Here is a 144,179-nt window from a genome sequence, read left to right as displayed (position 1 = left end):
CAGTTTGTTCACGCTAGTGGAGAAATGTTTTCTTGGTGCGGTTAAAATAAGTTTACATGGGCGGTTTGAAAAGCGATACAATACCAGCAACGATCGTAAAGATAGAGCTCTATAGCGTCGGGCATTTAACCTTCTCCGGAATAAGCGCGTGTTTAGTTCCCACCCCAAATTCCTAAAAAGTGCTACAGTAGCCATCACATCGAATCTTGCGATACATGCATAGAGCATTAAATATAGACGGAAAAAAAAACTAATTGCACAGTTTGGTTGGAAATTGCGAGACGAACGTTTTGAGCCTAATTAGTCCATAATTGAACACTATTTACCAAATAAAAACGAAAGTGCTACAGTAGCCAAATTTTCAACTTTCATCCAACTAAACAAGCGCTAATACTCCCTCCGTTGTCCTAAATTATACTTTCGTAAAGGGTCAAAGCATTTCAACTTTGACCAAATTTATATAATAAAATAAAATGACAACATTTATGATATAAAATATGTATCATTAGATTATTCAATAATTAGATTTTCATAGTAATACATATTTAATGTCATAATTTTTTATAATTTTGATTAAATTTAAGATACTTTGACTATTTAAGAAAGTTAAAATAACTTATAATTCGGAATGAAGTTAGCATACGAGAAGGCTCGCAGCAAAAACAACAGCAACTGCTGCTTTCTACTTTCTTCATCTCAAACTATAAGCGTTTTGTTGTTTTAAGATACATTACTTTTGCTATGTATTTAGATGCACACTAAATAAATCAACATGTTATGATTTAGGATAGAGGGAACGAACGGGCTCATAGGACGTAGTCACGAAAAGAAAAACGACTACTACGGTTCAAAGGTGTGTCGTTGTGACGAGCTGCTGGTGCATGCATGCTTAGCTTCCCATACTGATGGTAGGAAAACAATTTGAAGGGACGAGAGAGATAAAAGAATACTACTACCAAGAGCACGTAGCTGAATAATAATAACGTTTTTTTTCAGACAAGGGATAAGAGAATGACGTTTGTTTGTCGATCGGAAAAAAAGGGTGGCCAGTGGTTGGGATCACTACAGGAGGCGGCTTCTTTGTCGAGTGCCTGAGACACTCGACAAAAACCGATATATATTCGGCAAAACCTTTGCCGAGTGTTAGGGCGCTCGATAAACAGTTTATCGGCAAAGACCTCTTTGTGGAGTGCACTTTATCGGGCCAATCCGACACTCGGCAAAAAAAAGTGGCCATAACGGCGAGTGCCACCATGACGACGGCTTTGCCGAGTGTCAAGGTCAAACACTCGGCAAAGGTGCCCGCTTTGCCAAGCGCCGTTGACTTTAGAGACTCGGCAAAGGTGACCACTTTGCCGAGTGTCGTCGACAAGACACTCAGCAAAGTGGCGACCTTTGCCGAGTGCCTGGCCCGTGGCACTCGGCAAAGCATATTCTCAGATAGTTCCCAGATGGTCACTTTGCCGAGTGTCATGGCCATTGCACTCGGCAAAGTGACTGAAAATAGCCTTTTTTATTTGTTTTTTACATCTCATCCAAACAAACAGAAGATATACATAACAAACATCACCAACATCACATATATATCATCAACATCACATATATATCACCAACACCACATATATATCACAAACGTCACATATATATTACAAACGTCACATGTCTCACAATATATCACAAATAAGTTCACAAGCGATCCAAGTGCTCCATCATCGTCAACCACAATTGCAAATAGAAGTATCATTAACAACCACAAGTATCATCACTGATTTGGTGAAGGATTAGCTGAAGCATGAGGATCGTTCGATGCCGCCGATTGATTCTACACAAAGGAGAAGAGATTGCATGTGTGAGACAAGATAAATATATACCATACATAAATAAAACTTTCATACTCCACTAGGTTTGACCGTAAGCATGAACATACAAACTAAAACATTTATACTCACTGGAGTAGAATAGTGAAGAGGTGGAGGTGGAGCGAATAGCGAAGGTGGCGGAGCTACACCCGTAGCGGTGCCAAGACTTTGCATGTACTGAAGAATCTCCGCCATCCTCCGCTGCTCGGCCTCCACCCTCTCCATCTTCGCCTGCATCTGCTCTCGTATCCTTCTCTCTTGTTCCAGCTGGGCCTACAATATATTCACTCCAATATTACAATAATGCAAAGGAAAGGTATGAAAAAACCAATGAACGACGAATAAACCAGGAATAACATTGAGTGCCTCCACCCGGTGGTGTGAAGTGTCTTGCCGAGGTCATATGGCCGGGCTCCTGCTCGTGCTGCTTGCTCAAATCTGGGAGAGACTAGGAGTAGCGGCCGAGTCAATTGCGCCGTCGCCAATCCAGTACCGCCCATGCTTCTTGCCTCCTTCCACCCTCATGACGACTTCTCCATCAAGGTCCTCGGTGCTCGGATCGTACTCTGACCCATGGACCACCCTTGTCATCGATGTGTACTCACTGAGGCGGTTGTGGATGGTCGCATTGTTGTACGCCTCGGGCCCATCCTCTGGGTTGTAGTCGATGTCGGACGTCGCCTTGCCCTTTGGGCCATAGCAAATGCCTTGAAGATGGAGCAAGGCTGGCCACCATGTGACGCCGACTGCGAGAAAAAATGCAAAATAATTAGAAATCATGCAGAATTGAACGTTAGAATAAATAAATGAATTTGCGTACCCATGTTTCTGCGTATTCGCTAAGGCTACAGCTGCCTTGATGGTGTGCTACACCTGGCATCATCAAACGCCGCTTCCGGCATAAGTTGTGCGTCTCCTCCCACTCGCGTGAGCACCACCTGTCCACCATCTGTTCCCAGCACTAGGGATGCGCAGCGCACCAATAAGGAATCATCTACAGGCCATCAAGTACATGACATATCAGAAGATGAACTTAAGCCTACTTAATCTCAAAAGGAATTAGTGTTAATGTTCTGTATTTACCTGTAGGTACTGGTCCCGGGTCAGCGTCATGGATCTTGCATCCCTTTTGGTGACCTTCATTCCAAGGACGGTCCCGTGGTAAGTTACGACGGCCTAGATACGCGCCTCGTAATGCATGTCCACGACGAGTTTTTTTGCAGCATTTGGTAGCCACCGCATCCGCCCTGACCTCATGTCCATCCTATCATCTAAAGAAATCCTGCATACAAACACAATGTATCCATTCATTATTTCAAGATTGTATTGAGCAATGTAGTGCAAGGAAGACTTACCCACAGCTCTTGCTTCACCCGCTCTGCCTTGTTGTTGAATACCCTGTGGGCCCGATCTACAGCATCAGGGGCGGCGGCATAGTGGTCAAACGAGTAGGCCGGCCCTGTCACTCCGGTGTACTCAACCTCTTTACCGAGTGTCTGATAAAAAACATTCGGCAAAGTCTGGGACACTCAGCAAAGAAGCCATCTCTGGTAGTGGATATTCCTTGTCTGGTCCAATGTTTCCCCCTGTACATTCTAATAGGTACATGGCTAACGGCTATTTATGTTGCCTGCAGAAAGTATGTTTGATGATCTCACGTCGTCGTTTAATTTAGGTTGTTGCAACACTAGAAGGGATTTTTGCTTCTATACTACTACTCCCTAGACCTAAAAATGGATTAACATCCTCATCCAATTAATCCAGAAGGGAAGGGAGTCCAACTAAAATCAGGCAGGTATCCAATCCATCATATGCGAAATATCCAATCCAGTCTAGCCCACTACTGCGTCAATCCAATCTAGTCCAACTATCCAAATACTCAGCGTCGACCGATGGGAGGGCATCCTCAACGCCTACGTCGATGGTCAGAAGCTGCTCTTCTAGGCCACAACCCATCCATCCTCGGTGGCGCCATCATCGAGCTCCTCCCTACGCTGCCTGTAGGAAGTTATTGGCGCCATGTGGTGGCAACGCCTAGGGCCATGCACGGAGCTGTAGGGACACCACCGAAGTTGCCCCCCCCACCAACCTCCATTGGAACAACATGGCTAGTGTGGCGAACTATTGCGCTAACAACTATATCATGCTACCGTTGTGCTGCCCCCGTCTAAAAGGTCCTAGTATGGCTAGAGGGGGGTGAATAGCCTATTTAAAAATCTACAAATCAACTAGAGCAATTTGATTAGTATGAAAAATAGCGTAATGCAAACTTGCTCTAGCTCTACAAGGGTTGCAAGCCACCTATCCAATAATTCTAGTTGCAATGATTACTTAGGCACACAAACTTGCTACTCTAAAGATCTCAACTAGATGAATATAAACAATAAAGCAAGCTCTCAATTCTAATTACTCTAAAGAGCTTGTATCAACTAGTTTGCCAGAATGTAATCAAGTAAGTACGGTGATTATACCGCCATGTAGGAGATGAACCAATCACAAGATGAAGATCAAGCCAATCATCGGGAGAATGCAAATGACAAGAGACAATCGAATTTCTCCCGAGGTTCACGTGCTTGCCAACACGCTACGTCCCCGTTGTATCGACCAACACTTGGTGGTTCGGCGGCTAAGAGGTGTTTCACAAACCTCGTCCATATGATAGGACACCACAAGAACCGACCCACAAGTGAGGTAACTCAATGACATGAGCAATTTACTAGAGTTACCTTTCGGCACTCTACCGGGGAAGGTACAACTCCCCTCACAATCACCGAAGGCAGCCATGAACAATCACCAACTCCTGTCGATCCTCCACCGCTGCTCCAACCGTCTAGGTGGTGGCAACCACCAAGAGTAACAAGCGAAATCCGCAGCGCAACACGAATACCAAGTACCACTAGATGCAATCACTCAAGCAATGCACTTGGATTCTCTCCCAATCTCACAATGATGATGGATCAATGATGGAGATAAGTGGAAGGGCTTTGGCTAAGCTCACAAGGTTGCTATGTCAATGAAAATGTGCAAGAGTTATCCCTTGAGTCGGCCATGGGGCTATAAATAGAGCCCCCATCAAATAGAGCCGTTATACCCCTTCACTAGGCAAATCGCGGGCCGACCGGACGCTGCAGTCCAACTGATCGGACGTAGCACCGGACGCTTCGGTCGTGAATACCGGACGCGTTCGGCCAGCATACCGGACATGTCCAGTAGCCCCAGATTGCCACGTGTCCGGTTCAAATCATCATAGCCATTGCCACGCATACTGCTGATGACCGGACGCTCACACCGGACGTAGACACTCAATTGACCGGACGCTCCACCATCGAGTCTGGTCAAGTCCAGTAAGCTACCAGGGCCGACTGGACGCGTCAGGTAGAGACTGACCGGACGCTGACCCTCAGCGTCCGGTCGAGTACAGTAAGCACCCATGGACGACCGGACGCTGCCAGCGTCCGATTGACTTCACTACGGAACACTGTTTTTCTGAGTCATACCAGACACGTCCGGTCGCTGAGTCTACCGCCGAATACCGAATGTGTCCGGTCATCATACCGGACACGTCCGGTCACTCTGTAACCAGCGCGACTATCTCCTCTTCACTCTATCTTCTTCACCCTTGCTCAAATGTGCCAACCACCAAGTGTATCACCATGTGCACATGTGTTAGCATATTTTCACAAACATTTTCAAGGGTGTTAGCACTCCACTAGATCCTAAATGCATATGCAATGAATTAGAGCCTCTAGTGGCACTTTGATAACCGCATTTCGATACGAGTTTCACTCCTCTTAATAGTACGGCTATCTATCCTAAATGTGATCACACTCACTAAGTGTCTTGATCACTAAAATAAAATGGCTCCTACTTTTTATACCTTTGCCTTGAGCCTTTTGTTTTTCTCTTTCTTCTTTTCCAAGTTTAAGCATTTGACCATCACCATTGTCATGATCTTCACCATTGTTTCATCACTTGGAGTAGTGCTACCTATCTCATAATCATCTTGATAAACTAGGTTAGCACTTAGGGTTTCATCAATTAACCAAAACCAAACTAGAGCTTTCAATCTCCCCCTTTTTGGTAATTGATGACAACCCTTATACAAAGATATGAATAAAAGTTCATTTGAATCCATGTTGCTTGCCCAAGCATATTTACCATGTGTAAAGAATATGAACAAGTTTCATGAACTCCAAATGGTAGCAATTGCTCCCCCTACATATGTGCTAAGAGTTTGGATTGTAGCTTTGCACATATGATTAGATAGGAAATATAGGAGTCAATTTCTACCAAATGATGCTAAGGTATAAGAGATGGACCTTTGAAGCGTGATACCAATCGGAGTGCACCAATATACCATCCTTAGCACCATTAGTAACTAGACATATACAAAAACTAGAATACCTCGTGAGATCAACATTACATGCAAGGGTCTAGTTTCTATAGAAAGAACATAAGTCTAGTTACTTAGTCTATGCATGCTAGTTTTTCATTTCAACATTCAAACTTACAACTAGCATACACCACACAAGCATGGATATTTGAAATTAAAACTTATGCCATGCAAGCAAACATATGTAATGCTCATTCAAATGCACCATACAAGTGTATGAGCTTGCTCCCCCTACTTGTGTGCTCAAAATTTTAATTGATCCCTTTCCTTTAGCATATCTCTCCCCTAATGTCCAATTTCCTTTAGCATATCTCTCCCCTAATGTCCAATACTCCCCTATCACTCATATCTTTGTTTCTCTCCCCCTTTGTCAACAATTAGCATAAAAGGTGAGCTCAAATTATGGATATGTTGGGGTGAAACCATGTGAAATGAGGATCATTTTCCCAATTTTGTTCAATCTAGATTACTTGCACAAGATATGTAACTCGGTTTGATCCAAGGACAAGCTTCTTCACACCTTCAAATAAGGGTTATCTTGTACCATGTTGAGTTAAACACTTATAGCTCATTTTCTAAATCAAACACTTAGGTTTACAAGCCCACAAACATGTCATATGCTACCACTAGATCATTTCAAACATACAAGCAATAGTGGTACCATACAAGCATCAAATTCATTTGATTTTCATGAATGAGCCTAGGACATGATGAGAATGACTAGATGCACTAAACATGTCCTTAGTAATGAATGGATGACATGTCAATCAACTTTACCTTGCTTTGCTCGAAGGAGAGGACATGTCATATAGTGGGGGTGCATCAACTCATATTGGAGAAGTCAAGTATGTTCAATTCATTCCTTAGCTTGCAAAACCTCTTCTCATCAAGTGGCTTGGTGAATATGTCGGCAAGTTGATCTTCGGTGCCCACACTCTCTATGCAAATGTCTCCCTTTTTGTTGGTGATCTCTTATGAAGTGATGATGGACATCTATATGCTTTGTTCTTGAGTGTTGAACCGGGTTGTTGGTGAGCTTTACTGGCACTTTCATTGTCACATAGCAATGGCACTTGCTTGAACTTGATTCCAAAGTCACTCAAGGTAGCCTTCATCTAAAGTAATTGAGCACAACAACTACCGGCCGAAATGTACTCCGCTTCGGCGGTTGAAAGTGCTACACTATTTTGCTTCTTTGATGACCAAGACACAAGTGATCTTCCCAATAGTTGACATGTGTGCCCGATGTACTCTTTCTCTCAACTTTGCATCCCGCATAATCGAAGTCCGAATATCCAATCAACTCAAATCTTGCTCCTTTAGGATACCATAATCCAACATGTTTTGTATGCTTCAAGTACCTCAATATTCTCTTAGTTGCCTTCAAATGACTTTCTCTTGGTGAGGCTTGAAATCTAGCACACATGCATACACTAAACATCACATCTGGCCTTGATGCGGTCACATAGAGTAGACTTCCAATCATGGACTGATACATCTTTTGATCCACCATGTTGCCACTTGCATCACTATCCAAGCTTCCACTTGTCCCCATTGGTGTACTAATAGATTTACACTCATCCATTTCAAACTTCTTGAGCATGTCCTTGATATACTTGCCTTGACTCTAAATGTGTCATTCTTCATTTGCTTGATTTGAAGACCAAGGAAGTAACTAAGTTCTTCAATCATAGACATCTCAAACTCACTTGCCATCATCTTGCCAAACTCCTCACAAAATTCTTGATTTGTTGATCCAAAGATAATATCATCAACATAGATTTACATTACAAACAAGTCATTTCCAAACTTCTTGGTGAAGAGAGTGGTGTCAAGCCTTTCCCATCTTGAATCCCTTAGAGAGTAGGAAATCTCTCAATCTCTATACCATGCTCTAGGTGCTTGTTTCAATCCATACAAAGCCTTTCTCAACTTGTAGACATGGTTTGGTTTCTTCTCATCTTCAAAACTGAGAGGTTGCTCAACATACACAAGCTCATTGATGTACCCATTTAGAAATGCACTTTTCACATCCATTTGGTACAACTTGATGTTGTGGGCACAAGCATAAGCTAGCAAGATCCTAATTGCTTCCAATCTTACAACCGGGGAATATGTTTCTCCAAAGTCAAGGCCTTCAACTTGAGTGTAACCTTGAGCCACTAATCTTGCTTTATTCCTTATTACTATCCCATCTTGATCTTGCTTGTTCCAAAAGACCCACTTAGTTCCAATCACATTATGATCCTTAGGCCTCTCAACTAAATCCCATACATGATTTCTTGTGAAGTTGTTTAGCTCTTCATGCATAGCTATTGATCCAATCAACATCCCTCAAGGCTTCATCTATCTTCTTAGGTTCAATGGATGACACAAATGAGAAATGCTCACAAAATGAAGCCAATCTTGATCTTGTTTGCACACCTCTTAAATATCACCAATGATAGTGTCCAATGGATGATCTCTTGCAACATTGTTTGGTTGAAGCACTTGCATTTGATTGCTAGCATTTGATTGATCATTTGGTTGAGATGATGAACTAGCCATTTGTTGATCTTGCATATTGCTATCACTAGTGCTTGCTTGAATTTGATCATGAGAACCATTAGCTTGCATATTTGAGTTAGAGAGCACTTGATTCTTGTCATCTTCAACATCAATCACCTCTCTAGGCCTTAACTCACCAATGTCCATGTTCTTCATTGCATTGACCAATTGAGTGCCTCTTACATCATCTATATTCTCATCTTCCTCTTGGGAACCATTTGTTTCATCAAACTCCACATCATGAACCTCCTCAAGAGTGCCACTAGCCAAATTCCAAACTCTATAAGCCTTGCTAGTAGTGGAGTAACCAAGCAAGAACCTTCATCATATTTCTTTTCAAACTTGCTCAATCTAGTGCCTTTCTTCAATATATAGCATTTACAACCAAAAACCCAAAAGTATACTATGTTGGGCTTTCTTCATTCAATAGCTCATAAGGTGTCTTCTCCATCATGGGGTGACAATAGAGTCGGTTGCTATAGTAGCAAGCCATGTTGATTGCTTTGGCCCAAAATGAATGACTCACATTGTACTCACTCAACATTGATCTTGCCATATCAATCAAGGTTCTATTCTTTCTTTCAACTAGCCCATTTGATTGAGGAGTATACTTGGCCGAGAATTGATGTCTAACTCTAAATTCATCACATAACTCATCAACTCTAGTATTCTTGAATTCACTACCATTGTCACTTCTAACTTTCTTGATTGTTGTTTCAAACTCATTGTGAATGCCTTTGACAAATGATTTGAATGTAGCAAACACATCACTTTTATCAACAAGAAAGAACACCTATGTGTATCTAGTGAGATCATCCACAATCATAAATCCATATTTGTTTCCACTAATGCTAGTGTATGTGGTTGGTCCAAACAAGTCCATGTGCATCAACTCAAATGGGCAAATGCCTTAGATGTGCTCATCATGCTCTTTTTAGGATGTGTATTACCAACTTGTTTTCTGGCTTGACATGCACTACATAACTTATCCTTCTCAAATGTGACATCTTTCAAGCCTCTAACTAAGTCATGCTTAATCAATTTGTTCAATTGTTTCATTCCAACATGACCAAGCCTTCTATGCCATAACCAACCCATGCTAGACTTAGTGATCAAACATGTTGACAATTGAGCTTCTCTAGCATTGAAATCAACAAAGTATAGATTCCCATATCGAAATCCTTTAATATCAAGTTAGAGCCATCTACACTTATAATCTCTACATCATCCACACCAAATATGCACTTGAAACCAAGATCACACAATTGGGCTACCGATAATAGATTGAAGTTCAAGCTCTCTACTAGTAGCACATTGAAAATGCTCAAATCATTGGACATTGCAATCTTACCAAGCCCTTTGACCTTGCCTTTGCCATTGTCACCAAAAGTGATACTATCAATCCCATTGCTCTTGCTTTCATTGATTGAGTTGAACATTCTTAGATCACCGGTCATGTGTTGTGTGCACCCACTATCAAGCACCCAATGCCTTTCTCTGGCTTTATAATTTACCTACAAAAGAAGATCAAATCTGTTTAGGTACCCAAACTTGCTTGGGTCCTTGTAGGTTAGTCACCAAGGTCTTTGGTACCCAAATGGCCTTCTTCTTTGGGCTCATAAGTGGTGTACCAATGAATTTAGCCTTCACACCATTGGCACCCTTATAAAGCATGAAACAAGAATCAAATTTGATTGAGGATACATTAGGTAGCTTGTTCTTGTTAGTCTTATAATTTTGCTCTATATACCCAACTTGCTTGCATCTATTGCAAAACCGACCATTACCCTTCACAAAGCTAGCTTTGGGAGTGACAAAGGCCGCCTTGCCTTTCTTGGGGGTATAGCCTAATCCCTCTTTGTTGAGAGAAAATCTTTGGCTACCCAAGCACTTTAGCAAGTGGGCTTCTCCACCATAGGCATTGCCTAGGGCACGAGTGAGCTTATTTACCTCCTTCTTGAGGTTCTCATTTTCCACCATTAGTGATGTATCATTCATAGGTGGAGTAGAGGTGGTAGTGCTACAAGAAGTGTTAGTAGGAGCAATAAAAATAGATTCATTAATAAGATCACATGTTAGTCCCACATCACATGTTATGATCATTTGCTCCTTCTTGGCTTCCTCCACTTTGACTTGCTCAATGAGAGAGGAGTGAGCCTTTTCAAGCTTAGAGTGAGCTTTGCCAAGCTTCTCATGGGCTTCCATTAGCCTCTCATGAGTGGCATTGAGCTCATCAAAGGATTGCTCAAGAAATTTTACTTTCTTGCACAATTCTTTGCACTCCTTTCTCTTCATCTCATTATAAGCATGCACTTGCTCACACATGTCCAAGAGCTCCTCCTTGGAGTACTCCTCATCATCATCATCACTCCTACAAGCATCACTTTCGCATTCATCATCATCACTCACATCATATTTTACCTTGGTAGGTTTTGCCATGAGGCACGTCGATGGAGTGTCAAAGATGGAGGGTTTGTTGTTGATGGCGATGCTTGCTAGTGCTCTCTTGATAGATTTCTTGTCATCATCACTAGAGCTATCACTATCCGAAGAGCCATCACTATCCCATGTGACTACATAGCCTCCACCCTTCTTCTTCTTTTGGAAGGTCATTCTCTTTTCCTTCTTCTCCTTCTTTTCTTTCTTATCCTCCTTGTGCTTCTTCTTCTCATCCTCATCATTGTCACTATTGTATGGACAATTTGCTACTACATGATTGGGGCTCTTGCAATTGTAGCATCTTCTCATATACTCTTTCTTCTTGGTGTGATCTCTTCTCTTTCTTGCACCATAGCCCTTCTTCTTCATGAACTTGCCCATCTTGCGCACAAAGAGAGCCATAGCCTCATCATCAATATCACTTGGATCTTCATCATCACTTGATTCTTTCTTGGACTTGCCCTTGTTTTTGTATGATGATGAACTAGCCTTGAATGCTATGCTTTTGTTCTTCTTCTTATCCTCTTCTTCCTTCTTGTCCTCCTTGTCATCCCCCTCCCTTTCCACACGGTATGTCTCTTGTGTCATGACATCATCTAGTACTTGGTTGGGGGTAATATCCTTCAATCCTCCTCTTATGATAAGCAATCTTAACATCTCAAATCTTGGAGGTAAGCACATCAAGAATCGATGGGAGACATCATCATCCTTGATCTTCTCTCCCAATACCTTCAAGTCATTGACAATGACTTGCAATTGATGGAACATCTCTGGAATGCTCTCATCTTCCTTCATCTTGAAGCTTGTCAATTTATCCTTGAAGATATACAACTTGGCACTCTTTACCACCAGTGTGCCCTCATATGTTTCCTCCAATCTCTTCCACACCTCATTAGCTCTATCACAATCCTTGATTTGCTCAAACACCTTGGAATCAATGGCATTATATATGGTGTTGAGAGCCATTGTATTGCATTGCTTGTTGATCTTATCTTGATTGGTTGGATCATCGGGATCAATGATAGCATAGTCATTCTCGGTCACTTCCCATACTTGATCATTGATTGAACCAAGATACATTCTCATCTTTCTCTTCCAATAACCATAGCATGTGCCATCAAAGAACGGTGGTTTGCCCCCCACATGGTTGAACACAACTTGAGCCATAATTTGACATCGAGGTTGTTAAGCCTTCAATCAAACGGTGACCACGGCTCTGATACCACTTGAAAGGTCCTAGTATGGCTAGAGGGGGGGTGAATAGCCTATTTAAAAATCTACAAATCAACTAGAGCAATTTGATTAGTATGAAAATAGTGTAATGCAAACTTGCTCTAGCTCTACAAGGGTTGCAAGCCACCTATCCAACAATTCTAGTTGCAATGATTACTTAGGCACACAAACTTGCTACTCTAAAGATCTCAACTAGATGAATATAAACAATAAAGCAAGCTCTCAATTCTAATTACTCTAAAGAGCTTGTATCAACTAGTTTGCAAGAATGTAATCAAGTAAGTAGGGTGATTATACCACCGTGTAGGGGATAAACCAATCACAAGATGAAGATCAAGCCAATCACCGGGAGAATGCAAATGACAAGAGACAATCGATTTTCTCTCGAGGTTCATGTGCTTGCCAACACGCTATGTCCCTGTTGTGTCGACCAACACTTGGTGGTTCGGCGGCTAAGAGGTGTTTCACAAACCTCGTCCACACGATAGGACACCGCAAGAACCGACCCACAAGTGAGTTAACTCAATGACACGAGCAATTTACTAGAGTTACCTTTCGGCACTCCGCCGGGGAAGGTACAACTCTCCTCACAATCACCGAAGGCGGCCACGAACAATCACCAACTCGTGCTGATCCTCCACCGCTGCTCCAACCGTCTAGGTGGTGGCAACCACTAAGAGTAACAAGCGAAATCCGCAGCACAACACGAATACCAAGTGCCACTAGATGCAATCACTCAAGCAATGCACTTGGATTCTCTCTCAATCTCACAATGATGATGGATCAATGATGGAGATGAGTGGGAGGGCTTTGGCTAAGCTCACAAGGTTGCTATGTCAATGAAAATGTGCAAGAGTTATCCCTTGAGCCGGCCATGGGGATATAAATAGAGCCCCCATCAAATAGAGCCATTATACCCCTTCACTAGGCAAATCGTGGGCCAACCGGACATTGCAGTCCAACTGACCGAACGCAGCACCGGACGCTTTGATCGTGAATACCGGACGCATCCGGTCGGCATACCGGACGTGTCCGGTAGCCCCAGACTACCACGTGTCCGGTTCAAATCATCATAGCCATTGTCGCGCATACTGCCGATGACCGGACGCAGACACTCAATTGACCGGACACTCCACTGTCGAGTCCGGTCGAGTCCAGTAAGCCACCACGGCCGACCGAACGCGTCTGGTAGAGACTGACTGGACGCTGACCCTCAATGTCCGGTCGAGTACAGTAAGCACCCATGGACGACCGGACACGTCCGGTCACACCGGACTGGACGCTGCCAGTGTCCGATCGACTTCACTACAGAACACTATTTTTCTAAGTCATACCGGACGCGTCCGGTCGCTGAGTCTACCGCCGAATACCGGACGTGTCCGGTCATCATACCGGACGCGTCCGGTCACTCTGTAACCAGCACGACTACCTCCTCTTCGACTCTATCTTCTTCACCCTTGCTCAAATATGCCAACCACCAAGTGTATCACCATGTGCACATATGTTAGCATATTTTCACAAACATTTTCAAGGGTGTTAGCACTCCACTAGATCCTAAATGCATATGCAATAAATTAGAGCCTCTAGTGGCACTTTGATAACCACATTTCAATACAAGTTTCACTCCTCTTAATAGTACAGCTATCTATCCTAAATGTGATCACACTCACTAAGTGTCTTGATCACTAAAACAAAATGGCTCCTACTTTTTATACCTTTGCCTTGAGCCTTTTGTTTTTCTCTTTCTTCTTTTCCAAGTTTAAGCATTTGACCATCACCATGCCATCACCATTGTCATGATCTTCACCATTGCTTCATCACTTGGAGTAGGGCTACCTATCTCATAATCATCTAGATAAACTAGGTTAGCACTTAGGGTTTCATCAATTAACCAAAACCAAACTAGAGCTTTCACCGTCGCCATTCCAGCTCTGCACTCCACCAGTGGTGGTGATGGTGCCTCAACGTAGCTGTCATGGCCATCGCGTGTATAGCTGTAGAAGCACGACACCGAGTACCGCTAGGAAGAGGAATGGGAAGGGGCGAGAGATCCAACGATTATTAGATATCCATGTTTTTGTATCCAATCCATTACCATATGTTTGGATCATGTGTCAATGGATATCCACATCCAAACAACATCCATCCAACTAAATCCACAATGGGTTAAACCCATTTGGATTTTGGATGATCCAAATCCACTTCTAGGTCTACTCTCCTCCGTTCCAAATTATAAGACTTTTTGGTTTTTTACTCCATCCTGAAGTGTAAGGAATTGAGAGTTTCAAATTTGTACTAGAATATAAGGTATTCTAGGTGAACAAACACTAAAAAGACAATATTCACTTGCATACCTACCATTAATATCTATCACAAACTGAAACATAGTAAGTAGAGAAGGTTATAGGCATCATTTGTCTTACTACATAATATGTCCTAAAATTACTTAGATACTTAATATTTCAGGATAGAGGGAGTAGATATATTGTTTTGCCATGTATCTAGATAATGTATATCTAAGTCCTTAGCAATGAACTATTATCTTTTGTTATTAGTTAGTAGTTGTGCTTGTGCATGGCTAAGGGCAGTCCCAATAGGATGTTTGAGACAGTTTTTATGGCATTAACTATGATGCCAACTAAACAAAATGGTGACATGGTATCAAAACTAAAGGAGAGAAGGAATATGTCGGTGCAGAAAGTGACCAACATGTAAATATACTGGTCCAGGCAACGTGCCCTACGTCCAGTTTGAGTCGGTCGATGACTTTATTCCTGATCCCAGGTGCTCGAAGTTTGCAGTGGGGTTACAAACGAGAATGAGAAAGATGGGGGGTACAAGTGGTCCGGTCAGACTCCGGTCGGAAGGGCCGAGAGTGATGGGAGCCCTGCTATGTGCTAAGTGTTCAAGCGTGTACTCGTGGTTTGAACCTGGTGGTTCTACTATTGTGTACTAGTGAACTTGATCGATCTAAATCAACCTATCTATTGGGAGAGAGTGCATCCCCTTTTATAGATGAAGAGGATGGCCTTATAAGTGAGAGGAAGAGAGTACATATGCTACTAAGCCTTGTTGCCCATGCCGGCGAATATAGGATGATGGTAGGCGCCCACAATACTGTTGTATGTCAGATGCACGTGGGAGGTCATGTTGTCTTCTTTGAGTATGGCAGACGTTGGTGCCTGCCACACTGTTGATACCCGAAGGCATGTAAGGGGTTTCACCATGTTTGCCTAGTACGGTAAATGCCGGCGCCCACAACACTGTTAATGCCCAAAGGCATGTGGGGGGGCTTTACCGTATGGGAGTTAATGGCGCCTATAATACTGTAGGGGAAAATGTTGGCGCCTACAACACTACTTGGGTTCTGTCGTGCCAGGGAGGTCATAGAGTACTATTTCTACAGGTGTACAGGGTATGGTCCCTGGTATTGCGGTTTGACTTATGCGCCCTACCTTACTTTCTCTGTCTGTTTCCTAATCCTTACCGAGCGAACGTCCCCAGTCGGTTGGTTCTAGTCAGCTCTGATCACGCTAGTCAGAGAAGAGTAGTGAGCAGGGGTTTGGTGCATCCCCGGTCGGAGACACGGGTTGGAGTCAAAAGCGATGCTTGGCTAGGCCTTCCAGTCGAAGAGGCCGTCCGGAGGTGGGCTAGAGACCAAAGCGAGCGCTATGGTCAGAGAGGCGGGCCAGAGTTGGAAGTGGGTGCCATTCCTCCTTGGCCAGGCCTTTCGGTCGGAGATTGGATTGCCCATCTGGCCTGCTGTTTAGGTACTTGGGCTGGCCCATGAGTTGCGTATTGTCTGCTTGGCCCAAGCCTTTGATGAGAAGCCAGTCCGTGAGGGACCTCGGGTTTATGAACCCAACAGGAGCCCCTAAGCCCCTGGGCGATTCGAGTAGAATCGTCTGGGGGATTTTTGTCCTGACGGCGGGTGTAGCCCCTGAGCCCCCGGGTGATTCAGGCAAAATTGTCTAGGGGGTTTTCATGTTGTCAGTAGGTGCGCGCGAGTGCACCCGCAGGTGTAGCCCCCTAGCGCCCGAGCGATTTGGGCAGAATCGTCTGAGGGGTTTTGTTAGCGGGCATATGTGCATGTATTTTAGTTGAGTTAGTTACTTTTAGGGATCGGGCGAGATGGAGCTCTGGATCTTGGTGTCGGTGCATGCCGTGGGATCGAGCGAGTTGGAGTCGTGGATCCTGGCATCGGTGCGCGCCGTGGGATCGAGCAAGTCAGAGTCATGGATCTTGGCGTTGGTGCGGGTCGTGGGATCGGGCGAGTCAGAGTCTTGGATCCTAGAGTTGGTGCACGCCGTGGGATTGGGTGAGTCAGAGTCATGGATCCTGGCATCGGTGCGGCCATGGGATCGAGGTAGTTAGTTTAGGGGTCAGGCGAGACGGAGCTCACGGATCCTAATGGGGCGGGTTTAGGGTTGCAGACCTAGGCATTTTGGTGTGCAGTCGAAGCGTCGCCGAGGGATGTGATGAGTTTGGGGTCGTAGACCTAGGCATTTGGTGTGCGGTCGAAGCGTAGCTAAGGGATGGGGCAAGTTCGGGGTCGCAGACCCAGGCGTTTGGTGTCTTGAGCCACTGAGTCCTGTTGGGCTTTGGTAGGGGTTGGTTTGAGTTGTGTGCGTTACCCCATCCTCGGTTTCTCACAACTAGAGGGGTTGAGCTTTGTCGCTTGCCTTGATTGCTCAAGCTCGAGTGACGTGCTCGGTGAGCTCGCTAACGGGTATGATCAAGTGGAATCTGGGTCCATCGTTCATGATGGGTTTGGCACAGCCCTCTTGTGACATTCCACTGCTCCTTTACCTGCAACCTGGCAGATGCCTAGGTCATTCTGGAGACTGACTGGCCTCCCCTCGATAGAGATTTTGTGGGCTTGGCGAGAGGTTTAGGATCGAATGAGAAGGTTGAGAAGACCCTCTCTGCTTTGGGGCAGACTGGGCGAGGGTCGCACGGGGCTCATTCGCATTTTCTCCCTTGGCTCTGTTTGACATGGGGCGGCCTTGAGCCCTTCATGGGCTAGCCTTCGAACCTCGGTCGGTCATTGCTCATGTTAAATGAGGCAACTGCCGCTTCATGATGCAACACGGAGCGTTGTGATGCATTTTGCCGCATGTGTGATGCCTTAGTTCCCGAGCCACCGGGCGATTCAGGGCCCAAATTGTCCGGGGGGCACGGGCGTATGGAATGAATGCATGTATGAATGTATGAATGATTATATAAAGAAATAGCGGGGGTTGGTAGTGTTACCTTGATGACTCAAATGACGGGGTTTGAAGAGCTCCAATCGGAAATGTCCGACCAGGACCCGCGCTCGTCGTTTGTGATGGAGTCGGTATGGCCTACATGGGGCGTCCCTTTGCTCCTTACCTATCTCTTGGTGTTTTCTTGAGATGTTCGATCGACTTAGGAAGCCCGATGGTCTCTCCTGGCGAAGATCCTATTGTTTGGGTTTTTCCAAGTCCCGCCTAGGGAGGCAGAGAGCTACCTGCATGTGGTGACGCTTCGGTTTTTGCACCGAGCGTGTGGTAATGGTGGGCCATACCCAAGCCACATCCTATCTGACTAGGTGCCATTTCGTTGGGCGGGGCGTGTCTCATCGGTCAGGTGTCCTATCGTATCGTATCTGCATTAAATGGGGAAGGAAGAGGGTTTTTCGCTCGTCGTTTCGCTTTTCCTAGATCGGCACGCCTTCCCCAAACATTGCACCCTTTTCCTTAAGTAGGAGAAGGGAGAAGGATTTTCACCCCGTTCCTTTGCCTATTCCTCATATGCCGCCTCTTCTCATCTTCCTTCTTGCCGAGAGCGTTTGAGTGTCGCGACGGTTCCTAGGAGAGAAAAGAAAAAGGGGAGAGCGAGGGAGAGGAGAGAACTCACAAATCCATCCATGAACCTAGAGCGAAATGTTAGGCTAGAGGTCATCCACTATGAGGGAGTCGGTGCTGGAGGCCTTTGCCATGAAGGGGTTTCTGCCGCTGAAGGTGGTGGCGCACTAGAGGGCTCCCGGGAGGAAGGAGTTCCCGCAACCTCGGTCCGGCGAGGTGGTTTCCTTTCTCGCCTTCCTTGAGTGTGGGTTAGGATACCCCATGCACTGGTTCCTATGCGGGCTCCTCAATGAGTGGGGTCTAGAGCTGCAGCACCTCAATCCGATGGGGGTGCTGCATATCGCTGGCTTCGTCACCGTCTATGAGGCCATCCTCAGGATGAAGCCACATGCGGACTTCTTTCGGTGGCTATTCTTTGGGCGATCTTTGCTAGTGGGGAATCCGTCCAAGACCGCGTCGGTGGGGGGCTTCGTCCTGTAGAGAAAACCGAGTGCGGGGGGCTCATATCCCGCGTACATCCCCTACGACTCCAACCGGGGGTTGCATAGGGAGTAGTTTTATATCAGGAACCCGGTGGAGGCATTGTTCCCAGCATTCATTGGTGGGAGGCCAGAGAGGTAGGATAGTTGGTTGTGGGGCCCTTCCCGTCAGGACAAGAAGGTGGAGATCATCGAGTAGGAGCTCTAGAAGCTCGTGCGGCGTGGCCTTGACGGGGGTGCGGGTGTTCCACACCCTCTACCACCGTCGGGTTGCTCCGTTGGTGGAGTGGGCGTGGTTGATGTGGAGGTACAGCAGCTCATCGGACCCTGATTGTGCGTCGTTGGAGGAGCTACCGAATGACGAGGTCTGGAGTCGCCTCGCCTGGGTGCTGCAGCTGAAGCCCAAAGAGAAGGTCAATAGAAAGCCCAGACCTCTCAACACCTCAGTGGTGTCCAAACTGGTATGCTCCCCTCCCTTTACTCTGTGTTCTTTTTCCCTTTGCTTTCCTGCTTTTTTATTTTGAGTCACCTGTTCTGTAGGGACTTGATGCTTACAAGTCCCGGCCGCACCTTCTAAAGGGGCCGGAGGGCACGGCTCGGTAGGGCGCTCAGAAGGAGGCGGCGGATGCCAAGAAGAAGAAGAAAGCCAAGGTGGCTCGGCAGAAGTATGAGAAGGAGAAGGAGATCGCCTGGCGTGTGAAGGTCGGGGAAAATAAGAGTGATGTCGAGTCAGAGCTCAAGTCAAAGGATCCCACAAAGGTGGATGACATGATTTTCTCTAAGGAGGAGGAAAGCTGGGAGGTCGTCGTGACCTCGACGGAGCGTCGTGGCCCTGTAGCGATGTCTGCTGGAAATGAGCTAGAGGCGGAGAGGCGCGCCATGGTTCCTATGCCGAGGAAGCATGCAACGAGTGCGGATGCCGTCGGCAAATGGGAGGCGAAGCGGATGTGGTCACTGTGCCCCTCGGTGGCATCGTTGGTCTCGTCCCCGCTTGCTGCGGGCACGGCTGAGCAAGCCAGGCGGTCTGAGGAGCAGGCTTGCACCCATGCGTCACCAGGACTAGTGCCAACGCGTGACTCATAGCGGGAGGAGGCCCCGCCTGCTGCTCCGATTGTCTTGTCTTGAGCCAAAGGTCATGGTGACCCACAGGCCGAGTAGGAGCCGGTTGGGATGACTTTGCCCCTGGCTAAAGTGAGGGGGCGTGGGTCGTAGCTCAGGAGCGTTCCTCGCCCTGCGGGCCCATTGACGTCGGGTCTTGGCTTTAGAGTCGTACCGCTCACATCCCAGTACATCTTTTTTTGTTTCTTTTCGATCTTGCTGTTGAATATTTTTTGGAGTATGACTGACATGTGCTTTTTGAAAGTGGCCGGATGCTAACGGGGTTGAGCATCGCCCCAACTCCCATGCAGGAGGTTTGGAGGCCCACCTTGCAGCACGCCATGGCAAGCGACAGGGAGAGTAGGGTGTTGGTTGTGAGTCCTTCCCTTCTAGGGGTGGTGCTCCCTGGGTCGGTTGCTACCACGGCGGCAGTGGTGGTGACGGTGTTGGCGGTGATCCCGGCGGTGATGGCGGAGGCTACGTCGGAGGTGCCCCTCGTGGCCCCTCCTCCACCAGCTATGGTGGAAGAGGAGAGGGAGACTGGGCTTCCTGCCTCGCCAGGCGGAGGGCTGCATGGCTCACCATCCCGGTCAGCATCGACGGTGCCGGGAGATGCGACCGGGTCAAAACCAAAACATCTACCGGTGGCCCATGAAGATGAGGTGGTGGAGATCCCCTCTGACAATGAGACGAATGATGTGGTGGAGATGCCAGCACCATCGTAGGAGCTGGCGTTGGTCCGGTTGGAGGCTGGACCCTCTAGTGGGCCAGAGGAGACTGACCTGGTGTGGCCCTGCCCTAAGGATCCAAGCAAGGTTCAGTTCATCCTTTGGGATTCGTAGGAGTGTTAGCTCTGGGACATCCTTTGGGGGAGAGAACTCACCATGGAGTCTAATCTCGCCAAGCTATCGATGAAGCCTGAGGATGCCCAGGAGTGGGTTAAGTCTGTCCAGCAGTTCATCAAGGTTGACCTACAGCTCACTGTGGAGGTGAGTTTCCCATGCTCGTCCTTGACCCCTTGGTCTCTCGTTGGTTGCCTCAGCATGTTTGCTTCTTGTTTTTGTAGGGTCTGCAGGAGATGTCATCCCGCAAGTCCCGTTTCCTCCGGATGGAGCATGCTCAGATGGCCAAGCTTGAGCATCAGCTAGAGTCTGCCCACCGTGAGTCCCAGGACCAGGCGACGGAGGTGAACAAGGCGTGGACTGCGAAGCAGCTCACGACAGAGCGGGCGACCATCGTCGAGTGGGGGCTTGAGGCGGCGAAGGCCTGCTAGGTGGAGACCAAAGCGGAGCTACGGAAATTTCTAGTGGACACTGAGGCGGCGCTCCAAAAATCCCTAGAGACCCTTAAGTCAGAGCAGTACGCCCTGGAGTCAGCACAGAAGGCCCTAGAGTCAGAGCGAAAGGCCCGGTCGGAGGTAGACCAGGAAGAGATTGCGCTTTGGGGCCGGGTGATGGGGACGGAGGAGGCGAATGCCCGGCTACGTGAGCAGGTGGCCCGACAGGCAGAGGGACTCTCCGCCCTCGAGAACTTCCACCTCGGTATGTACCTTTTCTATTTTTTGTCATGTTGGTTTCTTCCTTTAGCTTGTTTCTAAGCTTATCGCCCTTCTTCCAGAGCTAGATGGAAAGGTGGAGTCATTGGAGTGGGACCTGGAGAGGGCTAAGGCAACGTTTGGCCAGAATGCGGAGGCGCTGGCCAAGCCCCTTGAGGAGCGACGTGCTCTCGAGGGGGATCTTGACCAGATCCGCAATGTTGCCCAGCTCGTCGTCTCAGAGGTCTTCGGGTCGGCGCCAAGTACTAGCACGCCCGCCATCCAACTAGCGGTGAGATCCGGGCCCTCATCACACATGGGTTGTTCTACGGAGCATCGGAGGTGTTGACTTCTATGGCGATGTACCACTCGAACCTAGACTTTGCCACTATCTGCAGCGGGTATGTCGATGGCTTGAGCACGGAGGACATCCAATCACTTAGGAAGAGCTTGCTACCGCACGCAAGGTTGGTGTCAGAGCAAGTCTCTACGTAGTGGGTGATGAATGCCCACCGTGAGGACATGGCCAGAAGCATGCATCAGTGGGACATTGTCCAGCCTGCGGATGGTGCGAAGCCTAGGTCAGAAGTGGACATCACCCTGCCTTCAACTGAGTTGAATGTCATCCAGCTAGGGAGTGAGCAGCCCATGCCTTCACCGGTCGCACCGACATCAGATGCTACCGGGGAGCCCCAATAGCTTGTAAAGTATAATTAGTCTAGCAGATGTAAAAAGTTAAGTTCGTGGGGGAGCCCCCATGTAAACGTTCTTGTGTACTCAATGACTACAATTGGTTTTATTTTTTGTGATGGAGTCACTCCGTTCGGGGAAGCTTGTCCCTTTCGTTCCTTAGTTTTACCTTAGCATAATTTTGTTTTTTATTCTTTCTTTTTTGTGCTTGCCCATTCGTCCTGTAGGCTGCAACCATTGGAGCCTAGGTGTGGCCTGCGAGGCTCAGCTGCTCGTAACCGTAGGTAGAGGCGGGGTGCGATTGGTCGGAATATTTTAAAGCAAAACTACATAAGGTAATTTAAAGGAACAAACTACCCTTTTGTTCGGGTAGGAAGGAGTTCTACCATATGACAGTAAACAAAAAGAGAGGTAGTAGTGCACCCTCGTGGGGCCCTCGAGCGACCCAACCTGAAAGTGTTCGGGTCGGGGCGCTTTTATAGGAGCAAACGTTAAGTAAACAATGGTAAGACTGAATTTTAGGGGAAGAAACGACATAGCTGTTCCAAGCGCTGGTGAGAACATTGTCGTTGTCGTCCCTCAGTCGGTAGGCGTCTGGTTGAATCCACGAATCCCTGCCCACTATGCCCCTTTTCTTGGCTGCTGCTTCTTTGCCTTTTTCTTCCTTTGGTCCACCAGCCTGTCATAGAAGGCGCTTGAGGAGCTCATAGTCCTTATAGAGGTGTTTGACAGGGTAAGCGTGGTTGGTGCATGGGCTCTCCATGAGCTCGTTGAAGTGGCCAGGAAGGTCCTGTTGGGGCTGCTTGCTCATGTGATCAGCCGTGGCAACCAACATGGAGTTGGCCGGTCGGTGGTGATCTTTTCTATTCTTTTTCCCCTTCTATGTGGAGGGGCCCTCGTCTTGGTCCCGACACTTGGCCTTGCCTTTGCCTCGACCTCCGTTGAAGCGCAGCAGGAGCGGCGCTCTCTAGATGCGTCGGACAAAGGCCCGTGGTCCTAGGCCATCTGGGCTGGGACTCTAGTTGCTGATGACGCTGTGAGCATCTTGGTTTAGCCCAAGCCGCTCATGTGTAGGCAGTCGGTGCGAAGCGGTCGCCAAGTCAAGACGAGGCATAGATACGGCCTCCTGTGCTGCGCTCGGTGGCTATAGCGGTGAGCGGGTGGAGCAATTCGTCTAGTGTGTCTCAACTCCCCTAGTTGGGAGAGAGTCCACGAGTCGATGTCACGATGCGGAGCTCTCCGCTTGTTGAATAGCGATAGTCTCCACCAGTGCCCAGAGGTTCCAATGGATCGCCTGTTCCTAGGGGTCGTTCGACTCGGGAAGGCAGCGCAGAAACATTGCCGCAACGGCGATGTTTTGATTAGTTCGAGCAAACTATAGGGGGTCATTCCCCCATCTATGGTGTTGCGCTGGACCTGATGGGCATGACCCCGGGTGTTGCTCACCGGTTTATGCGCGCGGGGCGCAGTGCGGTGCGCCGAGCGCGCTGGCGCGGTCGGCGGTGCGCTCGGCGGCTAGTTCAGTCGCTGTTGTTGTAGCTCCTCATTGTGCTCCTGTGTGAGCGCGAGGGGCCTCCACGTGAGGGTCCAGAGGGGTATGAGTCTACAAGGACTCTGTTACCACCGGTGACTGTCCCGGAGCGTCCGCTATAGCGTACTCCCAGGACGGACGGTGGCTAGGCGCCACGTCGCCGATGCTGGAGCCATCACTCTCAACATCATCATCCATGAGGTTGAGGAAACAGGTGGGAGCATCGCTTGCCATCACCACAAATTCAGACGTGAGAGGGGGCGGCGCCAACATCCTTCAGAGCCCCCATGCGTACACATCCATGGGGACGTGAGGACGTAGGGGAACCGGTCGAATGGCGGTCGTGGTGGGGACAACAGGGTCCCTCTAGATAATCGGCGGAAGATAGAGAATAGCAAGTAAATGACAGCATGTATATTACTTACAGCAGGGTTTGAGCAGAGAGTTTGCTTGAAATGAAGCACAGATGCCTCATCATTGAAGTCGTTGTGCATCCCGGAGCCGATGGAGGGCGCCCCTTCGACGGGCGCCAGAACAGGTGTCTCCTCGCAGAGGTGTAGTACGCTGAGCCGGTCGGCGACGAAGTTCAGGCTTCCAAAGAGGAAGGCCTAGGACGGCTCAAAGGTAGGTGGAACCCACATCCCAACAGGTCGGAGTGCGGAAAACTCCAGTGAGCCAAAGCGAGTCGTATCACTTGAGCCCGCCATGGCGGAGATGGCAGAAAAGTGGGCCCTCCGATGACCAAAAAGTGTTGAACGTACAACGTCTTCCCCACGGACAGCGCCAACTGTCGGTGCAGAAAGTGACCAACATGTAAATATTCATAGTTTTATTGTACGTTGTGATCGGAGGTGGCCTAGCACTCAATGACATAGGGTTTATACTGGTTCAGGCAACGTGTCCTACATCCAGTTTGAGTCGGTTGGTGACTTTATTCCTGAGCCCAGGTGCTCGAAGTTTGCAGTGGGGTTACAAACGAGAAGGAGAAAGATGGGAGGTACAAGTGGTTTAGTCGGACTCCGGTCGAAAGGGCCAAGAGTGACAGGAGCCCCGCTATGTGCTAAGTGTTCAAGCGTGTGCTCATGGTTTGAACCTAGTGGTTCTACTGTTGTGTATTAGTGAACTTGATCGATTTGAATCAACCTATCTGTTGGGAGAGAGCGCATCCCCTTTTATAGATGAAGGGAATGGCCTTACAAGTGAGAGGGAGAGAGTACGTATGCTACTAAGCCTTGTTGCCCACACCGGCGGGTACAGGATGATGGTAGGCGCCCACAATACTGTTGTATGTCAGATGCACGTAGAAGATCGTGTTGTCTTCTTCGGGTATGGTAGACGTCGGCGCTTGCCACACTGTTGATACCTAGAGGCGTGTAAGGGGTTTCACCATGTTTGTCTGGTATGGTAAATGTCGGCGCCCACAACACTATTGATGCCTAGAGGCATGTGGGGGGAGCCTTACCGTATTGGAGTTAATGGCGCCTACAATACTGTAGGGGAAAATGTCGGCGCCTACAACACTTCTTGGGTTCTGTCATGCTAGGGAGGTCGCAGAGTACTGTTTCTGTAGGTGTATAGGGTATGGTCCCCGGTATTGTGGTTTGACTTGTGCGTCCTGCCTTACTTTCTCCGTTAGTTTCCTAGTCCTTACCGAGCGGGCGTCCCCGGTCGGTTGGTTCCAGTCGGCTCTGATCGCGCCAGTCGGAGAAGAGTAGTGAGCAGGGGTTTGGCGCATCCTCGGTCGGAGACGCGGGTCGGAGTCGGAAGCGGTGCTTGGCTAGGCCTTCCGGTCAGAGAGGTCGTTCCGGAGGCGGGCTGGAGATCGAAGCGAACGCTCCGGTCAGAGAGGCGGGCCAGAGTCAGAAACGGGTGCCATTCCTCCTCGGCCAGGCCTTTCGGTCGGAGATTGGATTGCCCATCTGGCCTGTTGTTTAGGTACTTGGGCCGGCCCAAGAGTTACGTGTTGTCTGTTTAGGCAGAGCCTTTGTTGAGAAGCCGGTCCGCGAGGGACCTCGGGTTTATGAACCTGACTGAATATACAATAAAATATCTCTATATTGGAAACAAAATATGAAGATAATAGATAGATGACAAAGAAACAAGACAAAAGATTAGCTAAAAATATATTTTGAAGGAACCATCCATTGGTATGTGTAGTTTCTACATGTCATAATATAAATATAGAAACTATCTCAAAGTTTTCTTGGTTGAAGTAACAAGTATAGAAACTATCCTATAGTTTTCTTGGTTGAAGTTGCCCTAATTAACTAAACTGAGAGTATAGATTTTATGTGTAGTTTCTACATGTCACAACAAGTATAGAAAATATCCCATAGTTTTCTTGGTTGATGCTGCCCTAATAAGCTAACAACTCACCAGAGGTTTTGCTTATGTTTTAGATCACTTACTTATTTTATCTTCTAATAATTAGAAGTTGTCCCAAAAAATACAATCCTAGGTGCATTCTTTGTTAAAATATCTAAAGTTTGACCAAATATATAGATTAAAGATTAACATTTGTGACACTAAACAAGTACAATATAAAAATGCATCATAATAAATCATATAATATTTATTTAATATTATAAGTATATTGTTTTTATATACTCCCTTTGTCCCTAAATAACTATCGCCTTTGGTTTTCGTACCATAAGTTTGTCTAGATTTGTAGAAAATACGTGTAATATTTGTATCTCCAAATAAATTTATTATGAAAATAGATTCAACAATCTATCTAATGACATTAATTTTGTACCATAAATATTAATATTTTTACATACATATTTAGTCAAAGTTGTTTCTCGAGAAACGAAAACAACAGTTATTTAGGGACAAATGGAGTATATAGTTAGCCAAACTTAAGATACTTTGACTCAGTAGTACTTTTCTGGACATGAGTATCAAGCATGACCTTATATATAGCGAATACTCCATCCATCCACAAAAGAATACAATTCTCGCAACGTGAACTTTGACTAAATTTATATAAAAAAAGTACAAAATATTTATGATACAAAATAAGTACCGTTAGATTAGTTATATAATATATTTTTATAGTAAATTTATTTGAAGACATAAATGCTAATAGTATTTACTATAAATTTGTGCTAGATTGATAGACGTTGATACTGTAGTTGTATTCTTTTATGTACCGAGGGAGTACTCCCTCTGTCCTAGAATACAAGTCGTAATGGGATGCGTGTAGATCAAATTTTCTTAAATTTGACTAGATTTGTAAAAAAATACGTGCAACATTTATATCTCCAAATAAATTTATTATGAAAGTATATTCAACGATCTATCTAATGATACTAATTATGTATTATGAATATTAATTTCAACAATCTATCTAATTATACTAATTGTGTATTATGAATATTAATATTCTTTCGTATATAATTAGTTAGAGTTAAAAAAATTGACTTGTCGGAAAACGAGAACAACTTCTGTTTTGGGATGGAGGAGGAATTAACAAACAGCTAGCTGGCTCGATGCCCTACCAAATTAGGAGTATATAGACAAAACGTACGACTTGGGATATCCGACGACTGCCCAATCAATCACAGTTACTGTCCACTGACCAAGTTGTTGGCCGAAGGGAACCATGACGGCACATTTGGAATGTTGTGTTAGCTTGAGAAGCCCACACAGCGGTAGGTGCCTCCAGTTATGTTCTCCAGTTCTCCACGAAAGCCAAAAAAAAATGTAGCCCAAAGCGACCAAGATGAAAAGCAAGACCACCAAAGAGATCTAGAATCACAATCATATCAGGCAGCGCATGCCATGAACTCCCCTTCACCTTTTCGCATGTAGAACAAAGCCTTCCTCAAAGAAACCAAACAGGCTCGTACGCAAAGAGAGACGCAGCACATATATACATTGCAAGATGAAGAAACTGACAGCAAGTAAAAACGGGCAAAAGAGTAGCCTGTGTTATGTTTACCCCGTGAGAGAGATGGCGACGCCGAGACTTTTACTGTGCTGGATCTCCGAGCAGGGCTGTGTCTGTTCACCATGATTCCTTGAACAGCTGGGGAAGGAGGGTAGGGAATCAAATGCGAGCAAGCAGAGTATTTCCATAAGAGGCCAATCCACGGGTACCTTGTAGGTCCTTGCTCCTCCTTTTCTTGCTTCTCGTTCGCTCGCTCACTGTACTAGTAAATAGTGCACTCCCTCTCTCTCCTCTATCTGTCTGCTCTTGAGGCTACTGTCAGTGTGTCGCTGCAGCCCGTATTTACTGCTCATCAATCACGCCCCCTTTCTTGTTTCAGAGCATGATGAAACAGTCACTTCAATCCCCTCTTAGTTCTGTTCCCCCACCTTTGGCCCCGTTTGCTAAAAAAAAAGTCGAAACACTGTTCCGACAGATTTGTTATGAGAGAAAAACACTGTTCGGACTGAAAAAACAAGCTGAAAAAAAAACGGATTATAAGAGAAGCGAACAGGGCCTTTACTGGCTCGCCTGCAACTTACAACTACCAGTTTAGCAATACTCCTAATTTGTTAATCCCATACATAAAACAAAAAAGAGAAATTGATTCCTAATTAAGTGTATCGTAGTTCACTGTAAAAAAACAATTTTAGGAGACACTGGATTTTATTTTTCAAAGACATTCCAAACCTTCTCTGAAAATCGCTTAGGTCTCTATGGGTCTCTGAAAATACGCTTTGTATCCGTTTTGCGTTTAAATAGTGGTAACCTTTGATGGCTTGCATCCTCTTCACTTGCCTATTCATTTGGGCAGGGGCTGTGATTGGAACATTGTGTGTCGCAGTTACATTGATGAATCATGAATGACAGGAAGCCGATGGTACTTTAGAGTGTGAGCATGACAAGTAATTTGAAAAAAAAAAGAGAATAAAATAAATCCTATAGAACAACAAGTACTGTGAACAAAACAGAGGGGTACTACCGTACTGGTATCCCGGCAGAAAATAACGGTCAAAATCATTCTCAGAAGAACGATACGCTGAGGACCTTTCCATTTCGAAACAATGTTTTCCCAAGTAAACTCACAACATATCTGAATAAGTGTATGTCAGGTTTTCATCAGGACGAAAATTTGTTAACTTGATTCGTTCTGCCAAGACTAGGGGCGCGTTTGGACAGTGTCCAGAAACTGCCGCACCGAACGTTTGGCCGTGCCGCAACTGCGGCGCTGAAATCGGCCGCCCGAACTGCGGCGTGTGTTGGCATCCCAAATGAACTAGAGAGCGCCTAGGCAGTTGCGGCGTGCCGCAAGTTCGGCGCAGGTTCGGCATGAACCAAACACGAGCGGAAGTCAAGCGTGGCGAGTTGTGGCAAGGTGACGGCATGAACCAAACGCGCCCTAGGTACCCTATATCATGTACTAGTATGGAAGGATTTAGGCTCGTTCAGTTAGCCCAAAATGAGCCTAGAAATCATTTCGGATGATGTGACGCCATACAAATTAGCCAATCATTCCTGCTCCGTCTCCCCCAGATATTCCACGCCAATCAGCCCTGTTTAGTTCCTAAAAATTTTCACCCCAAAGTGTCACATTGAATCTTACGGCACATGCATAGAGTATTAAATATAGACGAAAAAAAATTAATTGCACAGTTTGGTTGGAAATCGCGAGACGAATGTTTTAAGCCTAATTAGACCATGATTAGCCATAAGTGCTACAGTAACCAACATGCGCTAATGATTGATTAATTAGGCTTAATAAATTCGTCTCGCGGTTTCCAGACGAGCTATGTAATTAGTTTTTTTATTAGTATCCAAAAAACCCTTCCAACATCCCAAAACATCTAATGTGACATCAAAAATTTTCATTTCTTAAACTAAACGCACCCTCAGAGTTCAGAACCAGAACGTGGAGGACCAGCGGAGGCAACAGTTTGCCAGGCACTTATTATACCGGAGAGCAGCGCGCCTTTAAAAGCACCGCTGCCCGCGAGAGGCGGGAATCAAATGCTGCGAAGGGAGGAGCTCCACGGAAGTAGCCAACGCAACAGTACGAAGCCCTCTCCCTTTATACTTGCCCACCAAACCCAGTGTACCACATCCACATGTGTGCGTATGGGGCAAAGTTAAATTCAGGACTATGCTTGGTAACTGGTTCAGCAGATGCAAAGGTTTGATCCAACATTGTCGACAGCACTTGCCAACCTTGAACAGAGGAAATATGCAGGCCTGAAATGACGTTAAGCATTTGATTCAGCTTCAAGTAGATAGCGATCAAGTATTAAACTTATACTGTTAGTTTAAATTAGCTGAATTATAGTTAACATTTTCTTTGGACACTGGACAGATCATTAGATCAACATGAGTTACAAAGCCAAAATGAAAAACAAGCTGAGTCATGGCAATTTTTTTTTATTACGACACACAAAAATAAACTGAAATGAGTTACAAGCCAAAAGGAAAGCTGAATAAAGGAGAGAAAATTACACCAAGGTTTCTAGCTAAGTACTAGCTATTGTTCAGAGGGAAAGTTTTTTCTTTCTTTGCTCTATGGATAACCAAAGCAAAAGTTTTTTGTTGAAGAAACGCTTGCAGCTCAACATGGGTTCTTTCAGGAACTGATAAATAAAGGTGACAAACAAAGCACATGCGTCATAATATGCTAAGCAAATGAACTGTCAAAAAACTCTAATACAGATACCATTTCGAGGAGTTACAACTGCACACAAGGGAAATGATGGTTGAGATATTTTGATACTCGGAGTCACAAATACCTCAGCGTCAGCAAACAATGGAACTGAAGACGTTCCCGTCGAAAGCACCAAAATACCGTGTGACTGGCCAGCATTGTTGTCCCCTGTAATGGAGTTGACACCAAACGATAGATTCAGCAACCAAACCATCAGATTCAGAAAATGACACGCCATGACAGTTGCTACTCTACCCTTAGATGTATCCTTTTTTATGAAAGGAGACATATAGGTGACCCATTGCCATTTTTCTTTCAGACTGTGCTGGATCTTGGAACCAGCATTTCCCGCTTTCCAGGGCAGAACTCATTGGAGTTCTCACGTGGTGTGTTGGACCAACATCTTTCAGCAAAATAGTTTGAGGCCTGACGAGCATTTGCAACCACCAGCATGAGCACTATGTTTTGCACAAAAGAGAAACAAATTTGTCACAGAAAACAAAGGAACACCTTAAATGCTTTTGACAACTCCTATTCAAACGAGAAGGTTTGACTGGCCTGCAGTTACTCACCTATCTCTTTTTGTTTGATTTCTCCACCAGTTCACAACTGTGTCACTCTGCAAAACTAAGGCTGTGTTTAGTTCGTAAATTTTGGGAATTTGGTTACTGTTCGTTTTTATTTGGCAATTAGTGTTTAATCATAGACTAATTAGGTTTAAAACGTTCGTCTCGTAATTTCCAACCAAACTGTGCAATTAGTTTTTTTTCCGTCTACATTTAATGCTCCATGCACGTATCGCAAGATTCGATATAATGGCTACTGTAACACTTTTTGAGAAACTTTTTGGAACTAAACAAGCACTAACTGAATGAGATTTTAGTTACCCCGTCAGTTGTATACTGACATGCTATCAAGCACGAATTAGACACATTAATGAAGATGATGCACGTATCAATCAATCAATCAATGTGTCTTGTGGAAAGTACCAAATTACACTGGAGCAGCACTATGCCCCTTGAACCAGTTACAGAGTACAATAAACATGCCAAATAGAAACATGTTTTTCAACTTTTCAGGTCCTCTCATGTCGTGGAACCTCAACATCCTACAGGGCATCAATAGAGGGCAGCAGCCAGGGAAGAAGTGACAAAGAGCACAATGAACAACAGTCAGGGAGAACCAAAAAGTACATAGGAATATGTTCCTATTTTTCTTTTTTGGATTGAATGAACGGAGATAAGGCTATCCGCACTCGTCCACCTCTATTTGCATCTCTAAAAAGGAATATTCTATCCTAGTCATCGAGATTCTCTACTCTATATCAATTTCTCCCACACTCATATTATCTCTATCCCATACTCTATACACACTATTCCATATTTTATTCCTCTTCCTCCCCCTTTTCTCTCTCCCCAACTCTCTGTCTCTCTTCCGCTACAGTATTGGCGTGCGTGCACAGTGCACCTCTGGGTATAGCGCGCGTACCGGCCGGCCGCTACGCGCCCGTGCGCGATACAGGCGCGCGGTGCCGGCGCGCGCACGCTACGCCTGGCGTAGCGGCCGGTTTGCAGGTCCGCAGTGCGGACAGCCTAAGTTTCTCATGTCCATGAATGACTGACAGAAACACAGAAGTGAAAACATCACATACCCTTTTATCAGGAATAAACTCTCAGATTCTGAAAGATGAATGCATCAACAATCAGATTGGGGTATCTTACGCTTGGTGATTGTTATGTTTAAGGACAGTAGGGCACGAGCCAAGGCCAAAGGAGACTAGAAAATCCAACTCAGAAGTAGTAACTGCTAAGCACAAATAAAACAATCACAGAACTAGCAACATTGCATTTCCCTAGATACTAAAGCACATACAAACTATCTCAAATAAACTTTAATCTGGATTTTCTCAAGGAACGAAGAGCACACATTTACTCAAGGACTACAAATTTCAGAGCCTAAATTTGAACTACGTACCATTACAGAGGAAGTCATCTCAAAGGCTCAAATCACCACCGCTTCGAAGCGAGTACGCAAACCACTGACTGTCTGACTGAAGGATCAGATCATCCCGTATTCCTGTGGAAACCCTAACGAAATCAATAGCACAGATGATTTAGCGTAAGCTTGAACCTAATTCAATCCAGAACGATATTTCGTCGAATAGTTCGCGCACAAATGCGGGACGACGGATGATCAAGCGACGGAAGAGGTGGCCCACCTGCGCCGGAAGAAGCCGACTCGAGCTCCATCCACGCGATCAAGAGACTCCGCCGCCCGTACTTGGTCGAGGCACCTAGAACTGAGTATCGGCTATCGCCGGAGTATCGCCGCGGCCGTAGTGGCGGAATCGCAGAATCGCTGTGAGTTCACTTTCACATGAGGAAAGAAAAGAGAATAAAATAAAATGCTGCTGGATAACACAAACCCAGCACAGAAAGGGAAAGCCCACAATTGGGCCCATGAAGAAACCTGGCCCATAGTTGTATGGCCCAGCCAGACGGAAGAACAGCTCAACACCCATACGTTTATACACATACCAACAAGGCCACCAAGCGGCCAAGCCAGAATTCAGTGAGTGCGCCGTCGTTGTGGTCTTCTTCAACCTCGCGCTGGTAGGACTCTAGGGCTTAAGGCAGGACCGTGAAACTGGGGTTAGGAGGGGTTCCGCCCTGAGGGGCACGCCCTATAGGTCGGTCCGCCTATGTGTGTTAGCATGTCACGTCGATATGACCAGCCAAAACGAATCAGAAAAGGAATCAGCGCAACAACACCGTAATCATAGACGGATACGACATGACATGACATGCCCAAGCGATCAATATATACGGTGGAAAGGCGCTGATGTCCGCGCCACACGCCTGCTTCACGTGAGGTCCCATGTCAGTCCGTGTCCCATGTTCGCTCCGTGTCCCGCGCAACTTTGTGTTCCACGCCCGCTCCGTCTCAATCTGCGTCAGCACGGTTTTCCACGCCTACCGGTCACACCCCCTCCATACCCACGCGTAGACAGGCTCAGTAGCTGCAGCAAGTGCAACATCATATCTACTTTTGCAACGTCTAGAGAAAACATTTGCAATGTATATCTAAAACAGTTGAAGCACTTGCAACTTACGTCTAAAACATGAGAGAAACACGTGTTGAAAATATATGCAACATCCGGATAAAACACTTGCAACATAAGTGTGAAACATATGCAACACCTAGATAAAACACTTGCAACATAAGTGTGAAACATACGCAACACCCATATAAACATCGCAACATCCATCTGAAATAGCTAAAACATTTAGAACAGACACTTGCAACATACGTATATACCATTGCAACATATACAACATACCGATCTACTTTTGCAACATGCATATGAAACACTTACAACATGCATATGAAACACCTAAAACACTTGAAACATGCGGTTACAACACGCGCTTGTAAACATCCAAGGAAGGGAGCGCCAGGCCTAGCCACTCCGGATCTCGTGATGTCATGAGCTGAGGTCGAGCGTCGCGGCAGCGCTGGCATTGACAGCAACCACAACCTTCTAGTGGGGAACGGCGGTGTCGGCAACACCTCGACGCAGCAAGGGACGGGGCACGACATGTTAGGGGCGTGGACCGGGCACGGCATGACGAGGCGGAGTGGGCGCGGCAGGGATGGAGCATGGTGCAGCGGCAGACATGGTGCGACTCAATGCGAGATGGGGTGCCACAGTCTTCCCGCTCCCATAAGCAAGCATTTGCTCAGGATAATAAGTCTATGACCTAACTACCATCTACAGCAACAGACGGTCCTTAATCAACATGAACAGGAAAAATAGTGTAACCAAGCTAAGCCCCGTTGGCCGCGGGACACAACCTATTACACCCACCAATACACATACCATATCCCTGCTCTGTCTCTATTTTTCCTTTCATCATTTATTATGAGAGTAATAATAATCCCCTATTGTGAGCAACGACAGGTTACTCACGCTACCGATGACCTAAGCATAGCATCTACTCGAATCTACACTAGTAAGACTCTTAGGACAGATATATCTATGCATGTAGTTTCCATAAAATTTCTGTAACATAAATGCACAACACATATATATATGGTGAATTATAAAATAGAGGTTATGCACCGGGGCTTGCCTTGGACAGGTGCGGTGTCAGCTGAGTCAGTCAGTGGCGGCTCTAGGACCTCCTCCAGCACGAGAATCTCCTCATCGTACTCCTCGAACTCATGATCGCTGGTGATCACGATCTCTGCCAACTTATTCTCTACAGGCATGCGATGATGATGCAACACTTAGTATTTAGGCAACAGTAACTCTTAAAATAAGAATACGCATACTAAGTTACTAAGATAGCTCTAATAACTAAGATACTAAGCTAACTATCATTTTCATCAAGGAAAGTGTTGGGTTCAACTAACAAACCCTTAGCTTGGCAATTTAAGGATATATCTTTATTTCTACTAATAATTTAATGTATATTAAAACAAAGAGCATTTAACTACCCTAATGCTTAGTCTATTTTAAAGCTACAAAAATTATAGTGAGCACATAATAATACAATGATGCTACTATAAAATTTTTAGGACTAAAGTTATAACCAATTTACCATAAAAATTTCTATAATAATTAACTTAATATTATTAAGCATTCTCAAATAATTTAATATCTCCTAATGTCAACACATATAAATATGAACTAAATATACCAATAGATAGAGCATAATTTTAGGAACCTAACAAAATTTGTTTCATAATTTTTGGACACCTACATAATTTTATATTAATTAACAAACATCAGCTCAGAAATTAAAACAGAAAACTATTTTTAATTCCTTATGAAAACGAAAAGTGAATCTCCCACGCGGCCCACACGAGGCCGCCCCACTCGCGAGGTGGCCCGTGGTAGGGGAGTCCCACGCGCGTTGGCACTTTTTGCAAAAGAGGCCTTACACTTCTTCCAAATCACAACTAAGTGCTAACACTATTTCTCCCTCTCTTTGACCTTCACACATAACCCCCCGTCCTTTCCCTAATTCACTCATGCGCACCCCCGATGACTCAGTGCATGGCAGCGCGGTGGACGACGACATAGCATGACCGCGCCGCCCACCAGAGGCTCATGCTGGCTCGTCGGTCGGGCCGACCTTCAACTATGGTCCAACCGCCTACACCAAGTAGCAATGCGAGGCGACGGCACAAGCTGGAGCAAGCTGCAGTGACGTGCGGCTGTCCACGACGGTGGCGCGGATGCCTCGGTGAACCAGAGCACATAAGAACCTAACTGGCTAGCGAGGGAGCATCAATAGATTACCGTGGACCTAGCCAAGGTGACGGTTGGGGGGAGGATGGCGGAGGAGGTGTGGCCACGTGCGGCCGAGCCGTGCGATGGTATACCGCGGTGGCATGGTCACGTCAACGGCGATGGGGAGGCGGTAGCGGTTCCACTGGTGTGCGCAAGGTGGAGAGGGAGGCAAGGCGAAGCTCGTGGTGTAGGTGAATTGGCTCGAGAGGGATGGTAGGAGGGCTGCCCTCGTCCACGGTCGGACGTGACCTTATCGGCACGGCAGCGAGAAAAGCATCAAATTGGAGCTTGGCAGTGCCTTCTTCATGGCTGGGTGGGGTCGGGCAGTGAGAGAACTTGATGGTGAAGCCACAGACGTGTTGAATTAAATGGAAGTGATCACTCGGTGGCCAATTGGATGGCGCGGCTCGACGATGGCAACAGAGGGAGAGAGAGACATGAGGCGGCAAGTGGGCTCATCTCGGTCTCACCTTGGTGGGACATGGCCGGTGTGATCTAGGTGCGACGCGCATGCAGACGCAATGGACAAGCATGTGCGTCCACGATTGGCATGGCCTGCGCAATCGCAGTGCCATAAATGATAAGGCGACGACGAGCTCAACCACGTGCGTGCGGTAGTGGCGGCATCGAACTGGGCTGACAGCGGCGTAGTGGTACTGAGGGAGGTGCGGACATGACGGCGAGGCGACAGCACTAGCAGCAGTTGCGTCGTAGCACGGGCGAATCTACGAGGCGGCAGTGCGACGAGGTAGGCTACAGCGTCGCCCGACCGTGCGAGCAGCAGTAGCGGCTCCACACGGTAGAGCCAGTGGTGGCCAGGCCAGGGTAGTAGCAGCCGGTCACGCATGGCAGCGCGCGTGCGCACGTAGAGCGAGCAGGCGTGGCGACGTTGCGCCCCCGAGATGTGGTGACCGTGCTCATCCGGTGAACTAGTCCAAAATCACGTTTTGCACAAATTTTAAAGCGCCTATAAAAACTAAACAGTTGCTCTAGAACCTAAACCATATTTACCATGCTTCAGAGGGGATATGAGGCTACCAACCTGAGCTAAAACACGACACCACCTCCTAACTCGATTTTACAAAATAAATCACCAAACATTGCATTGTCTAGCTATCAACAAACTTGAAAATATTCCAAAATTTTGAGCTGAACTTGATTCCAAATTACATTTCTAGGCTATTAAAAATATTGGCTAGCACTGTTATTTTTCCACGGCAAGTATTTCATTGTCATATACAAAGTTCATATTCCAAACTTTATTTAGCGCCATATATATGTTCTATAGTATTTTTGTTCAATAAAAATTAGTTTTAAACCCTAATTGATACATATGAATTATGGAATAGCTTATCATTTAATATTTTTATTGATCATCTAAAGTTACAAAAATGTTATCTATACATTCCATCACATATATTATTACATAAACATGATGCTCATGATATGATTTAGTAGTTTGTTTAGGACGTAACACCGAGGGTGTTACAGTAGCCGCCAGAAACGAAGGAGGGTGGGGCGAGAGAGCTGAGTCGAAGAAGGGCAGTAGGGTCGCGAGCGGTGACACCGGAGTCGAGAGAGACAGAGGTAGCAGGAGGACTGCTAGAGCGAGGCGATTCTGCTCGGTCAATCTCTGTATAGGGGGCTCCCACTTGTTCAACCTTCATCCGAAAACACTGCTGGATTCCTATACATCGTTGTAGAGTGGACGATTTCAACAAGATTCGTGCGCACATCCTCATCCAACAACCTGAGTTTTATCTTCCTCCTTGTCAATCCTAGGCACCGCCACTGCCTCCTCCCTACTGGCCTCCCGCTGCTGACTCCACCTCCAGCCTCACGTCGCCTTGCTTCCCTTTTTCTTTTTTCTTTTTATTTTTTACTTTTCATAGAATATTGAATTTTAGATGTTTTTATATGTATAATTTTTGGAATAAAATAAATATTTGGAACATTTGATTTTTGTTCTAGAACATTGTTCCTGAACATTATCCTAGAACATTCAATTTTATTCTAAATTAATATTTTTGTTATATGTGCTTACTTGAATTGACTTAATGGGTCTTATTAAGCTGACCTACTCGAAGAGTAGGAGGCCTTCAAACATTGCGCATCGGAGGTGCGGTTTTCACGATTTTAACATGAAAAAAGTCCACATTACCTCTCTTAACTTTTGTAAAAGTCTGTTTTTCCTCCCTGAACTCTAAAACCGAGTAAAACACTTCCTTGAACTTTTAAAACTATTCGTTTTACCTCTGTGACCAATTATAAACGGTTTTCAATGGCGGTTTTGTCTTTTTTATTTATTTTGGCTAAATCTTTGAAAAACTATAGTAAATCACATAAAAATCATAAAATGGAAACTCTATTTTTGTTGGATTCCACATAAGTAGATCTACACAGTGAACATATAATATGGTATGCTTTAGTATAACTTTTGTTGTTGTGGTATTAGATCTATGCTTTTCTGTAATTAATTCATAGATGCAGTTTCTATGGCTCAATTATGGTGAAATTTTTATGGTGTACTAATTATTGCATGCTTGAACTACATTAAAAATTTCATACTCATTAGATCATGTATAACTTATTTATTGATTTTTTAGGTGTCTGTTTGTTAAATAAATTTATAACTAAGTTATACATGATCCAATGAATATGAATTTTTTACTACAGTTCAAGTATACAATAGTAGGCCACCATAAACATTTCACCATAATTGGACCATAAAAACTGTAGCTATGAATTAATTACAGAAAATCATAGATCTAAAGCTACAACAAAAATATATACTAAAGCATACCATATTATATGTTCACTCTGTAGATCTACTCATGTGGAGTCCAACAAAATTGAATTTTCTATTTTATAAATTTTCTGTGATTTACTATTGTTTTTAAAAGATTTAACCAAAATAAATAAAAAATAAAAAAACAAAACCGGCTTTGAAAACCATTTATGAATGGTTTTAAAAGTTTAGGGAGGTGGTTTACCTGGTTTTAAAGTTCAAAGAGGAAAAACTGACTTTGTCCAGAGTTAAGAGAGGTAACGTGGACTTTTTCTTTTTTAACGTCGAATGCTTTTGGATTTGCGCCATTTGGGAAATGAGAGATGGATTTCTTCCTCCGCTCTTTCGGTTTGCTACACGCATCAGTTGCTCAAAGACTGTCTGACTCAAGGAGTCAAGGACCAGATCATCCCGTATTTCCATGGAAACCGTAACGAAACCAAGAGCACGGATGATGTAGCGTCTGCTTGAACCATTCAATCCAGAACGATATTTCGTCGAATAGTTCGCGCACAAATGCGACGGTGGACGATCAAGCGATGGATGACCAGCCCACCTAACACAAACCAGCGCAGAGAGGGAAAGCCCACAGCTGGGCCCATGAAGAAACATGGCCCGTACTTGTATGGCCCAACTTTTGAGGCCGCCTGCATCACTCCTCGGCTTCTCTCTAACGGAGGGCCGACCGCCGACCACGATGGAAGCCGGAGGCGGCGGAGCCGAGGAGGAGCAGGTGATGAGCGAGGTGCACCTGGGCTACTCGCCGCACTTCTCCGGCCTCCACATCTCCCGCTTCAGCTTCTCCTCACGGCCAATAGGTACCAGCAGGTCACGCCACGAGCTCTTTTGCGCGCTTTTCGTCATACACCTTCCTTGCACTGCCTCTTAGTGCTAACGGAGGAGACATTGTCGGGACACGGCATGATTTGTACTCTCCTGAACTTTGATTCAGTGTTTTCAGGGCCATCTGGGGACAACCATGGTGTTGGTGGCGGTGGGAGCGAGTTAGCCGCAGCAACGAGCGGTTCTTGTAAATGTTAGAATGATCTCAATCCCGAGTTGGGCCCAACGGCCCAACTCGGGCCCCTTGACCCACGCGCCCTGATCGGGGGCGCCCAGCCCACTATGGCTGGAGGGCCCCTGTCACCCTGTGCTATAAAAAGAAGGTGGGGGCCGGCGGCTCAAGGCACGAGGTTCACCGTGAGCCGCCACACCCACCTACAAACCCTAACCCGATCCTAGGGGCGCAGCCAGTGACGGGAAGCACCTCCGCCCGCCGCCACTGCACTGCACCATCGTCTACTACTTCACCGACCGACGCACCTCCCCTCTGCCCCGACGCGATGGCCGAGGGCAGCTCCTCCGCCGCCGGATCCTCTTCCTCCGCCCCTGTCAAACCCTCTGGTAAACTCCTCCCACTCTTCCTCTACTTCTCTCTGTCACTGTCTACCGATCCCAAAGTTGTACCCGCTAGATCACTGCTAGACGATCCTAAAGTTATAACAATGGTATCAGTGGCCTACCTAGTCAGTGGATCTCGAGTTTGGGTATACAAGAATCAAATCAAAGTTGTTGACCCGATTTCAATCGGATCAAGAAAGTTGAACCCTAACCCTAACGGATCTGGGAATGGGAAAGGAAAAGAAAGGAGACGGGAGGTCCTACCTGGGCCTACCTGTGCTCACCGCCACCGGCACCACTCCCTTGGTCCGGTGGCTGACCGCCGCCGTTCGCCGGCGCGCGGGTCAAAGGGCAGCGCCACCGCCTGTGTGCGGTGTGCGCATGCGCCTGCTACTGGGCACTGTCGCGAGGCGGATCGACGGCGGCGCGCTCCGCCTAGGGCGAACGCGCGCGCCGGCGATGAGCCACGCGGTGGCGCCGGTCTTCATCTCTCGGGCCGCCATGGTCGGCTGCTGCTGCTGCTCCGCGCAGAGAGAGAAGAAGAGAGAGCGCGCGGTGCTTGAGAAAGAAGGAAGGAGAGCACAGGGAGCCGCCGGCACCTGCTCCGGCCGGGCCGCCGGTGAGCCGGCGGCGGCGACCCGCAGGCGGCTGCCATGGGTGCTCGCCTCGCTCTGCTGCTCGGCGGCTGCGGCTGAGAAAGAAGGGAGAGGATGGAAATGAGGAGTTAGGTTTCCGGGGCGCCGGCTCGCTGGTTTTGATCCGGCCGAAATCGGCGCTCGTCTGTCGGATGAGTTTTGGGCGGCCGAGAACGCTCGGGCCAACTTTTGGCCCAGGCGGGCAGAGGCGGTAGGCCGATTAGCCGGCCCAGGCCCACGTTAGGGCCTGGGACCGGATTGGCATGTGGCGCTGGCGGGAAAGGCCGGCTGGGCCGGGCCGAATTCGGTGTCTTGGGCCGCAAACAACGAACAAAAAAAAGCGGGGCCGCTGCGCTGGCCGGGCCGCCGAGCTGGGCTGGGCCGCCAGCAGGCAGCAGCGCGCGCGCGCGTGCGGGAGGCCGTGGGCCGAGGCTCCGCGTTGTGGGCCGAAATGGTTTTTTGCCTTTTGGAAATTACAGTTATGATTTTTCTATTTTCCAGAATCATTTTGATGCATATTTGAATGCATTTTGAATTGAAAGATGATACTTTTTCTGCACAAATTTGTCCAACGATAATTTGTTCAGACAACAGTAAAGTTATTTCTCAAATGTTTCTGGAAAATTGATTATACAAAAGTTAAAGTTTCCGCTGCGTATTTAAATTGTTATCGTTTTCATTATTAAATTCGAACCAACGGGAGAGTTTAATATTTGAAAATGGATAATTTTACTGTGATTATAATGTTGTTATTATTCTGACCAACGTTGATTAATAGCAATATTATGATGTGGATTAATAGTTGTTGTCTACATTAATTCTATTTCTGCCCAACGGTGATTTAGAATTATTGCAAAGTAAATTTTATATTATGTTCTCACCTCATATGAATTGTAATTTCAGGTAGTTCCTCCCTGATGTCTGCCCTGAGAGAGATTCCACCACTGAGGGGAGACAACTACCTTGAGTGGAAGAGGAAGATTGACTTCACTTTCACTATAGCTGAGGTTGACTGGGTGCTCACTGAACCGTGTCCCACAGTGCCTGTGGAACCGGTGCGGGAGGCCAGTGAAAGTGATGAAGCATGGGACAAAAGGGTGAAAGATTTTGGACCCATAAAGATGGCTTATGACATAAAGCATACTCGATGGGTCAGTGACAACAAGAAATGTTGTGCTGTCATTGAGAATACAATTGACCCAGCTCTTACAGGGTCAATTGAAAAGTGTGACACTGCTGTTGCTTACTTTGAGAGGATCAAGAACCAGTTCACTGGTTCCTCCAAAGTGTATGCTACCCATTTGTTCAGGCAATTGACAAATGAAAAGTTCAAAGGAGGTAGCATACGTGACCATATCCTGAAAATGAGTCACTTGGCAAATAAGCTGAAAGGAATGGAACTGGAGATACAACCACAGCTCCTTATCCATTTTGTTTTAGCTTCCTTGCCTAGAGAGTATGAGAATTTTGTCATAAGCTACAACATGCAGCCTGAGAAATGGGACTTAGACAAGCTCATTGCTCAGTGTGTTGATGAGGAGCTCAGGATCAATGGCCAACCTGGTGGCCAAGCAAACCTGGTCAAAGGGAAGGGCAAAAGGCCCTTCAATCCTGGCTCCCCAGCAAAGAAAGGTCCTATGCAACAGAAACCACACTTTCAGCAATAGGGCAAGCCATAGGCAGGTGAAAACTTGTGCTGGCACTGTGGAAAGGAGGGACACAAGAAGACTGACTGCCCTGATTGGTTAAGAGAGCTCATGAAGAAAAAGGGTGAGAATATTATTTCATTTGTAAATGAATCTCTGTATGCAAAGTTTTCAAAGTCAACATGGTTTATTGACTCTGGTGCAACTATTCATGTTGCAAACTCTTTACAGGGATTCATTTCGACGAGAACTACGCTAAAAAGAGAAGAGGCCATTAGCGTTGCGAATGGCGTACAAGCTGCAGTAGAGGCAATTGGAGATGTAGCATTAGATTTACCTAATGGCTATAGTCTTACTTTGAGAGATGTTTTTTATGTTCCTACACTGCAGCGCAATTTGATAAGTGTAATAAAGTTGGATGATTCAGGTTTTACCTGTAATTTTGGACATGGCAAATGTGTCATTTGGTTTAATGATATTTGTGTTGGCCTTGCCTTCCAACAAGACGAATTATATATGTTATCGCTATGTGAAAGTGTGAATTCCATATGTAATGTGAATGATAGCGTTTCCTCGTCTACAAATGAGAAAAGGAAAAGAAAGCGAACTACAAACGCAACGGCGAAATTATGGCACTGTCGTTTAGGCCATATTTCGAGGGGGAGAATAGAAAGACTAGTAAAGAATGAAATTCTTCCTCCTTTGGAATTCGCTGAATTAGAGCAATGCATCGATTGCATAAAAGGAAAATATGTAAAGCAAATTAAAAAGAATGCCAAACGAAGCACAGGAATATTAGAGATCATTCACACTGACATTTGTGGTCCCTTTCCTGTAAAGAGTGTGGATGGCTATGACTCGTTCATTACATTCACAGATGACTACTCCCGGTTTGGCTATATTTATCCAATTAAAGGAAGAGATGAAGCATTGGATAAGTTTAAAATATTTAAGGCTGAAGTGGAAAATCAGCATAGTTTAAAGATTAAGCTAGTCCGGTCCGACCGTGGGGGGGAGTACTATGGTCGGCATACCCCATATGGTCAAGTTCCTGGACCTTTCGCAAGGTTCTTACAGGAAAATGGTATAGTTGCCCAGTATTCCATGCCGGGTGAACCTCAGCAAAATGGAGTAGCTGAAAGGCGTAACCGTACCCTGATGGATATGGTGCGCAGTATGATGAGTTACTCTGATTTACCATTGAGTTTATGGATAGAGGCATTAAAAACCTCCATTCATATTCTCAATAGAGTGCCAAGTAAATCGGTGCCCAAAACACCGTATGAATTATGGACAGGAAGGGTACCTTCACTAGATCACTTGCGTGTGTGGGGGTGTCCTGCTGAGGCTAAAGTGTTTAACCCAAATATTGGGAAACTTGATCCCAAAACAGTGAGTTGCTATTTTATTGGCTATCCTGAAAGGTCAAAAGGTTATCGTTTCTACTGTCCCGATAGACTCACAAAGTTTGTGGAAACGAGACACGCTATATTTTTAGAGGATGAAATGATGAGGGGGAGTATGGCTGCTCGGAAAATTGATCTTGAAGAGAAGCGGGTGTGTGCACCCAATCCTGTGATTCAGGAGCCATTTTTCGAGCTACCTATTGTTCCTGCACCAATAGTGCAAGACACTGTGGAGCAAGAACCTGTTGTTGTTCCTCCTGTGGTAACAACAGAGGAAAATGAGGAACCTGTTCAGCAGGAACCCATTGAAAATGTTGCCACAAATGAGGGGGAGCAATCTCAGCCTCCAATAGTAGATGTGCCAAATGTAGAGGCCCCTAGAAGGTCTCAAAGAGAAAGAAGGCCAGCTATCTCCAGTGATATATATGAGTTAAATAATATCACTGAAGAGTATCAAATGGAGGGTGATCCCACCTCATTTGAACAAGCCATGAGAAGCGATCATTCATCCAAGTGGTTTGAAGCCATGGAAGATGAAATGAGATCGATGAGTGCCAACGATGTTTGGGACTTGGAAGAAATTCCCAAAGGAGCCAAAACAGTAGGCTGTAAATGGGTCTATAAAATAAAATATGACTCCCAAGGGAAGATAGAGAGATTTAAAGCGCGACTTGTGGCTAAAGGTTTCACACAAAGGGAGGGAATTGATTACACTGAGACTTTTTCTCTAGTCTCATGTAAAGATTCTCTCAGAATAATAATGGCATTGGTGGCACACTATGATTTAGAGTTGTATCAGATGGATGTGAAGACGGCATTCCTAAATGGGGATTTGGAGGAAAATGTATACATGGCACAATCGAAAGGTTTTGTCGTGGAAGGCAAAGAAAAGATGGGATGTCGCCTAAAGAAATCGATTTATGGGTTAAAGCAAGCTTCAAGGCAGTGGAACTTGAAGTTTGATAAAACTGTAAAGAATTTTGGGTTTAAAGCAAATGTCGAGGACAATTGTGTTTATACAAAGTTTAAGAATGGGAAATACATTTTCCTAGTCCTGTACGTAGACGATATTTTACTTGCAAGTAATGATATGAGTCTACTACAGGAGACAAAAAGATTTTTGTCCTCAAAGTTTGAGATGAAAGATCTTGGTGAAGCTTCCTATGTTTTGGGCATAGAAATTCACCGAGATAGAAGAAAGGGGGTATTAGGACTGTCTCAAAAGGCATACATTGAAAAGGTCTTGGAGAAATTCCAGATGCATAAATGTAGTCCTTCACCTGCACCTATAGTCAAGGACGATAAGTATGGGGATTTTCAGTGTCCCAAGAATGAGTATGAGCTCAACCAAATGAAAAGTGTTCCATATGCTTCAGCTGTTGGACATTTACAGTATGCTCAAGTATGCACACGCCCTGACTTGGCTTATGTAACTGGGTTGCTTGGCAGATTCCAAAGTAATCCAGGTGTTGAACACTGGAAATTGGTAAAGAAAGTTTTGCGATATTTACAAGGTACAAAAGACCTGATGCTAACATACAGAAGATCTGAATCCCTAAAGATCTTGGGATACTCAGATTCTGATTATGCGGGAGATGACAGAAAGTCCACATCTGGATATGTGTTCACTCTCACAAAAGGAGCTATATCATGGAAAAGCTCAAAACAAACAGTTACTACAAACTCTACTATGTATGCCGAGTTTGTGGCATGTTATGAGGCATCAGGGCAGGTGAATTGGCTAAAGAAATTCATACCCGGTTTAAAAGTGGTCGATGACATCAATGGACCAATGACTCTATACTGTGATAATAATCCAGCTATAGAGTATGCTCACAACAATAGGTCAAGTGGTGCTGCCAAACACATTGACATAAAGTACTATGTTGTGAAAGAGAAAATCCAGGATCGTGTTATAAATCTTGAGCACATAAGCACTGAAAAGATGCTCGCGGATCCGCTTACAAAAGGCTTACCACCCAAAGTGTTCGTTGAACACGTAGCCGGCATGGGTTTAAGGAGAAGCCTATGATTCCTGGATAATAATAAAGGCCCAAAGATAAAGTATTTATTTATTTCAAACCAGAGATGTGTATTGTAGCTGTGAAATCCAACGGCAATAGACTGTGACGATGAAACATGTTCTATGCACAAATCTGAGATGGAATAAGTAAAATGAAAAGGTTAAAGTGAAAGAGTAAAGTTAAAGATAAAGTTAAAGATGAGATCAAGGGGGAGAATGTTATAATGATCTCAATCCCGAGTTGGGCCCAACGGCCCAACTCGGGCCCCTTGACCCACGCGCCCTGATCGGGGGCGCCCAGCCCACTATGGCTGGAGGGCCCCTGTCACCCTGCGCTATAAAAAGAAGGTGGGGGCCGGCGGCTCAAGGCACGAGGTTCACCGTGAGCCGCCACACCCACCTACAAACCCTAACCCGATCCTAGGGGCGCAGCCAGTGACGGGAAGCACCTCCGCCCGCCGCCACTGCACTGCACCATCGTCTACTACTTCACCGACCGACGCACCTCCCCTCTGCCCCGACGCGATGGCCGAGGGCAGCTCCTCCGCCACCGGATCCTCTTCCTCCGCCCCTGTCAAACCCTCTAGTAAACTCCTCCCACTCTTCCTCTACTTCTCTCTGTCACTGTCTACCGATCCCAAAGTTGTACCTGCTAGATCACTGCTAGACGATCCTAAAGTTATAACAGTAAATGGATGGGACTGTGGACCAGCGGATGTGTCTTTTGCGTTAGTTCGTGTTGTCGTAGAGGTTAGTTTGGTGGGTATGTGTTCAATTGTTCGTTGGGGTAACATGTTTTACTCTGTTGAGGAGGTGATTCGCCTGACGCAGTCGCCGTGGATGAGGATGGGGATCTCGTTCTGGACCGGAGAAGAAGAAACAAATATGGTACATCAATTGCTGGTTGCTACGTATCGTGGTGTTGGGATTGGCGAGCTTCTCATTTAAGCTTTCTTGGCTTGCAGTTAGAAGTGACTGCCATCTGCTCACCATTCAGCATGGTGTTACCAGCTCGCTTAAGAGCGTTTGGCTCCAGGTTGGAAAAAAGATCGATGGTGCTTTTCTGTCATGTACGTGTATGATTCGTTGTTGTTACTGGTGCGCAGGTTTGGAAAGCGGCATTACTATTAGCTGACTTTGTTTTGCATAAAAGCTTTTCATCGTCCAACTTTGATGGTGTTACTGCCATTGAGATAGGTGCTGGAACAGGTGATAATTGACGGTTTGACATGAAATTAGTGGATATAGGTTTCTAGAATGTTTCTTTTCCTAACTCAGGAATGTTTGTCAGGTTTGGTAGGTTTAGCACTAGCTCGGGTTGCTAGAAGGATTTTTGTTACAAGTACTTTTCTCTCCTTTAGAGTTTAATTTGGTAAAACTGTTTGCATCGCATTTTACTCATTGAATAAATTTCATGTTCCATGTCAACCTAATATGTATAGTAGTTTGATCCTTTTGCTTCTGTTCGACAAATAGATTTGTTTGAGATGTCCCAACTAGAAATAAGAAAACTTGGCTGGAATCACAAATTCAATACCTTGCAGAAGTATGATTCCAGTTATAGTCCTTATTACTTGATTACTTTCATGAAATTCAGAGGCACATCCGCATATATACTGTTGCCTGATTGTCTCAATTTTAATATGATTTATTTTTTAGAAAAAGAATATTTAGGCCATTTGTATTGTTGAAATGTCAATCCCCTGTTAGTGGATTCATATGACGACTGGATGAATTCACATTTATCTTGTTTCAATGGAAAATAATGCACATTTATATCTTGTGCATTCTGTGATACAATTTGGCTCCCTCCCCTCCCCTCCCCTGTGCCTTCATGTTTAGCCACTGTGCTACCTTAAATCCTAACAAAATTTATTTGCCAATGGGGATGAACAGACAGAGGCACTGATATCCTAGATAATTGCTTGGCTAATGTCCATACCAACTCTGGTTTGCTAAAGTTTGATGAAGCTAAAGTCTGTGTATGGGAACTGGACTGGAAAACATCATGGCCTCCACCTGTGGGTACATATGATCCTTCTGATCCAAGGTTTTCTCTACACCAATTCATCTCACTTTCATCATTGATCATCATGCATAACAAAACAGTGATCCATAAGAACTATATTTTAAGTGGAGACTGAATATGAGATCATAAGTTGCTTTACAACTCCCTGTTTATAAACAAAATATTCCAGCATGGCTTTGCATTCCATTTGTTGTATGGTACTCCCTCCATTTCAAATTATAAGACGTTTTAGCTTTTTTAAACGCATAGTTTTTGCTATGTACACATTATGTTTAGATACATAATAAAAGCAATATATCTAGAAAAGCCAAAATGACTTATAATTTGGAATGGAGGGAGTAGAACCCAAGACATGAATTTAACTGTGTAAGCTACTGGATGTAAAATTGATCGCAGTTCATATGGGGGATTTATGCGAGTTCAGGTGTAAATGAAGGCACCTTATTTCTGAACTGCACACTGCTTAATCAGTAGGGCTTCTAGGCCATGGTCTATGGAGGGGGAGCCCTTTCTGCACTTGAGTTGCTACATATGTTATATTGCCTATATTAGTGGCTGGAGTAAGCCCCGGTGTACAGATTAAAAAAAGGGCAGAAGCATCCTCCAGAAAGATGGTAGCTGGTCGTAGCCTCAGGCGTATGAGCACCTTTGTTGGCGACAAAAGGAGAACTGATGCAATTCTTTTGAACTTGTCGCACTCTTTTGCATGGTGTGGGCAATGGGGAGGTCGTAGGTTGTTTACCTGATAGTACCCAATTTACAGTATCCTAGCAGAGACATTAATGGAGTTCTCTAACTCCTCTATACAATAGCCTTTGCTTTATTCAAGTGTTTCTTTGGCACAAGGCTAATTCCATGTTCTCTGGTGCAGTCGGTATTTATGGTCTGCAAGTGAAGTTGAGGAGGCTGAGAAAGCAACAGTCCTGTTTGCTGCAGATGTTATTTACATTGATGATCTCTCAGATTTGTTCTTCGATGCGGTGAAGAAATTGATGTCAAGTGGTGCTAAGAAGGTACCATCGAACTCAGCATTTACTATCAGTATTCAGCTCCAAAGTCTTGAGTTGAGGCGCCTTCGTAAAACGAAGAGTCAAGATTCTTGTTTGCATTTTGTAGGTGCTACCTAACTTGCTTGGGACTGAAAGGCTGTGTTGTTGTTGTTGTATACTTGTCCCTGGAGAAGAGATACAACTTCAGTCTAGACGAATTAGACGTCGTGGCCAATGGTTACGCGCACTTCCGAAGTTTCTTCACAGCTCAAGATGGTAAATTGTTTGCAAAGATCTCTCAGCTTCGCTATCAAAACGAGCACTGTCAAGTGATCTAAATTTGTTCCTTTCATCCCTATTATTATCTGCAGAGCATGGCGATCCGATCGGTAGAGATGGACTGGGTTTTGTTGGAATGCAGATAGACCCTGCAGAGATTCCTCAGATATTATGTAGCCTCGAATTTACTGGAAACAAATGGGTCTTTCCTTTCCGAATACCAAATTCTTTAATGTGTCCCCTCATGTGGAATTAAGTTTTCTAATTTAGCTAGAGCAATACTTGAAAAGAGGAATCACAATTAGTTTCTTTTCTTGTGATTGTAACACAATTTCCAGTACATGAATATGATCCTGGCTGATTTAATGTTGGTGCTAACAGGTGTTGGCAAAATCTTCTAAGATGATTCCTGGTAAGTAATTGAGCATAAACATGCTTCTGTATTTCTTGATAATATGAAGAGGAGCATGGTTACAGATATATAGAGAGAGGCTAAGCTAGACTGCTAGAGAGTTAAGAGGGGGAAGTCCCAGGCAACACGCCTCGAGAGTTCCCAGGCAACACGCTGGGTAGAAACCCAGGAGGCAGCCGATACAAAGTATGGCATGTATTAATGCAAAGTAATAGCAGGTATTAAAAGCTAACAGTAAGTTCACATTTACCTCTACACGCTGCACACTGTATACCTACATAAACTTGTTGGCAGTGTACATTGCATCTCAGGGTCGCTTGTTCTTTCCTTCTTGAACAATGCAATTTAATTTATTTCACTAGGTAAAGAAAACTACGAAGAATGGAATAAAAAAAAGAAAGAAAGATAATGGCCTTTTATTTTAGTTCTTTTAACTGGAGGCATACTTTGATCAATAATATTATGAGTAGAAGTGTAGAACTTTGCATTAGCAGGAACAGGGATGGGGGTAGTGATATCCATATTGGCTCATTGTGTTTATTAGGGATCATAAAATATTTGCTCCTGACATCTAAAGCTCATATGGTTCTCAGAAAATGAATATGTTTGTTTCTTACATTCTTTCTATTTAAAAAATTATCACAGGGTGAATACTGATTAAGACAAACCTCTTTTTCCAACTAAATTCAGCCATTTAATCTTATTATTTGGCTACATGATTTAACCGTTTGAGTTGCCAGTATGCTTTGCTGGATCTTATGTTCATTGCTTTCCAAAACTATTCCAATAGTTTATATTATTGAAACTATTCTATAAGTTGTTTGATTAGTAATTTTTTTAGAGTTTTAGGGCAGAGCCCCAGTTTTTTAACTGAAGTCAAAAGACAGTTTAAACTGTTACAACACTGTGAATGGCATACCATCAGAGAATGTTAAGCACTCACAGAGCCTCTTCAAAGGTACTTCAAAACAACAACAACAAATGAATATTACATCAGCTTAAGATGTCAATCACTTTAGCTTGCAAACTCCAGCCCTTCCAAACTCAGCATCTTCTCTGGCTTGTAATTGTCTAAGGCTTTCTCTCCTCTATTCTTCCTTCCATGAACTCTTTTTTGTCTTCGTAACATAGAATTAGCCAAATTGTAACATAGCGGCCACCTTGCAAAGAAGTATCTCTATACTTCTCCACCCAGACCTCTAAAAACATAAACCATTTCTAAGGGCATGTTTGGATGAGTTTTATATTCTTAAAAACCAGTTTTTGTCTCTAGTTAAAATCTGGATTCTGAGCATGGGGTATTTGGATCCTCCAGTTTTTAAGAATCTGGCTTCATTTATTACTCATAGGTCACAAGAAACTAGCAAAAGCTAGGTATCAATAGCTTCTTGGTTTTTAAGAATCTGACAAAAACTGACACAAGAAACTAGGCAAAAACTAGCCGATTTGGATCCCATCCAGCTTTCAAAAACCAGATTCTTAGAAACTGGTGGGATCCAAACAGGGCCTAAGTTTTCATAATATTCCAGATTCCGAAGTGCATCTGAAGAGAACATATTTATGACACCATTTCTCTTAGCTAGAATTTCCCTATAGAATCTAAAGAGCCTCCTAGATCTATCTCAAAAACCTTTGAGAGTACAGCCCACAACTGTTTAGCAACCTCGCAGCGATTGGCAGATTCTCTCACAGAAGAAAAGGCAAGAGTCATCTTCTATCTTCCTCCTCTTACTAAGATTCGGCCTGTTCGCTGCTTGGTTTCTAGGCTGATAAGTCCGACTGGTGCTGGTTTGTTGTGAGAGGAAAACACTGTTGGCTGACTGATAAGCCCTTGCTGAAACCAACAAGCGAACAAGCTGATTGTCTTAAGCCAGAATTTTATTCTTAGTCAACAACCATAGAAAACAGTTAACTCTTGGAGGAATTTTTAGAGACCAAACCGCTGAAACATGGATAGGATGGATACCTCTAAAGTTAATCACTTTGTAAAGGGACTGAGAAGAATAGATCCCCCTAGAAGTAAACTGCCAAATTAAAGTGTCTTCATCATCACTAAACACAATTATCGATGCTAACTCTCGATCAGTAATTGTTTCTATGTATTTAAGTATTTTGTATTAAAGAAAATATATTGTTCCTCAACCTTGCATGCTGCATATTTGATTATTGTCCACTGATTAGCAATTCAATTTGTACACACTTCTAGAGTATTTTTGCACCTTCCTTGTTGCTGGTGGTGTATCGTACTTTGCATTGTTGAAGGTAAGATGATCTTCAATCTGTTGATCCACCAACTGCCATACTAACTAATAATGTTTCTGGTGCATCCGATAGCCTTCTAACTCATCTAGTTTACACCTTTTTTTGAATCTTGATGATACTGGAATGAGTCCAAACCTTTTTACGTTCTGATGTGAAACATCAAACAGGATGAAATTTAGTGACATGTCTAATTTTAAAGATGAAATATTTGAGGTATATTCACACTAGAATTAAATCTAGAAAATATTTACTTGATATTTTATGTTTCTTCGTTGTCCTTTATTTTGATGGAATAAGGCTTGCGAGGCTGGTCAAATTATTAGATCAAGGACTTTGTAGTGTTTGGTTGTAGCACCAACTAAAGGACAGCTATCTAAATTTGCGCCACACCAATATTTCAAAAGGATCACTGTTGGTTTTATTACACCTGTAGCTATCTAAATTTCCTGCCCATCACCACTCACCAAGTATCAAAGTTCACAAAATCAGAGATCACCACAAACCACAGTGCCTGGTGGCCTACCTGGCACCTCTGGCCTTGGCCGGCTGGCCCTTTACCCTGGCCGCTGCCCGCCGGCTGTGCGCAGGCCGCGCAGGAGACCGGGAGGGGGCGAGCCGGTGGTCCGCGACGGGTGGAGCCGCAGTTCATGGAGGGCGGGAGGCTGCCCGTGCCCGATGCGGCGGACGCCGCAACTGCCGACTGCGCCTCTGCTTCTTCTTTTCCTAAGGCTAAGGCCTTAGTGGGCTTGGCCCAGCCAGACGGAAGAAGATTAGAAGACCCAATACCCATACGCTGATACGCATACCCACCAGGCCTCCAAGCGGCCAAGCCAGAACTCAGCGAGCTCGCCGTCGTTGTGGGCCTTCTGAGGGGCTCACCCTATAGGTCGGTCGGTCCGCGTATGCTGTCACGTCGATATGATCAGCCGAAACGAGTCGGCAGCAACGCCTTTAATCGTAACCGGGTACGACACGACACGACACGTCCAAGCGATGGAGATATATACTAGTGCTAGATAGAGACACGATGTTCCAAGCAAGCAAAACCCGCAAAGATTTTTGCCCTCGTGCACCGTGCTTTGCTTCTTCCACGAGGAAGAGGATCCGTGGATCGTGTTTCTGCCGGCTCACATCACAGGGACCGATCCGGCCGGCCACCCAGCGCGCCCTCAATGGCCGCCATCTTTGCGTCGATAGGCGCCCGCCGCACCGCCGCCCACGCCGACGCCAACGCCGACGCTTGCCGCAGGTTGGAGGAAGGAGAGCACGTCTCACCACAACCAAACGTCCGGGGGGTGAGCGAGTCCACCTGGAGATTCGTGAAAATCGCAATGATGGTACCAAAGCTCGTATGCTTGCTCCTCGGCATATATTTTCTGCTTATTACTCCTTTCCTCTCTCAATTCTCTCAATAGTATATGTATAGCCAGATGACTGGCGGGTTCTTGAATTCGTGGGTGGATGTTTTTAGCCAGATGACTGGCGGGTTCTTGTATTCGTGGATCCACACGCATGCATACTCCTTTTATTTATGCCAGTTTATTTTCTAGATCCATATGTGTTCATCATACCTTTATTGGATCCATATGTGTTCATCATACCTTTATCGTGTGTGTGTTCTGCAGAGTTGCACGACTGTCATGGGCATCATGATGCTGGGTTCTTTGTTTGTGTCGCGGTTCGTGTACCAGGATCCTATATTGCAAGATCCCTATAAGATGATAGCGCAAGCCGTCATAGCTCTCGGCGTGATGGGAACTGGATATGTACCAACTATAGTCGATCGTGAGGACTGAGGAGATGTAGTTACCTGAAGTTGTGCTGTGTCAAACCCGAGGCTGAACGTTCTGTAGATGCTCATCTACTCTGTCTTCTTTCGCACTGACCGGATGTCCGCTATCTGCTTCATGTGCTTGCCTGCACGGGTTTTAGACAAGGCACGGACAGGGATTTAGGCAGGCAAATTGCTGCAGGGTAGTGTATCTTCAATTCTTCACTTTATTGAATTGTCTTAAATCAGCAATGAATTGTTTAGCCAAAGAAAGGAAGTTTCTATTTGTTGAGTATATACTACTTTTGACTTCATATAGAGACCAGACCATTGAATAATTTAATGTCTACTACTTAATCCATCCCAAATTATAAGACATTTGACTATTTTGACACTAAGTTTGACCACTCGTTTTATTCAAAATTTTATGCAAAATATCACTTATTTTGTCATGGCTTGGTTTATTAATAAAAGTTCTTTAAGAATGATTTAAATTTGACTATATTTACACAAATTTTTTGAATAAGACGAGTGGTCAAACTTGAGTTCAAAAAAGTCAAACGTCTTATAATTTGGGATGGAGGGAGTATTTTAGTAGATCTACTAAACTACTGATAGGTTGTACATTCGTTTTTTTTCCAATTTTATGAGACTTCCATCTAACCATTCTAAAAAGTAGCTCTCTGTGATGTGTTATTGCTATACAATTAAATCTGAATGTGCCTACATCATTGCGTGATGTCTTAACTTTTTGTTGAATGCAAGTTTGCAACATCTTCCAGTTGCCCGAACTGGTTTAGTGATAAAAGGGATGTAAGCGGGCCTGCCTGCGGGTTGCCCGCTGGCGGCCGCATCGCTGAAAAGCCAGGTTGAAAAGTACTGTTCTCTGATTCGTTGTGAGAGAAAAACACTGTACCATGACTGATAAACTAGGCTGATAAGTTCTAGCGAACGGGGCAAGTCTGCAGGAGCCTGCTAGCATCAGAAGCTATCTCTTGCTGTGTATAATCACTCGGCTCATGAACACTTGTTTCCTCTTGTATATAAGAACATTAGTAAAGGTGTTAACTGTTTAGGTGCTTGAGACTGCAGGAAACTTTTATGTCCACGAAAGGACTAGCGAACTGATTATGAGTTGTTGCGTTCCGCAACGGCTCAACCAAATGCCTGCTAGCTGTTGTTCTTGCATTTGCAGATTACACAACTATAAAAAGGAAGGAAATATGTGGACAGATAGCTGAACTCATCAAGGCTATCGGGCGACGGTGACGGCAACACATAGCTTCTGTAACGCCGAATCGGTGTGATGCGGGGCGCAGGAGATGCGGGCATTGTAGGTCTATGCAGGAAAATGCAGGTTCACTGATTACTTGATTAGGCCCGCCCGTTTGCATCCCTACTAAGGCCCTGTTCGGTTACGTTGGAACAGACCGGGAATGGCGCAGAAAAGTTTCTGGCTAGTACAAATTTGCGAATGATTTGTGCGGCTGGGAATGATTTCCGTAAAACCGAACGAGGCCTAAGTGAAATAAGGTGAGGAACAGGGATCACACCTTTCTACCGCTCAAGACATTTGAACAAGAACATTATCAATCTGATGTATGCATGCATGCCAACATTTCATTTGTAGCAATTACATTTCTGATATTGCAAATGAAATTGACTGGAAGATGTAGCAATTTCATTTGTAGCAATTTGCCAACATTCCAGTACAGGCATGTAATTCTTCCAGCCAATCCATGCCAACATTTCATTTGTAGCAATTTGCCAACATTCCAGTCAATTTGCAACATCTTCCAGCCAACCCATGCCAATATTTCATTTGTAGCAATTTGCCAACATTCCAGTCAATTTGCAACATCTTCCAGCCAATCCATGGCAACATCATTAGCAGAGCACACATGACTACAGCAAAGGCAGCCAATTGGGCAGCCAAATCAGACCTATTCCAAGAGAAAGTTAGAGCCTATAACAGAGCATAAGAGGAGAAAACCATTCCCAGAGAAAGCTAAATGTATCAGTCTCTATGTGAAAGCTAAATGTATCAGTCTCTATGTGCAAGCATATGATAGTCTGAATGATGAAAACAGCATGTTTTCAAATGCGGGCTACAATTAGCCGAATCTCTAATAGCATGAATAGGTTCGTTGACTCAAGGGTCCCACCGGCAACAGGCCTGCATTGTAAAGTATGCCGATCATTATGATCGCAAAGAGAAAAACCAGTATAAGCATGAGTATTATTATATGGTAGCGTAGTTGCGGAACGTCCCAGCACAAGGAACAGAAAGTGCAAAGTGGTGGCAAACCACAGACAGTTGCGACAAGCGTTATCCTCAATGCTCAACATCCAGTAGAAGAAGTGTATGGCGAAGATGTTAATACCTACAATGGACATGGAGAAGCAGGTCAGAGTAGCTAAATAAGCGACATGCCAGGCGTTCACGAGGTAACCAAACCATGGTTCGAGCCATGCAGGCGATCCGTGAAACTCGGTGCTTCCCTCGGGCGATTCCAGAGGCGATCCTGATCCCACTCCCGATCTAGGACGCTACTCCGGCGAACTAGATCAGCAACACCGGTGGCCACTCCGGTCTCCGACGTCCAAGCCCCGCCCATCGACCCCAGTCGACGGCGGCCACCGCATATCGCCGGTTGGCTGCTCTTGGCGCCGACGACCAAAGAGTTTTCAAACCCTAATTTCCTACTAGGGTCTAAGCGCTGCTTAGGTCGTAGTTTAGGATCTTTGCCTTGTGTCTGCGCTTCTTTTGTTCGCAGATCACGTATTTGTTCCCTTCCAGACTGATCGCTATGGCATCGACTGGAGGTGGAAGAGGGGGAGATGAGACCGTGGCCGGCGATGGAGTTTCCAAGCTGAACATTGCATATCTCCTGAAGAAGCTGAATTTGACAGAGGAGGAAGAAGCTGTCCTGGACTTCAGTGATGATGAGGGCGATGTTGAGATCCCGATGGTGGAGTTGGTGGTGGTAGGGAAAGTTCTCTCCCCTACAACCGTTCATGTGCATACGGTGCGTGCGGCCATGAAACCGGCATGGGGGAACCCCTGTGGGCTGAAGCTTCGCGCCATTGGTGAGAAGGGTGATAATTTATTTGTTGCCGAACTGGGGAGCAAGATGGAAATGGTGAGGGTCCTGTCGGGCACCCCATGGATGGTGGGTAGACATGCGGTGATTTTGCAGCAATATGATGAAAGATTGAGTGCTTCTGAAATTGTTTTTGACCGTATGGAGATTCGGGTGAGGATCCTGAACCTTTAGGGTGGATGAACCAACGGAGGGGGAGCCGGGCGATGGGACTCATCGGCATCAAGATGGACGTAGATGCAGATGGAAAGGCTAGCGGGCGTTCCTACGTGCTCGGGTAGCCATTGAGATTGAGAAACCCCTCCACAGGGGGGTGTTACTTCGGGTGAACAAGAATGAGGATCTTAAATGGTTTGGGGTACAATATGAGCGGCTGCCCTTCTTTTGCTTTGCTTGTGGCATCTTGGGGCACTCAGAAGTGGAATGCTCGCACCCGGTTCCACGTAACGAGCTGGGGAAGCTGCCGTATGATGTACCACTAGGAGCGCCTGAAGAGAGGAGGAGGAGGCTGCAGTCTTTCGCTGAGGCGGTAGCAGAATCATGGGGCAGTGGTTCATCGTCAGGCTCTCGACCACCTCGGACGCAGTTCAGCAAATCGGAACAGTCCAGGTCGAGGAAGGGAGATGGCGGCTCCTGTCACTCCTCAAACCCGAGAGAGGAGGAGGAGGAGCTGGAAGTCCAGTCGCCACTGAAGGATGCTGCAGAAACTGTGGAGAGGGCAAAAGGGCAGGCTAATCGGAAACTTGACATGGCCGTGAACGAGCAGATGGCCGTGGACAAGCAGCGGCCACATCGAAAGAGAAAGTCGAAGGTGACAGCACCGACCCTGCAGACACCGGACCTAAACTCTCCGGAGGTGGGTGTCGGTGCCATTGTGCCGGCAGGGCAGGTAAACTCAAGGGTGACCCAGCTGCATGGTGGTACGGAGAGTAGTGGGGGGAGTTTGGAGGAGACCTTAAAGAAGCAAAGAAGGGGTTTGTCTTCACATAATGCACGATCGGCGGCGGCTGCGAGTTGCATCCCTCGCCGGGCACAATGAAAATATTGTGCCTGAACTGCCGGGGCCTAGGGCAGCCCGAGGCAGTTCGTGATCTTCGTAGCCTTTGTGAGCTACACCGGCCCGTGCTCGTGTTTCTCTCAGAGACATGTTTCTTTTCGGACAGAGTGGATGGACTTCTGAGGTCGCTTGGTTTCATGAGCGGGCTGGGAGTTGGAACTAGAGGGAGTGGTGGTGGCTTGGCAATGCTCTGGAAGGAGGAGTTGGTTGTTAAGCTGCAAAGTTTAGATAAACTGCATATAGATGTTTCGATCACTGATCCGGCAACTAATGCAGAGAAGTGGAGGTTTACAGGCTTTTTTATGGAGAAGCTAAGAGAGAGCTCAGGTATAGAAGTTGGGAGTGTTTGAAATTCCTGAATACTCGCTCTTCCTTACCGTGGCTTTGTGTTGGTGATTTTAATGAGGTGCTGCATGCTAGCGAGCAGATTGGCGGTGTGGGGAGAGCGGAGAGGCAAATGGATGGTTTCAGGGAGGCGGTGTCAGTATGTGGCTTTACAGACCTAGGCTACATCGGCCTCCCATACACATGGGACAATAGACATGAGGGAAACAGGAACGTCAAGATGAGATTGGATCATGGTCTTGCTAATGTGTCCTTTCTCAGCCTCTTTCGACAAGTGAAAATCTGGCATGTCCAAAATACACTGTCAGATCATTGTTGCTTGGTGGTGGAATGCCTTGAACACAATTCAAGGAGGCGCAAGAAGAATTTTAGATATGAGAATATGTGGCAAAGAGATCCAACCTATATGGCCCATATCAGGGACGCTTGGAGCCCACACTCGGGTGCAGCATCTCTGAATGACGTTCAGGCGAAGTTGAGAGGAGTGCAGTCCAGTCTCCAAGGCTGGGAGCAGGACATCTTTGGGTCGGTGCGGAAGTCATTGGCCAGCCTTCGGCGTGAGTTGGAGGAGGAGAGGGGACGTCCTATTGGCTCTGGTCCCTCTCGGCGGGAATTTCAAATTATGGGTAGGATGTCGGAGATGCTGTCCAGAGAGGAAATAATGGAAAAACAGCGGTCGAGGATGGAATGGCTGAAAGATGGAGACCGGAACACAGCGTTCTTCCTGGCCAAATCACGGGTGAGAGCGAAACGAAACAATATTTCTTCTCTCAAACGTGAGGATGGTTCGGTAGCGCTTGATCAGGCTGAAATTGAGGAAGTGGCATCCACTTTTTATAAGAATTTGTTCACAGCTCAAGATGATTTAGATCCTAACCTCATTTTGCAGCATGTTCCTAGAAAAATTAATGAGACTATGAATGACCGATTGTTGAGGCCATACTCAGCTGGGGAAGTGGAGAGAGCTCTGTTTGCGATGGGGGGCCAACAAGGCTCCTAGACCCGATGGCTTTACAGCAGGGTTCTATCAGCTTCACTGGGATCTTTTGGGGGCGAATGTGACTGATGGGGTGCTGGAGTTTTTAAATGGTGGAATTTTACCAGAAAATCTTAATAGAACGACATTAGTTCTAATACCAAAGACAAGGGATCCACAGGAGATGAAGGAGTTCAGACCGATCTCTCTTTGTAATGTGCTATATAAAATTTGTTCCAAGGTACTGGCGCTACAACTGAGGGAATTCTTGGATGAAATTATTGCAGAAGAGCAGAGCGCGTTTGTACCTGGCAGGTTGATTACAGACAATATTTTGGTGGCTTATGAGTGCATCCACTATCTGAAGAGGAAGAAGGGCAAACTCGGGGCATGTGCTGTCAAACTAGATATGGCCAAAGATTATGATAGAGTGGAATGGGAATACCTGAGGGGCATTATGCTCAAGCTTGGCTTCCATGCTTCCTTTGTGGATTTGGCGATGAAATGTGTTACTTCAGTATTGTTTTCTGTTAGAGTGAATGGAACCTTGACTGAGTCTTTCAAACCTACTCGGGGTATTAGACAGGGGGATCCGATTTCTCCCTATTTATTTCTGTTATGTTCAGAAGGGCTCTTGTCTTTTGAAATCGATTGGTCCAATGCATCTCTCCAGGGGTGTTTGAGTTGGAATACACTCTCTTTGGTTTCGCATCTTCTCTTTGCCGATGACTGCATTGTCTTCTCAGAAGCGACGCATGGAGGGGCCAACAGATTACTGGAGATTTGGAGAAATATAGTAAGGGCTCTGGACAACTAGTTAATAGAGAGAAGTCGGCCGGACAACTAGTTAATAGAGAGAAGTCGGCCATTTTCTTTAGCAAGAATTGTTCTCAACAGATGAGGGACATGGTGTGCAATGGTTTGCAAATCTATAAAGAGGCTCTTGCTGAGAAGTATTTGGGTCTCCCAACGGAGGTAGGCCGTGATGTTAGTGGGACCTTCGAGTATCTACCAACTCAGGTGAAAGGAAAAATTCAAGGTTGGTGTGGGCGTGAGGCTAGCTGTGCAGGAAGGGAAGTGTTGCTGAAATCCATTGCTCAAGCTGTGCCCACATATTCAATGAGCTGTTTTTTATTGCCTCTGAATATTTGCAAGAAGATCAAATCGGCAACAGCAAACTATTGGTGGGGGAGTTCTGCAGATAACAAACACCTCCACTGGATGAGTTGGGACCGGCTGACCATGCCCAAATGCAAAGGGGGCATGGGGTTTCGGGATCTCAGAAGTTTCAATCTTGCAATGCTTGGCAAGCAAGGATGGCGGCTGATTATGAGACTGGATTCACTCTGTGCTAGGGTCCTAAAAGGGCGGTATTTCCACGATTCGGATTTCATGCTGGCCACAAGGAAGAAACGTGCCAGTTCAACTTGGCGTGCAATCCTGGCGGGCCGGGAACCGTTGCAAATGGGATTGATAAAAAGGATAGCCAATGGAGACACGACACGGATTTGGTGAGATAGATGGATAGCCAAGCACTTTGATGCTAGGGCGATTACTCCCAGAGTCGATCAGCAGCTTGAGATGGTTTCTGAACTGCTTACAGGGAGCGGACAATGGAATGAAACTCTTGTGCGAGAGCAGTTTTTACCAATTGATGCTGAGGCCATACTTCGCCAGCCTTTGGGGCGTGGTCAACTTGACTCTTGGACCTGGGAGAAGGAACGTTTTGGGGTCTACACTGTAAAGTCAGCGTACAAGTTGCTGTATAACCGGAAAATGGAAGGAATGGTTGGCCACCAACTGAGCTCATCGGATGATCGACTATGGAAGTCGGTTTGGAAATTATCAGTACCGCCCAAGGTGAAAGTCTTTTGGTGGAGGGTTCTCCACGAGTTCTTGCCGGCTAAACAAATCTTACACAAAAGGCACATTGAACCACTTGCCTACTGCGAGATTTGTGGTGATCCGGAAGAATCCATCAGACATGTGCTACTCGAATGCAGTGTGGCAAAAGAGTTCTGGCTTCAGGTGAGGGAGGCGATCAGACTGAAAATCCCGAACCTGAACTCGGTCACCTGGGCTTCTGACCTGCTCCTGGATATTTGCTCTGAACGTGACTGATCGGTCATCCTGTGCGGAATGTGGGCACTATGGATGAGGAGGAACAAAAGGAGGCATGGGGAACAGACGGTAACCCTGCAACAGGCAGTCATCTGGGCGCGCGATACGGCTGTTGATCTTTGGAATCTCTTGGAACAGGTTGGGCAGCAGGGCAGGGTGCAGCAGATGCCAAGGTGGAAGCTGCTGGACCCTGGGTGCCTGAAACTGAATACAGATGCAGCCTTCTATGCAGATCAAGGCAGCGGGGCGACTGCATGTGTTATCCGAGATCATCGTGGAGAGTTCATTCATGCACAGGCGATCTGGTATGGAAATCTCATTGATGCAGGTATGGGTGAACCTTTGGCCTGTAGGGATGCAGTGAGATTGGCACGTCATCTCGGTTTGCAGCGGGTTCAGGTGGAGACGGATTGCCTCGAACTTGTTCAACTGTCGGAAAAGAAGGAGCTGCACCGATCCCTACTTGATCCGGTGCTGACAGAGATTAATGAGCTGAAGCTTGCCTTTAGTGAGTTCGTGTTTAAATTTGTTAGTCGATCATGTAATAAGATAGCTCATGTACTAGCAAAACAAGTCACGCATACAAACCAGTCGGAGGTGTGGCATGAAACCCCGACCTGTGTGCGCGACTTGATGCTTTCTGAGGCTCAGGCCGTTCAAATATAAATGAAAGGCAAGATGGTCACAAAAAAAAAAAAAGAACTATCAAAGACAGAGAACATACCGTACATCCCAACCCGGGCTGCTAGCTGTGCATAGCAGACCTCTATCCAAGATCGCGCATACGAGCTGCAAACGGCACCAGACGCCACAATGGTCCACCATAAAGAGAGAGCTAAATTTATGTGCCATCTGTCATCGCCTGCGAGTACGAGATTCTTAGCTGGATTTCCATTGGTGGCTGCCAGGTACGGGGCTAGAGTGAGCGAGCCGCACAAGGCGTACTCCAGCCAACCGGACCTCCTCTCGTCTCCCTGCAGCAATCATACAGTGCAATTAGTAAAGCGAAACGCATGGCAAGCAGAATGCCGGTGAGACAACGCCCAAGAACTAAAGCAGGCTCACCTGACCAGGACCAGGCGCTGTCGGTGGCGGCGGCGGCGGCGGCGCGTTCTGGCCGGGGACAACTGCACTCTCTCTCTGGCGCGCCCGCTGCGTAGCAGCGTGCTGCACTGCGGCCATGGCATCAGAAGCTTTGAGGTACTCCTGGCACGCGGCCGCCAACTGCACCACTGGGTTACGGAGGATAATCTGCCGAGAGTTGGCTGCTCCTTTCACACCCATGGCCGCGGCCTCGAGGCCATTCACGGCTGCCTTCACGCTACTTGGGCTGTCCGCTTGCTGCAACGCGTCCCTGGCCGCTACCAGGCTCTGATGGGGCACGGCGAGGTTATCCGCAGACACAACGATCTCGCCGGCTAGCTTTACCAAATGGTCGGGCCTCGCCGCCTCATTGCGCACGAAGTCGATGGCCGTCCTCGCGGCGCCCTGTTAGCATCGAAAGAGGTAACACATCAGGAGCCCCAACAGGCCAAGAACAGGGCATAAACCCAAACTGTTCGACGAGAAAAACTGACCAGATCGAATACACGAATTTCCCAAATAACCGGTCGCGTACCTGCAGAGCGGTGGGCGTGGACCAGGTGGCAAGAAGAGTCTGCTCAACGTCCCCAATGCGGTGTCCCCGACGCCTCCAGAATAACCACCACGGCGCAGACCGATTCCGGTGGCTCTGCTCCTCCACGGCGCGGCGCACCTTCTCCATCGCCGCTGCGGCCTCCCGGTGTTCGCCGCACTGACGCGCCAAATCTGCCGCGGCGTCTCGGAGGTTGTCGAGACCGACGCCGAGCACCGCCTGCAGCGCGGTCGCCGCTCCGAGGAGGCCGGAGACGGCCCGCGTCCTCCCCTCGCTCTCCACCTCCTCCAGCGAGGTCGCGGCTCCACGGAGGCCGGATACGGCTAGAATCGTCCCCCCGCTCTCCACCTGGTTCAGCGCAATCGCGGCCGTCGGGATGTGGTCGGCGTTCGCGCCTTCGGCCGCGAGCGCGACGCTGCGGGCGCGCGTCACCAGGTCGGCGGCGCTGGCGCGGAGAGCCGCCTCGCCCAAAAAGGAGATGGCGCGAGCAGCTGCATCGATGGTCTCCTCGTCCATCTCCACTGCTGAGGGAGGGCGGTGGACGGGTGGCGATGGCCCGGGGTGGCGATGACCCCGTGAGCGGGAGGGTGCGGGGGATGTGGAGGGGATTGCCGTTGGGTTGGTGGAAGGAGGAAGTCGGAGACTCGGAGGAGGGGTAAAGACTGTCTAACGCAGAGAGGGAAAGCCCACAGCTGGGCCCATGAAGAAATATGGCCCATATTTTTATGGCCCAACCTTTCAGGCTGCCTGCATCACTTCTCGGCTTCTCTCTAACGGAGGAAGACGACGTAGACAAACGTCCGAGGGCCGACCGCCGACCACGATGGAAGCCGGCGGCGGTGGAGCCGAGGAGGAGCAGGTGATGAGCGAGGTGCACCTGGGCTGCCCGCCTCACTTCTCCGGCCTCCATATCTCCCACTTCAGCTTCTCCTCACGGCCCCTAGGTACCAGCACCTCACGCCACGCGCTCTTTTGCGCGCTTTTCGTCATACACCTTCCCTGCACTGCCTCTTAGTGCTAACGGAGGAGAGATTGTCGGGACATGGCATGATTTGTACTCTCCTGAACTTTGATTCGGTGTTTTCAGGGCCATCTGGGGACAACGATGGTGTTGGTGGCGGCGGGAGCGAGTTAGCCGCAGCAACGAGCGGTTCTTGTAAGTGAATGGGACTGTGGATCAGTGGATGTGTCTTTACGTTAGTTCGTGTTGTCGTAGAGGTTAGTTTGGTGGGTATGTGTTCGTTGGGGTAACATGTTTTACTCTGTTGAGGAGGTGATTCGACTGACGCAGTCGCCGTGGATGAGGATGGGGATCTCGTTCTGGACCGGAGGAGGAGAAGAAACAAATATGGTACACCATTTGTTCGTTGCTACGTGTCGTGTTGTTGTGATTAGCGTGCTTCTCATTTAAGCTTTCTTGGCTTGCAGTTAGAAGTGACTGCCATCTGCTCACTATTCAGCATGGTGTTACCAGCTCGCTTAAGAGCGTTGGGCTTCAGGTTGGAAAAAGATGGATGGTGCTTTTCTGTTATATACTTGTGTGATTCATTGTTGTTACTCGTGTGCAGGTTTGGAAAGCGGCCTTGCTATTAGGTGACTTTGTTTTGCACAAAAGCTTTTCATCGTCCGACTTTGATGGTGTTACTGCCATTGAGATAGGTGCTGGAACAGGTGATAATTGACGGTTTGACATGAAATTAGTGGATACGGGTTTCTAGAATGATAGTTCCTTGCTTTGTTTGATATTTACTAAAGCTCTCTGTACAAGTCCACTACGTTATCTTTTCCTAACTTAGCAATGTTTGTCAGGTTTAGTAGGTTTAGCACTAGCTCGAGTTGCTAGAAGGATTTTTGTTACAGGTACTTTTCTCTCCTTTAGAGTTTGATTTGGTAAAATTGTTTGCCTCACATTGTAGTCATTGATTAAATTCCATGTTCCATGTCAACCTAATATGTATAGTAGTTTGATCCTTTTGCTTCTGTTCGACAAATAGATTTGTTTGAGATGTCCCAGCTAGAAATAAGAAAACTTGGCTGGAATCACAAATTCAGTACTTTGTGGAAGTGTGATTCCAGTTATGATCCTTATTACTTGATTAAAAAAAAAGGGCGTACCCAGTGCAGAGAGCTTCCGCTCTGTGCGGGGTCTGGGGAAGGGTGTTAGTGGCATGCCTTACCCTCGCCTGTGCAATGCGAGGAGACCGCGACTCGAACCCGGGACCTTCCGGTCACAGGCGGTAAAACTCTGCCGCTTGCACCAAGCCCGCCCTTCATCCTTATTACTTGATTGCTTTCACGAAATTCAGAGGCACATCCGCATATATACTGTCTAGCTGCCTGATTGTCTCAATTTTAATATGATTTTTTTTTAGAAAAAGAATATTTAGGTCATTTGTATTGTTGAAATGTCAATCCCCTGTTAGTGGGTTTGTTATGACCGGCGTCACATATACCAGGCGGAGGCCCATTAGTGGCTGAGCTTGTGCGCCGGCATTAGGGGGCTAACAGCCCATATTATCTATTATTTAGCCTATTTATTAGATATATCCCTTATTTGTGAGAGCTATATATATGGCTTGTAAGACATTTGGATAATTAAGCAGAAACAATCTATTGTTTCCGGCTTCCCCTGGGAGCCGGGAGTTCCTAACCCTAGCCGCCTCTACTGTTCACGCGTGAACAGTGCCGCCGTTACTGTAGCTCGCGAGGGTTAGGGCTACAGCCGCAGCCGCCCATCCTCCACCACGGCGTCCAGCCGCCGGCAGCGAGGTTCCCAGCCTGCTCCACCTCCCTCTCACCCCTACAGACTCCGTGATCTACACGGTAGGATCCGTAATCCTATCAGCCTGGTATCAGACTGCTCAGGAACGATGTCGCAATCTCAGCCGACCTCCTCCTTCCCACCACCACCATCTACCTCCACCGCGCCGCTCCAATCTGCGGCCTCCGAGGTCTCGGAAGGCTCGTCGCTGTCTGCTGCGCCGCTCACGCTCGAGTCCTTGGCGTCTGCGATCATCGACATCAACCGCAACATCGCGTCCATGCAGGCGGCATGGGCGGGACTCGTCCAGCAGCCCTCCCCACCGCCGTTCTCGACGCCGCCGCTGTCCACGGGGGTTACCGCTGTGACCTCCCAGCCGCTGCTTCCGCCCTCGAGTTTCCCTTACGGGATGCCGGTCTCAGGCCCAGGGGTGCCGCTCAATCTTCTTCGCTGGCCGGCCTCGCCGTCCCCGATTCCATCATGGGCGATGGGCTCGGCCGCTCCTCCGGTCTTCGCCACTACCGTCACCCAAGCAGCCGTCGCGCCCGCGCCGTCATCAGCAGTGCCGCAGGTCCTCTCCGGGGGGGTCGACGCCTCCCTCCCCGGGGCACCCACAGCAGCGGATCAGTCCGCAATCTTCGGCGCCCAGGCTGCTCCCAAGTTCTACAAACTCGAGTTCCCCACGTATGACGGCTCCGTCGACCCGCTCAATTGGTTGAACCAATGTGAGCAATTCTTTCGAGGACAGCAGACGATGGCTTCGCAGCGCACCTGGCTCGCGTCCTATCACATGAAGGGCGCTGCACAGACATGGTACTACGCCCTGGAACAAGACGAGGGCATGCCGCACTGGGAGCGCTTCCGGGAACTCTGCTCCCTCCGCTTTGGGCCGGCTGTACAGGGCACTCGCTTGGCCGAGTTGGCACGTCTGCCGTTCCTCTCCACCGTGCAAGACTACTCCGAGCGCTACAACGCCGTCCTGTGCCATGCCCGTGACCTCTCCCCTCGACAAAAGGCGGAGTTGTACGTGGGGGGGCTCCCGGACCAGATCAAAGTGCATGTGGAGATGCGCACGCCGCGGGACCTACAATCTGCCATGTACTTGGCTCGGGCGTTCGAGCGATGCGTGGCCGTTCCAGCGCCCCCTGCCCCTCAGCGGGGCAACCGTCCTCCTCAACGCCAGGGGCTACCGCCCCTCCCTCGCGCGCCGGGCGCGGCTCCAGTTCCAGGGGGCGCGCTGCCCCCTCCAGCAGTCGGCCCAGCAGCGGCCAACGCGCCTGCTGCGCGTCCGTTCCGCCGCCTCACCCCGGCGGAGATGGCTGAGCGCCGCCGACAAGGGCTCTGTTTTAATTGTGACGAGCCTTATGTTCGCGGCCACGTCTGCCAGCGCCTGTTCTACGTGGAGTGCGACGACTTCATCGACGACATCGCGGCTGATGACACTGCTGCGGCTGCCGTCCACTTGGAGGAACCGGCGGCCCCGGAGCTCGCTGGGGCTAATGCTTTTGTCGTCTCTCTTCATGCTGTTGCAGGGATCAGGCCAGCAAACTCCATGCTCGTGCCAGTCACCATCAAGGGAGAGCGCTTCCTCGCCCTCCTCGACACCGGGTCCACGCACAACTTCCTCCAGGGTGCTGCCATGCGCCGTCTGGGGCTCTCTCCATCCGGTGGCGAGGATCTTCGCGTCACGGTCGCTAATGGTGACCGCCTAGCCTGCGAGGGGATCGCTCGCGCCGTCCCCATCCGCATCGCTGACGAGGACTTCATCATTACGTGCGTTGGCCTGGACCTCGGCGGGTTCGACTTCATCCTCGGTTTCGACTTCCTTCGGACGCTGGGACCCATCTTGTGGGACTGCACCGCCCTCACCATGGCGTTCTGGCGCGACGGTCGGCGAGTCACTTGGCAAGGCGTGGGTGGCTCGGCAACGCCTACCGACCAGCAGCGCTTGGCCACAGCCGCGGTCACTGCCGACCCGGCGCTGCCCCTGCTGGACAGCCTCCTTCAGCAGCACGGCGCCATCTTCGACGAGCCCCGCGGGCTCCCTCCGGCGCGCCCCTACGACCACCGCATTCACCTGCTGCCCGGTACCGCGCCGGTGGCGGTGCGCCCTTACCGCTACCCCCAGCTCCAGAAGGACGAGCTGGAACGTCAGTGTGCGGAGATGCTCGCGCAAGGCATCATTCGACCGAGCACCTCGCCGTTCTCCGCGCCCGTTCTTTTGGTGCGGAAACAAGACAAGTCCTGGCGCTTCTGCATCGACTATCGTGCCCTCAACGCCAAGACCGCCAAGGACAAGTTCCCGATTCCAGTGGTGGACGAGCTGCTTGATGAGCTCCATGGTGCGCGTTTCTTCACCAAGCTGGATTTGCGCTCTGGTTATCACCAGGTGCGCATGCACCCCGACGACGTCGCTAAAACGGCGTTCCGCACGCACCATGGCCACTACGAGTTCTTGGTGATGCCGTTCGGTCTCTCCAACGCTCCAGCTACCTTTCAGGCGTTGATGAACGATGTCCTCCGGCCGTATTTGCGCAGGTCTGTGCTGGTATTTTTTGATGACATCCTGATCTACAGTTCCTCCTGGGCCGAACACCTGCAACATGTCAACATCGTCCTCCACGCCCTGCGAGCGCACAACCTCCACCTCAAGCGCTCCAAGTGCTCCTTCGGCGCTGCGTCCGTGGCTTATTTAGGCCATGTTATCTCCAAGGACGGAGTGGCCATGGACGCGGACAAGGTCGCGGCGGTTCATGCGTGGCCGACCCCATGCTCCGCCCGCGGTCTCCGAGGCTTCCTAGGCCTCGCAGGCTACTACAGGAAGTTCATTAAGGATTTCGGCATCATCGCAGCCCCGCTGACACGTCTCTTGCGGCGAGACGCGTTTGCTTGGGACGACGACGCGACCACGGCGTTTGAGGCACTCAAGACCGCCCTCACTACGGGGCCAGTTCTGCAGATGCCTGACTTCGACAGGCTCTTCGTCGTGGATTGCGACGCGTCGGGCGCGGGGTTTGGTGCCGTCCTTCACCAGGGCGCTGGACCCCTCGCCTACTGCAGCCGGCCTTTCGCTGTCCGCCATCTCAAGCTTGCGGCTTATGAGCGCGAACTCATCGGGCTGGTGCAAGCCGTTCGTCATTGGCGACCGTATTTGTGGGGGCGTCACTTTTTGGTCCGTACTGATCATTACAGTCTTAAATTTTTGCTTGACCAGCGCTTGTCCACAGTTCCCCAGCATCAGTGGCTCAGCAAGCTTTTCGGCTTCGACTTCGCGGTGGAATATCGCCCGGGCCGCCTCAACACCGTGGCCGACGCACTGTCCCGGCGTGACGCCGAGGCTGTGGACGCTGCAGCAGGCACGGGCGCGGCCAGGGCCATCTCTGGGCCGTCCTTCGCCTTCCTGGATGCGGTCCGCAGCGCTACAGCCAACGCCCCGGACGCGCAGCAGCTGCTGCATCGCCTGCACGCGGGCGACTTGGCGGCGCCATGGCGCGCGGACGCCGGGTTGCTGCTGCATGGCCGGCGTATCTTCGTACCCGACGTCGGTGACCTGCGCCACCAAGTCCTGCAGCTGGCCCATGCGGCTGGACATGAGGGTGTACAGAAGACTCTCCACCGCCTCCGCGCCGACTTCTACATCCCAGGGGATCGCTCCCTAGTCCAGGACTGGGTGCGCACTTGCGCGACGTGCCAGCGCAACAAGACGGAGGCATTCCAGCCGGCCGGGCTGCTCCAGCCGCTGGAGGTGCCTGACCAAGTCTGGGCCGACATCTCCATGGATTTCATCGAAGGGCTGCCCAAGGTTGGCGGGAAATCCGTCATCCTCACCGTCGTCGACCGCTTCTCCAAGTACGCGCATTTTATTGCGCTTGGGCACCCCTACACGGCTACCTCCGTCGCTCGCGCCTTCTTCGACAACGTCGTCCGGCTCCACGGATTCCCTTCGTCGATCGTCAGTGATCGGGACCCCGTGTTCACTGGCCATGTCTGGCGGGATCTCTTCCAGATGGCGGGCGTCAAGCTTCGCATGAGCACCGCCTTTCATCCTCAGACCGACGGCCAGTCGGAGGTGGTCAACAAGGTGATTGCCATGTATCTCCGTTGTGTTACAGGTGACCGGCCAAGGGCGTGGGTGGACTGGCTGTCGTGGGCGGAGTATTGCTACAATACCTCCTTCCACACGGCCCTTCGGATGACTCCCTTTGAGGTGGTCTACGGCCGCCCTCCTCCGCCTATTCTGCCATACAGGCAGGGGTCGGCGAGGACCGACGCCGTCGATAGCCTTCTCCGCGACCGTGATGAGCTGCTGGCAGAGGTGCGCCAACGACTCCTACAGGCGCAGCAGCTGTCCAAGAAGTACTACGACGCCGGCCACCGCGATGTGGAGTTCCAGGTGGGCGATTGGGTGTGGCTGCGCCTCCTCCACCGCACCGCACAGTCCCTCGACCCGCGGGCTAAGCGCAAGTTGGGTCCTCGCTATGCTGGTCCGTTCCAGGTGCTGGAACGCATTGGCCGTGTCGCGTACCGCCTCCAGCTGCCTGAGAACGCCCGCATCCACGACGTCTTCCACGTTGGTCTCCTGAAGCCTCACCGCGGCGACCCTCCAGCGACACCGACTAGTCTCCCTCCGGCCATGGATGGCCGGCTGCTTCCTGCTCCGGCGCGGGCTCTCCGTGCGCTTCAGCGCCGTGGTGTGTGGCAGGTGTTGATCCAGTGGCACGGCCTCCCTGAAGACGATGCTACGTGGGAAACCCTCGACGAGTTCCGCGACCACTTCCCCGACTTCCAGCTCGAGGACGAGCTGTTTGCGCAGGCGGGGAGAGATGTTATGACCGGCGTCACATATACCAGGCGGAGGCCCATTAGTGGCTGAGCTTGTGCGCCGGCATTAGGGGGCTAACAGCCCATATTATCTATTATTTAGCCTATTTATTAGATATATCCCTTATTTGTGAGAGCTATATATATGGCTTGTAAGACATTTGGATAATTAAGCAGAAACAATCTATTGTTTCCGGCTTCCCCTGGGAGCCGGGAGTTCCTAACCCTAGCCGCCTCTACTGTTCACGCGTGAACAGTGCCGCCGTTACTGTAGCTCGCGAGGGTTAGGGCTACAGCCGCAGCCGCCCATCCTCCACCACGGCGTCCAGCCGCCGGCAGCGAGGTTCCCAGCCTGCTCCACCTCCCTCTCACCCCTACAGACTCCGTGATCTACACGGTAGGATCCGTAATCCTATCAGGGTTCATATGGCACGACTGGATGAATTCACATATCTTGTTTTATAATATAATGGAAAATAATTCACATTTATATCTTGTGCATTCTGTGATACAATTTGCCCCAACACCCCCTCCCCCTGCCGGGACACATACACCATGAAGAACAGTATATATTCACATCTTCTTTTCATGTTTAGCCACTTTGCTACCTTCAATCCTTACAGAATTTGTTTGCCAATGGGGATGAACAGATAGAGGCACTGATATCCTAGATAATTGTGTGGCTAATGTCCATATCAACTCTGGTATGCTAAAGTTTGATGAAGCTAAAGTCTGTGTACGGGAACTGGACTGGAAAACGTCATGGCCTCCACCTGTGGGTACACATGTTCCTTGTAATCCAAGGTTTTCTCTACACCAATTGATCTCACTTTCATCATTGATCATCATGCATCACAAAATAGTGATCCATAAGAACTATATTTTAAGTGGAGACTGAATATGAGATCATAATTTGCTTTACAACTTCCTGTTTATAAACAAAATATTCCAGCGTGGCTTTGCATTGCATTTGTTGTATGCTACTCCCTCCATTCCAATTTTTAAGACTGTTTTGCCTTTTTTAGATTCGTAGCTTTTACTATGTACTTAGATATACACTATGTCTAGATGCATAATAAAAGCAATTGTATGTAGAAAAGCCAAAACGTCTTATAATCTGGAATTGGAGGGAGTAGAATCCAAGACATGAATTTAACTGTGTAAGCTACAGGATGTAAAATTGATCGCAGTTGATATGGGGGATTTATGCGAGTTCTGGTGTAAATGAAGGCACCTTACTTCTGACCTGCACACCACTTAATCAGTGGGGCTTCTACGCCATGGTCTATGGAAGAGGAGCCCTTCCTGCACTTGAGTTGCTACATATGTTATCTTGCCTATATTAGTGGCTGGAGTGAGCCCCAGTGTACAGATTAAAACAAGGGCAGAATCATCCTCCAGAAAGATGGTAGCTGGTCATAGCCTCAGGTGTATAAGCACCTTTGTTGGCTACAAAAGGAGAACTGATGCAATTCTTTTGAACTTTTCGCACTCTTTTGCATGGGGTGGGTAATGGGGAGGTCGTAGGTTGTTCACTGGATAGTACCCAATTTACAGTATCCTAACAGAGACATTAATGGAGTTCTCTAACTCCTCTATACAATAGCCTTTGCTTTATTCAAGTGTTTCTTTGGCACATGCTAATTCCATGTTCTCTGGTGCAGTCGGTATATATGGTCTGCAAGTGAAGTTGAGGAGGCTGAGAAAGCAACAGTTCTGTTTGCTGCAGATGTTATTTACAGTGATGATCTCACAGATTTGTTCTTCGGCACGGTGAAGAAATTGATGTCATGTGGTGCCAAGAAGGTACCATTGAACTCATCATTTACTATTCATTATTCAGCTCCAAAGTCTTGAGTTAAGGCGCCTTCCCAAAGCGAAGGATCAAGAATCAAGATTCTTGTTTGCATTTTGTAGGTGCTATACTTGGCCCTGGAGAAGAGATACAACTTCAGTCTAGATGAACTAGACGTTGTGGCCAATGGTTACGCGCACTTCCGAAGTTTCTTCACAGCTCAAGATGGTAAATTGTTTGCAAAGGTCTCTCTGCTTCGTTAACAAAACGAGTGTTGTCAAGTGATCTAAATCGTTTCCTTTCATCCCAATTATTATCCGCAGGGCATGGTGATCCGATCGATGGATATGGACCAGGTTTTGTTGGAAAGCAGATAGACCCTGCAGAGATTCCTCAGTACATCAGAGAATATGAGAGGGGCAAGGATTTAGAGATGTGGAAAATCATGTACAGTCCAGACCAGAAACAGCAGTAACTCTACAAAATTCGTCTTTTCCTTCCAGCAGGAAGGAGAGAAGTGAGCAATGCATGCTATTCCGCCTTATTATCATTAACCTCAAATGACTCTGGAAAACCTCCTGTTTGAGGTAAATTATGCAGTTGCAGGTTCCAACAACAAATATCGGCCCTGTTTGTTTCCGTTTATAAGCGGCTTGTCGGTGGAAATAAGCGAGAATCCCGTCAAACGCTTTGCTTATTTCCACCGATTCTCGCTTATGTGGTAAGCCGCTTCAGAGATTTGAACTACGAAAAGCGAAAAAGCGAGAAGCGAGAAAATCTTCACTTAGATTATAATTCAAGCGTGGCTGGGAGAAGCAGAAACAAACAGGGCCATCATCGTCGATTGCCACAAATGCATGGTCCCCAGGATGATGGCGACCCAGAACAAGCAACGGAGCATCCCCAGGACAAATGCTCTGTGTCGATCGGTCTGGCAATGTGTAACACCCATAGACATGGTCTATACAGTGTAACACCCATAGATTTAGTCTATACACAAAGGGGCCCCACATGTAAGATTATGTGAAGGAAGGCATATAAGCCAGAGAAGGGCCAGAGATGACAAGTGGCCCCACATGTAAGATTATGTGAAGGAAGGCATGTAAGATTAGGATGACATTCGGGTGGTAAGCGGGTCTATCTGTCTCTATGAATATGAGTCCATGTCAAATCTGTAAACGTCCGAATCCTATTTTTGCAAATCGCCCGGGATCAGAAAATTGAATCGGGTGTTTCCCTGCTCGTCTTCCACGGCGGCAAATCTTCTCACGTCCCGGCGATCTTCGTCGGTGGCCATGGGAACCTACCGGTGAGAGCATCCTCGTCTTCCTCACGTCCCGGTCCTCACCACCGGTGTCCACGGGGTGTGACAAGTGGTATCAGAGACGGTGTATCCTCGGCGTGGGCGGCGGGCGACCTCAGCTCCTCTCCGCGCTAGTTATCGGGTCGCGACGACGACTGTTGCGCGTCGGCGGCGGATCCAGTGGTCCGGCGTGGCGACTTCATCGATTCGGCGCAACCCACCTTCAGCTCCGGGCGTCGCTGCAGCGGCACTCGACTCGGACTCGGACTCGGACTCTGTTTTGTTCCGCGGCGGCTACTCCTTTCGGCGGCGGTGCATACTCTGGTGGCGTGTGGCGGCGGTAGACCACTCCTCGGGGAATCCGACGTGGCGGCGTAGCAGAAGCGTGGTGGCTTATTCTCGGACCTCGGTGTGCCTGTGCTACTCGTCGTGGAGGTACTGAGCGTGATGGCGTTGCGGTTGGCAAAGTGGTTGCTCCATCCTGCAGAACACCCACTCACCATAGGTTGGTCTGAGGGCATGAGTCGTTGTCGCGAGGAGCTCGTGATGGAACCTGCCAAGCGTTCTTCTCCCAAGATACTGGGCGGAATGCCACAGCAAGGCGGCGCTCACCAAGTGTTCGAGGTAATGCCTCAGATGTATGTGGTCTGGGACGATGATTTATTGCATGATGTTGACTCGCAGGACGGTCTATTGCAACAAGTAGCAGGGTCTGGTGAATCTTTGGTTGATGATGAGAGGACGACAAGTGTGAAGCTGGACATCAGTGACAAGTTAAGGCAAGTCAGTGATGATAAACTTCTCTTAGATCTTGGCATGAATTCTGTGGAGGTGATGTTTGATGAAATACCCTGTGAAGATGATGAATTTTTGGACAGCCTCGACTTGCACCATGGTTTGTTGCAGGAACTAGCTCAAGGTGGAGAGTTCATAGGTGCCGAGGAGACAAAGCCAACTGCTCAGCTGTTCCTCCATGGCAATAGCATTCCCACTCTTGTCAATAGTGATCCCCTTCTCTTGGAGTATAGCATGGATGAGGCATTCAACAAAATGCCTTGTGGGGATGTTGTGTGGGATGACGAGCCGTTGCAAGACCTTGGTTTTTGCCATGACTTACTGCAGCAGCTTCAGGTACTAGAGCGAGCATAGTTAGCGAGAAGGCAAAAGGGGTAATCGAGGCTGACACTGATATGGTGCTTACTCATATCGGTGGCTTGTCACATTTTCTGGAAATTTGTGAGACCTCAAATGCTGATGAAGCAGGTAAATTAGTTGCTGAGATACTCACTCATGAGAGCAGTTCGTTACAATATCTAGAGATTGGTATGAGTTCTGTAGACCATGGTCTGGAAGAAACGCTTGAGCTTGATGACCAAGTATCCTGTGAAACGCTCTACGAGTGCAATGAAAACTTGCAGCTAGAAGAAGTATATGTTGCATGTTTGAGAATGATGCCGCCATCTGCAGGGTGTGTGACAGATCATTTTTCTCCACAATGTCTTAACCACCAGTGCCTGAGCCATTTATGCCTTGCTTGTTATGGAGCATGGGCTGGCCAGGAGATGGAAAGTGACTGCAAAGACTTGGTTATCTTTGATGGAAAGCAAGAAACATGCGGTGGTGCTCATTATGTGGCCTTTGGTGTAGCACTATGGAGGCGAAATGCTCTCAGCCCATGAAATTCTGATACAAAAGCTACTTGTTCAATTTTCAACAAAATACTTTCATGGAATAGAGGCGGTTTTAGTCCAAGAGAAAGTGAGCTGCAACTTGAGCAATACAAGATGGTGGAGAGACAATGGGATCCAGGTATCCGTGGTCCTATTCTCAATTCCACAAAATTAGTGCTGATTGTTGGCTCATCCAGGAGGGATGCTAGTGAATTCATGATTACGGTTATTCTGGGAATTTCTTCTCATAGCTCAAGGGATACAACTGAATTTTGTGCCTGGTATTATAAATGCATAGCTGATGTGGAATCAGATGAGCATCACGTTGCTGCTGTCAGCTCATTGGAGAAAGCTCTTGGACTGCAAATTCAGCATCATCTCTCTGCAGATGGAAATGAAAGAACCATTGCCCTGAAAGAAATAAGGCTTTCCCTGGCTCCATATCTTATCAGTTGGTGCACAGTGCTAAAATATGCATTTAAGTGCCAAAATTTGTGCGAACAGTACAAATTCAAACAAGATGAAACTAGTCATGGAGAAGATATTCTACAGGCTTCAGTACTCAATCAATTCTTGACTTGGACGGTGTGGAGATGCATATCACAGAGTGATGCTAATTGTGCTGCTGATCTGGTACTTGAGGACATGATTTTTGGAGCTCTAATTCTTGGTAATCTCTGTGCTAGAAAGAGATGCTTCAGTTTGCTCATCAACGGCAGTATATGCATATCAGTATTACATCTTGATGTTAGGGACTCCTTGGTTATCTTATCCATCATCCGTCCATAGGATCCTGGTATTTTTCATGCTGTTGCTTGGGGACAAGCAACATTTTGTGGGGGTGGACATCTTTTGTCGCAGTTGGCATGGAAAGGAGATGACCTGGATGACAAGCAAAGAGAGAGAACTTTTGTGCCAGGACAGCGATGCACCAAATTTCTTAGTTTTGTCCATGATTTTCCAGGGATTCTAGAACTTGGCGTCCGTCACTGTAAATGGCATATCTGGTGAACTTCCTGCAGTCCAGGAGTTGAACCATGGCAGTGAGAACTTTGCCATCTATGATTCTATGAAGAATGCCAAGGATTAAGTGGTCTGCACATTGTGGTTATGGAATTACAGCCATGGAGTGTTAGTACCATTCCCCTTGGAAATTGCAAGATTGAAATGTTTCGGTCAGTACTCCAGAAAATGTCGTCATAGGGATGGAGGGGTTTCAGACCAACAGAATGTGAGCATCAGCTTGCACTGATGACTGTGAGACAATGGGACGTTGGAATTTGGAGAGATGAGATAGCTGATCAAGGTTATGCAGGTCATGCCGTTGCTTGTCCCCTTTGTGGGGGTGGAAATGTAACACCCATAAACATGGTCTATACAGTGTTACACCCATAGACATGGTCTATACACAAAGGGGCCCCACATGTAAGATTATGTGAAGGCAGGCATATAAGCCAGAGAAGGGCCAAGAGTAGAGGGGATCAGAAAATTGAATCGGGTGTTGCCCTGCTCTTTTCTTCCACGGAGGCAAATCTTCTCACGTCCCGGCGATCTTTGTCGGTGGCCACCGTAACCTACCGGTGAGAGCATCCTCGTCTTCCTCACGTCCCGGTCCTCACCACCGGTGGCCACGGGGTGTGACACAATGATCGATCGGCCTGCAGGCTCTGGCCTTGGAGTTTTGTAGAATCGGGATTGGACTTGGAGTCCTGGCCTCCTGGAGCTTTGATCGCTGCCATTTTGCACTTGATTTGTTACATGCATAATTGCATAAATATATATATTTATTTTTTCACATGCATAAATATATATACGTACTAAAATAATTGATTTTTATTGTATAAATACGTATAAATGCTAGAATAGTTAATTTTACATAAAAAAGTATACATATTTTGGTAATATATTATGTAAAATTGACTGTTTTAATTCGTTTAAACATCGTCTAAACTGTTTAAACGCTGAACAAAGAGTGACTGACTGTTTATCATTTAGCGTTTAGGATAACACTGAGTGTGGTAGTGGGCATATATATAGTCATCTGGCAGCTATATGAAAAAACAATTAAATCTTTGCCCACCTAGTTTGAAAAGAAGGCCTGGGCCTTGTTTAGATTGTAAGTTTTTTCACTCTTTCTCCATCACATCAAATCTTTGGACACATACATGGAGTATTCAATATAGATAAAAAAAATAACTAATTACACAGTTTGATTGTAAATTACGAGACGAATCTTTTGAGCCTAGTTAGGCCATAATTGGATAATAATTGTCAAATACAAACGAAAGTGCTACAGTGCCAAATATTGATTCCTAAACCTCAATCTAAACGAGGCCCTGGTGATTTTAGAATTTATGAATGGGTTATTAGCATGCACTATTCATATAATATCCTGCTTTGGTTGTTGTGCTGCCTATATACTCCGTACTCCCTCCGTCCCAAAATAAATGTCATTCCCACTTCTCGAGAAGTCAAACACTTTTAACTATGATCAAATATATATTAAAAATATTAATATTTATAATACATAATTAGTATCATTAGATAGATCGTTGAATATATTTTCATAATAAACTTATTTGGAGATATAAATGTTACACACATTTTCTATAAACCTAATCAAAAGTTGAAAAAGTTTTACCTGCACGCATCCCATAACAATCTTTATTTTGGGACGGGGGAGTATGCATCTAGGAGTACTTCCTCTATCCGTAAAAGAATGCAATTATGGAATTCGTGTCGGTTAATATAGTTTAAGTTTGACCAAGTTTATAGTAAATACTATTAACATTAGGGCTTGTTCGGCTGGTATTAAAGCCGGCTGATAAGTCGGCTGAAGCTGATTTATTGTGAGAGAAAAATACTGTAGATTCTAGCTGATAAGCCGCCTGATAAGTTCAAGCGAACAGACCCATGTCTCTAAATAAATATATTATTTTGCATATTGAATGTTAGTACTTTTTTATATAAATTTTTATCAAAATTCAAACTTGACTTCTCGAAAATCAAGAATTATAATTTTTTTTGGACGGAGCTGACAGGTGGTACTATCATCTAAATTCTTGCTTTTGTACCGCATAAACAACATGCAGCCCGATCGGCTGGGGCTGGCTGGCCAGCCTCCTTACATAGATACTATTTACATGAAACATGGATACTATTTACATGAACTAGCCAGCAATACTTCTCTCTCACGTAAACAAATCAGCAACGATACGAACCAGCCAGACCAACGGGCTGATGTGCTGCTGACGGACAGGAGACTGGAGACAGCAGCATGGCCCAGGAGCATTAGCACCGCATCCCCTCACACACAGCCATGGCGCTCAGATCTGAACATAGGAAGGATTTGGTTTATACTTCGAGGGTCTGTTTGTACCTTTGAAAATTTTCCTATTTGTGTTTTTTATGTAAAATTAAACTGATTTCTGTGAAATTTCTACGCGATTCCTGTAAAATTCTAAGTTCCAAACAGGCCCGGAGAGAGAAAAAGTAGGATTGTTGGTCGCTGCGGCAACAGAGATAGAATGTGCAGAGCGACATCGTGGAAGTGGACGCCACTGCTTTTGGCAGTGAGTTCGGCGCCACAACCTTGAGGCCACGCTACATCTTGTACAGAAGCCCCATCCTCTAGATATGGTATCTAAATCATCGTTGGTGTACTCCGGTGTCTCGTTGAAAGTGTTGTTTTTTATTTTTAGACATTTTTTATCGTTTAAATAATAAAATAAATAAATTATTATTAAAGTATCTCTAATAATAAAATAAGTCATAAGAAAATAAATAATATTTATATAAAAATTTTGATTGAGACAAACAACAAACAAGAAGTCTATAAGTAAAAACCGACAATTTCAATGTATCGGAGGGAGTATGCTTCGCAGACCGTTCAGAGGATCCTGCAGAGCTGCGATAGCTTCGTCTGACAAAAGACCGGAGTACATATTGGAGCGCGTGGTGAGAGAAAGAATCGTTCAAGCACATAAAAACTCTGACAAAGCTTCCTGCCAAACGATGGGACCATAAAAGGATAGGCATTGTATGCCTGCTTTGGGAGAATCAATTGTCTAGGATAGCCTCACCGCTGCTTTTGTCTTAGACCACTACTTGTATACGCTTGTGCTGGAGCTGCCCTACGACTGTCCCCAGCAAAGGAGCCGTAAATACGCATCAATTAGTAAATTTATATTTGTTGCGCGTTAGATTTGGATAATGTGCTAAAAGACACAAGGTTTATACTAGTTGATGGTGTGCTAAAAGACACAAGGTTTATACTGGTTCGGACAGAATGTCCCTATGTCTAGTCTGTTGCTGCTGCTCGTGTTATTAGCACTAAAAGATTCGTAGTAGGGGGTATAAACGGTCGAGAGAGGGACATATCCCAAGTCTCTGATGGAAAGATCGAAAGGGTGCTGAGAGCTCGGTTGCTGCTCAGCTGTGTGTTATGTGGTGCATTGAGTGTTGAATCGATCCCCTTTAGTGGGGTGCCCTGCTTTCCCTTTTATAGATCAAGGGGGAGCAGACGTTACAGATGGGAGAAAGAAGAAAAAATAGAGGCCAAGAAGGTCCTTCGAAGGTGCCGGGTCTTCCTTCTCCTCTGAGTCAACCCTACAGACATGGCAGGCGGTGCCAGGGTTAGCACGTTCGCTGATCTTGATAGGGCCGTGCTCTAGCTTCATTCAACAAGTGGTCACGTCCCATCCTATACCAGCGGGCGGCGTGACGCACCAGGGTGCCGAGTCGCGACCCCACGGGGAGCAGACGGGGAAGTGACCATACATCCGTTACTGTAGATGACGTGAGTTCCCTCCTGGACCGTAGTGGTTGTCATATGTTTATGTCAAGGTCCGCGTCCGAGGGCCGATGGCGGCGCCCACAACACTATAAGACAAAAGTCGGCACTTACAACACTGTTCGGGCTCTGTCATGCCTGGAAGGGCTTAAAGCGCCCGTCCCGTCATATCCTGACGGTACTTTTCCGCAAGCGTGCATGGTATGATCCTCGGTACTGCAGTTGACTTGAGTGTCCTGTCTTACCCTATGCTCGTCATCATAAAGGAGCAAGGTGCAGACGTTGGGCGAGGCAGAGCCAGCCCCGAGACGTCGGGCGAGGTGGAGCCAGTCCCCGGTCGTCGGGCGAGGCAGAGTCTGCCCCCGGTCGTCGGGCGAGGCAGAGTCTGCCCCCAGACGTCGGGCGAGGCGGAGCCTGCCCTCAGCCGTCGGGCGAGGCGGAGCCAGCCCTCAGCCGTCGGGCGAGGCGGAGTCTGCCCTCAGCCGTCGGACAAGGCAGAGTCTGCCCCCAGACGTTGGGCAAGGCGGAGTCCATCCCTCAGGGGTCGAGCGAGGCGGAGCCAACCCTTTGGGGCCGGGCGAGGCGTAGCCAACCTTAGGTCATATGGGCAAGAAGTGTAGTTTCGTTCTTATCTGTTCGGAAACATCAACGTTTGATGGTTATTAGCTCCACCTCTTTGGGTACCCCAATATTTGGTCCCCGACAACACCCATTTCAGGTTTTGGGTTATGCACAGGAAAGGGTCACACACCCATAACTTAGCCCTCTCCAACAGCGCCATGGCCTGCCGTGCCCCCACGTCGAGCCCCACGCGCCGTAGCTGCGATAGGACGGCCGCGCTCCCGAGCTCCGACGAGACGCCGTCGCTGCGTTGGCCGCCACCGTGAGCACGCCCCGGCCTCCTTCCTCGCACGCTGCTGCGAGCGAGCCCCAGCCTCCATCCTCGAGCGCTGCCGGTTCTTCCTCACGCGCCTCGGCCGCGAGCGCGAGGTCTGGAGAGGCCGCACCCGCGAGCTCCGATGAGATGCCATCGCTACACTGGCCGCCGCCCCTCTCCAGGCTCGGCTGCGCGTGCCCCGGGCACCTACCCCCCACGCCCCCACCCACCGGATCCACGCGCCCCTCTCCCGGCGCCTGCACCCATCGTCACCATGGCGGCGTGCGCCCCGCGCAAGTGCCACGCCGCCACCTGCAGGAGCCGCCAACCGCGCGCACCCCGCCACCGGCTGCCGCGCCCTCAATGCGGCCTAGGACGCCGCCGAGCTACGGTCCTGTGCGCCTCCTCCCCGATCCTCTTCCCTCCGCGACAGAGAAGACGAAGGCGCGTGCGCAGGCAGGCCACCATCAGAGATTTGCATAGCGAGGAGAGAGGTGATGCTTTTTTGCGTATCGTTTGTGCCGATACCCAAAATGGGTCATGTGTTTGGGTCACCCGTTGGAGGCTGTTTTGGGGTAGGCAAAGCACTGAGGAACGCATTTTGGGTTTGCATCTCCCTGTTGGAGACAGTCTAAGGGCTTCATCAACGCGAGCAGCGGACAGTGTCAGCCTCACCTAAGCTATAATAGCAAGTTGTACGTGGGCTGAATGCTAAGGTAGAGAAAAGAGAAAAGAAGAGAAAAGGGAAGTGGACCGTTAGCTTATAATCAGCTTATGCACAAGAACAAAAAAAATTTTGTGAGAGATGAAAGTGGGTTATGTATTTAATAGTGAAGCTCACTGCTACATGGTTGGCTGAGAGATGGGTTGTAAGAATCTATATAGCTAGCAGCAGTCTATATTATTAGCCTTACTCTATAAGCTAATGCGCATGTAGATGAAAGAGCATTTAAGGCTACAATTCTTTCAACGCAGTCATACAACACTTCTGGTCCCCTACTGTTCTTTGCCTCTTTACTCTCTCTTCGTGGGCCTGTCCTGGGAGAGGCAACGTCATGGTGGAGCACTTCATTCCTCCAACGCTTTTCTTAGACACTGCCCCATCCTTTTATCAGGTGAGGGTGCCTCATCCTTTGTAGACACACCGGACACACTATGAGACTACCAATTGATATGACATGGCTACCAACTGTTAATGTGGAAGTTGGGTAGCACGCCACGGTGGAGTATTGGTGAAGCCTTGAGGCAGGTGCTAGGACTCACGGCGCCGGGCTTTGCTACATCAGTTATCCTGTCATCTAAGTATCAAAGCGTTGTCCTGTCATGTATAATCTAGGCGCCAATTATCGTAACGCCAAACTCTTTCAGATACCTAAATATAAAAATCTTTCAAAAAAATAAATTATAAAAATGTAGGTTAGGAATTAAGATCTCTTCGGAGGCAATAAACAGATGGGTGAAGACCTAGATAAGTTTTCACTGGTTGCCTCAGTTGCCTATAAATTAAGGCAATGAGAGAACTGAACACTACTACCTCTTTTTGTTTTTACATGTCATGTTAGCTTTGTCATCCTGCCTCCATTTGTTTAATTTATATGGATTCATGACATTATATTTTAATTGGATGATCAAAGATAGTAATATTTGACTTAGGACAAAGCTAATGTGACCGTGACATAAAAAAAACAAAAGGAGGGAGTATAAATTAAGGCAATGAGAGAACTGAACACAAGCTTACTGTACTCTGTACAACATGCAAGAGAAAGGAATAAAGAGCTTCTCATTCCTCCCTATTTCCTTGTGTCATGTTATCTAAAAAAAATTTCCTTGTGTCATACTGTGCTCTACGAGCGTATACATAGATCCATAGAACGATTTCTCAACAGCGTATTGCAGCACTTCTCATTGCCTTTTGCATCATATCTTCGTTACCTGCAAATATACCATCAGTAGAAGAGACAAAGTTAGAACGAGAGCTATGTTCTAACGTATTAGAACAACTACTAATTACATTCAAACCTGGTATAAAATTTGTACCGTTTGACTGTAACGGCGTCAAAATGACGTTAGTAGTAGATGAAGAGTACTGTATGTCTCTGTAGCAGGGAAAAATCCCATCTCTGAAGCTTGCGTATTGTCGTTAACAATTCCAAAAGTATCACCCTGATTCAACGATGTCAGGCTGCCTGCTGCTCGTTCCAGTTCGCGTGATGATAGGAACCTCCTGCGGTTTTGGATCAACAGAAGACTGCTAGGTTGCACCAATAGCACTCACAACCTTGGGACTTGCAGGGGGTGCCGGCCGGGTTTTGTTGTCCGATCAGATTTGGGACAACCGCCGGCTGTACCAAAGTGCTCGGTTCAAGAGAGCAGAATATGAGAATGGTGTTAATCAGAATATAAGAATTAAATCAACAGTTGATACCTGAAATCTCAGGCTAGTATCGGTTTAGTTTAACTAGCCACTTAGGAGCCCAACTATTTTCATTGTAACATCCTCAGGTTGAGTTTAGGGTGTCCGGGAAGTGATTGTACTGCATTCTTGATAGCTGATTCTGCAGCTTCCAACTCTCCACTAGTAGAACCAGTAGATTCAAGTTGAATGTAGACATTTCTGAGGTTGAATAGGTGTTGTATGCCAAAATCAAAACTACTGTATGAAGATTTAATCCAAAACACGCTGAATATAACATCAAGGCACTCAAGCTTTAACATAGACCCAGGTTCAAAAATTAACCCCACAGAATTACCATAAAACTTGAAAAACTGTTAAAGATTGAAATCCACGCATTGTGATACTCCCTTCAAAGGCGGTATTTGAGTATATGGTTAGGGATAGTAGAGCAGGCATGTGTCCCAGCATCTGGACATCCTCTTGACCAATTTTGTCAACATATAGAACTAACTCTTCAAGATTGATTAATGAGCCCATCCATTTGGGAACTTTCGGGATGGGACACCACTGGCCAATGTAAAATTGTCTTAGTCTAAATGGAGCAGGGTGCCACTTATCCAGTGAGAAGTTATTATCTTCATCACATCCATTGATATCAATGAAAAGGGACTGAAGGTTACATGTGCCCAGCTTACTGAGAGAAGAATATAAAGATTCCTTATGGCTTCCTCCATCACCTCCAAAGTCATCAAGATTCCAAATTACTCGGAGCACCCTCAAATTTGTTAGCTTACCTAGTTCTTGCAAAAAGTTTGAGTCGTTCAATAAAGCTGAGAAACTTGTTAGCTCTTCTAGTGTCTGCATATTGCTTATTCCTTTTGGCAATTTAACATGACAATCAACAAGCAAACGAACCAAACTCTTCATTCTGACAATGCCTGATGGTAAATCTTCTACATAAGTTGACCTTATGTCTAGTGTCTCTAAATGTTGAAGTTCTCCAATTTGCTTTGGGAGCTCGTTAATATATGATCCTCATATATTCAAATATCTTAACTGGTGGAGTCTTTCCAGATTTTCAAGATGACGGTTTCTTAATGAATGGCAACCTTCTATGTCCAACACACGTAAAATGTCAAAACCCAAAAGAGATGGCATTCTTTTAGAATTGACAAATACGGTTAGTGACCGTACATGAGATTTGACCAAGAACTTTATATTTTCTTGGTTGCCATTTTGAAGAGATAGTCAACGGACCTTGCTTCGTGGCATGGGTACCAGCTTTGAGGCACCAATCAGTGTAGCAAATTTTTCTTCAGTTGATTTGGACACAATGAAATCGTGAATGGTGTCATCCACTTGGCAAGCATTTATTTGACCATCACGGCTTATGCTTGCAGGTTGAATCAAGCTTCTGTTGATGAGCTCATTAAAGTAACTATCCCCCACTTCATATATGTTTTGTTCTTGTTTTTGGCCAATGAATCCTTCAGCAATCCATCTACTCACCAAACGCTCCCTTCTTATCTCACAACCTTCTGGAAATATACTCAAATATAATAAACATGTTTTCAAATGGTTTGGAAGATCAAAGTAACTTAGTGAGATTATCTGTCTCATGGTTTCCATATCTGGAGTTTTTTTCAAATGTGCAACTTAGGGAAACTTTCACCTTGTTCCATTGATCTATAGACTTTGGTTTGCTTGCCAATAAGCTAGATATGGAAATAATCGCTAAAGGCAGACCCCCACATTTTTTCAATATTTCATCAGAAGCTTCTGCCAGCTGTGCTGGGCACCTATCTTCAGGATAAAAAATTCTTTTGAAGAACAATGTCTTGGAGTCAACAATATTAAGCGGTCTCATTTCATAAACATGATCACCAAGACAGGAGCAGCATGATTTAGCTACATCATATTTTCGTGTTGTTGTCAAAATTCTGCTACCACAACGATTCTTGACCAATGCACATTTGATAATTTCCCATGTTTGTTTATCCCAAAGATCATCGACTACAACAATGTACCTGTAACGACGCTTGACTATGTTAACAGTATGCACCCATAAATAAACAATTTTATAAAGAATGTAAACAGCAATGGGAAGGAGACAGATATACTGGGATATCTACTATTGAGATCTAGTATAGACTTTTTTTTTGATAGGAGATCTAGTATAGACTTGCATGGGCATATCATCATTGCAAGACTCTGAATGAGTTCAACTTAAAAGTTATCGTTTGTGTGATTAAAAATAAAAGAAGATTGTAAAAAGAAGATGCTCGTATAATGCTACATATGTGAAAGGAGGCGTTGAATGGCCGTGTGAAACATGAATCAATAATCTTTTCTTCCACAGGCATTACAGTGTATTCATAGGCTTACCCTTTGACTTTGTCCTCTTTCTAATCGGTAACCTGGCATACTCATCATCAGGAACAAAAAGAATCTCTATATTTTGTACCTGCACTAGGATATACAGAAACTTTAGCTAGCTTACCAAGACCAAAGGCTGCATACTGCATACGTTTTTATTGTGAACCTAGATCAGATGGAAACTCTTATTACAATTTCCATTGGCTACATTTGAATTTTGCAGAGAGCATCGCTTTCTTATGTTGCGTACTCTAATGGCATACCCAATTTAATGTGCATTTTATTGCAATGATGATGAGGAAGATTTGCCGCTCTACAACAACCAAGTCAAACATATGTTTGCTAAATACCACTGCATGTACGAAACAACTTCTAAATACCACTGTTTTATGGAACTGGGAATAGGCCCAGCCTGACACACTACAGAGGCAGGGATATATTTTTTGCGAATTGTCTTTTTACAGTATGAAACAAACTTCTAAATAATCTTGGTGGCATGATATAAGAAAAAGGAAACCCAAGGTACCTCTTGTCACTAAGGTATTCCCTTAGGTTGTTGATAATTTGCTGCTCATCATCTAACGCGCAAGAATCGGCACCAACTTGTGAAAGAATGCTCACCAAAACCTTCTTTATGTTAGGATTCTGAAACACCGACACAAAAGCTGCACGCTGAAATTCCCCCTTGATTTTGCAGTAAATTTGGTTGGCAATAGTGGTCTTGCCTGAGCCTCCACGACCCACAATGCACACTGTCATGACATCTTCCGATGAGGCACTGCCCCTACTCTTGTCCATCAGTCGCTCAACGGAGGCACCACATTAATTCCCACCAGACACGCTATAAAAAAGATAAATCTTAGAAATTCTCACAAAAATCAGAAACATCTAGCCTTTAATTTGGTTGACTCGAATCATCATAGATAATATTAACCATTGGATCTGTTGTAATTTAGAATAAAAATTACCCACCACTGCCATTACAAAAAGACATAAAGTAACCCCCTAATTTTGCATCTAAATTACCCACCACCGCCATTACGCAAGATAATTCAGAATAATCCCCCTAAATTTGTATATAAATTCCCACATCTATCACTATGACAGACAATTTAAATAGCTCCCTAAATTTGCTTCTAAATCACACCTTTATCATTATGAAACATAATTCGAAATAACCCCTATAGATTGCATCTAAATTACCCATCTTGACTATTATGAAGGATAATTTCAAATAACCATCTAACTTTATATCTAAATTACTCACGTCTACCATTATCAAAGATATAAACTAAAACACCCATAATGCTTCTATGAGTTCCCCTTCCTTATCATTATAAAAGATACTACAAAATAACCTCCTAAGGTTGCATTCAACCTACCCATAAATGTCAACACGAAAGATAAATATTTGTATATACCTCAATCACTTAAAAAAATAAAAAAAAGAATATCTATCAAATCTACATGTAAATACTAACATATGCTATTGTAGAAAACAAAATATTATTCATAAAGTATGGTGTGTGTGTGTGGAAAATAACTTCAATTTATATTAATACTCCATATTAATACATTTCAGTTATTTTAAATAAATTTATACATTCTGACTAAAACATTATATCATATAAATATTTGTAATTTAATTTTAAACACTCTATGATATATAGAATAATACTACACACATATAATCATGTGATAGAACAAATTCAACATGTCCAGTGCCGCGGTGCAAGTTGAGTTTCAACTTAACATGTGGAAAACAATACTACATGGACCTAACACTTTTTAAGAATAAAAAACTTTTGAATAAAAGATTAAAAAAGGCTAGAGTTTTTACTTAAAAAGTGAAAAAATTGCAACATCTCCGTTAAAAGTTGAAAGCCAAACTATAAGATTATATTTCAACTAAATACATATGATTTAAGAAAAAGATAAATACTATAAACTCTATGATCTAGATGTCCTGAATGGAGCCTCCACATTTATCCTCACAAGACTCGATAGAAAAACAATATATAGATCCTACAAAATCTCACAAAACTCAGAAACATCTAACTATCAATTCAGTATAACCTAATCACCATTGATAATAATAGCTCTTGGAAATATCTAAATAATTACCCTATGTTGATATTGCAAAAAACAACATAAAGTAACCAATGATTCTATATTTAAATTACCCACGTGTGTTATTAAGAAATATGATCTAAAGTAGTCCTAGATTCACATCTAATTACATGTGGCCTCCTATTACGATAGACATTTTACGTAACCTAATTTTCATCTTATTACTAGAAAAATTAAGTATCCCCTCAAACCTACATATAAACTGTCAAAATCTTCTATTAAAAATTGTTTAACAATAGAGCATATATATGTTTCCATATTACCCACCTCTATCAATATAAAATATGTTAATTTGATTAAAGTAAGCATACGTGTGTGTGTGTCGTACAAGCATTCATGAGCAATATGTTATGTTTCATCACATAAAAAATATTTCCTTAACAAGTCATACACTAATCATACTAAAAAATGTTTAAAACCTATTAGTAACTATGACATATAATTTGTATAGGTTATTACATTAAATATATTTATATATTTTAACTAAAATGTTTGACACGTCTATATTGGCAGTAAAACTATAACTGCACATGTAGTTCTTTGATAGTTAAATTCAATCATCTTAAGAAGTGTAGGAGACCACTGGTCACTATATTTTTAGACCCTATAAGATTACTCTAGAGTAAAAACCGATTATTATAAGGCTTAAGTATTAAAATTCTATTAAGGTTAGCATTGCGACCCCCATCCAAGATCTCAATTCATGCTCTATCGATTACTTTAAGCGACATGGTGCATGTTTCAAATGATTGGTTATGGTAATATAGTATTTAAGAACGTACTCTATGACCTAAAATTTTCATTCTAAAAAGTGCTAAAAAGAGAGTTAATAAAAAATACAACCACAAGAGTTTTAACTTAACTTGAGGATAAAAAGAATGTGTAGTAGTCAATAAGAATAAAATATGAACAAAATTCAGATTCATGACTTCGCAAGATACATGATGCAAAAATAACCACTATAGTTAATGGTAAGGTTTCAAACTAATTGTGTATGTAAAATATACATAGGTGCCATGTAAAGAAAAAAATATGAATATGAGTGAAAAAATTTAAAAATCAGTCCCTTGCAAAAAAAAGTATTAGTAAGTTAATGATACTTGGATCTATTATATTAGAAAATAAACAAACACAAAAACATTAATTTAATATAAGTAATTCTTTATTTGTTATATGTATTAAACAATAACTAATAGGTAAATCTTCTAAAATTCTAGACCGAGAGCACGTGTTAATGGACTAGTGCCCACTGATCTGTCCTCCTCAACATAAAGTGCGGGCAACCAAGGGTCTACTTTCACAGAGACACTGGAACTCAAGGTGAAGTCGTGAAACAAGTAGTACCTCTTTTGTCTCTCACTCTCCACCACAACGCGAGACTTGAGTTCTTGGATCTGATGGGACGCTCGTATCTTCCGCAGCTGGGATACAATCTTTTGCCCAAGCCCAGCCTTGGCATCTGCAGAACTAAGCTGATGCATGAAGAGGTCGATGCAATCCTCGATGTCGTATGCCAGCTCACGCACCCGATCCCTCCACTCCGTCATTTGGGGGTCAAGATTTTGCATGTCCGCGAGCCTCTGCAAGAGTGCGTTCATGCTACGGAGATCGCTCTCAAGGAAAACTATCTCCCCATGGACCTGCTTAAGCAACTTGTACTCACCACTCACAAGGGCTGCGAGCTTCGCGAGGAGGGAGTTCATCACTCCCATCGAAGCGCTCACTAGCGTTGCCTCCATCTCAGCGCTCCAGGGTGATCTTTCTCCCTCACAAGAACGGCACAGCAGGCAATGAATATTTGTGTCCCGAGGAGAGTAGCGAATTTTCAATCTTCTATCTCTAATATCCCACTAATGGATGCATGCGAAACATCTTACTCTCCCGTCCTATACAATATAAAGAAGCCAAGACCATATTTGATCCTATGGTTTAAATTTAGCCACTAAACTTCAGATCATTTTAGAGCATCTCCAAAAATTCCTAACATTTTTTTTCTCAAAACCATAAGGTTTTTCAACTCGTCAAAAATTATTAAAAAGAATAAATAAGATCATCTCCGACAGTTCCCAATAATTCGCTCCTAAAATATAGAAGATAATTTTACATAAAAATCATATACTATTTCTAAATTATCCTAGCCACTTCTAATTTTGCATTGCAACTCTTTCCTACTCTTTATTTTTTTCCCATGCTCTTCCACCTTTAGATTGGCCGATGGATACGCGAGCGAGAAACGCGCGGATATATCCGTGCGCTCGATCTATTTTTCAAGCATGAAAAGATTGAGAAATGGAATTGGCCGGTTGGGAACTGTTGGTGATTGTTTTTTTCCATTCTGACAAAAAAATACTTTCAGGACTTGAATCTATTGTATTTTCGGACTGAAAGCAAAAGAAAAGACAGTGACTACTAGGAAACTTCAAGGATGTTTCTAGTGACGAGACCCACAGTCCCACAGCAAGTTGGCTGCTTTATTTTTGTCTTATTACCTATATAAATAAATGGAAGCTTCAAGTTAGCTGCAGGTGATGACTTTTCTACAACTTAATTATTTGGACGCGTTTGTTTACCTAATTACTCCCACAGCCCCTGATAAATCAATTCCTAGAATCCATACAAGTCAAACAATCTTAAATTTGACTAACTTTACAGAAAAGAGTAAGAACATCTATGACATAAAATAAGTATATTATAAAAATATTATATATCTAATGATACTAATTTAATGTCATAAATTTTGACAGTTTTTTTCTACAAATTCGGTCGAAGTTTTAAAATTTTGACTTAAGACAACTCTAGGAATCTATTTATTTAGAGATGGAGGTGAATAAGGTAGGCATCGAGGGGGTAATTTGGCTCCGCCATCCGCGACTTACAGAGCGACCACGTGCACAGTAGACTTGAGCATTTTATGGTCTAGACCGGGCTGAAGAAAAGCTCGGCTATTCCAGGTCAAAAAAGTACTGTCTATAATTGTTTCACCGGGCAAGTGGCCTAACTTTTTGAGCCAGGCTCGGGCTTAGACATGTCGCTCGCACATTTTTGCAGTATAAAATAGCTAAAATCAGTATTTCGTGCTAGGCTCGTGCCGAAAAAAAAAATAGGTAACAGGATCTGTGCCCAAACCCTCTCCACTGAGGTTTGCGGGCAGGGGCAAAAACTGTCGAACTTGGGGGCCTAGCCCGAGGGCCGGGCCAGGCCAGACAGGACCCAATTGGCTCAAGTCTAACGCTAGGACTTCAGGACGACGACGGCGATGTCTCCTTGGCTTGAGGGCGGCGGCGGCGGCGCACCCCACCGGCGCGGCGCCCGATCCCCAGCGTCTCGCTCCTCTTCGACAGCGCACTCCTCTCCGGCGTCACTCGCTGCCTTCTGCATGACCTTGAAGCCTCTTGATCCGGGTGGACCCGAGCTGCCCAGCGGAGGGCTCGATCTGGGCCTAGATCAGCTAAGCATTTCGGTCCCGTGTGTGCTCAAGTCCCGGCGGTGAGGCATGGGGAACGTGGACTGCGAGTACGAGTTCCGTACGGGTGAGGTGGTCGTTGACTGAGTTATTCCCTTCTGTTTTTTTCCTTCTGTGGGGCATGATTTATAACGCCTTAATTCAAGTTCTCACCCTGTCCATTTGGACTTGCTTGCTTATAAGTCGTATTTTTTTCAACCAATGAACATTATTTTTCTCTCACACCAAATCAGCCAATAATACTTTCAGCTATAGCTTATCAGTCAAACAAGCCTAAACAAATGGGGCGTACTCAAAGACGGGTGCACTTGGTGGGTATTTGCAATGCAGTGCGTTGCTGCAATTTGCTCTTTTTTTGAAATGGGGATTCAGCAATTTCCCTTAAGCATTGCTCTGTCAAATTTTTGTGTAGGAGGGTTTTTTTTTTTTGAAATGGGGATTCAGCAATTTCCCTTAAGCATTGCTCTGTCAATTTTTTTGTGTAGGAGGGTTTTTTAAAAGGATGGCAAACGTTTTGCCGCTATTTATATTAGATGATGAAAAAGAAAACAAGTGTCGGGCTGAGTTTTTTTTGCCCCGTTCGGCCGACCTTAAGTTTTGCTTTGTTCGTGTTCTTTTTTCAGCCGGAACAGTATTTTTCTCTCACAACAATTCAGCCGGAACAGTGTTTTCAGCCAAGCGAACGGGGCCATTGTGTGAAAATTGGGCCAAAAAACAACACAACTAAGGCCATATTCGTTTCTCTTATAATCCATCTTTTTCAGCTTGTTTTTTAGCCGGAACAGTATTTTTCCCTCACAACAATTCAGCCAGAACAGTGTTTTGCCTTATTTTTTCAGCGAAGCGAACATGGCCTAAGGAGAGTACGCCACTCATCTCATACAACTTGGCACTGCAACCAGACCACTAAGAACTTCACATCACTACATGCTCCGGTGAACTTCACCGAGCCAACTTGGTCAAGACGATACAACTAGCAATTTAACCTAGTCGAAAAACGACCTAACTAGGAACTCCACAACTAAAAGACGCCACAACTAGCAAAAACAACTAACTCAGGCAACCAAGCCAAACGTTGCTACCGAGCACCACCAACGAAACAACCAGAAGCACCACTATGGCAGGAAACAGAGCAGCGGAGCGGAAACAGAGCAGGGAAGCCTTGTGGCGCCTTCACGAAGTAAACGACCCGCGCCGACGTCGCAAGCTCGCAAGGGAAGGTTTTTACCCGCAAATCCTAGCTTAGTAGGAGAGGAGGTGTGAGAAGGACGCCTCCAAGGAGGGACTCTCCCAGCTACTGTAACCATAACCACCATGAGAGTTGAAGCAGAGGGAGAGATGGCAAACATTGTGGAAGGGGAGCAGTTGCCAATGGGCAAGGTGGACGCGACTAAACCTGCTAGAGAACACGAGGGAATTATAAGGTCAAGGGTATCTGTTATGAACCATGATCACGAACTGGATAGAACGATAGCAGGAGGGAATTTGGAAAGAATTGGTGAATCCCGGGGAACAAGAGTTAGGGCTCAGGGTAGAGACCGGACATCATGTCCACCTCCGACCAGTTATGTACTCAGTTCATTGGTAGCCAAAACAGAGTAGCTCTCCTCTCTTGCACGCCCACACCTCTAGGGCTCACACTGTCACACCTTATACAACTCTAGTTCACCTGTTAGCATTGAATAGAACTCACGAATGGTGTTACCTGAAATGCAACATTAGAGTCCAAGAGCACAACTTATGTTTGCACAAGACAATGATATACATAAAACATGTTCCCTTATTGGGATCCATTTTCTTTATTTATAAACCATTAGGCTTTATATACCACAAAAGATTGCTATTAACACAATCCACAATTCACGCTATTGCATGAAAACAACTGTCTGTACAAACTAACTTCTGCTGTATATATTGGTTCCTACATATGAGTATGCAGGTTGATTGATCAACAGCTCTAAAGTAAATTAAAACTAAGACCTCCTGCACAACCTACAGAGTACAGGCCAAGAAATCATCCCATGAATTATTTTTTTTTCTTAGTGTTCCAGGGAATAAAACATCCCCAGCATCCTGAGGGGTTTACAGCAGTTAACAGTGAAACATCATAATCGTTACAGGTTCTTCAACCAACAGAAGTTCATATTTATCCCTCCCAGAAACCAACTCCACAGCTGATCACTACTACTGACTCTAGACACGGTAATTCAATCGATAAAGTTCACCACAATGGCAGCAGCTTGGAGCTACCAGTCATCTTCATTGGGTAGCTTACAGCTACAGATGTATCTCAAACGTCAGGAGGCCCCTTCCTCCAATCAAACTTCAGTGGGTGGTCTATGGGATCTCGAGATGATTTCCTTCTACTGAGGTGACCTGCATTCATATGTATATGTATATGTATAGTTAGCATTAAATAGGTTACATAGTTACATAAAAGGGCATCAGTATATATCTCGTGTCTATGGGACAGCACTATACCAATGGGAGAGGACACCGACCTCCTGCGCGCCCATGATATATCTCCACAAGTAGCTCCCTATCCATTTGCCATACCAACATGGTAGGCCGGCACGCCTGTGTTTCTAGTATTGTTGGAAAAGGGATATCGGCAATAGTAATCTTAAATAAAACCTAAAAAATTCCTAGCAGTACATACCACATACAAAACTTATAGCATGTAGTTTCTTTTAAATATTTCAACTAGTTAGTAAATCACAATAATACCCAAACTAATTAGGATGTTGTAGTAAACTAACTGTTACATAATCTATCTCATATTCTCATCAATAAGATGATCTAAATACAAAGTATGATTCATACGAGGTAAATGAAGTGAAAGATATTGTTCTTCCACATTTACTCTTCTCTGAAGTTCCGTTTCCCCTGGAAGATTATCAACACTTCTGGGAAAAACAGAGAACATAATGAATCACATGATCATGTTTTTCCTCAATGAAAAGAGAATGAATAGTGGATGGCTTGAACTTATCAGTACTACTTTTCAGCCATGGAACAATGTTTTTCTCTCACAATAAATCAGCATTAGCATCATCAGCGGCTGAAAAATCAGCCAGCCAAACAGGGTAACTATAATGTTTCCAGTACTGCAGTGTTCTTCTGACTTCCGTGACCACTGACCAGTTTGGCAGCCCCTGCACTGTACCAAAGCTGGCTGGAATTCTTTGCAGGTAAGACAATCAGCAACACAATGCAACAATATGTGTGTAGTTGGTAAAGTGGTGTTTTTTGTTGTTACCAATTGTAATGGATCTTGAAAAGGATCAATGAACATACTAAGCGTTAAATGTACGCTATAAATCTGTAAGCACGGATATATTGTGGAACATAATGGTAAAATACAAATCACGCAGATATGTGGTTCGTGGGGGTTAGAGAAAGTGCCAGTTGCATCTGCCTCTCACATTTTGAATTTGGTTTGTTCTAATTATTAGAAAGTATCACATTTACATTTTGTTTGGTATATAAATAACAGAAAAGGCAACATTTATGTGGTTCATTGGGATTAGAGAAAGTGATAGGTGCAACTGCTTCTCATATATATATATATATATATATATATATATATATATATATATATATATATATATATATATATATATATATCAGAAAAAAGGCAAAAAGCTAGGCGCGCTAATGTCTAGCGCACGCCACCACGGGAGATACAATTGCGCTCAAATGGCGCTTTTTCAAATTTTTTTATTACGACTGTGCATCTCACTCTCGGAGAAGATCTTTTTACTGCATTTTTTTTCCATCCATTCCCGGGCCAAGGGTCAGAATTGGGCTCGGAGGCCTTTTTTGTGCACTAAGGCATCTTTCGCAGCTGACAGCCGTGTATCTGCCCGTGGAGGTGTTGGAGTGGGCCGAGTTCCGCTTAATATCCTGGCCTTCTTCTAATTAAACTCCTGGTACGGTACAAAGGGGGGCAAACCCAGTAAAAGATAAAGTTAGGGTTTGGGTGCTCGGTTCCGCACAGCGGGAAGGGAAGGGAAGGGAAGAGAAGGGGTAGGAATACCTGGTGGGTGCTCGTCGCCGGCGACGAGACCGACAAGGCATCGGCACCTGGTGTCGGGCGACGGCGGCACGGCGGTAGGCTAACCAGTCGTCGCATGGCAGGTAGAGAGAGAGGGGAGAGACGAGAGATACAGCACACTTTTTTTTTAGAATTGATAGAGCACACGTGGTGAAGATAACTAATGCGGCGGACGGCCTTAAGCGCAGTCTGGGGTTATTCAGCCCATTGGGCCCAGTGGGAGCGCACCCGCACGGGCCTTCTTCTCCTGGGCCGTCCGTCATGCTTTTGTGTTGCAATTTCTTTGTTTTCTTACTAGCAAAATATTTGTTTCTTTCTCCTAAATAAAAAAAGCAAAATATTTGTTTGAACAAAGAAAGGGGCTTACAAACACGACTGGTTCCAAACAAAAAAAATTAGTGTATTTAATTTTTCAAACTGGGGAAAACAACCAGGCATGTGATCCATGCATGGATGGATTCACAAAGCTACTACAAGGCCAAGAACTTTCAAGGAATGGTAGGTGTCCAGGGAATGACGCTGGACCCGTTGACCCGTTCGACGTAGTGAGAGAAATTACATGCTCGGTCTCTATACTATTCTCGACTTCTCATCTCGGTTCATGAACTATCAAATTGTAGTTATAGGTCTATATAATCTATCTCAGTGTTTCATCTCGATCCATATCAGTGTTTTTGTGCATCTATGTCGCACCCGGTTTTAAGAACAAAACCAGATACACACCATATGTGAGCCCAGGAAGTCAAATCTCACATATAGCTACAAATAAGGTAATATCAATAGACAATGCTTAAATTCATAACGTATTAGTATAAAGATTATAACCTCAGAGTATAGACAGCGTAAAGACAACTCTGATCTTCAGGCGAAGACTCCAAATCCACAGGGACAACTGACTGGTTGATCACAAGCCTAATTCCTCCAAACTAGCAATCTGGTACCTATCCGGGATTTTTTTCCAAATATGTGTAAAATAAAGCAAGCGTAAGTACATGTCGTACTCAACAAATATAACATGGGGTTCATGAGGCTCAAAAGGCTGACACTGGTTAACTGCGATTAGCTTTTAATGAGTCATGATTTTAGCAATTGAGTAGCAACGAGTTCACCTCAAGCCCATAAACACATGATCAGGTAAATATGAATAATGAATAGCATAAACAATTAACCATTAGTGAGCATCTTCATCATCAGTATCATCTGTGTTCATCATCTATTCCGTAAATGTTCCAAGGCCGCTCGTGACCGTGAGCACGGCTGATATACCAGTTTTACACTCTGCAGAGGTTGTACACTTTCACTGTGAGTCGTGATTTACCCTTTCGCCCGAGGCGGCCAACCTCTTGACCCACTATCAAGGAAGGTCGACAGGGTTCACTATGAAGCCTTTCAAAGGTTCGTCTAACAAGTTAGGGCCATTAGATTCACTCGGCAAACAGATGTAGAGCCTCCCTTCCCGATGGCACATTGACACGCAGCCTATACACATGGGGACAGAGGCCGCACTATACCCGATTCGTCAAGCCATTCTTACGTTAATAAAGGTAACCACTAACAAGCTAGAAAAGATCCTCATACTGAGCTAAAGCCAGAGCCATGTAGCCCTCACAGCTGTACTATAAGTCCCGGATGATCACTTACAGATAAGTCCTTAGGGAGAGGAATCTAGAGCACCATAAAAACAGCCCAATGCTCTAGCCCCCTTGTTCCATGTTGCTAAAAAGTATCTTTTAATGTTTATTGCATATAACATTAGTCAAGTTACAAGATCATGGTCTTTAATTGAGCACTAGCATCATACTACCCAATGCAATACCCCATAGGTATCAAGACACAAGGTACAAAGTACTAGAAAATCCTTAGTGGTAGTCAAGGTAGACACATGCAGTATGAATTAAATGATTAAATATGTATAGGACAACAAGAAAGTTCCCATGCTATACTTGCCTTAAAACACCGATCCTTCGGTAAGCTTTAATCTTCAATGTTCTTCTTCTTCTTCTTGATCACCACGTATACCTCACCGACTGGACTTAATCATAAAGCACCACACAAGCATCCATACAATCATACATGAAGCAAACAATAGATCTAAATTAGAACAGTACACCAAACATCAAATCAATATGAAAAGTTTGTACAACGAATCTACGTCTCACTACGAACACACAGACGCGAAAAGCACGCTAATCGAAACTACGGTTGAAAAGATACAACTTATGAGAGATCTACTCATAAAACCATTAGCTTCATGTGTTTTAATTATATGAAAACATATATAAGATATTTTATAGATACTATAAATGGAATTAAGTCAAGTTTAGATTCGAATTATAAAACTAAAGTAAAACAAATCATATTTTATTTACAAAACCCAGTTGCATACTTGTTATTCAAGTTATGATTTAAACCATGAAATTTCAGTATTAGTGACATGATAAACACTATTACTAACGTGTATATCTCGTTGCTATGAATCTAACGCAACTTGAATGACTCAAAACGGAGTTGAAACGTAGAAGATATGAAATAAACAAGATTTCCTTTATTAAAATAATAGATTAAATCTAATAACGAATTTTAAAAGTTGAAGACCTACTTAACAGTAGTATTAACATGTAGATTATGAAATTACGAACATAACGCAAATTGAACGGGTCAAATCGGAGTTAAAACGGAGAAGTTATGGCTAAAACAAAATCAATGACAAAATATGTAAATAACTGAAAACGTATTTTAGATCTAAACCGACGATACTACGCTTTCCAAAGAAGAAGACAAAATCTGAAAACATGTTTTGGACTGCAGGTTTATTTGTCAAAAACAGAGAGACTCTTTAGCAAAAAAAAAAAGAACAGCGAAGGGGTAAGTTCTAATCTGGACCATTGATCTAAAAACGGACGGCTCAGGATGATTACGTATTCCTATTGTATTTCAAGGTTTATTTTTGTAAAGGAAAATGGCCACAATAAAGCATGACGTGGAAGATGAGGTCATCAAGCTAACTAGCCGATCGGCACAGCGTAATGCAGGCATGCACGGGTGACGTTAATTGCTCGTATGCATGTAAGCCTCCATACCTTGCGTGATGTACGTAGGCATACACATGTGAACATGGTGGATGGCAGGTCTCTCGGCCGCAGCAGGATCAGAAGATGGCAGCACAGCTCAACAGGGATTCAGGGTTCGTCTCGATGAAGATCCCCATGTCTACGAGTTCTCTGTCCATGCAAGCGGCGCTCGTGACGACATGACTGGTGCTCGGCATCCAGCTGCAGGAGCGGGCGTCAGCGGCCTGCTACACAGGCCGAGCTGCACATACGGCAAGAGCTCCGGTCATCCCTGAAGGTCGCAGCAAGACGTACGTACAAACTGTAGATGTACGTAGAGAGGTGATGAGGAACAGGCAACATCGATAGGGCTGTTACGAGTCACAGAAAGAAGAAAAAGGATTTCGATAGATTGACCAAGAGCTGCTGCACACATGCGGTTTTATACAGATTCATATAAAACAAAGAACCTATGCACTCTATGCAAGATTCACGTAGGAACTGATGACAAAAGAATTAATATGGATCGAGTATTGGAGTACAAAAGAAAGAATGCAGTTTGGTTATTTTAACAGGAGGCTAAATCACGGTTGATTGTCTGCATACTAAATATCATGAAGAAGTGCATAGAGGGAGGAAGAAAGATAATTATAGAAGAACTCACCAAAGGTGCAAGTAGATCACGTGCTGCTCAAGGCCGAAGCACGTACGCAACATGCATCTTTTGCTGGAAGGCGCATAGGATGGTTGCATGCGTGCGGGCATACAGCATGGCTCAAGGTGAGAATAGCCGGCACGAGCGGCGATAGACGCTGCGATCCATGGCAGGAATAGGAGTCGATCTGTTCTGTTGCGAGAAAAAGAAACAAGAAGAGGACGCGGCCACATTGGAGATCGGCAGGACGGCAGGAACATGGTAGACGGCCTTACTTGTTGCCGGGAAGAGGATGGCCGAGCTGGGCAGGGCAGCGGTGACTGCGGCGGCGACGGTGAGGGAAAGAGGAGAAAAATATAATTTACTACACGAGGGATTTCCCAAATTAGGAGCTCTCCTTACGGTAGTTTTGGTGTGCTTTGCCCAAGGGGTTGGTACAGATTTATAGGAAGAAAAACTCCCTACATCCACGTCAACTAGCGATATGGTAGCACCCTCCACATTTACTAATGGGCCTAAATAAACATTAAAGCACATTAGTAAATAAATGCATGGGCCTTTAGAATTTATTAGGATTATTGCACATGGGCTTTGAGCGTTGGGTTAAATGAGAAATTTATTATTTTCGGAATTAATTAATTTTATGGATAAAATAATTCTAGAAAAGTCCAGAATTGATATTTAAGCCACGAAAAATACTCCGGGACCTCCGAAAATTGGGGGAAAATTCCCAGAGACACTTTGGAACATGATGAACCCAAATAAAATATTTGGAGCTCATAGAAATATTGTTGGGAACTTGGAACATAAAGATTAAGGTGAAGGAGGTAGGAATTAAATTCTAGAAAGAAGCTGGAAAATTCCTAGGGATAGATATTCGTCTCCTAAACGTATAAAAAAACACACATTTTGCACATAGAAACACGAGATGCGACCGGCATGAATGCAACAAACACATTTCTACCTTATGATAAATTTTAAATTAATGAAAATTTTTATTTTCCTATGTTTTCATGTGCACAAAAATTCACGAATAAATTATTTCAGCTCTATTTCCAAAAATTCAAATTTTAGGGTGTTACAATCTGAAGTTCCTGCAGATGCAGCTGCGTCGAAGTAGTCTGTTGTGGTAACATCATTGCCAAATCTTCGTTGCCTGCATAACACCATGCATGTCCTCCACTCGTCCTTGATTCCTGCAACGACCTCCTGCACTGTGCTCGTCTTCGGTTGAAGACTATTATTTCTTTCAAGTGTTTCTGGTTTTTGCTGATGGTGGACTATTATCAGCTAAATTCAGGAACAAGTCCTATTCTTCATGATCAAGCGGCTATTCCCCTCCATACTGATCTAGCGTACCCACACCACTGGAAGAGATGCAGAGTGGTCTCTAAAGTTCCTCATGCACAGCTGGGTAGAAAGTAGTATAGGTTAGGCCATTGCCGGACCTATGCAGTCTTGCAGCGGTCCAGATTCTATCCTGAAGCATTAGCCATGTGAAGAGCTTGCATTTTTGTGGTGTTTTAGGGCGTGTTTGGTTGAGCTGTGGCCGTGGAAAAAAGCTGTTGTGGGCTGTGAACTGTGGGAAAGCTGCTGTGGGCTGTGAGTTGTAGAAAAGTTAAAAGTTGTTTAGTTAAACAAGTATAAAATATATATTTTATCTTTATCTCTCTTGAAACAACTATGAAAACGCTTTTTATTCCACAAATTTCGAAAAGCATAAAGCCAAAAGCCAAAAGCAGAGTCAAACCAGCTTTCAAAAATATACTACGGAAAAACAGTTGTTTCTGAAAAAGCAGCCTCCAAATACAGTCTCTTTGATTGGGCTTTTGACTTTTGGGACCAAAAGCCAAAGCCAAAAGCTCAACTAAACGGAACCTTAGTCTTCCAACAACTGACGTTATTAGGCATCTTGATGTCCCTTCAAATTGCAATGCACACGCCGATCCGTTGTGAGTGCTGACCGTTCGTCCTGTGCGTCCACGTTGTGTTTGATTCTAGTTGATGCAATGATGCTTTGTATGCTCTCCCACGTGACATGACTATAGCTTCTTGTGTCAGTTCATCATCGTCAACGTCAGCAATCCATGTGTTGTTACTTGTTAGCCAACGTGTCTCTGTCACGGTCCTATTCCTTCTCCGTGTCTCTGTCACGGTCCTATTCCTTCTCTTGTTGTGTTTGTAGATAGCTGGGGACATGTCGGCCGGCAATTCTCCTTGCAACCAGCGAGATGTCCAGAAGGATGCCCTGTCGCAACGTTGAAATCTTTCGGAGTTTTAACGGCTGAGCTGGTACATCGATATCGATTCAGGCTTTGAAACAGACGTACGTTCCGGGGAAATCAAGTTTCTGCACGCAAATTCACTGCTGTCTAGCTAGCTAGTTTCATCTGTCAACACTTCTCTGGTAGTCTTGTGGATGCAATGCACTGTGTCCTGTGACCATGCATAATAGGTTCAGACGCAATGTACATGTACCTGAGGTGGAGATTCTGGAACCCAATGCACGGACAAAGCCTTCGCCATCCAGACTCCAGACTCCACAGTTCCGTCTAGATTTTTTTAGGCGCACATAATGACGAATGATGGGTCAACGTCATTATTACCATTTTTTTCTAATCAAATAGATGAAGTGTCCACTAATATCCAATTCCTACTGGTGACTGCTGACCTGCTCCTTCAACAATGAACATGGACGGATAACTGAAAATACCTTGGTGCTTTATTCTTCTCATCTCAAAGGTTAGAAAAAAAAAGATCTACACTACATGATGCCATGCCACAGCCTCTGCTAGTTGCAGCACTGCATGCTTTGCTCATCCACTGGGGAAGAAGTGGGGATCAATGCTCAGTGTTCAAGATTTGCTAGTACTTTCTTTGCGATCGACTCTGTGTTCAAGATTTGCTACTTTGATGATTTGATTTGAGGCCTTTTCCACGATTCCTTCCACATGCTCATGTCATGAGAGATCGATCACGCGTAGTACAGGCAGCATTTCCTGCTCTGTTTTCCACTTTCTAATCTATTGACCGACGTGCATTTTCATATAAGCAATCTCGCGTTTTCAGAGCTTGGTCTTCTGCATCTGCATGCCTCTTGTGTCATGTACTAGCCGAGTCCTGATCCATGACGTACGAGGTCGGGCTACCACTAGTCCACTACTACCAGTGGAGTGCCGAGGCAGAGAACCTGTTGCTAAAGAGTGCAGCATCTGGTAGCATTGCCAGCCGCACATGCAGCGTCCTCACTCCTCAGCCGAAAATGGAGCTGATCGGCCAAGTGGTTTCAGGAGACCCGGCATAGCCGGTATAGAAATAATTAGGTATTGCCCACACTAATCTTTGTCTCACTCAGTTTCGGGTGAGGAGACAAGGTTAGGAACCAAACGATTCCTTTCTTGTCACAGGTTCTAATCCTCTCGCGTGCAAATCCGAGGCACACTTATGGGCTGCCCGGCTGCCGCGTGATGAGGCGGATATATCCTCCAAATGGTGCTCTGTGTTGGCTAACGCTATGTAATAGCTAAGCATGCCATGTAAATGCATGTATTTATCTCAATTCACATATGTTGGGTTGGAGTGGAATGAAATGAAACTCAGTTTAATTTCACTTCAATCAACTTCAACACGTAGCTTGGGATGAATACATGCGCATCCAAATAAGACCTAAAGCAATCGGACATTTTTCAGAGAATAAAGAGAGCAAAAGATTAGGTAGTACGGCAACAGAACAGTTAGATGTCACATCATCGAGTGACGTGAGTAGAGACAGGGCTATAGGAACCGAGTTTTTATTTCCACTTCCACAAGGCATAGAGCCTTGTCCACGTGTGCATTGCAATCAGGAGGACAAAGTCAGGTGAAACATTTACATGCCCATTTCTCCCAGAGATTACAGTAAAAAAAGTCAACCCACCACTACTGAAAACATCTTATAGTCTCAAGAAGGGTACTCGAACGAACTTTACATAGCTCTATATAGACGCAAACCCCAAGTGCGTTGCAGTTCTGTGTATGCGCTCATTCCAGTCCAGATCAACCATCATCTGCGTGGTCATGTATTTATGTTTTTGATCACTGACTTCCAGAGTAGTTGTTCCAGCCAGGTGACCAGATTCTCCGGTTTGTCTCGCCGCGTCCTTCTGTGATCCCTGCAGCTCATGAACACAGGGTTTATAATATTTGAAAGAAAATCGCCCCCTGATGATAAATTCGAAATTTTGGGAATTTTAGAAATATCGGGTCAAATTCAAATGAGTTTTCTTTAAAAAAAAATTAGCACCATTTTACGAGAAACACTCTCTAACCTACCATACATCACAAATTAATGTATATAACACCAAAAAAAATAACACAATATACCGCAGAAGTGGAATAGTGATAATATGACAAACTAACGGTGAGCGAGCTGCCTATGCTAGTTACGTCAATTGTAGGAGTAAGGAAATAGAATGAATTAGGAGAAATTTATAGCTTCTATGGGTCTATGCGATATAGAGGGCCATTGCAAGGCAGTTTTGTGCAATTTTAGGGCATAAGATGAATTCAATCGAATTTATCCAGATGATACAAAAAAACACCATATATGTTTTTTTGTCGGCTGACCAAGGTTTAACTATAAAATTCATAGTTGACCTGTCAGGTTCATAAACCCGGGGTCCCTCGGGGACCGGCTTCCACGCCAAGGCTCGGCCCAAGCAGACAACACGTAACTCATGGGCTGGTCCAAGAGTCTAAAACGACAGGCCGGAAGGGCGGTCCAGTCACCGACCGAAAGGTCTGGCTGAAGAGGAACAACACCCGCTCGTCGACTATTTCGGCCCACCTCTCCGACCGGAGACTCGCTTCGGACTCCAGCCGCCTCCGGACGGCCTCTCCGATCAGAAGGCCTAGCCCAAGCACTACTTCTGACTCTGACCCCGCGTCTCCGACCGGGGTTCGCAGGAACCCTGCTCACCCCTCTTCTCCGACTGGCGCGACCAGAGACGACTGGGGCCATCCGACCGGGGCACCCGCTCGGAAAGGACCAGGGGACGAACGGAGAAAGCAAGCCAGGACGCGCAAGTCAAACCACGATACCAGGGACCATACCCTGTACGCCTGTAGGAACAGTACTCTACAACCACCTTGACACAAACAGTATTGTAGGCGCCGACATCTCCCTCTATAGTATTGTGGGCGCCGCTAAACTCCCATATGGTAAGGGCCCCCCATGCCTCTGGGCATCGATAGTGTTGTGGGCGCCGGGATTTACCGTACCAGGTGAACGTGGTGAAACTCCTCACATGCCTCTAGTAATCAAACAGTATTTGCAGGTACCGGCGTCTACCATTCCTGAAGAAAGCAACACGACCTCCCACATGCATCTGACATCCTACAGTGACATCAACAGTGTTGTAGGCGCCTACCATTATCTTGTACCCACCAGCATGGGTAACAAAGCTCAGTAGCATACATACCCTCATCCTTCACTTGTAAAGCCATCCCCTTTATCTATAAAAGGGGATGCGCTCTCTCCAACAAAGGAGAGCCCCTCTTTAGTTAACAAGCACCGATCAAGTTCACTAGCTCACAACCACAGAACCGCCGGGTTCGGACCTCAAGCACAGGCTCGAACACTTAACTCATAGCGTAGCTCCTGTCACTCTCGGCCCTTCCGACCAGAGCCGACCGGACCTCTTATACACCCCTTCTTTCTTCTTCTCGTTTGTAACCCCACTGCAAACTTCGAGTACCTGGGCTCAGGAATAAAGTCACTAACCGACCCAAACTGGACGTAGGGCACGTTGTCTGAACTAGTATAAACCCTATGTCATTGAGTGCTAGGCCACCTCCGATCACAACGTATAGCAAAACTACAAATATTCACTAGTTGGTCACTTTGTGCACCGACATGACCACTCCCTTTATTCCCATAATTTCAGCAATACCCTCCCACAGCTGCTGGGCACTTGCACATTCAGAAAACATATGGCTGATCCTTTCATGTTCAGAACAGAAAAGGCAACTACTATTGTCTACCTTCCTCATTTGCATGTTAAGAATAGATTACTCTTTTACAATTTTACTGTAAAAAACATGCATGAGCAAGTCTGTATGAAAAAAGGGGGAGCAATCTTGTATTTTCTTTTGAACAATTTAACATTTGCATGTGCCTCAGAAGTTGGCCAAGATACCCTAGCATGTGGCCCAGAGGATCAGAGTACTAGGAAGCAATAGTGTGACGCCTCAGACAAGCTTGAGCATTGGTGCTTTTTTCGAATCTCTGTTGCAACTTGCACACCCAAAATGATTATGTCAGGCTAAAAATGAAATGATTTTTTGCATTTTGGCCCCTTTTTTGAAGAAAATTTATGTTTAACCCCCTGAGCGACGTAAACTGATCTTTGGACCCTAGGGGTCGGTGCCGTTGCCTACGGCGCTAAGGTAACACATCTCGACGCCGTAGGACATGGCGCCGAGATGCCCGGTCGGGCAAAACGGGGCATCCAAGTGGCGCTGATGTGGTAGGTAGGTCGGCGTCACGAACCCTGGCGTCGAGGTCGGAGCCACAGATCTTGGCGCCGACCTCGGAGCCATAGGTCTCGGTGCCGACCTTGGAGCCAAGATCCATGGCGCCAAGCTCAGATTCAAAACCCACGCCAATGTTTTCCTGGCCGAGGCTCCTTTCATTTCTTCCTCCTTGTACTCGGGTTTTTGCTCTCCCCAAACCGCCCAATCTCTTGAATCGAGCAATTTGACCTTGGAAAGTTGGATTTGATCCATAGATCTTCGAGAGCAAGGTATGTTCTCTCCCCTCCTCATTTTTATGCATTGGTTTGGTATATATTACGTGTATTTTGCAACCCTAAATACGTTAGTACTTATTGTTTGAAGTGATTATTAATTTTTTTGTATTATGTAACGATAGGATGCCAAGGCGTGGTAAAGCTAGTAAACCAAGGTAATCTCTATCAATCATGTTATATTATTGGTTCATTTATGTACAACAAATGGAAAACCCTAGGTTTATGGTTTAATGGTCATTGCTTTTGGTTCTTAGAACGAAATTGGTTCATTTGTAGTTATGGCAGGATGACCGAAAATGCCTTCGACCCATTGCCTCTGCCTAGTGGTGTTTCAGTGCCCATGTGCTTTTGTGGTGATTCTTGCAAGGTAGTGAAGTCCGATGAAGAGGACACGTATAGGCAGAGGTATTGGATGTGTGCTAATTTTGCCTTTGAGCCTACACTTCGTCAACGTCGCATTAACAAGATGGTGGGAAATTGATGTTGTGTAATAATTATTTTGTGTCATATGAAGTCATGCATAGTTTATTTGGTCTGTAACATTTAAATGTATTGCATACCCCTCCACCGCTCTGTGATTTTGAGTAGTGGATCGACACTGAGATCAAGCTAGAAGACAAAGAGTGGATGTAGAAACTCTTGCGGTGGGAGACAGAGGACAAGGAGTTGATCGAGAGGAGACGCAAAGAGGTGGCTGCAGAAAAGGAGCATAAGAAAGAGGAGGAAAGGAGACGTGTTGCTATGTACAGGGAGGAGAGGGAGAAGAAGCTTGAGCATGCGCGCCGAGCGAAAGCAGTGATGGAGGAGAATCCCGATGCCCTGAGGAAGGGAAAGTGGCCTCGTTGCACTCATAGTCTCCATGACTTGCAAGTTGTATAGTTTATTCATGAATAATGTTGTCTAGTCTTGGAGTTTTCATTGTGTTGTCATATTGTCAGGGACCAATACTTGGGTACCCAAAGAAGAGGAGCTAATGGTCATCAACATTGATTCAACCGAGCAGTCAGGAGCACACCTATAGCTCCAACCGACCCCTAGGTGCGTGGGCTCCGCCTTGCTCGACCTCTAGGGGCGGGCTCCGCCTCGCTTGACCCTGAGGCCATGATCTCCGCCTCGCCCGACCCCGAGGCTACGGGCTCTGCCTCGTCTGACCCTTGAGTTTGTGCTCCGCCTCATCCAACCCCAAAACCATGGGCTCTGCCTCGCCAGACCCCTTGGGTACAGGCTCTGTCTTGCCCGATCGAGACCCATACCACCGCCAACCACTCCAGGTCCAAGCGTATGGGCCTAGATCAAAACTCTAACACCATGGAAGAGACCGACATGCCCCAATGTAACCTGCGACCATGATGGGCCATACCTGAGGATTCACATCAAGAATAGCGTCGAGCATACCAGTGTTGTTCTGTCTAACCCTCATATGAACATTGATAGGCGCATTAGTTCACCATGACGTCCGCTAGGATGGAGTGGAGCGCCATGACCGATGGATGATGCCTACGCATGGCGCTAGTGATGGACAGGACCACAATGTGGAGCCATCCCTATTGACATCTACTAGGTCAGCGAGACCCACATGAAGGAGAAGAAGGACCCAGTGATCCTAGAGGCCTTTCTCTCTCTCATTCTTATCCTTTTCCTCCACTATAACCCACGCTTCCCTTTGGCCTATAAAAGGGAAAGCAGGGCGCCCCATGAAGGGGATCCTAAACCGATCGACCCATCAAGATCTGATACAGATCTGCATAAGAGCATGACATGAACGCACAGCCGAGCAGCGATCGAGCTCTCAGCACCCACTCACTCCTTTCACCAGAGACTTGGGATCCTTTCCCTCTCTCGAAAGTTTGTAACCCCTACTATAAACTTTTAGTGCTAGTAACACAAGTAGCAGTGATGAACTAGATGTAGGGACTTTCTGCTCGAACCAGTATAAACATCGTATCCTCTAAGCACACAATCCGAGCCAGACGCGCAATACTAAAAATTTACTCGTCGGTGGTAACTCAAAACACCAATAGTTGGCATGCCAGGTAGGGGCCTTTTTGTACGTCTCGACATCCACACTAGGCCTCAGATGGCTATTCACGGTGTTAGCTGGGTCCTAAGCATGCACATGCGCTTCAGGAATGTAGACTTCATCATCACGATGGAGGGACGGTTGGTTTAGGCTCCCACCACTGTCCTACCTCTCCACTTCACCAACCTCGACATGATCGCCGAGGCGCTTGAGGAGCTACAGCTGCATGCACCAGAGGCCCGCACCCCTAGGAGCGACCAGCTCCTCGGCTTCAATTATGGGAGGCTAGAGCACCAACTTAGTGCCTTCCTGAGACCCCGACCATCCCGAGAGGACTTGCGCCACCTCACCTTCTCATTTGCCAATGTCATGATGTAGCTTGCCGGAGGAGAGCCACTCTCCCCGGAATACCCATCCAGAGCGCCCCGACGGTGCTCCCGTCCGGTCTCCATAGCACCGTAGAGACCGTTGGCCACCCTGTGGCACAACGCACGCCTCCATCCCCCGCGAACGATGAGTTCATGGGGATGACCGAATATGTCATGGAATCTTACCACAACCTCCTCGTGGGAGAATTAGGGTCGCCCTTCGACTTTAACTCTAGCAGGGGGAGCCATCACCCTTCTCATGAATGTTTTGTGATAGGTACCCCTAAGGGACACATCGAAAGCATCCATGAGGGAGAGGCTTCCCCAATGAACGACCTCGACGACGAGGTTGAGAGGGATGCATGGGCCCCACCTCACCTGCAGGTGGAGCAGCTAAAGGCCCAGCATCAAGAGCTCGAGGAAGCATGATTCTAGCTCAAGCAGGAACACATGGAGCTCGAGTGCCATGGAGATGGCGGACGTGCATGTGCCATGGCCCACGACGTGAACTGGAGGATCATCAAGGATGATGAAGCCCTTCCACACTTCACCCGGGTGAGCTAGAACATTGCTGCTGCGATGGCCTTGCTTTGGGGGCTTTTGAGGCCTGCGACGCTCGAGGATCGTCGGGCCCATCGTGAGATTCCCACGCTACTCTAGCGTGCGGTGGCACAACAGGCTAAGAGCTCGCTGTCCCAACGATGCGAGCTCGACGCTAGCCAACGTGCGCCCTTAGAGCGACCCAACATGGATGCATTAGTCCACCAGGCATAGCAAGGTGGTAGGCCATGCACCGTGGTCCTAGTGCATGAGCGTCTCGGCCACAATTGTGATGCACATGACACCCTTGATGCCCACAGGCGTGGCCACAGTGACGCTAGGGAGGGGAACAGCCACAGCTACCACCCTCATCATGGCAGATGCTATGAAAGCGGTGAGGACCGAAGCCCGAGCCCCAACTTGCTAGGACCTCAGGCCTTTGGCCGACACATCCTCAATGCCGCCTTTCCACTACGGTACCAACCATCGACCAACATCCCAAAATACTCTAGGGAAACAAACCCCGGGCTATGGCTCAAGGATTATTGGCTTGCTTACCAAGCCAGTGGAGCAGATAATGATGATTTCATTATCCACAACCTTCCATTGTTCTTGGCTGATTTGGTGGGAACATGGTTGGAACACCTTCCTCCCAACAGAATTCAAAGTTGGGCAGATCTCAAAGAGATCTTCATGGGAAACTTTCAAGGCACATATGCACGTCCTAGAAACCCATAGGATCTCAAAAACTACCGATAGAAGGTCGGGGAAACTCTTTGTGGGTATATCCGGTGCTTCTCCCTACAGTGCAATGAGCTGCCTAACATCGCCGACACCAACATCATAGGAGCCTTCCTGTCTGGGACCACCTGAGAGTCCCTGGTTCACAAGCTAGGGTGCAAGGGCCCATGAACAGGCGAAGCAAGGCAAAGCGGGACAAGGACTCCGGTGAAGGCACCTCCAACCATCCTAGCAAGAAGAAGAACAAGCAGCAGCGCAAGGGCTCGCTTGTGGACACCGCCAACCGCAAGGGGTGTCGGAATCCAGCCAAGGGCACCCCAGACCACTTTGAGAAGTTGCTCGAAGGACCATGTCTGAACCATGCTTTCCCCATCAAGAATCTATACAAGGATTGCGGTCTCATAAAGCGGTTCTTTTCTAGAGGCTCGAACAAGGGGGCATAGGAAGGACTCCAAGCCATCCATGGACGATGCCAAGGGGAAGGACGACTGCTTTCTGATGCTGGATGACTGCCTAATGATCTTTGGAGGGTCAGCGACCTATGACTCCAAGCGCCGCTAGAAGCTCATGCGCCGCGAGGTCTATATGGCCAAGCCAGCCACGCCTACCTTCCTCCGATGGTCGGAGTTTGCCATAACCTTTGATTGGACCGACCACCTAGAGAGCATCCCACAACCAGGGAGATATCCGCTCGTGGTCAACACGATCACCGGCATAAAGTGGCTTACCAAGGTATTGATGGATGGAGGCAGCGGCCTCAACATCATGTACACTGAAATGCTCAACGCCATAGGCATCGATCGATCACGCATCCAACCGACCGGAGCGTCTTTCCATGGCATCATGCCTAGAAAGCAGGTCATGCCACTTGGGCAGATAAATCTGCCCATCACCTTTGGGGATCCGACCTATTATAGGATGGAGACCCTTACCTTCAAGGCAGTTGGGTTCCACGGAACCCACCACACCATCCTGGGATGTCCATGCTACGTGAAGTTCATGGCCATCCCCAACTACACATATCTAAAGCTGAAGATGCCAGGACTGTGCGAGGTCATCACCATCGGCGCCTCCTTCTAGCATGCCTACGAGTGTGAGTGAAAGCTCTAGTTTGGTTTTGATGAATTGATGAAACCCTAAGTGCTAACCTAGTTTATCAAGTGATCATAAGATAGGTAGCACATTCCAAGTGGTGATGCAAATGAAGATCATGACATGATAATGGAGATGCCATGGTGATGATTAAGTGCTTGGACTTGAAAATAAGAAAGAGAAAAACAAAAGGCTCAAGGCAAAGGTATAAATGGTAGGAGCCATTTTGTTTTGATGATTTAGACACTTAGCGAGTGTGATCACATTTATGTTCGATAGCTATACTATTAAGAGGGGCGAAACTCGTATCGAAATACAGTTATCAAAGTGCCACTAGATGCTCTAACTCATTGCATATGCATTTAGGATCTAGTGGAGTGCTAACACCCTTGTAAATATTTGTAAAAATATGCTAACACATATGCACAAGGTGATACTCTTGGTGGTTGGCACATTTGAGCAAGGGTTAGGAACTTCACCGGTGGAGTGTCCGCCCATTGAGTGCGGACAGTCCGACGGTGCCACCAGCACTCTATACAAAAAAGACAGAGGTCACTGTAAGTGATCGAACGCTGGTCTCGGTAGGACCGATGCATCCAGTCAGTAGAAGCAGCGAAGACACTAGCGTTGGTCTCTGATCGGACGCTGGGTCACTTAGTGATCGGACATTGGAGGGTTGTGTCCGGTCTTGCTGATGAGGCAGTGCATAGAGGAGACACCAAATGATCGGACTCTAGGTGAGTCTGGTCGAGCATGACTGAATGTGTCCGGTCGTGATTTCTCACTTCTGGATGTTACTAGAAACGACCGGACGCTGAGGTCTAGCGTCCGGTCACATCAAAGCAGCATGTCCAGTCATCACTTGACTGTTGGGATCGAGCGCTCAATATTTGAAGAGAGGGGACACATGGCATGCATCGCGCGACCAGACGCTGAGGTTCAGCATTTGGTCAATCTGACCGGCGCGTCCGGTCAGCCCGTGTTCAGTGCAGTGAGGAGCCCAACGGCTCTATTCATGGGGGCTTTCTATTTAAGCCCCAAGGCCAGCTCAAGCTCACTCTCTTGGCCATTTGCATTGACATAGCAACCTTGTGAGCTTAGCCAAAGCCCTCCCACTCATCTCCATCATTGATTCATCATCTTAGTGAGATTGGGAGAGAATCCAAGTGCATTGCTTGAGTGTTTGCATCTAGAGGCACTTAGTATTCGTGTTTTGCTGTGGGATTCACTTGTTACTCTTGGTGGTTGCCATGACTTGGAGCAGCAAGGATCGTTGAGCAGAGGTTGGTGATTGTCTCTGGCTCCGATCGTGGTGATTGTGAGGGGTTCTTGACCTTTCCCTGATGGAGAGCCAAAAGGTACTCTAGTGAATTGGTCGTGGCTTGTGTGATCCTTGTCTTGTGTTGGTTGTGCGGCACCCTATTGAGGGTTTGGTGTATGATGCCAATTAGCGTGTGAACCTCCAAGTGAGTGAATCGCCACAACGAGGACTAGCTTGCCGGCAAGCAAGTGAACCTTGGTAAAAAATAATTGTGTCATCATTTGATTTCGAGGTGATTGATCTTCATTGGTATTCATTCTTATGATTGATTGGTTCACTTCTCGACTCAGCGGTATAACCATCTTGCTCACTCTCTTTACATTACTGCAAACTAGTTGTCAAGCTCTTTAGTGTAGCTAGTTGTGAGAGCTTGTTAGTTTGGTTAGTGTGGCTCTTTAGTTAGCTTTTGAGAGCGCACTAACTTAGTGTAGTGACATAGCTATTGTGTGGATAGAAACTATATAAACTAGAATTGTGGTAGGTGGCTTGCAATTTTAGTAGGCTAGCACAACACTTGCTTCACCTCATAATTGTCTAACCAGTTTGCTAAGTGTTGTTGTAGAAATTTTTAATTGGCTATTCACCCCCCTCTAGCTATTAGGACCTTTCAAGTGGTATCAGAGCCGAGGTCATCATGATTTGAGGCTTAACAACCTTCGGTGTAAAAATGGCTCAAATCAACAACACCAAGAAGCCACCCCAATTTGATGGCACAAATTATCCGTATTGGAAATCAAAGATGATCACACATATCAAGTCAATCAATAGAAAAGTGTGGAAGGTGGTAGAATTCAAAATTGAGATCAATGATCCAGAGAATCCCACCATGGCCAAAGAAGTGCTTCTCCAGAACAATGACATTGCTCTAAGTGCCATTCATGATGCAATTGATGAGAGAACATTTGAGCAAATCAAGAATATTGAGATGGCTCATGAGGGTTAGAAGAAGTTGAAAGAATCATTTGAGGGCACTCAAGCCATGAAGGGTGCAAAGGCATACATCTTAAAGAGAAGTTTGCAAGCTTCAAGATGAAGGAGGATGAGAGTGTGCCAGAGATGTTCCATAGGCTTCAAGTGCTTGTCAATGATCTCAAAGCACTTGGAGAAGAGGTGAAGGACAAGGACTTCTCCCACAAGTTCTTGAGATGCTTACCTTCAAGATTTGGCACATTGGTCACTATTCTAGTGAGAAGTGGTTTGGACACCATGACACCAAACCAAGTGTTGGCAGATATAATGACCAATGATACATATATAGATGATGATGAGAAGGAAGAAAAGAAGGAGAAGAAAGATGAGAAGAAGAAGAGTATGGCATTCAAGGCCACATCATCCAAGGGCAAGGCAAAGCAAGAAACATCAAGTGAAGATGATGGCTCATGGGATGATGATGATGAGAAGATGGCTCTCTTTGTTAAGAAATTTGGCAAGTTCATGATGAAGAAAGGGTACCGTGCTAGAAGAAAGAAATCTTCATCCAAGAACAAGGAAGAGTCAAGAAGGTGCTTCAAGTGTGGAAGCAAAGATTATCTTGTTGCTCAATGTCCATACAATAGCGACAATGATGATGACAACAAGAAGAACAAGAAAAAGGACAAGAAGGAAAAGAAAGAGAAGAAGGACAAGATGACCTTCAAGAAGAAGGGTGGTTCATATGTGGTCGCTTGGGATAGTGATGCTTCCTCAAGTGATGATGATGATGATGATAGTGATGATGACAAGACCACCAAGAAGAAGGCACTTGCAAGCATTGCAATCAATGAGAAGCCTTCTCTCTTCGACACTCCATCATGTTTCATGGCTAAGGCCACTAAGGTACAAATTTGTGATGATGGAAGTGATGAAGAACATGATAATGAAAATGAAAATGAAAATGAAAGTGATAGTGATGATGATAAACCTACTAAGGATGAACTATTTGACATGCTAGAAGATGCTAAATAATACTTTGACATCAAGAGAAGGGAATGCAAAAGCTTGCATAAGGAACTAAAAGCCCTTAAGCAAGCCTTTGATGAGCTCAATGCATCTCATGAGAGGCTAGAGGAAGCCCATGAGAAGCTTGGCAAGGCTCACAAAAAGCTTGAAAAGGCTCATTCCTCTTTGCTTGATGAGCAAAATAAAAAGAAGCATGTTGAAAGTTGTAATGTGGGCTTAACTTGTGATATAATTGATGAATCATTATCTATGCCTATCATGGTTGCTCCCACTAACTCTTCTTGTAGTACTTCTACTTCCACCTCATCTAGTAGTGATGGTCTCACTTGTGATGCCTTACTAGTGGTTGAGAATGAGAACCTCAAGAAGGAGGTCACTAAGCTCACTCACACCTTAGCTAAGGCTTATGGTGGTGAGGACCGCTTGCTTATGTGCTTGGGTAGCCAAAGAGCTTCTCTCTACAAAGTGGGATTGGGCTATAACTCCAAGAAAGGCAAGGCAGCCTTTGCTCCTCACAAGACTAGTTTTGTAAAGAACAATGGTCGGTTTTGCACTAGTTGCAAGCAAGTTGGTCATGTAGAGCAAAAATGCATGAACAAGAAATCACAAGCTAATGTATCCTTCATAAAGCTTGATTCATGCTATATGCTTACTAAGGGTATAAATGGTGTAAAGGTTAAGTTCATTGGTAAACCATGGATAGGCTCAAAGAAGAAAGCCATTTGGGTACCAAAGAGCTTAGTAACTAACCTTCAAAGACCCAAGCAAGTTTAGGTACCTAAAAGGAATTGATCTTCTTTTTTAGGTCAATTATAAAGCCAGATGAAGGCATTGGGTTCTTGATAGTGGGTGTACTCATCACATGACCTATGATGCAAGAATGTTCAACTCAATCAACACCAATGGCAATGATGGTTATGATAGTATCACATTTGGTGACAATGGCAAAGGCAAGGTCAAAGGGCTTGGTAAGATTGTAATATCCAATGACATGAGCATATCCAATGTATTACTAGTAGAGAGCTTGAACTTCAATTTGCTATCCGTGGCTCAATTGTGTGATCTTGGATTCAAATGCATATTTAGGATAGATGTAGAGATCATAAGTGTAGATGGCTCTAACTTGATCTTCAAAGGCTTTAGATATGAGAATCTATACTTGGTTGATTTCAATGCTAGTGAAGCTAGATTATCTACATGTTTGTTCACTAAGTCTAGCATGAGATGGTTATGGCATAGAAGGCTTGGTCATGTTGGAATAAAACAATTGAATAGATTGGTTAAGCATGACTTGGTTAGAGGCTTGAAAGATGTTGTGTTTGAGAAGGATAAGCTTTGTAGCTCTTGTCAAGCCGATAAACAAGTTGGAAACATCCATCCTAAGAAAAGCATGATGAGCATTAGTAAAGCATTTGAGTTATTGCACATGGATTTGTTTGGGCCAACTCAATACACTAGCATTAGTGGTAACAAATATGGCTTTGTGATAGTGGATGATTATACTTGATACACATGAGTATTCTTTATAGGGGACAAAAGTGATGTGTTTGCAACATTCAAATCATTTGTCAAGGGCATTCACAATGAGTTTGAAACAACCATCAAGAGAGTTAGAAGTGACAATGGTAGTGAGTTTAAAAACACTAGAATTGATGAGTTGTGTGATGAATTTGGAATTAGACATCAATTCTTGGCCAAGTACACTCCACAATCAAATGGCCTTGTTGAGAGAAAGAATAGGACACTCATTGATATGGCAAGGTCTAGACTTAGTGAGTACAATATGAGTCAATTTTTTTGGGCCGAAGCTATCAACATGGCTTGCTATTGTAGCAACCGCCTCTGTTGTCACCCATTGAAAGAGAAGACACAATATGAGCTCTTGAATGGTAGAAAGCCCAACATTGCATATTTTTGGGTCTTTGGTTGCAAATGCTATATCTTGATGAAAGGCACTAGATTGGGCAAGTTTGATAAGAAATGTGATGAAGGATTCCTACTTGGCTATTCTACTACAAGCAAAGCATATAGAGTTTGTAATTTGGATAGTGATACTCTTGAGGAAGTTTATGATGTTGAATTTGATGAAACCAAGGGTTCACAAGAAGAGAATAATAACTTGGAAGATTTAGAGGCATTCAACTTTCAAATGCCATGAAGAACATGGATGTTGGTGAATTAAGGCCTAGGAAAGTGAATGATGATGAAGATGATCAAGTGCAAGTGCTCTCTAACTCAAATGTGCAAGATGATACAAATCAAGCTAGTACAAGTGGCTCCCATGAAAATGAACAAGATCAAGTGGCTAGTACATCATCTCAACCCAATGATCAAGCAAGTGCAAGCAATCAAGTTCCAATACTCCAACCAACCAATATTGCAAGGGATCATCCATTGGACACTATAATTGGTGATATTTCTAGAGGTGTACAAACAAGATCAAGATTGGCTTCATTTTATGAGCATTTCTCTTTTGTGTCATCCATTGAACCAAAGAAGATAGATGAAGCATTGAAGGATGTTGATTGGGTGAATGCTATGCATGAAGAAATAAATAATTTCACAAGAAATCAAGTATGGGAATTAATAGAGAGACCAAAGGAACATAATGTGATTGGAACCAAATGGGTCTTTACAAACAAGCAAGATCAAGATAGGATAGTAATAAGGAACAAAGCAAGATTGGTAGCACAAGGCTATACACAAGTTGAAGGTCTTGACTTTGGAGAAACATATGCCCCAGTTGCTAGGTTGGAAGCAATTAGGATCTTGCTAGCCTATGCTTGTGCCCACAACATCAAGCTCTATCAAATGGATGTTAAGAGTGCATTTTCCAATGGTTATATCAATGAAGAAGTATATGTTGAGCAACCTCCCAGTTTTGAAGATGACAAGAAGCCCGACCATGTGTACAAGTTGAAGAAGGCATTGTTTGGCTTGAAGCAAGCATCTAGAGCATGGTATGAAAGATTGAGAGACTTCCTACTCTCTAAAGGGTTCATAATGGGCAAGGTTGACACCACTTTTTTCATCAAGAATATTGGAAAAGATTTATTTGTGTTGTAAATCTTTGTTGATGACATCATATTTGGATCAACCAATCAAGATTTTTGTGAAGAATTTGGAAAGATGATGGCTAATGAGTTTGAGATGTCCATGATTGGAGAGTTGAGTTACTTCTTTGGTCTTCAAAACAAGCAATTGAAGTATGGTACATTTGTGAGTCAAGGCAAGTATATCAAGGACATGCTCAAGAAGTTTGGCATGAGTGATAGCAAAGCCATTAGTACACCAATAGGAACAAATGGCAACTTGGATAGTGATGCAAGTGGAAATATGGTGGATCAAAAATCATATCAGTCTATGATTGGAAGCCTACTCTATGTGACCGCATCAAGGCCAGATGCCATGTTTAGTGTATGCATGTGTGCAAGATTTCAAGCCTCACCAAGAGAAAGTCATTTAAAGGCTACAAAGAGAATATTGAGGTACTTGAAGCATACACCAAATGTTGGTTTGTGGTATCTCAAAGGAGCAAAGTTTGAGCTAGTTGGTTACTCCAACTTGGATTATGCAGGATGCAAGGTTGAAAGGAAGAGCACCTCGGGCACATGTCAATTGTTGGGAAGATCACTTGTTTCATGGTCATCAAAGAAGCAAAATAGTGTTGCATTATCAACCGCCGAAGCCGAATACATATCCACCGGTAGTTGTTGTTCACAAATACTTTGGATGAAGGCCACCTTGAATGACTTTGGAATCAAGTTCAAGAAAGTGCCATTGCTATGTGACAATGAGAGTGCAATCAAGTTAACCAACAATCTGGTTCAACAAGCAAGAACAAAGCACATTGATGCCCGCCATCATTTCATAAGAGATCACCAATAAAAGGGGACATTTGCATTGAGAGTGTGGGCAATGAAGATCAACTTGCCGATATCTTCACCAAGCCGTTGGATGAGAAAAGGTTTTTGCAAGCTAAGGAATGAGTTGAACATATTAGATTTCTCAAATATGTGTTGATGCACCCCCCCACTTATATGACTTGCCTCTCCTTCGAGCAATCCAAGGTAAAAGTTGATTGACATGGCATACATCCTTGCTAAGGACATATTTAGTGCATCTAGTCATCTCTCATGTTAATTAGGCTCATTCATGAAAATCAAATGAATTTGATGGTTATATGGTACCACTATTGCTTCTATGCTTGACTTGATCTAGTGGTAGCATATGACATGTTTGTGGGCTTGTAAACCTAGTGTTTGATCTAGAAAATAAGCTTTAAGTGTTTAACTCAACCTGGTATAAGATAACCCTTATTTGGAGGTGTGAAGAAGCTTGTCCTTGAATCAAACCGAGTTAAATATCTTTGGCAAGTATTCTAGATTGGACCAATTTTGGGAATATGATCTTCACCCAATTGATTGACATTGATAATCCCAACCTATCTACTTTTTAAACCTTTGTGGTCATTGATGACAAAGGGGGAGAAATAGTGCACAAAGATAGTAAAAAGACGACAAAGGGGAGAGAAATAAAGATATAAGTGATAGAGGGAGAACTTGACATAAGGGGAGAGATATGACAAAGGAAAGGGATCAATTAAAATTTTGAGCACACAAATAGGGGGAGCAAGCTCATGAACTTGTATGGTGCATTTGAATGTGTATTTCATATGTTTGCTTGCATGGCACAAGTTTTAAATTTCAATATTCATGCTTGTGTGGTGTATGCTAGTTATAGGTTTGAATGATGAAATGAAAATCTAGCATGCATAGATTATCTAGTGATTTCATTTTCAAGTGTTTCCAAGTGGTATCGAGCTAACTATGGTGCTAAGGATGGTATATTGGTGCACTCTGATTGGTATCACACTTCAAAGGTTCATCTTTTATACCTTAGCATCATTTGGTAGACATTGACTCCTATATTTCCTATCTAAGCATATGTGCAAGCTTCAATCCAAACTCTTAGCACATATGTAGGGGGAGCAATTGCTACCATACGGGGTTTATGAAACTTGTCCATATCCTTTTACACATGGTAAATATGCTTGGACAAGCAACATGGATTCAATTGAATTTCAATTCATATCATTGTATAAGGGTTGCCATCAATTACCAAAAAGGGGGAGATTGAAAGCTCTAGTTTGGTTTTGGTAAATTGATGAAACCCTAAGTGCTAACCTAGTTTATCAAGAGATCATGAGATAGGTAGCACATTCCAAGTGGTGAAGCAAATGAAGATCATGACATGATAATGGCGATGCCATGGTGATGATCAAGTGCTTGGACTTGAAAAGAAGAAAGAGAAAAACAAAAGGCTCAAGGCAAAGGTATAAATGGTAGGAGCCATTTTATTTTGGTGATCGAGACACTTAGCGAGTGTGATCACATTTATGTTCGATAGTTGTACTATTAAGAGGGGTGAAACTCATATCAAAATGCGGTTATCAAAGTGCCACTAGATGCTCTAACTCATTGCATATGCATTTAGGATCTAGTGGAGTGCTAACACCCTTGTAAACATTTGTGAAAATATGCTAACACATGTGCACAAGGTGATACTCTTGGTGGTTGGCACATTTGAGCAAGGGTTAGGAACTTCACCGGTGGAGTGTCCGCCCGTTGAGTGCGGATAGTCCGACGGTGCCATCGGCGCTCTATATAGAAAAGATGGAGGTCACTGTAAGTGACCAGATGCTGGTCTTGGTAGGACTGGTACATCCAATCAGTAGAAGCAGTGAAGACGCTGGCGTTGGTCTCTGGTCGGACGCTGGGTCACTTAGTGACTAGACGCTAGAGGGTTGCGTCCAGTCCTGCTGATGAGGCAGTGCACAGAGGAGACACCGAGTGATCAGACGCTGGGTGAGTCTGGTCGAGCATGACCGGACATGTTCGGTCATGATTCTTGCTTCTGGATGCTTATTGGAAATGACTGGACGCTGAGGTCCAGCGTCCGGTCACATCAAAGCAACACATTCGGTCATCACTTGACCATTGGGATCGAGCGCTCAATATTTGAAGAGAGGGGACCTCAGCGTCCAATCAATCTAACCGGTGCATCCGGTCAATCTGACTGGTGTGTTCGGTCATCTCATGTTCAGTGCAGTGAGGAGCCCAACGACTCTATTCGTGGGGGGCTTTCTATTTAAGCCCCATGGCCAACTCAAGCTCACTCTCTTGGCCATTTGCATTGACATAGCAACCTTGTGAGCTTAGCCAAAGCCCTCCCACTCATCTCCATCATTGATTCATCATCTTAGTGAGATTGGGAGAGAATCCAAGTGCATTGCTTGAGTGTTTGCATCTAGAGGCACTTGGTATTCGTGTTTTGCTGTGGGATTCACTTGTTACTCTTTGTGGTTGCTGCCACCTAGATGACTTGGAGCAACAAGGATCATTGAGCGGAGGTTGGTGGTTGTCTTCGGCTCCGATCATGGTGATTGTGAGGGGTTCTTGACCTTTCCCTGGAGGAGAGCCAAAAGGTACTCTTATAGTTTTAAAGGTGGTTAGGCATCTAGGCAAGTGCCTGGTACGCCTGGACGCCTAGGCGGCACCTAGGCGATGCCTAGGCCACAAGGCGCCACTGTTTCCCAAGGTGAGCTAGGTACGCCTACACGCCTAAAAACACTATTGAGGGTTATGTGAATTACTCATGGCTTATGTGATCCTCATCTTGTGTTGGTTGTGCGACACCCTATTGAGGGTTTGGCGTGTGATGCCAATTAGTGCGTGAACCTCCAAGTGAGTGAATCACCACAACAAGGACTAGCTTGCCGATAAGCAAGTGATCCTCAGTAAAAAATCATTGTGTCATCATTTGATTCTGAGGTGATTGATCTTCATTGGTATTCATTCTTGTGATTGATTGATTCACTTCTCGATTCGGCAGTATAACCATCTTGCTCACTCTCTTTATATTACCGCAAACTAGTTGTCAAGCTCTTTAGTGTAGCTAGTTGTGAGAGCTTGTTAGTTTGGTTAGTGTGGCTCTTTAGTTAGCTTTTGAGAGTGCACTAACTTAGTGTAGTGATATAGCTATTGTGTGGATAGAAACTATATAAACTAGAATTGTGGTAGGTGGCTTACAATTTTAGTAGGCTAGCGCAAAACTTGCTTCACCTCATGATTGTCTAACTGGTTTGCTAAGTGTTGTTGTAGAAATTTTTAATTGGCTATTCACTCCCCTCTAGCCATTAGGACCTTTCAGTGAGGTCGAGTGCTATGAATACGCCATGGTAATCATCGCCGCCAAGGAGCTTGTGGCCATCAGGAAGGAGGTCGCCAAAGAAGCACCCGACCCCAAGCGATCGGCCGAGTCTTTTGAGCCTATAGAGGGTGCCAAGGAGGTGCTCATAGACCCCAGCGGCTCCAAGGGCAAAGTGATGCGCATTGGCACCACGCTTTCCTTTGAATAGGAAAGCACGCTCATCGACTTCCTCCGTGCCAGTAGAGACATCTTTGCGTGGAAACCCTCAGACATGCCAGGCATTTTGAGAGAAGTTATTGAGCATGCCTTGAAGATTAGGCCAGGCTCCATGCCGGTGAAGCAGCACCTATGTCACTTCGATGAGGAGAAGCACAGGGCCATCGCCGAGGAGATTGTGAAACTTTTGGCGGCTGGGTTCATCAAGGAAGTATACCACCCCAAGTGGTTAGCCAATCCCATTCTGGTACAAAAAAAGAGTGGGATATGGAGAATGTGTGTTGACTACATGGGTCTCAACAAAGCGTGTCCAAAGGATCCATTTCCTTTGCCACGCATAGACCAAGTAGTCGACTCAACCTCAGGGTGTGAAACCCTTTGCTTCCTTGATGCATACTCTGGGTACCATCAAATCATGATGAAAGAGTCTGACTAGCTCGTGACATCTTTCATCACCCCATTCAGATCGTTCTACTATGTCATGATGCCGTTCGATCTGAAAAATGCGGGGGCTACGTATCAGCGTTGTATGCTCAAATGTTTCGAGGACCTCATCAGGTGAACCATTGAGGCCTACGTGGATGACATCGTGGTCAAGTTAAAATGGGCTGACCAGGTCATAGCTGACCTAGAGCAGACCTTCATGAAACTCCAAGCTAACATCATTAAGCTCAACCTCGAGAAGTGCGTTTTTGGGGTCCCAAGGGGTATGCTGCTGGGTTTTATCATCTCTGAGAGTGACATCGAAGCCAACCCAAAGAAGATCTCGACCATCATGAGGATGGGCTTGATTTAGAATATAAAGGGGGTATAACGAGTTATAGGGTGCCTCACCACGCTCAGCCGCTTTATCTTGCACCTCGGTGAACAAGGTCTCCCCCTCTATCGGCTCCTGAAGAAGGCTGATCATTTTTAATGGACTCCCAAGGCCCTAGAGGCACTTGACACGGTCAAGCAGCTTCTGACGAGGGCCCCGATCCTGATCCCTCCGACCAATAGGGAACCGCTTTTGCTCTACATTGTGGCCACCACACAAGTGGTCAGCGCCGCCCTGGTAGTGGAGTGAGAAGAAGAGGAACATGCCCTCAAAGTGCAGCATCATGTGTACTTCATTAGCAAGGTCTTGTCTGATTCTAAGACTCGCTACCCCCAAATCCAAAAACTCATGTATGCCGTCCTCATCACCAAGAGGAAGTTACATCACTACTTCGAGTCGTATCCGGTGATGGTTGTGATGTCCTTCCCTCTCGGTGAGGTCACCCAAAACCAGGATGCCACAGGAAGAATCGCAAAGTGGGCACTTGAGTTGATGGGTCAAGGTATTTTGTGTGCCCCTTGGATGGCCATCAAGTCCCAAGTGCTAACTGATTTCATTGCAGAGTGGACCGAGGTCCAAATGCCACCAGCAGTCATCGACTAAGAGTACTAGATGATGTACTTTGATGGATCATTGATGAAGAAAGGCACCGGTGCTGGGCTGGTCTTTGTTTTGCACCTTGGGGTATGCATAAGGTACATAGTTTGCATCCATTTCCCCTCCTCCAACAATGTGGCTGAGTATGAGGCACTCATCAACGGCCTACACATCATTGTTGAGCTGGGTATCTGATGGCTCGATGTCCAGGGTGACTCCTAGCTGGTCATCGACCAAGTCATGAAGGAATCAAGCTGCCATGATGCCAAGATGGCTGCATATCGCCAAGAGGTCCACTAGCTAGAGAACAAGTTCGACGGTCTCGAGCTCAATCACATCCCAAGGTGTCTTAATGAGGCGGCTGACGCACTAGCAAAAATAGCGTCTGGCCAAGAGCCGGTGCCGATGAGCATCTTTGCCAGTGATCAGTACAAGCCCTCAGTCTACTACGAGGAGCCGAAACAAGCTAGCGATGGGCCACCTGCCGTAGGCTCCGGGACTAACTAGCCGTCGGCTCCATTTGACCTCGAAGTCATGGAGCTTGAAGAGGATCCAATGATAGAGTCTGACCCTTTGGATGGCTAGAGGATGCCTTACCCTCGACTACCTCCTCCATGAGGCGCTACCGATAGACAAAACAGAGGGTCGGTGGCTAGCCTATCGTGCCAAGTTCTTTGTCCTTATTGAGGGCAAGCTCTACAAGTGAAGCCACACCAGGATCCTATAGCGCTGCATCCCCATCGAGCAAGGGAAGTGGTTGTTGAGCGACATCCACAGTGGGGTCTGTGGTCACCATGCCACACCTAGAACCCTAGTCGGAAACATGTTTCGGTGAGGCTTCTACTGGCCGACCGCGGTAGCTGACGCTGAACATATCATGCACACCTGCAAAGGGTGTCAATACTATGCTTGGTAGACCCACCTATCGGCCCAAGTACTCCAAACGATCCCCATCATGTGGTTGTTCGTGGTCTAGGAGCTCGATCTAGTTGGACCTCTCAAGAGGGCGCCCGGGGGCTATACGCACTTGCTTCTCATAGTAGACAAGTTTACAAAGTGGATAGAGGCTCAACCAATCTTCGTGATCAAGTCCAAGCAAGTTGTGTTGTTCTTCCTCGACATCGTCCATTGCTTTGGGGTCCCAAACTCCATCATCACGAACAATGGCACATAGTTCACCACAAAGAAGTTCCTCCGATTCTATGATAAATACCACATCTATATCGATTGGGCCGCCGTGGCGCACCCCCACACGAATGGGTAGGTCAAGCGCGCAAATGGCATGGTCCTACAAGGCCTCAAGCCTAGGATCTTCCACTGGTTGAACAAGTTTGGCAGATGATGGGTCGCGGAGCTTCCCATGGTGCTCTAGAACCAGAGGACAACCCCGTGCTAGGCCACCGGCTACACACCATTCTTCATGGTCTACGGTTATGAGGCTATCCTCTTGACCGGCCTCGATTATGGAGCACCGAGGGTCTGGGCATATGATGAACAGGGAGCCAAGGCATCCCTCGAGGATGCCATGGACCAGCTAGATGAAGCGCATGACGTTGCCCTCCTCTACTTGGCCAAGTACCAGCAAGCATTACGCTGGTACCATAGCTGTCGAGTGTGGGGTTAGGCATTTAATGTCGGGACCTGGTGCTCTACCTTGTCCAGAGCAACAAGAACTGCCACAAGCTCTCTTCACCATGGGAGGGACCATACGTCATCGTGGAGGTGCTCTGACTAGGCACCTACAAGCTCAAGACCATTGTCAACAAAGTCTTCGTCAAAGCTTAGAACATCAAACAGCTACATCATTTTTACCCTTAATATACACACACTTTCTCCTATCAGTTTTGCTACCAACTCCCCGATCTTTAGTGACACCCAACCCCAGCAACGGCAGGGGGTCAAGCCTCACTTGAGGGCTAATATGACCATATCTATCTGATGGACATTCTCTATGCCTGACCCGTTCTCATGTTAAGACCCAAAAGCAAGGGTTGTAGAAACAGACGCTGAGTAAAACTGGTCAGACTGCAAGAAACCTACGCCCCAGCAGCTACGACATTTTTGCTCACCAGCGTGATCAGAGTTTTTTCTGCACCCTGAGCTTTCTAGCCTTAACTACGAAAAGAGTTGGCATACGTCTAAGAGTATATCCACCTGGTAGACATTCTCTACGCCTAACCCTTTCTCACGTTAAGACCTAGAGGCAAGGGTTACGGAAATAGACACTGCGTAAGACTAGTCGGACTACAAGAAACCTACACCCCAGTGGCTATGACGTTTTTGCTCACTAGCGTGATCAGAGCTTATTCACCCACACCCTAGGCTTTATAGCCTTAATGATGGAAAGGGTCAGAATGCATTAACCTTTTTATTCAAAAAGGGTAGAAGGGCTAAAAATCTATTTGGCCATGATGAAATTTAAGAGCTTGTTCACTTGTTACGAGTTCACCGCCTAGCTTATCTGCCTAACTAAATTTTTGGGGAGGATGATCTCATCCTCTATCTCCGTAGGAAAGTCCTATGCGAGCAGGTCACCTAGGTTGGTCAGATGGCTCGGGCCACTATCGAGAGATGGGTGAAAGCATCTAGGCCCCTCGTTGGGTTTTGGTGATTAATGACAATACAAGATTACTATGACTAACGTGTGTTTTGCAGAGGCAATTAAGTTAGGTCATGGTAATGGCAATTAATTGGGCAATCATGATTGTCATGCCCCTACAATGGAAATTGTTTCGGTTCAGTTTTCAAAGGATGGACAACAAGGTTAAGGATGGACTAGTTCTAAGTATCGTTTAGTGTTGAAGAGACACTTAGAGTAGTTTAGGACTTTATTTTTCCTTTGGCCATACTATTAAGGGGGGTATGGACTAGTAGCTTGACCTAGGTGAGTCTAGTGGGTGAGGTGTGGTGCACACTTATCAAAACTAGCACTAGGTGGCTCAAGAGTAGCCCTAAGATCAATTGGAGCAAACTTCATTCACATATGATTTCAAGTTGGAAGTGAATAGAGGGTCAAATGCTGACTGGATGCTGGTCCGGTTGTGACCGAACGCTAGCAGTAGAGTCTGGTCAGTTCATTTGATTAAGGAGAAGTCATCTGGTTGCGATCAGACACTGAGTAAAAAGTGATCGGATACTAGGTTTTAGAGTCCGGTCAACTCCAGTAAGGTTCTAGAGAGGGAGAATCCTGTTCGGACGCGTCTAGTCAGTGCTGACCGGACGCTGGTTAGGTTCTGATGACTGACCGGACTCTGGGTGCCAGTGTCTGGTCAACATCAGTAAGGGTCCAGAGAGTAGTTTTTGTGACTTAATGCGTCCGGTCAGTGCTGACCGGATGTAGGTCAGAGTCTAGTCACAACTTAATAGCTCTATGGTGGGGAGAACTGACCAGAGCATCTAGTCACCTTGATCAGAGCATCTAGTCACCCCGTAGAACGCTGACGCAACCTCCTAATGGTTCATTTTGAATGAGGGGGTATAAATACTTCCTCTATTCATCCAAGTGAGGTCTCTTGCCCATTTGATCAGCTGAGAAACACCCTTGAGAGTGCTTTAGAGAGCAAGAGCCTAGTGAGGTGATTGAGATTTGAGAATCTAAGATTAAGGGCTCATTAGTGCAAGGAGAGTAGCAAGTGTGCATCCACCATTCTCATTAGGCTTGTTGTGGCCAAGTGAGAGTTCATGCTTGTTACTCTTGGTGATCGCCATCACCTAGACGGCTTGGTGGTGATCGGGAGTTTGGTGATCATCCGGCAGAGCTTGTCGATGACCCAACTCAAGTTGTGAGCGGTTGTGGGTGATTCACCGTGATGGAGTGTTGAAGAATCAACCTATAGAGAGCACTTGATCCTTGCACGGATCAAGGGGGAGCTACACCCTTGCGTGGGTGCTCCAACGAGGACTAGTGGGGAGTGGCGACTCTCCGATACCTCAGCAAAACATCGCCGTGTTCCTTTTCCTCTCTTTACTTTGAGCATTTACTTTTGAGCAATTCAATTCTTGTCTTTATATTCTTAGAATTGCCATTCTAGAGTAGGATTGGAACTTAGGGTGCTAAACTTTTGTGCGGTAGATCATTAGAATCACATTCTAGGCACAAGGGGTGAAGTGGGCTAAGTGTAAAGTTTAATTATTGAAAGAATTTTAGAATTAGCCCAATTCACCCCTTCTCTTGGGCATCTTGATCCTTTCAACGGGAAAGGAGCAGTAGGATGCCCCATGTGGATTATGCCGACCCCGTCACGAACGATAGACCCAAATTTCACTCGAACATATCCGGTAAGAGCTCCTAGAACCTGTCACTCGAGCCATCAAGGTAAGTCCTATGCCAGCAGGTCACCTAAGTTGATCGGATGGCTTAGGCTGCTGTCGAGAGATGTGTCACCCTTAATTTATGCACGTCTTCTCCTATTGGTTTTGCTATCGACTCCATGATCACTAAGCGATGCCCAACCCTAGCAACGGCCAAGGGTCAGTCCTCACTCGAGGGCTGATAAGAGTATGTCTATTTGGTAGACATTCTCCATGCCTGACCCTTTTTCACGTTAAAAACTAGAGGCAAGGTTTGTGGAAACAAACACGGGGTAAAACTGGTCAGACTGCAAGAAACCTACGCCCCAGCGGCTATGGCATTTTTGCTCACCTACGTGATCAGAGTTAGTTGCCCGCACTTCGAGCTTTAGCCTCCTCCTTCCTAGGAAGGGTTTGGAGGGGCCCACCTATGGAATCTCCATCGATGAGAGACCAGTAGGTCACCCAAGTCAATCGGATGGCTTGGACCGCTGCCGAGAGATGGGTCACCCTTAATTTACGCACATCTTCTCCTACTGGTTTTGCTATCGACTCCATGATCTCTAAGTGACGCCCGACCCCAGCAATGGCCAGGGGTCAGTCCTCACTCGGGGACTGGTAAGAGTATGTCTATTCGGTAGACATTCTCCATGCTCGACCCTTTTTCATGTTAAAGAACTAGAGGCAAGGTTTGCGGAAACAAACGTTGAGTAAAACTGGTCAGGCCACAAGAAACCTATGCCCCAGCGGCTACGGCATTTTTGCTCACCAGCATGATCAGAGTTAGTTGTCCGCACTCTGAGCTTTAGCCTCCACCTTCCTAGAAAGGGTTTGGAGGGGCCCACCTATGGAATCTCTATCGAGGAGAGGCCAGCAGGTCACCCAAGTCGATTGGACAGCTCAGGCCACTACCGAGAGACGGGTAAGAAGTAGTGGGAGGCCCTATGCTGGTTATGCCGACTCCGTCATGAATGATGGACCCGGATTCCACTCGGATATATCCGATAAGAGCTCCTCGAACTCGTCACTCGAGCCATCGAGGTAATTTTACCAACCCCCATTCTGCTTTTCCAGTGCATATGTTTACACCAAAATTTGGGAAGAAGAATGCAGGAACTCAAAGTTTCCAAGATTATGTCATCAAGGAATCGATTGCATAAGGGTCGATATCAGCTGATTCAGATGCGGTACTGGAATCGGCTTTCTTTAGATGATGTCAGCAGATAACGACAATAAGCTACGGTTGGTGTCAGAAAAGACATGTCAGACTCTATAAAAAGGAAAATATTAGGGTCCAAGTTATATTAAATTAGGAATATTTTCTCTTATACCAAAGATTGTAATAAGTTGTACTTGAGTAGGATTCATGCTTATACTCTAGATATTAATATTGGACCCCGGCTATTGTAAAAGGACATCCAATCAATCAATACCAATTATTTTTTTTGGCTTTACGCCAACCCTTAAGAGTAGGAGTAGTGTAGATCTCGATAAGTTTTTCAACAAGCAGAGCTGCATTGGTCCGGCTGACATCCAGCTTGTCTATAAGTACCGTCATGGCTTATACTTCTATTTATAAGGCTGCATCAGTTAAGTTCGACCTTCACTGTGAACTCTAGTATAAGCTAGTTATCGACTCTTATCTAGTTTTAGTATGGCTGCATCGGTTAAGTTTGACCTCCACTGCTCGAATTAGATTAAGGTCAAGTTATTGGCTCGACCTAAGGGTGGCATCCTTCGGGTAGATACATTAAGTTACCGATCTTGCTGATGTTCATACTATTATTAGTTTCAGCAACATCAACCTGCCCTATCAAGATCAAAATAGATCAGCCTCACATCCTTTTAGTCCCTTGTCACCCCTCAAAATTTCTGATTTTGGGTTGTGCATAGAAAACACTAAATAAAATGAATTATTTTAATATTTAAATAAAATTTACCAAGTTTAGTTTGAGCTAGCGTAAATTTAGTTATAGGAAAAATGTGAATTGTCAAAGTTTTCTAATTTTGACGGGCTTTTGGATGATGTGATGTTTGCTTGTTGCTTCTTTATGTGTTGAGAGTGAGCAAATTCTTTAAAATGTGTGAGTGGGTCGATTTTCCTTCTTCGACACGCCTTTATCTTTTTGTACAATTAAATTTTTTTGTTTCTCAGCTCAAATTTTTGTTGGGAGCTTCCTAAAATCTTTTCTTTATAACGCAAATCACTCCTTTCAGTTCCTCGTGGGTCAATCAATCTCTACAAACTTTTTAGAAATTTTTCTAGTTTTTTCTAGAACTTGTTCCTACTTGTCTGAGGGCATAATTTAATTTTTAGATGTTCCAAATTATCTTATCATGGGTTCCAAATATTTTATTTGGGTTCCTCATGTTCCATAATATCTCTTGGAATTTTCTCTGAAATTTGACAGCTTTCGAGTATTTGTCGCGGCTTAAATAATAATTCTAGACTTTTCTAAAATTATTTTATTAATAAAATTAATTAATTTTGAAAATAATGAATCTCTTATTTTTCCCTACGTTCAAAGCCTATGTGCAATAATTCTAATAAATCCTAAAGGCCCATGCATTTATTTACTAATGGACGTTAATTATTATTTAGGCCCATTAGTAATTGTAGAGGGTGCAACATCAATTAGAACCATATTGCTAGTTAATTTTGATGTGGGGAGTTTTTCTCCCTATAAATATGTACCAACCCCTTGGGCAAAGCACACCAAAACTACTGTAAGGGGAGCCCCTAGTTTGGAAAACCCCTCGTGTAGTAAATTAGATTTTTCTCCTCCTCTCGTCGTCGTTGTCGCCGTCGCCGCCGTGCTGCCCAGCCCGGCCATCCTCTCCTTCGTGCAACAAGTCGAGCCCACCCCTACGCAACAACTATTGCTATGGCCGTGTGGTGGCTGTACAGGAGGCCAAAGGATGAAGACGAGATAATTACGAAATTGCCACCAGTTCGTAATATCGTCGTCGTATATTCGTTTTAAGTCCATTTTGAGTCATTCTAATTGCATTAGATTCATATCGATGTGATCTACATGCTAGTGTCATTATTTTTCATGTCAAGTGACTTTTATATATATGCTTAAATATTAATTTGATTAATATGCATGCAGCTGGTTTTTATAAATAAAAGCAACATAATTATATACAATGCTCTTTTGCAAATAAGTTTTTACATGACTGGTTGCTTACATAAATATGTTTTTAAATTATAATATGTTTAGTCTAAACACACATCAAATTTGATTAGTTGTTCTCACATGTCAATTTGTATTTGCAAGTTAAAGTTGAATTGGCATAAATGGTATCAAAATATTTATAAATAAAATATGATTAGCTTCAACTCAGTTTTTAAGTATAAATATAATTTATTTAATCAAAATTAATGCTACTCACATAGTTTTTCCTAATTAACATAAATCAAGCTTATAGTCTACTCTTTTTTATAATATAAAACTCTATAGTCATTTCTTTACAACCGTAGTTTCGATTAGCGTGCTTTTCGTATCTGTGTGTTCGTAGCGACGTGTAGAACGTCTTTAAAACTTTTTTACTTGTTGTTTCATATATTTGGTGTACTGTTCTAATTTAGTTCTATTGTTTGCTTCATGTATGATTGCATAGGTGCTTGTGTGGTGCTTTATGATTATGTCCAGTCAGTGAGCTTTACGTGTTGATCAAGAAGGAGTTCCATTGAAGGTTTGGACTAGAAGAATGATCTAAGTTTAAGGCAAGTATAACATGTGATCTTCTTGTTGTCCTATTCACCTTAATATCATTTTAATCATATACATGTGTCTACCTTGGCAACCATAGTAATTTTCCTAGCTATTTGATATCCTAGATTCCTTGATTCCTATGGGCTATTGCATTGGGTAGTATGATACTAGTGCTCAACTAAAGCCATGATCTTGTAACTTGACTAATGGAATATGCAATAAACAAAAAAGGTGCTTTTTAGCAACATGGAACAAGGGGGCTAGAGCATTGGGCTATTTTATGGTGCTCTAGATTCCTCTCCCTAAGGACTTATCTGTAAGAAAACATCCAGGACTTATAGTACAACTATGAGAGCTACATGGCTCTGGCTTTAGCTCCATATGAGGACATTTTCTAGCTTATTAGTGGTTACCTTTATGGCATAAGAGGGGCTTCGACAGGTATGATCTCGGCCTGCCAAGAGGGTGCACTCTGGTTTCTTGGTATTTTGTTAGTCACTCCTTGAAAGGGGGTTCATGCTTATTGATGGGGAAACCTTAGCGGCCCTAACTTGTTAGATGAACCTTTGAAAGGCTTCATAGTGAACCCTACCGACCTTCCTTGGTAGTGGGTCAAGAGGTTGGCCGCCTTGGGTGAAAGGGTAAATCATGACTCACAGTGAAAGTGTACAACCTCTATAGAGTGTAAAACTGGTATATCAGCCGTGCTCACGGTCACGAGCAGCCTTGAACCCTTACGGAATAGATGAAGAACACAGATGATACCGATGATGAAGATGCACACTAATGATTACTATTTATGTTGTTCATTATTCATGTTTACCTGATCATGTGTTTATATGGGCTTGTGAATAAACTTGTTTCCACCCAATTGCTAACAAATGACTCATTAAAAGCTAATTGCAGTTAAACTAGTGTCAGCCTTTTGAGCCTCATGAACCCTATGTTATATTTGTTGAGTACGACATATACTTATGCTTGCTTTACTTTTTAAATCTTTGGAAAAATCCTAGATGAGTACTAGATTGCTAGAGTTTGGAGGAATTAGGCTTGTGATCAACCAGTCAGTTGTCCCTGTGGAATTGGAGTCTTCATCCGAAGATCAGAGTTGTCTTTCCGCTATTTGCTATCTAAGGTTATATCCTTTCTACTATGTACGTTATATATATTAAGCATTGTCTATTGATATTACCTTTGTTTATACCTATATGTGAGATTTGACTTTCTGGGCTCACATATGGTGTCTACCTAGTTTTGTCCTTAAAGCCAGGTGCTACATCCCTCGTTTATTTTGCCACATTGCAATGATTCTTACTTTAAATGATGGATTACGTTTCATCGGCTGTCCTACTTCGATCTTGATCGTGCATAGTACGCAGTTAAGGCATGTCTAATCTTGAGGAGGTTTACTAGCTTGTTAAATCTGGTCTATAGTTCGCTATTATGGCTATAACGATCCGGTTGATCCCCACTAATGGCACTCTAGATTGGAGGATGCTAGTCGGTAAACTTGCTTTCGACCAGGCATGACTTTGGCTGTTTGCTATGCCCGCATCGGCTAAATAGCCAATCGCCCATGCTTTAACGCCTATAGTGTGTCTCCATGATTCTTTGAGATGTGAATAGATCTATTGTCTTTATCACGGCTGCCATTGATCTGATCGAACCCCACTATTAAAGATAACAGGTTAGGTCTGATGAGTTCACAGATCTGTCCATGTTAAATAGTCGATTGTTCACACGCTGTAGTCCCCTTTTCTACTTGAATCGGCTATTTTAGCCGATTCGTCTGTGCTTTCACAGATATAGCATGTCTTTTAGAAAACCTGTCAATGTATAGATGGTTTTATGGATTCTTTGGTTTAGTTTGTTATTATCATCATAGCTGCCATTGATCTGGTTGAACCTCACTGTTGATGGTAACATATTAGATTCAGAGCGTTTGTAGATCCATTTGTACTAGACAGTCAATTTGTTCGCATGTTATATCCTTTCTTGTTAGATTCATTGGTTCAATGCTTTACATTGGTAATATCCACCTAGCTAATGATTTTACTTATATCTACGTGCATTGTATTTGTCAATATAAAATTAATCGCGACCCACAAACTTTACAGTCCATAACAGCTGATTTTTTCGCGTATCGGTTATTTAGTTGATTCTCCCATCTGGCTACTCCCGTAGTGGCACACTTAGAACTATCTAGGCAAAACCAACATATTCCACCTTAAATTACTAATAAACTTTCTCTCGTTGTTATTTGTAGGTCAAATTAACTGGCACGCCTTTAGGAGGAATTTACAGGATCGGCTAGCCCTGTGTTGCAGCCAAATGGATCTCTAGCCTTGCTCTATTAAGCAGATCCTTCTGGCTTGCTATGTGCTAGGCGCATTGACATGTTTTTGCGCCAACAGCATGATCATTCATTCATCCATTCTCATGCATGCTTTTATACATTTATTCATACATTCATCCATACATTCATCCCATACATCCAAGCATCGTATATGCAATTATTGCAACACAACGCTTCACGTCGTGTCACGAAGCGGTAGTCGTCTCATTCGATATGAGCGGTGATCGACTGAGGTTCGAAGGCTGGCCCATGAAGGACTTGAGGCCGCCTCATGTCAAACAGAGCCAGGGGAGAAAATGCATATGAGCCCCAGCGGCCTTTGGCCGACCCACTCAGAAGCGGACAGGGTCATCTCGACCTTCTCATTTGATCCTAACCTCTAGCCATGCCCATAGAATCTCCATCGAGGGGAGGCCAACGAGCCACCTTAGTCGGTCTCTAGAATGACTCAAGCATCTGTCGGGAGGCGAGTTAGGAAGCAATGGAATGCCACATGAGGGCTATGTCGACCCCGTCACGAACGACAGACCTGGATTCCACTCGAACATGCCCGTTAGCGAGCTCACCGAGCGTGACACTCGAGCCATCGAGGCAAGTGTTGTTAGCTTATCCCCTCTAGTTGCGGAAACCACGGATGAGGTGACACATAAAACTCGGTCGACCCCTATCGAGCCCAACAAGGCTCGGGGGCTCGAGCCGCTTGACCCCAACTCAAGAATCTGACCGACCGAGGTTTGAAGGCCGGCCCACAAAGGGCTTGAGGCCTCCTCATGACAAACAAAGCTAGGGGAGAAAATGTAGATGAGCCCCAATGGCCTTTGCCCGACCCACTCAGAAGCAAACAGGGTCATCTCGACCTTCTTGTTCAATCCTAACGTCGAGCCATGCCCACAGAATCTCCATTGAGAGGAGGCCAATGGGCCACCTAAGTCAGTCTCTAAAATGACTCGAGCATCTACCGGGAGGCGGGTTAAGGAGCAGTGGAAGGCCACATAAGAGCTATACCAACCCTATCAGAAATGATGGACCTAGATTCCACTCATGCATGCCCATTAGCGAGCTCACCGAGTGCATCACTCGAGCCATCGAGGCAAGTGACATTAGCTCAACCCCTCCGGTTGTGGAAACCACGGATGGGGTAACCATCGCAAAGATGAGTCGACCCTTGATTGGACCCCCGCTATGTGCAGGGGCTCGAGGAAAGTTGGACTCACAAGGAGACCGAATGTGCTATTGCAAAATAATGGCTCAGATCCTAGGGAGGGGATACGTGCGAAAAACTAAGGATAACATTTCTAAAACAAGAGATGTTTTCTCCTACTAGTTTCGCTATCGTCTCTCTCGATCTTTAGTGAAACCTGACCCCGGCAATGGCAAGGGGTCAGGCCTCACTCAGGGGCTAATAAGGGTATATATATACCCTTTCTAAAATAGTCACCATGCTCGACCCCTTCCTCACATTGAAAACTTAGAGGTAAGGTTTACGGAAATGAACGACTGAGTAAGGCTGGTCACACTGCAAGAAACCTATGCCCTAGTGGCTATGACACTCTTGCTTACCAGCATAATTAGAGTTTCTCACCCACACCTTGAGCTCTATGGTCTTAACAACAGGAAGGGTCAGAAACACATTAACCCCTTTTTACACATAAAAAGGAAGAAAGAACAAATTTGTTCAAACAAAATAATAAGTTTGTTTAAACAAAGCATAAGGATCAGAACTTGTCTGCTTATTACAAGAATGACCGCCCAACCTATTTAACTAACTAGCCCCTCCAGGGGAGAACTATGCCTTCTACCCTGTCCGCTAGGTCCTGTGAAAGGGGAGCCACTGCCATTTCCATCTCATCTAGCTCATGGATTTCATAACCAGGCATGTAGCCATGGCTCATCACCTCTAGATTGATCATGTCCCCATAATGAGAACGAGCAATTGTGAAGGATTGATTGACCCCAGCATGAAGGGCATTCCTCTTGAGCTAGCGCACCCAGGCCATGATCTCGATGGCATGAGCCGCAAGCGAGCTGGTCCCCTCTGACCATACCACCTCAAGGTCATTATAGACCACTCTAAGGGTGGTGCTTAGGATACCAAGCTCGTCACTCTCCACCTGAAGTTTTCTCCTTTCCTCGGTGAGATCCAGAGCTAGCCCGACAGAAACGCTCTCGGCCTCCAGCTTCTGGGTCGTCTTCCTTTCGTGCTCGGCCTGGAAGGAGCCAACTTTCTGCTACATGTCATCGTGCTCTTGGTAGGCCTAGTCATGCTCTTGGAAAGCCTAGTCACGCTCCTTGTGAGCCATGCCATGTTCCAAGTGGAGCCTCTCTATGGTTTGGATTAGCTCATCCCGCTCCTTGCAAAGCCGAGCGACCGTCATGGCATCCAGGCTCACTATTTTCTCTAGGTCTGCGAGCTTCTCCTCAGACCCTAGCCTCAGATCCCTTTCTTTCTCAACCCTGCTCAAAAGGTCAAGGATCTGCTAGCGGGTTTTGGTGTCCTTCTAGAGCAACTCGTCTGCTCCTTCCTGACCCTAGCGGCTTCTTCATCATCCTTCTGTGACCTCATTGATAGGGCCTTAAACACCTTCTTGGCCTTGTTAGCATCTCGACGGGCCTCGTCCACCCATGACCAAAGATTAGCTGCCTCCTTGGCAAGGGGAGTCAAATCGATCACCCTCTGCTAGGCGACAAGCTGAGCTATCACCTCCCCACATAGCCATGCCTCCTTGATGAGGCGGTCCTAGGTTTCCTTCTATTGATGAAGGAACCAAGATTTCCCCTGGCTGTGAGCTATAAGAGACTGCAGGGAGATGATGGTCAGGATATAAAAAGTATATAGAGGAAGAAAAAGGCAAGAAGTAGGACCAAACCATACCTAGCCGGAGGGAACAACAACATCGTGCAATGCACCCGTGGCATGGTCTAGGGCCTTGATCATGGACATGATTGCTACGTCAAGGCTCCCCCACTCCATGCTCTCTGTGGCGGCATCAAGGGTAAAAAGCATCAATGCCAAATCCTATGGATCCATCCACTGGAGCAGGGGCTCGCCCTGCGTGGGCCAACTGCTGCCCACTAACGTTAGGGTCAAGGATGACTCCCTACTAGCCCTAAGTGCTGCCGACCCCTCTCACCGTGGCATTCCCATCGAGACGCCCCTTCGGCGATAGTAGGGGCTGTGGTGCAGGCGCGAACCTCTCTCCCAGCACCACAACTCTCGAGGACCCCTCAGCCACGTCCCCCTCCATCCGGCCCACGCCAACCATCGTTGCTTGGGCCACCGATGGCATGGGTCATGCCAATGCCTCAGGCAATGCTACGGTCATGCCCAGCTGTGACCCATTTGTCATAGCCACTACCACCTACACCTATGTTGGTGGGGTCGCAACCAGTTGCATCGCGCCCGCCACGGTCGGCTCCACGAGCACGGTCAATAGCCCCGTCTAGCCCGCCGTCGACAGCGGTATCATGGCCATCAACGGCTGCTCCATGAATTTTGAAGGCGGCCCTTGAACACCCATGTTTTCCCATCCCACCGAGGGCACAGGAGCCACCACGGGCGGTGCCGACCGACCAGTGATGCGGTCACACTGGCGCCACTCCCATCCGAAATAGGCGTGACACTAGCCGATGGCTGCCGCTCTAATTGGAGGGCGATGCTCTTCATTGGTGCCAGTGCTAAGGGATTCCTCTACCTACTGATGCTGCAAAGGACAAAAAACACAAGTCATGATGAAATTCAACTAAAATAGGAAAAAACAGAGGAATCGATAACTCACCTCGGCATCGTCGGGCGACAGATATGTTTGGGGGATGAAGCCCCTAACCCTTGCTCTGCCTTATCAGAACGAGGCCGCTTCAAGCCTAACCCTTGCACCTAGGTAGAGGGGCTCACCCTGAGCAGCTCCTAGGGCATGTTGGTGGAACGCCCCGCTCCCCTTGGCTTTTGGGGTGCGATGACTGGGCCACCCACCTCCGTTGGCACCTCGGGCGTGATGGCGGAGCCGTCCGCCTCTGCTGGCTCCTAGGGTAGGCCAATGGTATGTCCTGTCTCTGTCGGCTCCCCAGATGTACCCTTCCCTCCATGGGACAGGAAGGGTCTCAACGCCTGGAAGGACGAACCGATGCCTATCAGTGCATCCTCATTCTTTAGGTTGTCCCACTCGATATCGTCGGCTACCATTTCTTCTTCCTCCATCACCTTGTTGTTGTCACCATCATCATCATCATCATTGTCTATGTCCTCCCATCATTCCCATGCCCACAACTTTTGCTGCTTCTTCCTCTTCTTGTCCTCATTCGCCTTCCTCAGCTGCTCACCCTCGGCGCAATTCACCACCCTCATAGCTAAATCCCTCAGTAGTGGAGCCGAGTGATCTGTGACGATGAGGTCCCTTGGCTGGTCCCGCCCCTCTCAAAGTTAGTCCCATAGGGTTGGGAAACCAATTAAAGAGAAGGCAAGAGAAAGGGAAACTTATGAAGATGACATAGCCTGGCTCCGACCACATCGGAGGATGCCCCGGCACTAGGTAGACGAAGTCGAAGGTGGCGCCCATGTCATCCCACAAAGGCTCCATTGCCTCCTTGATGCGTTGCATGATCTCGGAGTTGGGGAGTGTTCCCTCGGCGAGCGCTGTTCCGTCGAACGACGCCTCGAGCACCATCACATATAGCGGTAGAGCGCACGTCATCAATGGTGCCACCCTCCTCGCATGGTAGGCCTTGATGATGCCCAACCCTTTTAGGCTGTTCTCCTTTAGGATCTGGATGGTGGCGATGTGGTCTCAAATCTTCTTCTTGTCCTTCTTCAGCATGCCCCACTTCCTCCATTGCTCTGGGCCTCTTCAATTGGGCACCCGGTGAACTCCGATAGAAGGGCAGCGGCGTCATTCTTGAGGTAGAATCACTGTGAGTGCCACCCCTTGTTGGATGTCAAGAGTAGCATGGATGGGTACTCACTGACCCGATTGTTCCAAAGTTGGATGCTGGCACACCCCATTAGCTTGTGTAGCTCCTACCTACTGCCCTTCTCCCTCTTCCTCTAGAGGTCGATGATGAAGAAATACCTCCACACGTCGAAGTGGGGGCTGATCCCCAGGAATCCTTCGCATAGCATGACAAACGCCGCCATGTGCTAGATCCTGTTGGGATTGAGATGATACAGCTCAATCTTGTAGAAGTGCAGCAGCCCCTAGAGGAATTTGTGGGTGGGGGTTGCTAGCCCACGCTCATGGAAGTGAGCGAACGACACCACATAGCCATCGGGTGGTGAAGGCAAACCCTCATCTTCGGGCAGCAACCACTCCTTGGCCGAGGTCCGCGTGCGGAGAACACTACAACAGACGAGGCCCTCCATGCACTGGAAGGTGATGTTAGAATGGCACCATGGGTCCATTGGAGGTGGGAGTGGATGGATGCGAGCTCCACCCTGGTGGAGATGTAGAGGCAGGAAACCTAAGCATTGATGGTGGTGGCATGGCTATGGAGGCTAGGACGTAGGCGTGCATATGAAACCCAGAGGGCTAACCCATTGGTTTTATAGGGGCGATGGGTGTAAGGAAATCAACCGCCCACCTAGATCTCCATGCCTACCACGACCTATCACCATGTATCATCAAGGGGCATGCGCATGCAACCTATGGTTGTCCCCTCGAAAAATGTGCTAGACGTTTTGCCTCCCCGAATGGGCCACGACCCGTCACAGGTAAGAGGGACACAAAGCTAAAAATGCTCCTACGGCCCGTCTAAGCCCAGGAGTTCGAAGGTTAGCGCACCGACAGGTTCAACAATTGCTCTAGGTACTTTTAGAGTGAGAGGTGCAAAGGGATGGGCCTGCTAGCGGCCAATACCTAGGCGCACAAGCGTTGTGGGTGTCTGGGCCCATGTTTGAGCCTCGGGTGAATTTGATCCATGGTTTTTCCTTGAAGAAAGGCAGAGAGCCCTTGAGACTGATCGAATGGACCTGAGAACTGTATGGATTGACCGTTGAGAATCAAGAGTCAGTCACTAGCTAACCCAAGCTAGACCCCTACAAACAGGATGCTAGGGCCCCACTCAAACTAGCCCATTAATAACTCATCGAGCACCATGGCTCGACCATAGAGGAAAATCATGGCACGGCTCAGCCCCTCTGTTTTTATCTAAAAAAATGCTTGAGGGAAGACGATCATGAAGACGAGCCGACCCTCGACTGGACCCTTGCTATGTGTGAGGGCTCAAGGAAAGTTGGACTCTCAAGGAAACCGAACGCATGGTCATAGAATGATAGACCCCGTAGGGGTCGAAATCAGGAAAGACCTTTTCTGACCAACCAAATCTCACAGCTATACCCCCAAGAGGCCCGATCACGACAAAAGGGAATCGCCGTCCCCAAGACACGCCTTGGGCAATAAGAAAAGGCCAAGGCCCTCAAAGTCTTTCCGTTCGAAAAAGCCTCCGAAGAAGTATTCTACTCCTCCGTAGGCTCGGGGGCTATTGTCGGGGACCAATACTAGGGTACCTAAAGAGGAGGAGCTAATGGTCATTAACATTGATTCAACCGAGCAGTCAGGAGCACGCCTACAGCTCCAACCAACCCTAGGTGTGTGGGCTTTGCCTTGCCCAACCTCCGAGGGCAGGCTCCACCTCACCCGACCCTGAGGCCACGGGCATTGCCTCACTCGATCCTTGGGTTTGTTCTCTGCCTTGCCAGACCCCAAGACCATGGGCTCTGCCTCGCCAGACCCCTTGGGTGCAGGCTACGTCTCACCCGACGAGGACCCATACCACCGCCAACCACTCTAGGTCCAAGCGTATGGGCCTAGGTCAAAACTCTGACACCAAGAAAGAGACAGACATGCCCCGATGTAACCTGTGGCCATGACGGGCCGTACCTAAGGCTTCACATCAAGAACAGCGTCAGGTGTACCGATGTTGTTCTACCTAACCCTCGTATGAACACTGATAGGCGTGTTAGTTCACCACGATGTCCGCTAGGATAGAGTGGAGCGCCATGACTAGCGGATGACGCCTACACATGGCGCCAGTGATGGATAGGACCGTGATGTGGAGCCATCACTGTTGACATCTACAGGGTCAGCAAGACCTACATGAAGGAGAAGAAGGATCCGGCGATCCTAGAGGCCTTCCTCTCTCTCATTCTTCTCCTTTTCCTCTGCTATAACCCACGCTTTCCCTTAGCCTATAAAAGGAAAAGCAGGGCACCCCATGAAGGGGATCCCAAACCAATCGACCCATCAAGATCCAATACAGATCCACACAAGAGCACAATATGAACACACAACCGAGCAGCGATCGAGCTCTCAGCACCCACTCACTTCTTTCACCAGAGACTTGGGATCCTTTCCCTCTCTTGAAAGTTTGTAACCCCTATTACCAACTTTCAATGCTAGTAACACGAGCAGCAGCGACAAACTAGACATAGGGACTTTCTGCCCAAACTAGTATAAACCTCATGTCCTCTAAGCACACCATCCAAGCTAGACGTGCAATACTAGAAATTTACTCGTTGATGGTAACTCGAAACACCGACACATGTACTGCACTTTAATTATGGACGTACTTAGGCTATTTACTGCATTATTTAGTTTGTCGGCATGTACTTCTATTATCATTGTGTTGTGTAATGTGCCCTAGTATTGGACTTTTCATTGTGTTATTGTTTTCATTATTTGTGGTCATAATATTTATTTTTATATTGCGGAGGTAGTGAAATGAGTTCATGTACTGCAAATAAAACATAACAAACTAGTGCATTACATAATTCAACATGCACAATACATGAAATATCATGTGAGAACATGTGCCAAATGAGGGTATAGAGGTCCTAGACTAAACCTAACATACCTTAGGTGATTGAAGCAAACAATAAGCACATGAAATGGCATGCGAGAACATGTACCAAATAAGGATACATAGGTCCTTCGACTAAACCTAACATGCCTTAGGTAATTAAAGGAATCAACAAATACATGGATGTGGCATGTGAATAAGATAGGTTCCTCCAAGTAGTGTGGCCACATAGCAAATTGTGTTGCACCTTCTCCATAGTATCCTCCCATTATTGGTGGTGGTGGGGGTGGCGAAGTCCCCTTATTCTTGTGATTAGGGCAGGTGCAGTATGGATCATTGTAGAGTGCCTCCTATGAACCGGTACCATTGTTGTTGTTGTCGTCTTCATCGTCCTTGTAACCGCTGCTAACTTCCCTTTCTAGCTCGAAGATATGGTCCTGTAGGTAGTAGATGTACTGCTGATGCAGATAAGTTGGATGAGGATCGACCCACCTAATGAACCCATAGTTTTCTTTGGACTCAGAAGACTACAATAAGTATGTCATGTAAGTTGTAGTGCAATCAAGAAACATATTTAACAAATGAATAGTAATAGTAATTACCCATGCTCGTGGGCATTTGAAGAAGTGAGGCCTCCATCCATCCCCTCGATGAACATCTACACTAAGCAGTCCTCACCATGCATGCATTTGGGCTAATCTTCTTTTTGGTTATCGTAACCTCTAAGAGGGCACTCTTTGGTGAAATCACTCTTGCTCTCGAAGGGAAACTGATCAATTGGTTTCTTAAAGAAATCAGGACCAAGAGACCTCTCCCACACTATGGGAGTTCCCTTCGTGCCCCCTTTCATCTCCCCCTGCTAAAACCCTTTCCTCTAGATGACCCTCCAGACATTCGTACTCCAATGAAAGCAAATACTAGTTTCAAGGCAGACTAAAAATCCTATTTCAAAGCTCAACTGAAAAGGCAGACTAAAAAGCCTATTTCAAAGCTCAAATGAAAAGGTAGAATGAAAAGCCTATTTCAAAGCTCAACTGAAAAGGCTACATTCGTATGCACAATCAATGCATCTATAAAGTCTGTGTGCGATACAACGGTGACATGATAAATCACTATAAAGGCTAGATGCTATAGGTGTACTACACACATGTACTTTAGCTAGAAAATTTTGGTAGAGTTTCTCCTATTTTTTTATGCAATCCAAACACAAATATGACATGAATATATAACCTCAATACAACATGTTTAGATATACAAATATATACCACATTCATCTCAAACCATACACATGAGCATATTAATAGTGCACATAGTCCATAATTATAGTCTATAAAGTCCATAGTAGTCCATATAGTCCATAATAATAGTCCATACAACACCTAATAGTTCAAAAAAAGTCCATGAAGTCCATAATAGTCCATAATAACATCTACCACAAAAGCCTACTACAAAGTCTACCACAAAGTCTACCAAAAGCCCTCAATGCCTCCTAGTCTTACCCTTACCCTTATGGCCAAGAGCGTCGGTGCCTGGAGTGAAAGGGTTAGGCGGACGGCGTCGCCTAGTGCCTGCAGGTTATGTAGGTTGAGTCAATAGAGTGTCCTATAGCTGAGATAGTCCAAGCTCTTCATAACCATGCTCCTCCTCATCCTTGTCCTCGTCCTCATCCTCGTCCTCATCTTCGTGGCCCTAAAAAGTATCCACAGTGGCACGGGATAAGCTCTGGCCTCCCAAAGAAGTACCTCCGTGAGTAGAAGTATCGAGCCATACACTCATGTCCGAGAGTCCTATGGCTGGTGCGTGTGCCTCCATCGCCACCCTAGTCCCACAACCACAATGAGCAGCAGAACGGCCCAACCGACATACTAACCTCTAGAGTTCAAAATTTTATTAGTCATGCACAATTCAATATGGTTTGCATGTCAAACTAGTGGATGTTATTGTTCAAACTTACTATAAGAAAGTTATGTGTCATTGCCCTATCGTGTACGCCTGTTTTTGAGAAGTGTTCGATGTCAAGCACGGACTATTTCAAAGTGTTGCCCTACAAACAATGGCATTAACAGTTACACCGCTAAAATTAGAGGAACCATGGTCTATATGCATTGCTATTAAGTGTTCATTCGCTAAAAGTATAGATATCATGGTCTTTATGTGGTACCAGTAAGTTCTAAATCTCTTAAAACATAGCTATCTTGGTATTAAGTGTTGATTCGCTAAAATTATAGATGTCATGGTCTTTATGTGTTACCAATAAGTTTTAAATCTCTAAAAACATAGCTATCTTGGTATTAAGTGTTGATTCGCTAAAATTAAAGATATCATGGTCTTTATGTGTTACCAATAAGTTCTAAATCTCTAAAAATATAGCTATCTTCGTATTTAAATGATGGGATTAGAGTTGACATTACCACTCAGTCCAACATTAGTGTAGCCTCCACCTGTGTCCCTGCCCTCGTTGCAAGGTCATACGACATATCTTCAGCATCCGAGGACTCAATATCGGTGTAGTCTGCTTGGGTCCATTGCCCCTTCAGCTTGGTCCTTGTTGCACATGTGTACCAAGATAGGTACGCTCTAAAGTTGTTGTTCGTGTGTGACTGGTCGTAGACGTACAAGTTCTCATGTAGGAGGTCCCACTGGTCGATGTAGTCACGATGGAAGGTCTCAAAGCCTGTCTCCTTTTTCTGCTTCTGGCAATCGATCCTATAGGTAAAATAAATGAATATACAAATTTTTAGGCCCAAACACGATATCTTAACAAAATGAAATCAATAGCAGGCCACAAACTTATAGAGAATAACATTACGCATGTCTTAAAAAGCAAACAATTTTTTAAACAGTTTGAAGACGCTTACTTGTGCAAGTTTATGGATGTCGAGAATGGCTCCATGGGCCACTCCTACCTCAACCCAAACTGGCATGCAACCATGTGTGATAGGTGGAACTCAACTACGTAGAAACATATCAGTAAGCACCGCATCAGGTACAGGTCTTCATCCTCGCTGCACATGGTGCTCAACCCAATGTGCTGGAACTATTGGTCGTCATATGGCTCCCAAGTAACCTGTGAATGATTTATTAGTGAATTAGTGCTTACATTGCAAAAAACAAATTAGTATGTCAAACACAACTAACTCACCATACCCGGCGTAAGTGTGTTAAGCTCGTTGCTGAACTCGATGTAGGTGTGTTTACTCCGAGCAAAGGGACCCTTCACCTAGTCCCAAAGGTACACATATGTCGGGCGACGACATGTGCTAGGCACCTGGAACCAGTCAAGAGGAGGCAGAAATATGGGTCGTCCCACCGGTAGGCGTGACCACATCCAAAGCTGAAGCAGGTAAACATAGCCTCCTAGCGAGGAGTTCTGTGAACTCCGGTGGCACGCCTCAAAAAGTTGGTGGTACAGAAACCCCAACACTCTAAAAGCCCAGCAGTAGCCCCCCACCGTGTCCTAGTTAGTGAGAAAGGGGAGGTACATCCACGACATGGTGTCTCCCATCCCGTCAGGGAAGAGAACACAACCAAATAGGTGCATGATCTATGTCCTACAGTAGTAGGTAACTATCTGCTCGTCTGCAAAGTTAGGACACTGACCAAAGTTCTGCCTCAACCAGCTAATGTGTACTCCGGAGGTGTGGGTACTCGGTGTCTCTAGAGGAAGCTCTCTCCTAAGGCAGAGCTACACTCGAGCTCTCCAACCACTAGCAGCGCACTGGTCGATAACTGGCCGGCCTCTTATACGGAGACCGAGGAACTTCGGCGCGTCCTAAAGAGTAATGGTTATCTCACCGCAAG

At 45.8% G+C, this 144,179-nt stretch overlaps 5 protein-coding genes and 2 long non-coding RNA genes across 10 annotated transcripts; 3 read left to right on the top strand and 4 right to left on the bottom strand.

Annotated features, from left to right (window-relative positions):
• Positions 1-29,707: 29,707 nt before the first annotated feature.
• LOC136520037 (uncharacterized) lies at positions 29,708-30,680 on the bottom strand. Of its 2 annotated transcripts, none has more exons than XR_010775128.1 (3): positions 30,507-30,680; positions 30,337-30,419; positions 29,708-29,791 (listed from the first exon to the last, which is right to left on the bottom strand). It is a non-coding gene; the product is annotated as an uncharacterized lncRNA (long non-coding RNA). The 2 variants fall into 2 exon arrangements; XR_010775127.1 differs by lacking the exon at positions 29,708-29,791 and adding an exon at positions 30,090-30,180.
• Positions 30,681-30,827: 147 nt separating this feature from the next.
• On the bottom strand, positions 30,828-32,603 carry LOC136520035 (uncharacterized). The gene is made up of 3 exons (XR_010775126.1): positions 32,470-32,603; positions 32,226-32,338; positions 30,828-30,870 (listed from the first exon to the last, which is right to left on the bottom strand). It is a non-coding gene; the product is annotated as an uncharacterized lncRNA (long non-coding RNA).
• An 8,892-nt stretch (positions 32,604-41,495) lies between these two features.
• Positions 41,496-42,041, top strand: LOC136524169 (uncharacterized). Its single transcript, XM_066517630.1, has one exon. It carries the CDS (start codon positions 41,496-41,498, stop codon positions 42,039-42,041), a length of 546 nt encoding a protein of 181 aa, XP_066373727.1.
• Positions 42,042-45,974: 3,933 nt separating this feature from the next.
• LOC136524168 (uncharacterized) lies at positions 45,975-49,119 on the top strand. Its single transcript, XM_066517628.1, has 8 exons — positions 45,975-46,152; positions 46,263-46,337; positions 46,415-46,485; positions 46,556-46,658; positions 47,346-47,499; positions 48,350-48,491; positions 48,662-48,743; positions 48,839-49,119. The coding sequence occupies exons 1-8, from the start codon at positions 45,975-45,977 to the stop codon at positions 49,000-49,002; spliced, it is 969 nt and encodes a 322-aa protein (XP_066373725.1). The 3' UTR covers positions 49,003-49,119.
• A 5,803-nt stretch (positions 49,120-54,922) lies between these two features.
• LOC136523546 (uncharacterized) lies at positions 54,923-63,025 on the bottom strand. Its single transcript, XM_066517194.1, has 4 exons — positions 62,413-63,025; positions 61,860-62,282; positions 61,519-61,768; positions 54,923-55,575 (listed from the first exon to the last, which is right to left on the bottom strand). The coding sequence occupies exons 1-4, from the start codon at positions 62,944-62,946 to the stop codon at positions 55,289-55,291; spliced, it is 1,494 nt and encodes a 497-aa protein (XP_066373291.1). The 5' UTR covers positions 62,947-63,025; the 3' UTR covers positions 54,923-55,288.
• Positions 63,026-63,196: 171 nt separating this feature from the next.
• Positions 63,197-76,517, top strand: LOC136519977 (uncharacterized). 3 transcript variants are annotated; one of them, XM_066513381.1, is made up of 10 exons: positions 63,197-63,374; positions 63,518-63,586; positions 63,722-63,781; positions 63,859-63,929; positions 63,999-64,101; positions 64,240-64,290; positions 70,663-70,816; positions 71,677-71,818; positions 71,930-72,035; positions 72,131-76,517. In XM_066513381.1, exons 1-10 carry the CDS (start codon positions 63,254-63,256, stop codon positions 72,280-72,282), a joined length of 1,029 nt encoding a protein of 342 aa, XP_066369478.1. In that variant the 5' UTR covers positions 63,197-63,253; the 3' UTR covers positions 72,283-76,517. The 3 variants fall into 3 exon arrangements, with proteins under 3 accessions (XP_066369478.1, XP_066369477.1, XP_066369479.1); XM_066513380.1 differs by having other exon boundaries at positions 63,704-63,781; XM_066513382.1 differs by lacking the exon at positions 64,240-64,290 and having other exon boundaries at positions 63,704-63,781.
• A 12,038-nt stretch (positions 76,518-88,555) lies between these two features.
• Positions 88,556-89,062, bottom strand: LOC136524167 (disease resistance protein Pik-2-like). Its single transcript, XM_066517627.1, has one exon. The coding sequence runs from the start codon at positions 89,060-89,062 to the stop codon at positions 88,556-88,558; it is 507 nt and encodes a 168-aa protein (XP_066373724.1).
• Between the last annotated feature and the right edge of the window lie 55,117 nt (positions 89,063-144,179).

The sequence above is a fragment of the Miscanthus floridulus genome, chromosome 18, assembly GCF_019320115.1.
Source record: "Miscanthus floridulus cultivar M001 chromosome 18, ASM1932011v1, whole genome shotgun sequence".
Lineage (NCBI taxonomy): Eukaryota > Viridiplantae > Streptophyta > Magnoliopsida > Poales > Poaceae > Miscanthus > Miscanthus floridulus.
The sequence above is the reverse complement of the archived record's forward strand: the minus strand, read 5'-3'. Positions and strand labels throughout refer to the sequence as shown.

What these genes read in the sequence shown, in the direction of transcription:
- LOC136524169 (XM_066517630.1), top strand. Translation starts at nt 41,496, where the DNA reads ATGGCTTATGACATAAAGCATACTCGATGGGTCAGTGACAACAAGAAA.
- LOC136524168 (XM_066517628.1), top strand. Translation starts at nt 45,975, where the DNA reads ATGGCCGAGGGCAGCTCCTCCGCCACCGGATCCTCTTCCTCCGCCCCT. An exon ending in AACAGTAAATGGATGGGACT is followed by an intron (nt 46,153 to 46,262) that starts GTGGACCAGCGG and finishes TCTGTTGAGGAG; the next exon opens with GTGATTCGCCTGACGCAGTC. An exon ending in GAGAAGAAGAAACAAATATG is followed by an intron (nt 46,338 to 46,414) that starts GTACATCAATTG and finishes CTTGGCTTGCAG; the next exon opens with TTAGAAGTGACTGCCATCTG.
- LOC136523546 (XM_066517194.1), bottom strand. Translation starts at nt 62,946, where the DNA reads ATGGACGAGGAGACCATCGATGCAGCTGCTCGCGCCATCTCCTTTTTG. An exon ending in CCACGCCCACCGCTCTGCAG is followed by an intron (nt 62,283 to 62,412) that starts GTACGCGACCGG and finishes CGATGCTAACAG; the next exon opens with GGCGCCGCGAGGACGGCCAT. An exon ending in AGCCCGGGTTGGGATGTACG is followed by an intron (nt 55,576 to 61,518) that starts GTATGTTCTCTG and finishes TGTCCATTGTAG; the next exon opens with GTATTAACATCTTCGCCATA.
- LOC136519977 (XM_066513380.1), top strand. Translation starts at nt 63,254, where the DNA reads ATGGAAGCCGGCGGCGGTGGAGCCGAGGAGGAGCAGGTGATGAGCGAG. An exon ending in GAGGAGAAGAAACAAATATG is followed by an intron (nt 63,782 to 63,858) that starts GTACACCATTTG and finishes CTTGGCTTGCAG; the next exon opens with TTAGAAGTGACTGCCATCTG. An exon ending in TGAGATAGGTGCTGGAACAG is followed by an intron (nt 64,102 to 64,239) that starts GTGATAATTGAC and finishes AATGTTTGTCAG; the next exon opens with GTTTAGTAGGTTTAGCACTA.
- LOC136524167 (XM_066517627.1), bottom strand. Translation starts at nt 89,062, where the DNA reads ATGGGAGTGATGAACTCCCTCCTCGCGAAGCTCGCAGCCCTTGTGAGT.